Source organism: Falco rusticolus, chromosome 5, assembly GCF_015220075.1.
Source record: "Falco rusticolus isolate bFalRus1 chromosome 5, bFalRus1.pri, whole genome shotgun sequence".
NCBI classification, from domain to species: domain Eukaryota; kingdom Metazoa; phylum Chordata; class Aves; order Falconiformes; family Falconidae; genus Falco; species Falco rusticolus.
In genome coordinates, this window is record NC_051191.1 from 16906543 (window position 1) to 17019017 (window position 112475).

At 39.3% G+C, this 112475-nt stretch overlaps 2 protein-coding genes across 3 annotated transcripts; both read left to right on the top strand.

The window, feature by feature from the left end:
* Positions 1 to 9298: 9298 nt before the first annotated feature.
* Positions 9299 to 10826, top strand: LOC119148299 (spidroin-1-like; the record flags this gene model as incomplete). The annotated part of the gene is given in 6 exon segments (XM_037388275.1): positions 9299 to 10267; positions 10270 to 10316; positions 10318 to 10399; positions 10402 to 10470; positions 10473 to 10636; positions 10638 to 10826. Coding segments are annotated over 6 exon segments (642 nt in total), but the record flags the coding sequence as incomplete, so codon positions are not given.
* PTPN12 (protein tyrosine phosphatase non-receptor type 12) lies at positions 10614 to 88764 on the top strand. Of its 2 annotated transcripts, none has more exons than XM_037388827.1 (18): positions 10614 to 10945; positions 43947 to 44055; positions 47673 to 47749; positions 49082 to 49177; positions 50036 to 50074; positions 51855 to 51926; positions 54784 to 54843; positions 57947 to 58089; positions 59536 to 59602; positions 60223 to 60300; positions 60400 to 60498; positions 70393 to 70478; positions 79100 to 80058; positions 83448 to 83525; positions 84829 to 84917; positions 85653 to 85683; positions 86742 to 86858; positions 87462 to 88764. In XM_037388827.1, exons 1-18 carry the CDS (start codon positions 10847 to 10849, stop codon positions 87521 to 87523), a joined length of 2361 nt encoding a protein of 786 aa, XP_037244724.1. In that variant the 5' UTR covers positions 10614 to 10846; the 3' UTR covers positions 87524 to 88764. The 2 variants fall into 2 exon arrangements, with proteins under 2 accessions (XP_037244724.1, XP_037244725.1); XM_037388828.1 differs by lacking the exon at positions 10614 to 10945 and adding an exon at positions 34224 to 34247.
* The last annotated feature ends 23711 nt before the right edge of the window (positions 88765 to 112475 follow it).

Here is a 112475-nt window from a genome sequence, read left to right on the forward strand (position 1 = left end):
AGATGGCAGTGAGTATGAATTTTGCATTTTGATTGAGATAGTTAATATTGATGTGAAAACAACAAAAAAACCCCCGTGTTCGCAGAAAATTGCCTACTGACTATGCATCTGGCAATGTAGCAGGTACATCATTTATTTCACATACAGAGAACATGTTGTACTTAGGAAACATAACAAAGTATAATGGTTTCTGACTCTAATCAAAGCAGAGTTTCTTTGTGATGAATGGAAATCGAGGTGTTCCCTGCTTACAGAGTATAAATTGGTACAACAACCAGTAAGCAAAAAACCAGCAAGTGAGCGGTTTTACAGTTAAATAATTAACCAGAAAACATATATACAACCAATACTGCAACCAAGTTATGTTAATGCTGAAGTCTTAGCACTTTCAAGAGAGCATGCTCAAAAATGATAGCCAAATACATGTGCAAAATAGCTTTATGACTGATTTATTTGAGCAATTACTGCATTTCTGTACATAAGAGCTCAATAAAAGGAGGAAAATAGATCATTTCAAAAGACCTGCACGCTACTTTTCTTCAATGAGTGATGCTGAAATGTAACAGCTGCATTGTTCTGTGCAGATTTCCTTTTATTGCCACTGAATCATTCTTTTCTTCCTCTTTCTATTTTAGTTCATAAATTTATAGATTTTACCATCCATTTTAGTTTGCTATGCAACTAAGAAGCACAAAGTCTGTACTATGAAAATGGGACAGTTTTAACTACTGAACATGCAATGCTAACATTTTTGATTCTTTGGATTCTTTTGTTCCATCAAATTTAATTCAACAAGTGTCAATATAGGTGCCAGCAGACAGAAATCAGCTTTTTAAAAAGAATATTCCGTCATAATAGTCCAGTTTGAGAAGCCAAAACTGTATGCCAGCATTTTTTAAAATGATCACATATGTTAGTATCTAGCTTCAATATTGATACTTATTTCTTCATAAAACAAAAACAAAGAAAAGGAGATAAATCTAACCTTTATAAACAGTCAGGAAATGCTTATCAATAACCAGTTACAGTAAGGAGAAGGAGATCAGATCAGGAATTGCAAGGTAAGTATGAAGCTGTATGAAGAAGGAGTGGGCTGTCCTTACAAGATGATCTTCTGGGTTGCTACTTGCAAGTTGAATGTCTCAGAATTCAGTCATGGGCAGAGTATCATTCAGTGGTTTTGTTCATCACCTTCACTAATGGTCAAAAATAATAATATACTAATGAAAATTTTGGCAGCAGAAGGATGTAGTATATCAAGAAGGGAGAAAGGCAATCCCTGAGGACATGAGGACTAAGAACAGGGTGGAAGTCAGAGTGAACTGCTTTAGACTGGAGGGCAATTCCTCTACAGGCCTTTGTCATGGTCTGTGTTTACACCTTGTAATCATCTTGTCATCTTCTAGATGGTGTAAAAATCCTTCCCCCTCAGAGCTTGCACATGAATGAGAACATGCACCATCTCTAATATATCGTGATTCCTCTTTCTCATGGCAGCTGCCTAAATTCTGCCCCTGCCGTCCAGGATGCCCTTCATGAGGTTCTAGGCCAGAACTGTGTCTCCTGAACCCGGACATTCAGCTCATGGCCAAATCTGTCTGGACTTTTCTCCTTCCAGAGCCTCTAGGTTTCTAAGGAAGTTTCACACTCGGGGAGAGAATACCAGGAACCTTATTTACTTACTTACTTTCTCAGCATTTTCAGTGGGCCTGAGGTGCCAAGACTGAATGGTATGGACTGTTTCCTGCAGAAAGTGCCCTCCTTGAATGCTGGACCAGCTGACTTGGTTTCTAGGTCCTGTGTCAACACAAAATCTGTGGCAATGCCACTGCCTTGATTAGCTGTTAATGGAGAGTGTTATGAATGCTTATGGTTTATTGATATGTGTTGTGTTTCTAGTGTAATATGTGGTTTATGGTGGCAGTAATGACAGCTACCCATTAAGGTACCTTTGGCCATTCCTCGCTGCTGTTCTCAGGCAGCAAGCATAGATCCTGTAAGTGACATGCTGGTCTGCTCTTGCTTACCACTAAGCAGCAAAACTCTTAATGAAAAGCTTTCTCCTGTGTTTGCTTTTCCCTCTGAACTGCATCTGTTCGTTGTATCTTTTACTTTTTATCTATGGGAAGCCGTCCCAGACGTTAGGGAAGTTTTTAAATAATTTGGAACTTGAAACATATCTAATATTCCTTATCGAAGAAAAATTGATTCAGCTTAAAGAATTACTTAGATTCTCCAGCCTCAAAGAAGACCTGTTAGAAATTATTAGAAGTTTATGGTGTAAAAGGAGAGCAAAAGTGTAGCTTCTGTAATATAGTAAGACAAAGATGATTGGAATGAAGAAATATTTTGCACAGGAAAAAATAACCTTGAAAAAATGAGTTTGGAAATAAGAAAAACCTCCAAGCATTATCACAGTGGGGTTTTGGAACAGTATTCTTATGTGAGCAGTGGAGACAATATGGTTTATTTTGAGATGAAGCTTGACAGTGTTATTAATCGAATTATATCCAAGTTTACATGTGATGGCAGGAGCTTGGACTTGGTGACTTTTGCTGCTCTTTTCCAGTTCTTACCCTGTGTTCATCTGTTCCTAAAGTCAGGGGACAGTTGTGCCTAATTTCAGTCCTAGAGATTTAAGCTATATATGAGGCTTTTTTACTCTGTCACTAGCAGTTTGTCATGCTCCAAACCTGTTGTATGGCATCTGGCATACCTGATGGAGGTGGTGAAGTAACAAAGGCTAAGTGAATTGCCACATTTTTTCTACATTTTCATTAAGAACCTGATATGTGTCATGTCACAGTGTTTAGAACAGTACTGCAAATAGATTTCTGCAGAAGGGGAACTTCACTAATGGTTTGTGTATAAATATGTTTTGCTTGGTGGTATATATACTATATTTTGTTTGGAGGTATATATTGTTTTGTGTATATTTCTCATGTACCTAAATAATTGTGAAGAATTCTTCCTTTTCTGAAAGACTTCCTTTCTTAGATAGACCTGATCAGCAATCAGAGAATTCATAAGGAAGCAAGGTCTGCAGGGGATCTCGCAGGTGAAATCCATATGATGGTCTTGAAGGCAATAGTATTAGATAAGTCTTTTACAGAAAAAACAGCTTCTCTGTTCTTCCTCAGTCTGTAAAGGCTTCCTGAGAACTCCTTATTCTTCTCAGAATAAGATGCCTAATCATTTCTAGATTTCACAGCCTGTATTTATTTATTCTTATGATAATGTCTTTTAGCTTAACTAGAACATCTTTCCCTTTGAGCTTTTCAATCCCTTGTTATATTTATAAAGCAGTCATGTCCCTTTTCAATGTTCATCTCCAAGTCCTTATTATTCTCTGGAAAGAGAGACTTTCCATTCTCCTTTTCAGGCTAGTAGCCCCTCTGGAAGTGACCACAATGTCATTACTGACATACTGATAAAGCAACTTTAAAACTAATTTTATTTTAATTTTTCTGTCAGGTCTTGAAAAATTCAAGTTGAAAAATGAGTTTACAGAGAGAATTAGCTTTCCTACCTCTATTCAACCTGTTTATTTTTAGCTGAGTATTACTGAATATGGAAGCAGTCCAGTTTACATCCTGGTTTGATTTCCTGTTTACATGAGCCAGTCTGGTGTCACCATCATATTTCTGGACCAGTGTGGAAGCCTGTGTGCAGCCTTCCTTCCACCTCCAAGGAGAGCTGCCCTACACAATAGAACTATTGTTGTGCTCTCTGATAACAAAATAGGAATTTTGTTGAACACCGTGCATGTTGGGCTTATGTCACTTTATTAGATATGCACAGCTATAACAGCAAACCTGTCACTGAAATGTGGGAGAAAACTCACATTGGAGAGTGAAGTCAGAATTGTACCCATATTTGTTTGAAGTTAACATAAAACCAGACCAGGTTACATACAGGGTGGTTCCCCATGGTACAATTTTCACGGGCTTGAGCAGGAGGGGTGCCTTTAGTTTTCTTCTTCCCCCCTCCCCCCCCCCCCATCTGTTTTTGTTTCCCAAGCTATAAAGCTCACTATTTTCCTTAAGAGACGATAAAAAATATTATTTTTTTAAAATCTAAAATAGTCAAGAAACTGAACTGGCCATTATGACTACTAATGGTCCTTACAGCAGGCATTTCACAGGAGCAACTCTTAGGAAACCGTTTCACCGGCATATCTAATGCATCAGGAGCAGCAGTCTCAGTCCTTGTTATTATTATTTTAATAGGATTTTCAGAATAAAATGGAATAGTATGTACATCCAGAGAATGCTAATGCCAGGTAAAAAACCAACATTTAATCATTCTGGCTCACATTTTGCCTGATTGTTTTTAGTTTTATTTTCAGTAAAGATATGTTTTAGAGAAGTGGAAATATTTTAATTTGTATTGATTAATAGCCTGGGTTTGTTTAAGGATAATACAAATATTGCTATACTAATGGATAAGAACTGGTAACGAACAGATTCTTTTGTTCTTGAGGCTGATACACAAAACTAAACAATAAATGATGTGAAGCTCATTCAGTTTTTACGTTTCAGATTCATTGATGCAAGATTTTAGTACTAATAATTTTTGTTTGGTTTTGTTTGATACTGCAAACTTGATTGTTGTTCAATTACCTGTTTTCAAAATAATTTTTTGAATTACTACCTCCCAACAGAAAATCCAGATTCCTTCCCTGTGTCTTTTAAACATGCCGGGTTTTTTAATGATGCTTTTTCTGATACTTGCAGGCAAAGATTTGAAAGCACAAATAACTAGCATGCCCTGTGCACAGACTTACCTTCTGCTGCTGGTATTTCCATTTCAGATGTGGCGCAGCCGTGCCTGGGGAATACCCTCAGTGAAAGCTTTGTCACAAGGAGGCAAATGAGGTTCCTCCAGAGCAGCCCACTGTAGTGCTGCAGCTGGCTGCTGGCCGGCAGCACACCAGGCCTGTGTCACATTGTCAAATGTACAGCGTAGTTGCAAGGTAGAAATATTCCTGCTTCAGGAATCATACATCCAATTTTAATAAGGTCAAAAAATACAGATGGAAAATGGCTCCTGATTTTCCTGATCTTATGTCCAGTAGTGCGATGTAGGTATCCTACTGAAATCAATATTCCTACATTGTGACATGTATAAATAAAGCATCAGGCCTTTCAGTGATTTACAATTAAACCATCAAAAAATAGCTATTGAAAGGACACACAGCAATTAATCTGGGGCCTGTATGCCGTTGATTTTAATACCGTTAAAATCTTGCAGAAAATATTCATTGTATTCGGATGCCCCCCCCTTTTTTCTACATTCACAAAAATAATTAAAAAATACCTCAATCAAGAGAGAATATATTTATTTAAATGAAAAATGTAAAAAGTTAAATAGAAAAATTTTAAGTGTGGACATTATTTCGCTGCTGTTTTCTTTTTAGAACTGGTTGTGGTAAAGGATTATGTTGATGACCATAACGTACACACTTATTTTTGTTTCAATTGCATGTTAGCAGTACCTAAAAACCACTTTAAATCTGAATGCTGCTACAGTAAGTACAGCAGCAAGAACAAAGTTTCTTCTATGTAAGGAAACTGTGTGCATATGGTGTGTGTGTGTGTGTATGTTACAGCTAGAGAGGAATCTAAATTATGCACTGATTATGAAACTCAATAATTACGATCTAAAATATTTATTAACTGTATAAGAAATGTCACAATTAAAGTGTTTTAGCAATATTGTGCAAAGAATCCCAGAAGATGGTAAGTAAATAAATAAAAACGAAGCAAGGCAGGTAAAATTACATTGTAGGAGTAGTATTTTCGGTGGTAAATATAGAAAAGGAGTCTGTCATTGCCTAACAGAGTAATAGAGGAAAATGTCAAGAAATCCAGCAATCACGTGGCACTTAATTAATATGAATGGAACTTATTATACTGACATTGATCAGGTCTTTATGACTCATTTAAAATGAGATTAGCTTCAGGTTTAAATCAGAAATTCAATCTGTTTGTTGTATACAAAGGATAGTATGTATCTTCTCCAGATTTATTGTCTGTCATGTGGACAAAATACTCATGTGTTCAACATTAGTACTTTGAATATCCATGAGGACTGCTGGTTTTGTTAGCTTGTTACTTATGATCTAAGTGGCCAAATTGTAACTGAAGATCAGCCAGAAAACATGATACACTGTTTTTATCCTCTTTGGAAACAAAAGTGACTAAATGCCAAAATGTTTTGAGTGTCAGAGTATTCAAAAAGTACTTGATGCTGATACTCCTGAATGTTTCATTTAGCTATTTTCAGCCAGCATGAAACATTTTTACATTTGTGGAAACGTTGCATTTCAGTTTGTCAGATCAAAGACAAATGTTTCATTTGGACTTAGTTTTTATGTGTATCCTTGAGCTGTTCAACAGCTTCCTGGCTTTTATGCTCCACACTCCAGCTCTGTCATGTCCTGGGTCCCTGTCCCAAGTTGTACTGTCTTCAATGGTAAAGACATTTCTGCATCTGTAAGTATAACAATACATTGTTCTTGTCAGAAAGCAGAAAAACATTGGCAAAACTGTTTCCTGTGGAAAATTTAATTTATACAGAAACAGCATTTTCCATTGAAACAGCACATTTTTAGAAATCTTCCAACCAAATGCACTTAAAATATATTCCAGGAGTGTTATTTTAAAATCCATGAATGCTAATATCTATTTTTGATCCTAAATGATCCTGATTACAAAACTTTTTCAGACTCTCAGTATAGATAAAATTGAGGTTTCATGTACAGGATATATTGATTGTAACTTAGTTATAATTACAGTAATATGTTAGCAATTACCACCGTAACAAATATGTCACTCCAAGTAGGTAGTCAAAATCTAAGAGTCTGTAGATTACTGCAGAGGGGAGGAGAAACTGGTGGCAGTGAGCTATCATTGTAATCACACCAAATTACAAGGAACGTACAAAGTCTTGTGTTGCTGGACACATGAGGAATCAAACCATAGGAGATGATGCCCTTACTCAGAGCTACAGGGTTCTTTCAGCCTTCCCTCCCACCCCAGTTCTTTGATTTCTCCTGAAACACAGTTTTGGGTAGATATGCACTAGGTTTTGAACATGGCTGCAAGCCATACAGACACTACAGTCAAACAGCTTTGAGGTGAGCCTGTGCTCCGTCTCAGTCTTCAGGGACCCCTCTGAAGCTTGGTAAACTCGGCTGTGTGGTACTCCTGCCCATGGACTGGGCATAACCACGGCGTGCATGCCAGGAAACACATTTACCAGTTAACACATGCTTACCTTGCGGGAACGTGAGAGGCCACCTTTGCACAGAAAAAACTGGCTGTCTTCCTTTCCTGCAGCAGCTGGAGTAGTGCGTGGCAAGGCAAAACGAGATTAATAGCAGAGAACCTGCCAGTGATCTATCTACTTGCTTTTCTCCAAGGACCATGCTTGTGTGCATTGTTAAGACACAACCACAACTTTCTTTTACAGATTTGGGTTCCAACTTCCTGTTCTGTCTATAGGGTGAGTAATTGGCCCTGCGTCTCTCTTGCTTTTTCCACCTCGCCCCTACAGCTACACAAATACACACTCATGCACACATGCTAGATTGGTCAGATGTCTGGGTTTAACCCAGACAGTTTGAGTTTCAGATCAAAAGTCTTGGTTAAAGCACTGCTTTTGCTGCTGAAAGTTTAGGTTTCTGCGTTCACAGCCAAAATGAGACAGCCTCATGCAACATCTGCAGGGCTGCGGGAGATAAAACTGGTGCTATTGGGTTTGTGCTCAGGACTGGCAGCTCTCACAGGTACACATGCATATGCAAACAATGCTAGGCAAAGTTCTCCACCCAGCTATTTCTATTTTTTTTGTTTCATATATGCCTTTGTTTTGGTTAGCAACTCATGCCTAGTCTGGGGGGCTCTTTTTTTCTTCTGAGATTATACATTCTTATCAGTTAATCCAAATGAAAACTCAGTTGCACTTGCTAGTCTACAGAAGTTTATTATAACGTAGTGATAGATTACAAATCAGGCCAGACTGATAACTGGATCCTTTCAATGTGAGGCAATAATGACATCAGATTCAAATACAATAAATCATGATCTTTCTTTCTCCCCTAATCAAGTCCTCTGTAACTCATATTGTGTGAATAAATGAGCGGAGTGAAGAAAACCATACTACATTCAAGACTTCATCAATGGGTTGCTTAGTCCCAAGTATCACTTTTCTAAAGCTACATGCCATCTGGCACTGGGAGCAGGTTTGCCAGGATAACTGCTGAGCAAACTAAGCAACCTTCCTGAAGCAGATGGCATTCAAGCAAGGTAGCATGAAAAAGGTTACATGATGATCCAAGTCACAGTTATCCTTGGTGATCTCTGTGCCCTATCTGTCTATCTACCTTGTTTCTGAATTTCCGTTTAATGCTGCTTTTTGGTAGGGGAGAAGGAGAAGGTTTGGAGGAGGAAAAGGAGAAGGAAAAGAGGAATTAAAGCAGCCATCTTTGTGGCTCTTCAGGGCTGATTGATTAGCTTACTTATGGAGGCTGGTGCAAAGGACACGGAGAGGAGACTGAGGTCTGACAGTTGATGTGTTTGTGTGGGATGCTTAGGCTTCAGTAACTCTCAGCACAGAAGAACTGATGCCCTTTCCCCATTCTTTGATGTGTCCTTATGTCTGCTGTTATGTTAGGCTCTATGAACATCAACTGCTAAAAAATAATGCTTTTATAAAAGGCTGAAGTCTGCAGCATATCATGTGAGAATGCTAACCCTCTCAATTTTCCAACCCGCTCCTCTACCAGAGATGACTGCTTCTATAGCAGATGCAGAAGAAAATGTGTGTCCATGCATCAGCAGCTACAGTTCAGCATCCTACACTGTAGCTCAAAACTTGTTTCCATTTAGGAAGATGATGAGTTGATGGACACGGAATTGGGCTGAGGATGGTAACATGCCATTTTGCTCATTCTGGTGTAGAGGTGGTGATCTTTGGCAGTCATCTAAAACAGTAATATCTTGCACCACCACAGGAAGACCAAGCTTTTATGTAGGTTTGTTTCAGTAGCAAAGCCAGCTTAATTGAATCATCTGAGAAGAAAGAAACACAGATTTTCTGTGGGTTTACACTGCAGCTGAATCAATTCCCTGAGCTGGTTCGATGTATTGTCCAACAAGCAGTTGTGCCGATGTGACTACAAGCGCAGCACAGTGCAGTGGGTGGAAACGAGTAGTAGAAACATGCAGTTTGGTAGGAGTGCCTTCAGTGGGTTATGCTTCTCATCACAGACCTTCATCATTAATCTGTGTGACAAAGTTTTATTGGATCAACTGCATCAATAAAGGCTATGTAGTTCTTCACCAATAAAATTACACTTGAAAAGACTTGACTTAGTATATTTGTTATGCTATAGGGCTATACACGCACACACCTCTGAAATTATTTTGCTTTGCTGAAGCACAGGTTATAAACATAACCAAGGCACCGCACAGGAAGATGTTTTAATGTTTAACTATTTCACGTAAAAGGCAGGAATAGGCTTTTTACCATGCTGGCTCGTCATGTTTTGACATTGCCAAAACATCCAACATGGGGTAAGAAAGACATTTTAAAGCGTTTCCCAGCGGGAAGGCCCGAGGTGCCCGCAGCCCCCGCGGCTGGGGCGCAGAGGGGAGCGGGGCGCAGAGGGGAGCGGGGCGCCGCCGCCTGTCAGACGCGCCCAGCCCGCCCCGCCCCGGGCTCCCCGCGGCCCCCGGCCCTGTGCGGGCACCCACCGCCGGCGCTTCCGCGTCCCATCTTCGCGTGCCGACATCTTTATTAAGTGTGTGTGTGTATATATGTATATACATACACACATACCCGTGGGGAGCAGTGCCCACACACGAGTCCGCGCCCGGCCTGTCACCTGCCCGGCCCGCCATCTTCCTGCCGCCCGGCTTTTACCACAGCGGCGCCCGCGGCCCGGCCCCGCGGGGAGCCCTTGGCCCCGCCTCGGTCACCGCCACCCGCAGGGACCCGCGGGCACTTTCCACGGCTTCGGCCTTCCCACCCGAGGAGGAAGTCCTTTTCCTCCGGGCGCTTCAGGAGGACGCTTCGTGAGGAGGCGACAATCCCCAGCCCCCTAGCCCTCCCCCGCTGCGGGCCGCCGAGGGCGGGGGACGCAGCCGTGGCGCGACTACAGGTCCCGACATGCCGCAGCGCCGGTCGCTGCCTCCCGGCCCCAGAGCTGTAGGCACCCACCGCCGCCCCATTGTACTCTAGCCAGAGGAAACCGCACTTCGCTGCGCTCAGCCTCCCCTCCCCCCCCACCTTCCAAGTGGTCCCTTCCAGAGCTCCATTCGGCGCCCTGCGGAAGGTCCCATCCGTGGGAAACGGGAGGGGCTGGCGGCGCGGGGCGCGGCGAAGAGCGCAACGATTTCTCCCTCGAGGCTGGGCTAGCCGCTGATTGGCGTGCGCCGTCACCAGTAGGACGAGGAGGCCGTCAGGAGAGCCAATGGACGAGCGGCAAGGGCGGGCCGATTCCCGAGGAGGGGCGGGCGTAGGAAACGCCGGAGGAGCGGGAGCCGCGCCTGCGCGGGGGGAGGAGGTGGGGACTTCGTCGTGTCCCTGTGTCGGCGGCGGCGTCCAGGGAGGGTCGGGCAGAGGGAGGGGAGGATGGAGCGGGCGGTCGAGCGGCCGTAAGCGGGGTGGGGAGCCGTGCCGCGCCAGCAGGCCGCGGGGCAGGCCCGGGGGCTGGGAGAGGCGAGGCAGGGCAGGCAGCCGGGTGTCGGGCTTGTGCGGCGGGGGGGGCTGGTAGACGGAGAGCGGGCGGGCGGCCGGGGCTGGGGCTCCCGCTCCGCAGGGCGGCCGGCGGGGCAGGATGAGCCAGGAGGAGATCCTGAGGAAATTCATTAAGCGAGTCCAGGCCATGAAGGACACGGACCACAATGGGGAGGACAACTTCGCCAGCGACTTCATGGTGAGGGGCGGCGGCGGTGCCGGAGGGGCGGGCAGGGCTCCCGCCTCCCCTCGGGGCGTGGGGGGGAGTCCCGCCGAGGTGCCGGGCTGCCCCTGCAGCCCCTTCCCCATCCGCCTGTGAGCATCGCTTCCCTGGGAGTGACCTGCTATTGTGTAGCCCGGGAGCTCGGCCGGCTCCCCCGTGCCCCCCACCACTTTCCGAGCTCGGCGCGGCGAGGGGGGGGGGGGGGGGAGGTGGCCGCCTTAATTTGCCCCTCTTCCTGCCCCCACCCCCCGGGAGGGTTTGTCACCGCAGCCCTCTGCCCCGGCCCTCCTCTGCTGCTGAGGAGATGGCAGGGGATCGGCTGTTGCAAAATTAAACGAAAGCCCCTCCTCCCCCCCCCCCCCCGCCCCCCCCTTCCTTCCCTGAGCAGATAAAGGGGACAGAGGCGGCTCGGGGAGGGCTCTTAGCGCTTCCTCTCCCCTGCAGCCCCTTTTCTGGCGGGGTTGCCATGTATAATGTCATCTGGGGATAATCGGGCACTCCTTCCCTCCTTTCCCCCTTCATCTGCCCCTGTAGCTGCCTGCTTGAGCTCTCTCTTCTTTCTGAGATGTGTTAAACGTATTGAATAGTCCTTGGAGGAATATTCATCTTCCCTTCCCTAACATCTCCCTTCGCTCCCCATCCCCCATCGCAGCCCTGCCTGTATCCCTCGTCCTTTCTTCCTTCCAGATCAGTTCACCGTCAGCCTTTGGTTAACGTGTGTGCTCTGGGGAAGAATTTATTGGAGAATTAGCTCTTTTCCTGGTTTGTTTTAGCTGTTTAATCGAGCTGCTCAAATGTTTGAGGAGATTTATCTTTTGAATAGACGGTCTGAGCTGTGAACAATAATTTTGATTGGGCAGATGTCACTGGCACTTTTCAGTATTGTTTAAATACTTCACATCAAAATACGGTTTGACCTACAGAAGAGCTGAAGATGAGCGGGTTAGCAACCTCTGTATACGCGTATCTCTGTAGCTTTATTATCTGGTGCTATTTGGGATTAAACCTACATTGTTAGCCTTTTCAGCTGTCGGTCTCTGCTAGTGGTCTGGGAACAAAAAAAACCCACCCCAAAACCTCAATGTAAGTGTCGCACGGGAGATAGTCTGAAATGTGGGGAGGAGGCCACGGATGTTGTGCAAGGCGGAGGGTTTGGGAGTGCTGGCAGGTCCAGGGGTGGAAGAGGAAGTGGAGTGGACTTTGGGAAGTAACGAGTTCATCCAGGGTGGGGTGGGAGCCCGTGGGAAATCGGCCACGCTCTTTGGGCAGGATTTTGCAAATACTGAAAGTATGCTGCTGAAACATCTGAGCGTGTGGGAAAGGAAGAGAGAAATATGTGAGATGAAATATGTAATATGTAAATGGCGTTGGAGCAATAGGACACATCTAAATCTGTTTTGCTGAACAGAGCATCTTTACACAAGAATTTAAAGGTTAAATACTTTGACAGGACAGTTGGACAGTTTAGTTAAGTGATAGTTTTAGTAATATAATTGTTACTAAACACAAATTGATGTCTTGTACTGATGGGTCTGTCTTGTTCACGTAACTACGTGTACCTTACAGTAAGGGTGGCCTAGACTCCGTGGAAAACGGAGGATTTTTTTAATAGCCTTTATGTTAAATACTTTGTACTAGATCTCCTAACCCACTTCTGCCATTTTGTATCTGATAAATAGCTTAATGTTGTAGCCTTCTTATAGTTGAATCGTATACAGTAGTTTTGTCATCCTTTCTTCTAAGTAGTGGCACCTCTGTACGGAAAAATAGCTTTTGTTTCAATTTCTCTATCGACAGCTCGTTGTTTCTATAGCTGTCCACTGTATAGTCAGTACGCTTTCTCATTGCTTTTATAGAGCAGCAAGGAAAGAATGCTGCTAGAAAATGGGAAAATAAGATTGTAGGAACTGATTGTCAAGGCATTTTGGGTGAAAGGTGTATTACCTGAAATGATGCTAAATGCTGTGGAAAATACTGTGTTCAAAATTTCTTTTGTCCTTTTAACGCTTTGTATTCCAAACATTCATACTTGATTTTTGTATAATAAATTATAGGAAAACCAGGAAACTAGGATGCTGATCTTTGGCATTAATAGTCACATAAGTCTCAATATTCATCTCTATTTAGTAAAGCAGATGCAGATTAGTGTGGCGACCAGAATTGTAATTGCTGATTTCTTGGGTTTGGATTTTTTTCCCACTGTGAACATGCTAGGGTATTGTGTTGATTTTTTGTGTATGTGTTTTGGAGTGGTGGATTGTGTTTGATTTTGATTTTTTTCTTTAAACAGAGCCATGCTTAGGTGCTGTTTAAAATGATTGAAAAGGGAGACGACAGGTGAAGGGGGTAAAAGCTTCAGTATTCTGTTTTCTTCAAGACTTAGAGATTTTTCGGCAGGGGAAGGGAGGAAGTTGTATTTTCTCATTTCAGTGCAGGATGTACTGTTCCTGTGAAGCAGTGGCAAATTTGTGGAATAGGAATTGCTGTTACTCTTTGCTTCACTTCCAAGTCAAAATGGAATCTAAAATAGGTATGAAATAGTGGGTAAATGCAATTGAAAACAATTCTTTATTTTCACATCTTTATTACCTTTGAATGTGTTGAGTAATAGGCTTACAGAATTATATTTAGGCCTGAGTGAATGAACTAAAAGTACTTGACAGATGGGGGCCAGGGAGTGCTGGAAAAGAGGGTAGAGAAGCTAGAGTTATGTGCAGGTAGACTGAGTAGTCTGACTGTTACTGAAAGTCCATAGCGTAGATGACTAAGACTGCTATTTAATACTGCTATTGACATACCTGAAAACATATTCTACTTGGAAGGTGGAAAACTGATTATTCCCCCTCAGCTCTCATCTTATGAGATAGATTGTACTGGAGGGCGAGCAGGACTTAGTAGGAAATCACTTCAGCACTATAGGTGTACATAGTTAGGTTTAAATGAAGGAGATTGTTTGAAAAGAGTATAGGCTTTGTGTTTTGCTGGTAAGCATGTATCTGCGGATATAGAGGCAAGTGGGCTTTTTCGTAAAATAATGTCGGTTAGGATTTTACTCGTATGGTTACAATACATCCAAGAGTATACTTTTTCCTTGATTTCTGCTGACATTGCTGTTTAGGCAAAAGGAAGTAAGTATAGATTGCTTCCTCTTGGTGTTTCATGTTGTATGAATACAACCAGCACGGTCTAGATTCTGATTTTCTCTAATGAACATGTGTCTTAAATCAGACAAGGGTAGGAAGTCAAAGCTCCGTATGGAGGCAAAGAAAACAATTTTTCTAGATTTTAGAAAGACCTCATTAAATATTTTTGCTGGTTTTTAGTTTAATGTTTCCACAACTAACACATTTTTGGGTTTTTATGTGATTTTTTTTGTCTCAACAAAAGCATTCTGATGCTCCCATTTCTATTGTTTGTCTGGTGTAGACTACCACTGTTAAAGAGCATGAATGGTGTAAAGCTTTACCTTAAAAAATCAGATGTTATGTTTCAAATGTTTTGTGGTCTATGACATCTTGCTTAATCTTTTGGTTTATATCTCTGGCTAATCAGTTGTTACGGAAGACAGAGAATGGTTGGAAGTGTTTGTGGTGTTTGCAGTGGGTACTGTGTAGGGGACCCCCAGCTGTTGTCTGGAGGTAGTGGTGTCAAAATGATCCTGTCGTAGATCATCAGTCCAAATAATACTGATTTTTAGTAACTCCTTCCAAAGTTGTTAGGTAGCTATGTCTGGTGTCAGATCTTTTTACACCTTTCTTTCAAGAGGACACTGGTAACTAACTCAAACAACTGAATATTGAGTATCTGTGTTCTGTTCAGTCCATCTAAGCTGGAACCCTTAATCTGGGAATAGTAAAGAACTTGATGTGCTGTTTTCTAAAGTATGAAAGAGGGTTTGAACAGGTCATTGATTTGAAAGGGGTAAAAAGGTAGTTTCTGTGCTTTTAATCTCTTAATGTTTTTAATTTTAAGTACTTCGTTTTGTGAAAGTCCTGTTTGAAAAAACGGGAGGTGTGGAACGTGCTTGACTTCTAAGGGTAAAAGCTAAGTTGATCATAAGCAGTGCTAGGCCAGATGTTACAAAACTTGCCTTCCCTAGTTTTTTTGTCTCATTTCTCAGGAAAGCGCGTCTTTTCTAAAATGTCCAAGACTACTAAAAGTGAATTGGCAATCTAGACTATTCTAAATCACTGATCAAGACTACTAGGATATGTAGCGAACATCCCAGTACTAATGGCAATCATGACACTGATTTTGTTCCAATTCCTTTACATTCTGGAATAGCATTAAAGATATTGCTATATTCAACCATAGCCCTTGGGAAACAACCTTCTTAAAAGCTCATCTGTATATTAATGTGCGTTTGTGTAAATCTTTCTGATTCAGATACCACTAATGCACCTTTTGAGTATCTGTGAAGATATTTTTCAAATTTATAAGGCAAGCATATAAACTGGAAACTTAGTGAAGAAAGATAGAGTATTATATCTCTCTGCATTACTTTAAGCTTAAGAAAAGATAGCACTGTGTAGACATTTTTGGAAATGATGTTTTCTAGTATTTATTTACATAATGAATTGTTTCATGCTTGTAGCACATAGTTTGAAACATGAACTCTCAACTTAGGCTTTATTGTATATGTTATACGATATGCTGTCTTTTCAAGAGAAAAAAAATATTAAACTAGGAAAAACACTTTGGTAGAATCAGCTAGATGATAAACTGTTTCTTGAAACTTCAAAACTAAGATTTAATTGGTGTAAGTATAGGTCTGCATGAAACTCCTGGGGGCTTTTGAATGAACATCAACAGTTCCGAGCACTTCTCTTCCCTTAAGGGTGATAGAAAAAGTAACTGGAGAAAATGACTCGTATATATGTTGTACATCTGGTCTGTTATAAGAAGCTCTGCTTTTAGAGATGTGTTAATAGGCCACAGGCAATTGTCACTTTAGATGTGCTTTAAGCCTTTTTATAATTTCAGGGTAAAAAATGGGTCCTGTTACTACTCATCTTCTGTATTATGCTTTAATTTTAGTGTTGGTGTGTTTTTTAAGTTTTATTTCCATTAACCATATTTCAGCTAGATGCTGTTAATTTGATTGGGGGACACACACATCAACAGATTACTTCATTGTGTGCAGTGACAGTCATCCAGGCCGTTCATAAAGCTTTATTTACATAGGCTACATCTGGCTGGAGCAGTATGACTGAATAGTAACTTCAATAACCCTTAACTTCAGAGGCTTCTGAAATTTTGTGAAATACCATTGTTTAAGTGTTATCCAAAAACACAACTTGCTGTGAACAACCATTCAGTTTAAAATATTCAGCTTTTTTGTCCCCTTCTTAGGAAATGAGAGCTGTTCCTGTTGTTTCCAAGATGCCATTCAGAATTTTCATAGAGGCAGTTGACTAGAACCACAAAGCTGCTGTAGTGACCCTGGGGTATAAGAACTTGGAAACTCTGCCTAAAATTGTGGTAGTTTTTTCAGCTAAATGAAACTAAAACAAATCAGGCAATTCTCTGGGTTGTGTCAAATAGGTTGCCTGGTAGTAAGTTCTGTTTGCTCAGTCTCTAAAGATAGCAGCATGTAAGTCTGCTGTTCTTATGGAATAGAGGTGTTGTATACTGATTTTGTTGAATATTATAGAATTTTTCAGAAGGAACAAACTGTAATCTTGACCTTGCACTTCATGGCATACTATATACGCTCCAAATAATTTAAATAGCATGTCAAATACATACTTTGCTTATAGTCAGATCTCAATCCTACAGTGCCTTTTGCTGTATATAGTTATATACGTATATAGGTATTTAGGTATCTCTATATATAGATATCTCATGTGACCATAGTTCGTCAACCCTAGACCCTAATCTGTAGTTCTGTAGATCTGTGTACATGCAGACATATAGGTATATACCTGGATGTATGCTTATATACTGCTCCGCATATTTGTGTGACTGATTGCTATAGCACAACTTTCTTCTTTTGGAGTGTACGTCATTTACTTTAAAACTTCAATAGGTTGAGGGTATTTTTCCTTGATGATGTTATCACTAAATAGAAGCTTAATAGAAGGATAGCGAAATAGAAGTTATAGCTAAATAGAAGCCAGGGAAAGGTTAACCTGAAATTTACTTGTCTGATGTGTATGCATTTGTTAATAGTAAGTGTAATAAAAGACCAAGGCTTTTAACTTCATCTTAAAGCTATTGATTTGTAGTAAATGGACATTCTGGTTGATATTTTTCACCGTTACTATTTAAGATTTGTGGATTTTATATTGTGTACTGCTACAGTTGCACTGTAATATGCTTAGTAGCTAAGACATTTTGGCATAGGGAAAATAATAATGCACTTGTTAGCACTGGCAAAAGGTGGAACTATAGTAGTGCCCTGAGTACACATTTGTAGAACTGAAATCAGAAGCTGGATGATGTTGTTTTTCTTGGGTTTATAAAATGGCCTTTAGTTAGGGAGAGGCATTGGTGTAAAAGGTCAGATACAGAATTGAGTAAGGCGTAACTTCACTGGGTAGTGCACAAGGTCTTTGTGCTCTTAGGAAGCGCGGTGTTTGCATCCTGATATTTTCTTCTGGCTGTTCTACTCCACAATTGCTATGGTTATGCCAGGGCAGGTTTGGATAACTCAGCTGTGTATATTTGCCCTAAATGAAGCATGGATATGCATTTCTATTTCTGTTAACTAGCATGTGAACGTTGCAAAGAGATTAAGCTCGTTGTTTTCCTGCTTCATCTGGCAAAAAACTTGCCAATGTAAACTTAACTCATTAATTATTTGTTCAAATTTGGACAGTTAGGACATGTTCACAGAAGGAGAGTGCTCTGGTACAGCTGTGGACTTCTTGATCCAGAACTGGGAGCCTCAGAGAGCAGCTTATTGTTGAAGAGTACTGTCTTGAGTCCCTCTACATCTTTGAGAAACAAAATTGTGTTCAGACTGTATGCTATTGAGACAGTACAAGTACAAGTAGCTGGTAGCTTTACTATGGAAGCTGAGAGTGCAACAGGAAGGTAAGGGAAGAGCTGTAAGAGGAGAAGAGCGTGGTGAAGTCTGTCAGACTTCAGGACCATTGTTCTGCGTTGAGAACCAGAAGTATCTTTGGATACTGATGTCAGGATGTTTCAGCCACTGCGAGGTTTGTGTAGGAAAAATTACTGCTTGTCTCTCTGAGGGCCTTGTTCTAGCTACCCTTTTGCTATCAGCTTTGGAATGAAGAAGTTCTTACACAGCTAAAAAGATAGAGAAATAAGTTTCCCAAAAGGTACCAGCTAAATAGAGGTATAAATGGATGACCTAGTTTGGTTGACCTAATTTTTCCTCTTATCTATCTTCCTACAAACCGATACTTCTAATTTCTTTAAAAGGTAATTTCATTGGTGGTAATCAATTTTTGGGAAGACTTAAAGGCAATAGTGTTCTAATGGAAGTGTCTTATGAAAGAAAAGCCTAGAAGAATTGAATTATCAGCTGTAAAAAGTAGCAAGCTGGTGTAGCCAGTTACTTTAGTGGGGGAAAATATCTAGCTGTTGTGAGAGGACTATGATGTTGCCTCATGGGCTAGACATGTTGTTAGGAGCAAGTGCAAATAAAGATACATTTCATTCATTCAGATTTCTAGAAGGAAACATCAGTGATTTTGAAGGAAATCCTACCATGATGCTTCTGACCATTAATTTTTTAAATTTATTTTGTTGGAGCTCCCTTAGTTCAGTAAAAAGAATGGAATTGCTTAGTGTTAGGAATGCGCCAAGGGCAACTACATTAGTAGACTGAAAGTTGTAAGTGCTGTACGAATCAGTTGGCTTGTTCAATTTTTAATTTGCTATCATTTAGAGAAATCCTGTTGCAGTTATTAAGTGTTCATAAGCATATCCATATAATTTAGTTTCCATTCTCTTTGGAGGAAGTGCCGTACTCTCTGTTTTTTATATGTTGGAGAACAGGGCTTGATTGTTAAATGTTATGGAAATGTATTAGTTTTAATTGTACAGTCTTAGCTATGAGTTTTGGTGTCTGAAGTCATGGATTGGAAAGCATTAGTTTCTAAGGAGGAGTTATTTGAAACCATATTGCTTTAAAGAACATACACACTACTTTAATCTTTTATTTAGTTATAATACTGAACTTGTCGATTCAAACTTTTTTACATTAACTTCCTCCTTATGTAGCCTTGTAAGTTGTAGCTGGTTTTGTTTGTTTTTGTAAGGTCAGAATACAGTGGTGTCCTCTTAAACGATTTTGTTGTCTTGCTGCATTTGTCTGTCTTGTTGTTCTTACTGCCTCATGTGGATGACATCTGCTTTTTGTTTTTCATCTGAAAACACACAGATGTTTTTTATTGTTTGTGATCACAGGAAGAACAGCTCCTGTGGATCAGTGAGATTGAGAGCAGTTCTTTGGTTCTGAACAGGTAGATGGCGTTTTTTCAGCTGTGTAGTTGGGCTACAGTGGGAGCAAGGGGCCAGGACTTTTTCTTCTGGACAGCTAATACAGGGCAAGCAATGGGAAGCTGAGAAGAATGTGGCACATCAGTGGCATTGTCTCATCTTGTGCTTTTATTTGGGTTGGGCAGTTAGCACCTCTGCTGTCATTGCTATCTTTCATATCTGCTATGGGGTCAATATCATGGATGAGAAATTTATTTTTTGTGTTGAGCTGGATGTCTACAGCTGTTTAGACAAGGTTTTAGTTCATGCAGGTTTTGGCTGGACTTTAGACACCAATAGGCATGAGTCCTAGCTACTCACCACATTTGAGAGTTTCAGGATGCTGTTGGTCCAGAATTTTTGTATTGTTTTCAGTTTTTTTGAATTTATCTTAATTTTTTTTCAAAATAGATGTTGTCTCTCATTTATGTTAGTATGGTATTATTTTTATTCCTCTGATAGCTGTGTCCTCCAAGAACTATCTTTGGACAGCTGGGTTCCTAATTCAGAGGATGCTGCGTGGGTTGCCTGTCTTTAAGTGTTAGGGGACTTGCCAGTGTGGATTATGCATCAAGTTGAAATGACTGATAGCTATGGGAACTGCAAAGCTTTTGAGAAGCTTGAGTCGTGTTCCACTCTGTCCTAAATGTTTCACTTCTTATTTGACTGTATTTGACTCTTTAATGCATAACCCTGTGGTGGAACAGTATTGTTTTTTCCTCAAAGCACTCAGTGTTCTGGTAGCATATGTGGTGTTTGGGTATAGCATTCTACTTAGAATTTCTTACTGAATTAGCTGTCCAGTATTTCTGCGGTCTTATGCACAAAACTGAGAAATGGATTAACATAAACAACAAACAAACCCAAGTGCCTTGTGAGTGAAATTGATCATGGGGATGCCTCAATGGTATATGTATTACATCCTGCATTTTTGCAGTCCGTAGCTTTTTTTTTTTTTTTTTTTAAACTGCCTTTCCACATGTAGAAAATAAGTCTCGATTCTTCTATTTTCTACTTGAATCTTTGCCTTCCTGCCTAGGAAGTAGGATTACAACTGGAAGCTATGCTTTCATTATTAGTTACTCCCTCATGTGTATTCTTATAATTTTAGCAAATAGGTAATTGTTAATTGAAATGAATAGTGTTGTCCAGTAGGAGTACTCAAGGGAATCATTTAGTTCAAAATAAAGCTGGAAAATGAAACGCTTTTCTGGAGGGCAGGGCATATGTAGGTTAGTTTAACTACTTCAAAAACCTGAGAATTCCTGCAGAAATGAATTAATTATAAATTGCCTATAGGGCAGTACCCCTATTGCATAAACTGTTAAAGGAAGGAAATAATCTCTTAGATATTGTGAGTCTCCCCAGACAGCTCTTAGTATTTGACAATTTCTTCTAAGACTTCCATTTTTAGTAGAATAGGTGGTTACACAAAGCCACGCTGATTTTTATTGTCATCAAATTAAAATGTAAAACTAATTTTAACTCATTTCCTGTGAGGTTGCATAAACATAACCGTGTGTAAATATTAATGAACATATAGGGAACTTACTATAAGTAAGTCTTAATGCAGAAAAATGGCTATGATTTTAGACAAGTGAAACAATTTTGGAAAGTACTTCAGGCGCTCACTGGAGTTTATTTTAGTAAAGAAATGTGTTGTTTTATAGATACTTTTATTTTTCTTTTCTTTCTACTGCATGATGGGTAGGCCCAGAAGGGAGAAATGTGGTTTACATTGTGTCTTTTAACAGCTTTTTGCTGTAAATCTGGAACACAGGGTCTTTGCACTTAAAGCTTTGGACAAGAGTCTGTTTTTCAAAATGAAGGTTCTGAAGTAAGTTGTCATTAAGGTGGATGTTAAGCCATATAGTCACTCACAAATCGGTCACAGCCTTTGATATTTTCCTTATAAACAGAAGAACCTTTCCCAAAGGCTATTTCACAAAACTGCTGTGGGAATTGCCCTGATATTCTGTAGTGACATTGCTCCAGTTGCTTCTTAAACTGGTGCCTTATATTTTCTTAATGTTTTGATTAAGGTGATGAAATTTGAGCTTTCATTTCTATTCTTTGGTTTCTGTTACAGTGAAAATCCAACCTGCAAATTATTTGGAATGTCAACTTGCTGTTTTTGTTGTTCTGAAAAGAACAGGTAGAAACTTGAATACTTGAAACTGGCAGAGAGAAGCCTAGTTGTATTTCTTAGAAATTACAGAAATCTATAGCTTGTTAATAAATGATTTCAATTGATAAAAATGTATGTATCCTGAAGTTGGCAATCTGTTGCCATAAATCCATGTATGAGCTGTGATTTCCTAAAGGCAAATAATATTTGCTTCTAAAATTCAAGCTAATTCCGTAACTATTTCTAATACGGAATACCCTGAATGAGAGTTTACATTTGTTAACATATATGTTGCTAAACAGTGTGGCATTTTTGGTGCAAAGCTATATCGATGTATCTTTCTGGCACAGGATTTTAAAAAGCATTACCATTGTTTAAATTGGTGATTGTGTGAAAATGAAGCCAGCATCCTGTTTGTATGGTCTTATAGCATACATAATAGGCTTTGCTTCCTGTATTCATAGAAAAAATATTCCATGTCTGGTTAAGTAAGGCAATATGATCATCCAATGAAGAAAGTATGTGGATATAAAAACCTCAGTGATGATATTTTTAGCTCTTAAGATAACTTCCAGACATATTAAGTGTACATCAGGCCAGGATGTGTTTAGAAGTGAGAAAATTAGCAATGAAGTAGAAAGGAAACTCAGTGCAGGGATATAATTAAGTAGTGAATTGATTTATTTCTAGGGAGACAGTATGTTTGAACTAAAAATGACCATGATTTTAGTGAGGTAAAGGATTTTGTAGGACATGTTGTCTTGCATTTTAGTGCTATGTCCTTTAGATTTTATGGGGCCATTGTGTCACTGCTTTAAAACCTCCAGAACCTGATCCTGAAGCCACAAGTTTCCTGAATCATGTATTGACGGTATAGATTTTCAAGTAGTGTTCCTTGCAAACTAGTCCAAGACAAGTGATAAAAACACAGCAGACAGTATTTACTTGTAAGATTTGTATGTTTTGTGTTGTTTTTTTTTTTCTTTCCCTCTTATCAGATTCTTACTAGTGTGGTATTGGAATTCAGTGTTTATTGGTAACAACTGAGAAGGTGAAATGTTCTGTTTGTAGGAATGTAGTTTACCAACTTCATATGCTTGAACTGAAGATTTGTTTGGATTAGACATCACAACCTTCTCTCCTTCCTGTGGTAGGTCAGTTTAATGGGTATGTGATTGTCAGATTGTGTGGAAAGTTAAGTACATAAAACCTTTCAAATGATAAACTGGACTTAAGAAAATCTCCAGAAGAAAGTTGGAGAACTCTGCTTATGCAAGGTGTGTTGTGAATTTTAAGGGTATCTCAATTGCCATGGAGGAAGGGTTTTTTCAGGAGAAAAAATAGAAAACATGACAGCTCGTGTGGGCTCCCTGTTGCATTCATACTGCTGTCTCTTGATTTGTATTTAGCTTGTTGGATCTAGCTTCTGGACATTGTATAAACAAGATATGCTTTAGGAATTCGGCATTTATGTCAGCTAGTTGTTGAATCATCCCTGCAAAGCGTGTAGTTTTCCACTGGGCATAATACTTCTGTCAGAACTTATGCAAATTGCAATGTGTATTTTTGATTCAACACGTCAATTCTGATCCATCTTGAATATTTTATTTTCATTTTGCTTCTCTTTTTCTGTTTTTCTGATTTTCTTTCTTCACTTCCCTCCTGTGCTTGTGCTATCCTATCCCTGTACTACTAGAATTATTTCTTTATTTTTTAAATCATTGGCTATTACTGTTTTTGGAAGACAGAGGCCATTGCATGATAAGCGGATGAGTGGAAAACCATGTGAATAAGTTAAATATCTTTGTTCAACTTCCTTTGCCTTGCTTTTAGACTGGAAGCTCTTTGGAACAAGCATTAGCTTTATACAGGTTGTTATGGATTTAATACACTGAAGGCAAATGATTACCTATAGTGTAGTTTGGCACCCTTTTGAGCTGGGCAAGCATTGATTGATTGATCAGTTGTTGGGTTAGAAGAAGAGAGAAGGTATATGGGTTTATTTTTTGTGGGGTTTTTGTTTGCTTTGTTTTAATTTCATGGTCAAAGCAGAACTGGCTGGTCTATTTGAGCCTGCTTTTAAATTCAGAACAGAATAGATTAGCCATACATATTACTGGCTTTATTATCATCTTAAAGAAAAAGTTAAGGTTTCAAATGTTACCTAGCTCTGACAATCAGCAATTTTTAATAAGTAAAAATCTTAGAAGCATGTTAGGTCTGGACGATGGGACAAGAAGCCTGGGAGGCAGGACAATAAGGCTTAACCAAACTGCTTAAACACAACTGGAAGAATTGAAAGGGTTTCTGCAAAGCTGTTTTGAATGTAACAGGCGGTTTTTCCTTCGTGTCTGAAAGCTGGTCTTTTTTGATTCTCTTTGGAAATGGTCTTTGTAAGAATCGTCATGCAGACTGTTGCTTATGAGTTTTCATGATATGGTTTGCTCATTTCCCCAGGATTAGTATTCCAGAGTTTGTAGTGGACCGGTGGACCAAGTAGTATTGCTTATGGATCCCTCTCCTCAAAAGAGGAACTGTGGTATTGAACTGTTGTCTAAACTTGGTTATTACAGAAATTCCTGGATACCAAAGCCTAATTTGAGTGTCAAGAAGTTAATGTTGACCCCCGAGAGCTAGAAGGGATGCAGTCAATATTCAGAGAGAATAGCAGTGCAGCTTGCATTGGGGTCGTGATGCAGTCTTTTAGTAAGTAGTGTACTTGAGTGTTCTCACGTAATGTACTGTTTGCCATAACACATCTATAAGAAATGCTTGCATCCTGATACGATACTTCACTGCTCCTCTGAATTAATTCACTTTAGCTGTAGAGCATATATTTCTGTATTTTGCATTTTAAAGCCAGGATTTAGCAATCCTGTATGTCTCATCCTATTACTTGTCATGCAGTTACTGTCTCTTTAGAACAAATGTGTATTCGTGTCTGGGCTTATTAGCATTAATAGCTGTTCTGGTTACCCAGTGGAATACTGATGCACAATGCTAGCAACTGGGAATGAGAAGAAGGTAGCCTTTAAGGGAAGGCACAATGTAAGGATTAAAGAGGGCATTGCTTTAGAAAAGCTCCTGTTCCTTAAAGTCAAACTGCAGCAGACATTGGGGTTGAGGTTAAACTTAATTGACGCGTTTGAAAATAAATTGAGATCTCTTAAAGCAATTGATTTTGTTTTGTCACTTCCATCAAGGGAGAATAAGATTGAGAAATGTGGTTTGTATCCTACTTACAGTGTGCTTAAATAGTGCTCCTTTTAGGAAGTGTTGGGAGTTCTGATACTTGGAAGGTGTCATTGTTTCTCCCTAATTCAATCTGCACTCAATATCTAGCCTATTTCCCAGTTAGAAATACTGCAATACGCAGTCTTCCACATCTGTAGGAATTTAGAAGTTTTCTAAATAACTAAATAATTCTAAATGTTTTCTGACTAAAGGCATATCTGTTTCCACACTGAAAACCAAGTCACGTAATTTTCATGGCTGTAAGCAGCAGTACAACCTGTTCCTTTTAAGTTGTTCAGTGCTATGTAGTCTCACTTTCCCAGTTCTGGTTTTTTTCTTGTATAAAAAAAGAAGCTCACACTTTGCTTGCTTTTAGTGTTTCCTATCTTACTTTGTAAAATTTGAGATTACATTCTTTCTTATCTAGCCTTTCCCAAGAGTGGCTTTGATAGATCTGAGGAAGTAACTTTGGTAATGCGACTTTCCTCATTTCCTGTATTTCATCTACTGATTTTGTCATTCTGAAAAGCCATGAGTAGTCGTTTCACAAACTCACATTACCATTATCTAAAAGTGTAATTAAGTATCAGTTCTCCAATTTTAGATCTCTAACTTCAATATGCAGTAAAGTGCTGTAAAGTGTACTTTTCCTTGAGGGAGGTAAAAAACCCATCTGATGGAGAAGGAAGCAATGAAGAGTAAAAGTTAGGAGGAAGCTATTCAAAAACAGGAGTTCTTGTGGCGATTACAACGTGTTTCGGTGAGCTAAACCAGAAAGGTATTCATAGCTTATTTGCGTGCAGGTTAGCAGCCTGCTGTGCTCTCTGTGAGTAGATGTCTGTTGAGCAATATATTGAGTTGAAAGAGCCAGTAAAAAAAGTGGAAGAAGTTCTGCTTGTGTCAGGAACTGTCACCGGTATTTTACAGTCAAATAAGGCCTGACTCTGGTTTCTGCAGGCAGTGGGCTTTGTGATGCTAATCCACCTGCTGCCTCTCTTATGTGCCCACAATCGTAGTGTCTCACCCAGTCACCCTGTTAATTCTGTGGCTTGGCTGAAATGGTTTCCAGTTTTCCAGAATTAGAATGTGAATTTGGCCACAACTGTAGTATTTTCTTAGATTATTTTTTTAAATATATCTGTAAACAGAGAAAAGAGGAATACTTCATCTAGTGTTGAGCAACTTTCCTGTTCCTAGATGGGCAGTGTCAGTAGCAAGTTACTATACAGACAGAATTTGCTCTGATGTGAGGAAGGAATGGCAATAGAGTATTAGTGGCTTAGAAACTAATGTTAAAGGAAACACAACTGGAATAAAAGGCTAAGAGGTAGAAAACTGTTAAGATTTGGTGCAGTGGTGAAGTGATGGGTATCTGACATCTCAGTATATAATTAGCTGTTGTCATTGATGTTAACTATTGCTACAGTGTATTAAATACAGTCCAGCTAATCTGTGTCTGTAGGGGTGGGTATGAAACCATCCTGGTGACAGTTCATTGTACTGGAAATTTAACAGTCTTGCATTGAAGGAAGCATGACTCCTATCAAACTTAAAAAAAATCTCAAAGCTGTAGAAGTAGGAAACCCCTCTATATCTTATAATCATGTAGATCGTTAAAAACTCCTTCCTGTATTCCATTTTTTGCTTCCATAATGCATGATGGGAAGAAGCAGATGAATAGGAAGGAGTTTATGCACTTATGGTTATAACTAGAGGGAGACTTTTTTTAAGATCTGAAGTATGCCATAGAGTTGTATCCAAAGTGGTTACTTGCCTTTCCCTAAAAGATGGAAAGGCCTAGAATCTGCTACTTTTGCTGATTTCAAAAAATAAGAAACTTGTGAATTCTAGTAATCTTGCCAATCCATTAGCATTTGTAACTTAGAGGGGTTTGATGGTGTCTAAATGTTTACGTACATAATTAATAATTATTAAATCAGAATTAATAAACCACTGAAGACTTATTGCTTTGTAAAGGCTACTTGTATGCTGAGGTGATGGGTTTGTTTCTTGAACACAGTAAATCAGTTGAATATTAATATTTTTAATTGTGGTGATCAAGACTGTCTTATGCTGCCTGGAAAGGATCTCAAAATGTTATAAACATTTTTAGTTCCATTTTTGAACAGTGTTAAAATCAGAATCTGCCATACCTGATACAATATATTCATAACTGGGGAGAAAAAGGAGTACATGAATCTATAGATCAGTTATGTCGGTGCTGAGTACACCTGTATTTGACCAGCCAATAGTGTCAGCATTGGTGGATGAAGATACAGTGTAAATGAGACTGACAGGAAATGTTGTTGCATTTGGAATGTGGCTAGCATGCTCTCCTTACTGCCTTTGTTTAAAGGACCACTTGTGTTTCCAAATTATCAAAAGTTGTCTTGGAAAGAGATGGACCAGCAAGCAAGGCGTTCCTGTAGTGCATATATGCATGTGGGAAGAAAAACCTGGACTTATGTCCATATTGAGGGCAGTTTTCTTGAGATTTCTTTGGTTTTGTAGCATGAGAGTGAAAGTGTAAAAATGTCTGAGATTTGCTCAGGCAAATAGGAGCTGGGTAGAAGACAGACAGTCCCTTAAAAGTAACTTGGTTATAAAGCAATGAACAGTTGAAGTGATCATAATTATATTTGTGGTGTTTGGGACAAAGCAGTAACATGAATGAGATCATATTTTGCTGCCTGGAAAGGATAAAAAGTAATCTGCCATACATGGTGCAAGAGGCATATTCTTAACTGGGGAGAAAGATAAGCAGCTAAATTTTAGGATTATATGATTCTTCATGGTTTCTTCAGAATACAAAAAAAAATCTGTAATGTGTGTTCTGACTGGTGAATACTGAGAGAAAGAATATGAGAAATGAAACAGCCATCCTCCCAGTTTCTCTCAATGGGAGATGCTGAGTAGGAGCTCCCAGACTATATACATGGTCACAGCAGCTGACGATCACAGGACGGCAGGACCTATCACTGCTATATTGACAGTCAGGATAGCAGCAGTTACTGCTACCTGGCATGTGTAAACAGGCCCTGTGCTGCTTAAAAATGTTTTATTTTTTTAGTTCTGTATAATTTCCTTTCACTCAACTTCATAATTTTATTTATTTATTTATTTTATTTTAAGTTCCTATTTCTAAAGGAAAAAGTTGTGGTGAATTTTTTTTTTAGCCTTTTCCTGTCTGGCAAAGATACCAGATATGAGTATGCAGTAACTAGAAATGGTTCTTCTGGAGCTGTGTCTTAAGGCAAGTCCTGCGTTTGCTCAAATCTGCTTTAAGGTGTTTTTCTTGCTGGGGAATCAAGTGAGAGAGTTCTCTGGCAAGTTGGTCTGATATCTTCACAAGGAAAGAAATCTCTACTTTTTACCCTGCTGAAATTCTTAATTTCTTATTTTTCCAGCTTCATAGCCTTCCAATTCTCCTCCACAAGAACCACCAGGTTTCTTGTGTGTGCTAGATCTCTCCCAGCATGCTCTGGCCCGTCAGTCCTTCATAATTTCTAGAGGTGGCATTAGTTTCCGAGGTCCTGCTCCCAAGTTTAAGATTCCTTTTATATCCTTAAGACTCAAATGTAGACCTTGAACCCTTGAAATCGTCAGGCAGTTGGACTAGATGATCGGTTTAGGTCCTTTCCAACTGAAATGTTCTATTCTAAGCATATAGTTTATCTCAGTATCTAGATTTTTTGCAGGTGAATAGAAACATTAGTTTCTTCCTGCAACAGGCGCTTAATGTGCCTGAACTTTGGCTTCTGCTCTGTCCTTTAGGGTGTGGTGTTTTCATGCCTATCACAGAGGATTTCACACTGTGCTATAATAATTTATTTTATTGCTTCTGAATCTAAGTCTCTTTAAGCTTGATTTGTATTTGGGGGGGGGGCATTCTTGTGTCTAGTTTTGTTGTTTCTTTTTTTGTTCAAGTGTTATTTTGTGTTTTGGGGTACTCTGGGAAATATACAAAAATAGCTATATCTTGCAGCCTTTTTATCACCCATTTACAGTGTGCCTTAATATCTATGGACCAATGGGCTGTACGTTTGATCAGTAATGTTGCATGAAACAGCTGTTGGTCTTTAGCCTGTTACTATAGTGGCTAACATTTGTGTCTAGAACTGTATTTGTTCTGTGTCTGGTGTTCACAAATGCTGCTGTTGCTAGCTGCTTCTATTGTGGCCCAGGTGATGCCCAGGGATGCTTTTTAAGAATTTCCTTCTTTATAGTTGACCTGATAACCAAGGACTATCAGCGGCCTTCTTGTTCGTTAGGATCCAAGGTTTTCCTCTGCCCAAGAGGACACTGACATCTAGTGGATGGGTCCCACAGACACAGGTCAAGCAAACTGCTGCTTTAAGGCCATCTTTTTTCTGGACTTTGATCTCAATTTTGCTTTAGTTTAGATCCTGAGGGTTGTTTGGAAGAAGGGGAGGGGAGGGGGGAAGCCTAGAGAAAAAACCCCAAACCCTAGCCAGTTTTGTGTAACTTCTGGGATTTAAGGTGTAAGGCTTGTGCAGTCAAACATTTTTTTTTGGTGGTGGTGGGGTTGGTTTTTTGTTGGTTGGTTGTTTTTTTTTCTGCTCAGTCAAGTTGCCTGTGTGTGAGCCTCAGGTGTTTGTAATAAAATGATTCAAGATATTACATTCCCCTGTTGTCTTCCCAGCCTGTGAAGAAAAGTTGTCTGCATAGCACAGCAAGAAAAGACAAATGTTCTAGTTTCTTACCCAGGACAGACAGTGCCCCCAAATACCTTCAGTTCTGGGCCTATCTTCTCAGTGAAAATTGAAGCCTTATAACATGTGGTAGTGTAGCTTTGCAGCTTGTCTCAGGAATCTGTTACTTTAACTGGGAACTGTTACTTTAACTTTAGCAGGAAAAGTTTTAATAAAAACACAGTTTTTCCAGGAATGTTTCCAAGCAGAGAGCAGTGCTTAAGTACTGAAACTTTCTGAAAATGTTCATCGAAACGTTAATATCACTTTAAAAATAAAAATAGACATTTTGGTTGAAATAGTAAAATCCAAATTTCTTTATCAAAGAAACACTGCATAAAGCTTGACAGTTTAACTATTAAACATCAAATCTTCTATCGGAGACAGTCAATGTGAACTGAGTAATTGATTGTGTCTGTGAGCAGTTAACACCATTGCTGCAGATTATTGTTTGATCTGTGAGGGTTTAAGCCATTCTGCACTGGTGTTTGTTAAACAATGAGGCCCTGATGTTGGATTTGTTGACTGTCTAGTAACTTTCTAAATGAGATGAAAACAAGAGACAGTTTCAAGGCACTTAAATTATGACTTAAAATCAAAAGAAGCCTTTCAGGCCCCATTTAATGGTGGGAAAAGTCAGAGAAAGTGTAGACTGACAGTGCTTAGAATCAGTGTGTTAGACTTAAATGTTTGGTAATGAAAGGCCTTTAAAAAGGAAAATCTTGCTTCCTTGTCTGGAGAAGACATTGAATTTTTTACTGAAAGATGCAGAGATTATTCTACTGTTTGCTAGCATTCTTTGGTGATGGTGAAAGTTTCTCAAGTAAAAACAGACTATCACAAGCAAAAACAGTAACAGAAAAATGAATGCATGTGTTATAAGAAATACCAGAAAATAAAATATAAAGGCTACTAACACATTTTCTGTGCTAAAGGGCACTTAAGCAACGCAAGCAATGGATAAAATAGAATACAAATGTTTCTGTCCTAAGGGGAGAATTTTAGTAATCTCACGTTGAATTAGTTTTATTAATATTAGACCATGAAGAAAAAATAAGAACATACAGTCCATCAAAAAAGAAAAATCACAGCCTCAACTGACTTGTTATTTTAATTAAGAAAGAAGAAAAATAACTATCTCCTGTTGACTGTTAAGAATTTATATTGGCTCCTCTCTAGAAACTTCCCAGTATCCTGGGCTTACTGCTAAATACAGCTTCTTTATCAGTAAATACGCTGTGTCTGTATTTCCTTGGTGACTATTGTAAATGCTTATGAGATGCCACTTAGTTAATTTGTGACAATATACATGTGAATTTCCTTCATTGTCAGCTTCTAGTATACAACTGTATTTGGCATTTTTTGTTCAGTCTTATTTCTTTTACCCTGAAAGTCTGTCTGCTTGGTTTGTTACAGTCTCATCTTCCCCTCTTTTGATTGTTTTCTGGCTTTGTCATCAAATGTCAGTGTGCTCAGCTTTTCATAAGAAGTCACGAAGGAAAATGCCTAATTAGCTTGGGAGGTTTTTTGAGAAACTCCACTTGTGAAATCTCTCCAGTCATCTGACTCTTCCCCCCCCCCCCCCCCCCCCAATATTTTTTCCTTGTAAAAACAGACTAAAGAAACTTTTGTCTTGCCTGAATTTATGTAAAAATTCACATACTCTTCTTGCGAATTGGCATTATATCAAATACTTATTTGAAGCTCCGATTAGAAGAGCTTCCTTTCCCAAGAAAGGAAGTGGAGTCTTATTACTTTGTCACTTATGCCACATAGATGAGAATTACAGATAACAACTTTGAGGTATTCCTGTGCGTTTCTGAAATATCTGGAAGTAAATCTATTATCTGGAAGTAAATCTGTTATCCAGAACCCTGGGACGTTGAATAAAGTTGTTTATATTTCAGATAGAAAAAACTTAATGAGGGTTTGCTATTGTTTACCAAACAAACTATAGACTTCTGCATTCTGGATCATAAATATTCACATCTTTAAAGTGATGACAGTTGAGGGTTATTTTAAATTTTCCATCAGCTTGATTGGCAAGGCACTCACCTGAACCAGATTCATTTTACCAGTTGACTTTAGTACTTTTTTATTTGTTGAAATTTGTTACTGTAGAAGGACTTGCAAATTACATTTCTAACAAACATAGGCTGCAGGGTACAAACATCAATGACAGGCTACTTTAGAAATCTTTTATGTGATTGAGTGTATACTTCATATGAGGTAAGCATTTTCCTGCTCTTCAAAATAGAAGAATTTCAGAAGTAATTACATTATAAATGTAATAAAGACATCCTAGAATCTGTTTAGAAATGAATTTAAGGTTTTACTTCCAGATTTGGTTTATGAAGTGCAATAAAATGTAAAATGTATATAAAGGCTTTATTTTAGAAGTATCAAAGATTTTTAAAGAGGACCCAGACAATGTGTTTGTATGGACCCTTTAGTTTGCAAGCTTTTGAGTCTTCAGGACAAAAAATTTCCTCTGAAATGTTCATGATTTAAAAAGGTTAAACTTCAAACAACTTGATTAAAAGAGTATCTTATTTTTAAATTATTTTTTTTTTAGTAGCTTCACTGTGATATTCTTGTTTGGGTATTCTAATGAAATGATATAGGGCTGCAGAAGAAGCAACTATTTCTTTTGCTGGTCACTTGGATTTGCATGGCCTGAGAATACTTGTGAGTAAGGTTACTTTGGAACTTTGTGTTAATGGTATGTCAGACAATGTATTGGAAATAGTTATGTTTGAGGAAAAATCACAGCCTTTTCATTATTTCTTTTAAGTGGCTTGTTGAATAAAATATGAGGAAAGTAAGAAACATTTTCGGTATGTTAGTACTATAAGGTCATAGAAAATGCATATATGCCTATGTTATTTTTGTAGAAGAGAATTGCATGTGATATACATGTGTGGAGGAGGTTTAAAGACTTTTTTTAAATTCAGCAGAAACAAACTGAATGGCAGAGTTTTTGTTTTCAGGCATTTAGCAGTGTTACTTTCAACTTTTGAATATTTAGCCATTAAAACAAAAACTTCCAAGAGAAAGAAATAATCTAAAATCATGCTTGTTGAGTAACTGATTATTTAGGTCTGTTATTTCTGTACTAGACATTGCTGCTTTGGTCTTGTTTGAGTCATCGTTTTATAGCTCTTTCTGCTGGAATTAGGAGAATTTTGTTGGCCATTGCATCCCCTATTTTATCCCTTTTTGAAACCAGAATTGGCATGATCTGGTTGGAAGGTGTGTGCTTTTGAACTGCTGGGGACATACTTGATAGGCAAAAATTGAGAGATACTACAAATATAAACAATTAAAACACAAAATTCTTTTGCCTATCCATAAACGTTGTGCTGGTTATTAGCTAGGGTTATTACAGTTGAAATCTTAATACAAGTTTGTGTCTTTAAAGAAGCTACTTCTTTCTGGCTCTTAAAATGCTATTGAACTCCATCATAAATGGCCTCTTTATTACTAGCACATTCCTTAGCTTCCAGACACAGCCTCAACGAAAGGGTGAAAATAGTTGTAAGCATGCTTTCTCCAGTTAGTAGAAATTTATTTTCTGTTTGATACCTCCTCTTTCCCTTTACATTGCTTTACATACACCCTGTGTATATGTTACCACATGGAAGTACTGATTCAGTGCTTGTCAAAACTTTTCTTTATTTGTATTTGTGTCTGGTAAGGTTTTACACTTGCGGGTTTTTTGGAGAGGGAATAGTTGTTGAAACCTTGTGAATGTTCTACGTGCCTGTTACAAACACATGTAACTATTAGCAGTACCTACCCTAATCTTGCCTGCTGAATAATTCTGGGAGTTCTAAACTACTGCAAGTCTGCAGGTCTCTACAGATACTGGATTTCTATCCAAGGTTCAAGCCTGCATTGGGGGGGGTGGGGGGTGGGGAAGCAAGACTTCTGGGGAAAGGTAAAACTGGTGTATTTTTATTGGAATTACCTGCATGTCCAACATCAGCATATTTAACACTGAACTCATGGCATCACATAGCAATTCAACTGTATGCTACAGGTTGTCACATAACTGAAAGGAGAAGCACCTTTGAGTTCTAGAGATGTTTCAGTAGGGTAATTTGGACTCAAACCCAGATCTCAGTTGCAATGTTTCTTGACTGTACAAACAGCTATGCTTTTTACCTAGAGCATTTGTTAGGCTCCAGAGTTTCAGCTTAAAGTTATTCTTGGTGACAGTCTTACAGGGCAGGATGGCAGTTTCAGACAAATTGGCAAGACATAGTTGTTAAAAAGCCCTAATGCCTTTTTGGGAGGTAGAACATAATCTCTATAGCAGAAGGTTTTTTGGGGGGTTGCAGGTTTATTAAAAGGCTTTAAGAGTATTCTCCTGTGCCTTTATTTATAGCAGCTTTGTTAATGGGAGCCATCAGGTAGGAAATTCTAGTTTACTTCTGTTGGAGTGAAAGCTCAGTGTTTCCTGCATCAGTTGTGGTGGTTGTTTTTTTTACTTGGTGTGAATTGGGCCACAAACAAGCACTGACCTCAAGGAAATGTGTTCCAAGGCGTGGGAGAAGAGGAAGAGTTCTGCAACTTATGAAGGAAGAGGGAGAAGAACTTTGGTTGGTTGTTTTGATTGTTTTTGTTTTTTCTTTAGTGCTGAGCAGAAACAAAAACAAAATATAGTCTCCATGGAACTTTATGCTTTATTCCACATACTATGAAGTCACAAGCAAGTAAAGACTGTGGGGAGAAGAAAGTTTTGATGGTAATACATTATGAAATTTCTCTGCAAGAATTTATGTGGTTAAATTAAATGTTCTTCAAAGACAGAGGCTTAGCTGATACCTATTTAGATATTTATGTTGCTTGCTCGTATGAATTGTACCTAGTCTGTATTGGCTATACAGGTCTTCCTTTGAATGCTTGTCACAGGGTGCTTTTGACTGTTTAAGGATGTTGTGTCTCTTAAAGCATGAGCACTGAAACCGAAGAGAGAGTCATGTCCAACAGTGACTGGCCCAGCCAGTCTTGTGTGGCCCTGAAAAAAAGCGTAGCTTATGTTCTTTTTAACTGCCAGATTGAGCTGGAATAAAACCTCTTGCCTTTGGGTTGTTCTTTGTGGAAAAAGTCTCAACTTGCCTTTAAATAATCTTTGTGCTTCCATGGGCTTGTCCCGGTGATGCTGATACTCTGGTATCTGTTCTTACTATGTCATAGCTGTTGGATGTTACCTTCACTTAGAAACTTACATCTGATCTGAGGGAGGTAGGGCAGGTATCTGCTTTCATCTCTATTTCAAGTGAAGGGCACACTCTGTAGAAGTCTTCACTCAATTCAGATGTTACACTGATGCTGTCAGCATTGCATCCAGGATGTCAAAATTTGTTTGCCTTCAGAACTAGTCTGTCTAGATAGTGGACTGTAGTATGGTCACCTCTCCTGGATGACCCAAAGGGTGGCTCTTGAGAGAAAGTTTACCTGGACCTGTAACCAGTTTTTCATTTTAAAACATGCAAACAAAACCCACTTCTAGCCTCAGAGTGGAAAGTTCATCGCACCTGTCTCATACTTGCTCTGAGACTTGCTCCTGGCAAGGCTTTCCAGCAGAGCTCTGCTGGTGTTGCAGGTTTGCTTGTGCTTGCTTTTGCAGACCAAGTTGAGAGAAGAGGTGGCCACTAAAACTGTTCTCTGCATCTTTGTGTTTAAGGCTAAATCTCTGCTTAAAATCAGTGATTCCGCTTCTGGTTATGGCCTTACTGAGCAGCTACAATCACTGGGACCATAACAAGACTGGGCAGTCTTCCTCTTTATTTTGGATGCCTTATAGCAAGATGCTCTGGATTCAAGGTGTTTGTGCACACTCCCAACTGACCTGTTACTGTGTTGTTGCGGAATTCCCCCAGAGATTCCGAAGGCTTTCATGGTCTAGGGTGAGATAAGCAGTTTTGTTTTGCTTATACTGTAAAAGCCTGCATTGATTACATGTATAGATGACATCTCGGAGAACAGCTACAATACGTAACCTTTCCTATTGTCCCCTATGTGTGCCTAACCCTACTCTGTAGGAAGCTGCTGAAGGTAGAAGGGTTATACGTCTTTGTACCTTTGTTATGTGATAGTACAGTAGTTTCCTGCTACAAAGGAAATACACATGTAATGAAAACTGGATTGAGTTTGACAGTCATTTTTGCAAGTCATTAATAGCCATCATATGATAAACCCTGAAGTTTCTAACTGATCTGAATGCAGATTCAACCTAAATGAGGCATAAATATGCATCCATCAGTTTCTTGAACAAATCAGCAAAGCTGGTGAAATGCTGGCGATAAACTGTATTAGTAGTTCTTGTACAATCTTATCTACAGTGTTGTGACAAAAAGGTCTGGAGGTGGGGAAAGATGTATTTTGCTTCCTTATTTCAAGATATTTTGTATTCAGTAGATTGGCACGCATTGCTATTCTGCAAGTTCTAAAAGCTTAAAAATTTTTAGGTGTCAGTAATTCCCTTCACACGTAAGAACAATCATCATTCATTTGCCCTAAAATGAATGATGTTAGTTGTCTTGAAAAATTGCAGAAAATTGTATGAGCTCAAGCCTTTAGTTACCATCTTGACTTGAAAGTTCAACTACTTGTGAAAAATGAATCGGTGAGGTGACTGGCATAGAAGACTTAAATATGAAGATGGCCTATTTTATATGCTACTGTTAACAGACTTGCTGCATTTAGTAGCTGTTTTCTTAAGTAACAAGCTGCTGGATTTCTTGCAGAGATGTTGATTGATTCCATTAAAAAGTTTCATCAACTGGAGTGTTGTAAAACCATTCTCTTAAACTATTTGCCATAGCTTTTTTTAGGAGCATCTTCCCTTTTACTCGCATAGCAAGGTAAGATGAGTAAGAGCTGTATATGTTCAAGGAAAGACTTAAAGGGAAAATCAATATTCAATGCAGTTTTTTAATGTACTTGTGCCGTCAGCATACACAAATCCACCAAAATCTAGGACTGAAGGAATAAGAGGAGAACAGTGAATCTGGTAACTTGGAAATTGTGCTTTTAAGCAGGTTCCCTGGTTATGAGTTTCCTTGTTTGTTTCTTTAAGTACTTTGCTTCCTTATGCTGTTTGTGTTTGTTGTTGGGTTTGAAGATCATCTTGTTGCAAAAATTCTGAGGCTTATTTCTGTTTTGAATTATCAAGAACTGTTACAGAATTGCTTTAACACTGTTAAGAAGCCTGTTATTTTATATTATTTATATTTATATCATGTCATTCTATTTATATATAATTTATATAATATATATAATTTATGCAATATAAAAATATTATATTTATATTATGTTATTAAAAGCATACATTACTATACATAAGTAGTGTATGCTAATTTTAAATGCCTCCTCTGGTTTTGCATCAAGACATGCTTCCCAGCCTTCAGCCCAAAGCAGTCTTCTAATCGCACGATTTCAGATAATAGAAACTTTTGTGTTCTTCACTCACAACCTATAATGATCACTGCTGTCTTGTCCTGCATGTTTTCATTTGATGCAATGCTTTCATAGTGGTCTCTGCAATAAATTGACTGTGCTAAGGAAACAGTATGGTTCAGAAACAGAAAATTGTAATCACAGTTCTTGCATGTGTTATGAATATGCTGCAGTGTTTTCTTAAAGTATCTTAGAATGTACATTAGTAACTTATTAACTAAAGCCTGCTTATGCTTTAGTAATTTCTATGTTTTGCTTTGTCTACTCATTTAATTATTCCTCGATAGACCACATACTTTAGTTGTCTTCTTGTAAAGCTAGCCCGTTACTAGCAGTAGCTATGTTGCTTAACTATTATGCTGAACATAAATTAACTGCAGCTGTAATTGATAGTACTGCTGCTGGGTTTAGCATGCAGGTAGCATAAAAATAGTTTCAGAAATGAGGGAGAGAGAAGACTTGAAGCAATCAGCCCACATTTTGATAGTATGCCTGTGTAAAGTTATTTTTAGGTAGCAATGTGGGAGACATGCCTGGTTCAAACATCTTTGGGAAAAATACAGGTTTGGAAAGATGGAAAATACTGGTCTTACTCTGGCAGCACTTAATTCTTGAGAATATGCTGGGTTTTGTTTTTTTTTTTAACTTGTTCCCAGTTTTAATGTGATGCCAAAGAAAGAAGAATGTACTCCTTAACTGGCTCCTTTCAGTACTGTCATTTGGCCTTCTCTGCATGAGGGTGTACCAGCATTGTCTTCATTGATGGATGCTTCCTTATTGAATATAAATATCCAATTAATAAAATAACATGAATTCCCTTCTTCCCTGGGAAAATACCAAACAGATTTAAGATCTTATAGAGTACACTATACCACCTAATACTGAAATGATGCTTTTCTCAGTTCCCTGGGTAATGTTGGAGGGATTTTTCTTTTCATGTGGTTCACACAAGCTTCCTTGAATGCAGTGGGGTTTTTCTTTTAGACCTGTCATTCTCCTGCTATGAAACATGGAAGACAGAGCTCCCAAGGGACTGGAGTTTTCAGGCTCATCTGTTAATCATTTCAGCAGCAACTTCCCTTGGAACACCTAGAGCCTGAGAGTTAGTAGGTGTTGCTAAAGAGAATACCAGGGTAGTGAAGACTCCTCCTTTTATTCTGTTCTTTCTATCAAATCAGTTTGCAATCTTCTTTCAGAGAAACAAGTTAAATGCAGACTGCTAGCTTGTTCCTTGCATCCAAAGCCATCTGTGAGTGTTGAGATACGGTGAAGCTTTTCTTTTACAGAGCAGGATCGTTCTCCTTTCGTTGTTCGTGCATGGGTAGTGTTTGGGAAGGCTTTTTCCTGCATCATGAGGACTAGGAATTCTTAAAAAAAAATGTTGTTTGAAAGCTGACAGGTAAAACTTAGGAAAGATTGACGTGTCACAAGTGTATGCTGTTTTTCAAATACTCCTAGGGCAGTGGTGAGAAGGATACCTTCAAAAAGTTTTATTTATAGTTTCATATGTATGTACTAAGTATTAATAGGATAACTGATTTTAATTGTTAGCTTAGACTCTTTGGACATCATCTTGCATTTAGGTCTTCATGTTTTCATGCAATGTTTATTTACAATAACAGATGCAAAGCATTTAATATATGAATGTAAACTGCATATATAGTTGGGAGGCTTAAATGCAAGTGTGATACCTGAAATTATATTAAACTCTACATTATTTGTGCTAACTTAACAGGGGAATGAGGTAACCAGCGATATCCCGTGTGGGGCAGTTCAGTGTTGATTCAGTCCAACTGGACCTGACTTTCTCAGAAATTTTGAGCTAAGCATCATTGTGTCCCACTCTCCCTACACAGCTTTTGTTCTGGTAGAGTGACTAAAGGAAACCCAGCTCACTGTGTTCACTTGGTACTTGCTATTGCAACCTGGAGCTGCGGAGGCACCCCTGACTCAGAATCTTAGTCCATCTTCCAGCTAAGCTTATTGTCTTGGTGTTTCCCAGAGCCCTCACTGATAAGAAAGTGTTATAGGGAAATTCCAGTTGGATTTGCAAGGACTTAAGCTATAATACTTCTGGATTCAAAGCAGTTTTAGAAAGTCAGAGTGCCATTTGTGCAGTGATATAGCTGAGTCTGCACTTGAGCTGTCTTTTGACGAAGGCATCTCTGGCATCTCAGTGTTCATAGTATTGGTACAGAATCTGAAACCTGTGTAATCTGACCATAGATAGCCAGAAGATAGTTATTTTGACATCTTTGTGGTAGTTTGCTCCTTACAGATAGATTTTTCTCACTGTATAAAAGTACTGGAAAATTTATTCTGCTCTAGTAATGCTTATCTAAATGTTTGGGACGAGAGCACAGCTGAATATAATTCATGCATTTTTCTTCCCCTGCTGCTAGTGAGAAGAATGCAGTGTCAAGCTTATGATAGAAATAGCTGTCTTATTTCATTAAATAAGTGCGTTAATACAACGCTTTTAAAGTGTTTCCTAGTATCTTTTATGTTTTTTTTTAAAGGTAATTTTTATGGAAGCTTTTCTTTTCTCTGAGTATTTCTTAATGCACTTTAACAAATTTTGCAAAACAAAATATGTTCTTGTGTGATTGGTGTTATCTCCATAGCTGGCCATGTAGAGTTTCCTAAGCCTGGTGCTGTTGCCTGTTGGCATGTAACAAGTGAAATGTGGAGTATTATAGCAGCTGATGTTTGACACAGATATGTACTGCTCCTCGGGTATCATCAGAAAGGAGATTCAAGCAAGTATCAGTGTTTTACTAACTGATGTTTTGATCATCGGACCTGTCAGCTAAGGCTTAGGAGACCATTCGAGGACTTTAAGTGAAGCCCTGGTGAAATATTTATTGTACTTTCCTTGAAAAGAAGTCCAGAAAGGAGTCACTAGTACTTTCGTATTTTAAATAATGTTCAGGCTTTTAAAGTGGGCTCTTCAAATCTCAATAGCCAGTGTATATATTTTATTTAATCCACAAACAACATTTTGATGGCATTAAGCAATGTGTCTTTCCAGGCTTTCCAAATAGATTGACTGCAAAAGTCAGAGATCTGTGTTTCTTGAACTGATCGGACTAATTTCTCCTCAATATGGTAGGATCCACAAGTTGCATTTCAAAAGTTGGTTTGTCTTTTTGTAAAAACACTGAAGTAGATTTGTAGTACAGGCTGCAAAACCACTGTGGAAGTTGGAAGTATGTTTCTGAAACTCAAATTGTTTCAGAGGCTCATCTCCCCACCATCACATGTAATGTAGTAAGTGTTTGTCACCATTCCGCAAACCACTTCTGTCACGCAGTGAATAAGCAAAATTAAGCTCAAACTTTTCTAATGAGAATGGAACTTAAGGCCTTGTGAATGTAGTTCTTGAAGTATAATGAATCATGAATATACACTCACTTTTTGACTATTTTGTTCTTAAAAGAATATATAAAAGAAGCTTTTTGTGATACTAGAATAGCAGTTCCAGTGAATATGCAAGTGTCACGGAAGCATCCACTGTTATCTGCAGAGACACCAGGCTGGATCTCAGATGTCCCTGCTGTTGGTGTCTCAGTATCTTCTGGGAAGTGATTTGGCAGTTTACTGACTTAACCCAAATGAGTGCTGCTTTGTACTGCAGACAGTTGTTTATTATGAATTAGCATGAAACTGGAGTGTGATGGATCTTACTGGCTATTTTGTCATCAGTTTACCATACTCTGAACAAAATTCTTTCTTTTTCTGCCCTGTCATTACCCCCATTCGGCTATTGAGTACATTCTCCTCCTTCTGGTCACTCTAGGCTGTAACCTTGGAAGCACTGAATCTCTTGCATCCTACAGCAGGCTGTGTGTGCACATTGCAGAAGCTTTCTGCAGAAAGTTTCTGTTGCGAGTAGGGCCAAATCTTTTGCTGAGTCTGACACTTTTCCATTCCTGTGGTGGTTTGTTCAAAGCTCAGCTTTTAGAATTCTTTCCTTACTCTTTAGTCAATTCTTTCTCTTCCAAAACATGAAGTAGATCCTGTGCTATGTAGCAGAGAATATGATTTGTGATAGTACTTTTTCTGGTTGCACTCAGGACTGTACGTATCATCTATTATCCATGTCACAGAACAGTTGACAAACGTGCATTAAAAGCGTGGATCCTGAAGTATTTTGGGAACAGGTGTTGTTAAAATCAACCTGTATTTGGCTTCCAATTTTTTGCCTTAGAGCTGGGCTATGCTAATCCTACTTCTCAGTCTGTTTAGCAGATTGTCAGCTCTTTGAGTCATGCTGGGGAGAAGATCATGCTGAATTCCCATAGCATCGCCTTCTAGAAAATGAAAGTTGGTACTAGTCACTCCAGCCTTTTTGGCTTATGATAGGTCCAGTTGTACCTGTGAAAGGTTTTTTGGTTTTGTCTTTTATTCAGCTAGTGTTTTATCATTCAAATGAATTTCTTGCATGCCTTAAAAATGGGCTAAAGCAAAAAGGATCCTCTTACTAGGGTGCGTTGTTGATACCTGACCTTTTTCCTGTATCGCTTCCTCAAGTGTATCCTTTCTAGAGGTCGTTTTTTCTCTGAACTTCTTTCTGTTACTTTTTCTAAGCAGGATCATGGCATTTGTCCCATAAAAATTAGTAAGATGAAAAATAAACCAAACCCAAAACTCACAACCAGGTTGAGATGTAGAACAACATACAACATCATAGTGGCTCTGCTTGGAAAGGATTGTTTTTCTTAACCCCCACCCCCTGCAAACTGGAGGCTTATTGCTCAGTCTTACACATAATATAGCTATATCAGCTAAGAACTGCATTTATTTTTCTATTTCAAGACTCCAGTTGTTGCGTCCGGTCTTTGTCCTGTGTAACATAGCCCTTACCTGTGTCAAAATAAAAAATACTGCCTGTACTATCTGCCATGTGTAGTGGTATTCTTCATGTCTGTACCATGTTACAAACCAGGTTTTTCTGCCTGCTGTGTATACAGATTATGTTGTGAATTTGTTTTTAGTGATGCAAAGATTAGTGTAGTCTGGATGGAAGCTTCCTTTAACTATTTACGTGTCTTTTCAAGGATTGAAGCATCCTATTCTTTACTGTAGCTGTGGTTTCAGATAATGTATTTAGCACTTTGATCACTGTGTGGTCACAGACTTACTGTCCCACCTCCAAATATTAAGTATTTTTTCTTCATTGACTAACATTTGCAGTTATTTCAAGAGCAAGGTGTTTTAAGAATATGCCCCCCCCATCCCCTTGCCCCCAGTGTGATAGTTCTGTTAATATTTTTAGTGCTCAGTGATTTTAATAAGTTATAAAGAGATCTGAGACAAGGGAAAGAAGTCTGAAAATTGGTACTTGATTTGCCTTTTTTTATTTTACCTTGCCATTGTTTCTGCTCTGTAAGTGGCACTTTTATAGATTATTAGATGCATATTATTCAACTAAATTAACATAAACTTTTATCCTTAGCCACATTTGCATATGAAATTTGCTGTTTTTTCACTATATTCAGATGAATTTTAATAAAGTGTTTTTTCTGTTTGTAACAGAAATGCTAAATCTTTTCGTGTGTTTTTTCTTTTCCTTTTTTTGCTGGAAGAATTATTGGAGGACTGACTTGAGGTGCAAATTCGTTTTTCCTTCTTTTATAAAAAAAATGAACTGTGCAGTGAGTCTCCCAAGTGTTTTAGTAGTTTTAGAAGAATTCCAGAAGAGAACTGGCTTTCCAAGCAGATCATCTTATTTATGATGCCCTTCTGCCTGTGTGTGTTGCATAGTCGGTGATAAACGAGACTTACGTTTTTAACTAGCAACAACCTCCCCCATTATCCCCCTTCTTGAAAAGAAAGCAAGCAATGAACAGTTTGGGTCTTCAGGGATGATAATCAATCATTAAAGATGGAAGGAGGGAAACATGAACAACCTCTATCCTTCTACCTGTGCAGAATACCACTCAGTGGAGATACTAAACTACTTCGGAGCTCCGTTTTCTTTTTCCTCTTGGTCATCTTATATACTACCACCATGTCAGTGTCAACAGAACGGTTGGTTTTGCAACCACCTAGGTTTAGCTGGAAGCCAGAGTTAACTTTCTGATTCCTTCAGGTTCCTTTTTAAATCTCGATGTCTACACAGTGTAAAATAACAAGCACTGCTGGCTCCCCTAGTATTTTTTTTTTTTTTCTCCAAAGAGAATTTGTACTATTTTCTTTCTCCTCAGTGTTAAAGTTGTAAAAGCCTAATGTGGGTGGGATGAAAAAAAACATGTATTGCTCATGCTATTTCCTAGGTTGCTGGAAGGCATGGGCTGGCTTTTATTTTTAGGTGTTTTGACCATTTTAAATTTCTAGGATTTGAAATAGATGGACAGGGGGAAGTGACCTATTGTGAATATGGCAGACCTCCTGTCACTCGTGTTAATTGCAAATACCTTGTACCTGAGAGTCAGGGACCTTCTTTCTCTGGGAGAGCTGGAAACTCAGCAGGATTTGGCTGTTAGGAGTAGATGCCTGTTAAATGAGATTATGCTTTCTGTTCAGTTGTCAGTGTTTAGAAGCCATGTGCTTCAGAGCAAAGTTCAGTTGCTAACAGCTGTTCCTGAGCCAGTCTGCTCTGTGCCCTTCTTCCAGATATTCTGAGCAATAACAGATTTTTCTCTTTGTTACAGGTATCGTTAATGCAGTTACTACTCCCTAGCAGGCAGTGTGTTTCCTAAATAAAATATCTCTGTATTCCAAACTGGTGCTGTAGTGGCTTTTCTAAAGATCCATGTCTCATGATATGTAGGACTGGCATTAATTTGGTTGTAAACAGATGAGGAGCTAAAAATACTGGATAATTAGATTGTTAAACTTCTTCATGGGTATTGTAGAAGGAGAGAAGGGGTGGGGGTGTGGGTGTTGAGTGATCTTATACTTCCTCAATGAAGCTAATGCCTTGTGATGTTTGTGTTATCTCGAGACTTGAGAATATAACATTTTTGTTATATTTCAGAGGTTAAGAAGATTGTCAACAAAATACAGAACAGAGAAGATCTACCCAACAGCCACTGGAGAAAAAGAAGAAAATGTTAAGAAGAATAGATATAAGGATATATTGCCATGTAAGTCTGATTTACATGTTAATGGAAGACAAAGGAAAGTGCTTGTTATTCTTAATGTATTTTGAAATTCACTATTTAGTTATTACTGAAAGGTGAAATTAGAGACAATGTGCTGAAAGATTAGTTTTTTTATTTTTAACTCAGAAAGCAAAGTACATGGGAAGTATTTTCAGGAGAGCTATCACTTCAAGGTAAAATGTGTGCTAGGTCCCAAGCTGTTTCAAGGTTACACTTTGATCTTAGCTTGGAATGGTCTAGAACGTGCTTAACAGTATTTTTTTCCTTAGGAGCATGTTATTTGTGGTAGAAAACAAACAATGTCAGCATAAGTGCGAGATGAAATTTTAAGGACCTTTAAGGCACCTGGTTTTGTGGTTGGCAGTAAAACAGATCTTTTTTGCTTGTTTGTATGCTGCAAACGGTGTCAGAGAACTCTCAGTGCTGGATTGTCTTTGGTTTGTATTTTGCTAGAGCACAGATGAAATTCCACTTATGTACAAACACAGAAAACAAGGGTCAGAGCAGAATTTAAATTCTGAAACCACCAATGTGTGGATCTAATAGATCAGTGATCTGTAATGACAAGATTAACTTTTACAAGTTCACTTTGTTTAGCTCATGAGGCTGCGTATTTAGGAATATTCTTCCTGTGCTGCTTGATATCAACAGCCAACAGTGAGATTAAAGGATAGTCTTCTGGCAAATGCCACTTTTCATATCCCACAAGGTTTGCAACAGATATATTTTACTCTGCTTAGCTTTCCCAGAAGTGCTAGGAGGTTTATAACCAATTTGAAGTTGAAAATTGTTTAGGCATCATTAACTTTCATTTTCAAAATATGTTCTAGCAGTAAATTCCAGTGAATTATCCTGTGTTTCAGATTGTTGTATACCTGTGTGGTGTTTTTTTCTAGTGCTGTTTATTTTTACTGTTTATTAGTGCTTGGAGCAACACTTCTAGCAGTAACCTTTGCCCTAAAGCCACAGACCCTAGATTCTTTAACAAGCTGGGCGTAGTGCTTGCTGCTGCACTGAGAAGGAAAGGCATGTGCTCATATTTTGCTGGAGGATATATGTGTAACATACATCACATGTTGAAGAGTAGTAATGGTACTTAACTGCAGCAAAATAGTTAAATATCATTGGGGGTTTTGTGTGTGGTTGGTGGGGGGGTTTGGTTGGTTTTGTTTGTTTTTAGTTGAGAGGAAACATGTTTAATGGATGGAGTAAAAACACATGGGGAAGTTGTTATTGTCTTCGTAATAATAATAGTTGTTATATTTGTTCTTTACTGCCGGCATTTTGGTAGATAATCAACAATGTAGTAAAATCTTGGTAGCACCTAGGCTCAATCTATGAGACACTTAGTAGCTACCACAATAATGAATGGCTGCAACTATCATGCTAGATATGCTTTTCTTTCATCTACATAAAAATAAAAACTGAGTCATTAAAATGTGAAAGCATACACAGATCACAGTGGGGAAAATCAGCGAACCTCAAAGCTGGCATTTGGGAAAACTGAAAGTATATTTCCAGTTGAAGTGAAAACATCTTCAAACATCCGAAGGTTGCAGCAATAAAGTGATGGGAGACCAGCTTGACAGAAATGACAGCCAGGAGATGTTTTGGAGGAAGAACGGGGGTGATACTTTGCCTGTCTTTCATAAATCCAGAAAAGAGCTTACAATGTAACTTAATCAGAGATTAGTGGTGTATTTATCAGAAATTTTTACTGCTACCAGAGAGATCAGTACCTCAATACTGGCTTCAGAATAGAAGATGTGTGCATGTTCACGTTACGGTTTACTAAGCCATCCTAAATGCTAATTAAATGAAATTCAGTGTTCACCGGTTACCGGAAGACACCAATTGGTAATTGTGAACTGAGGCTTTAAGCTATATATAAATATCCAAGCGCTTTATCTTCTGAAGCTGGAATCTGCAATGGTATTTTTCTTTGAAAACTCTGTTCCACGCCTAAAACTCTGCAAGAGCTGAGCTGTGGCAGATAAGAGGCAGGATGGAAATGTTGACATTTGGAAACTGCACTAGAATTTTGCATCTACTGTTCTGGGAAGATAGGAGCCCTCATTAGCCTACCACTTTAATTAGTCTGTTCCACCATTTAAAAGTATTTTTTAGTATTAAGTCTGTACTAATATCGCCTGCTTATAAAGTGTTCTCTCACATTATCTGTATGAGTTAATACAGCGTTATATGTTCTAAGGATTTCTCTAGGCCGTTATGTGAGAGTGCATTGTCTTTAGGTCTGTGATCCAGTTGTCTTGTAACCTACACTTGTGCTACTTTAGGAAGCATTACATGGTAACAAAAACATTTTTTACTTGTTATCAGGACTCTGGCAGAAACTTGCTTCCAAGATGGTGAAATTATTTTGGAAGCTTTTTGGAAGAGCTTTCTGTATAGAAGCAGTTCTTAGCATGTACTACTTGTGGGAATGTTTCCCTGTTTTATTACCAACGATGATTTGAAAAAAAACCCAAACACAACAACCATATTTCCTACTTTTAAATAGACCTGTTATTTATGGGTTTTCTTGATTTTAGCTGTAATAAAAGTTTTAGCAGCTGTTCAGTGGTTGAGGAATTGACCCTGAGAGTAGAAGGTAACAAATTGCTTGAGCAGATGCTGTTTCTGCAGATACTTCTGTTTCCCAGTTCAAAGATAATTATTTTTGATCTGGGTCTCTAACTAAAACAGCCTCTGTTGTAGAGACAGTCTGAATGATTTTTATGTGATAGATAGGAAGTGTTGGTATCAACAAGAGGTGGAAGGACTGACAGACCTGCCAGCTACCTACCCTCTTTCTTAGTGAGAATCATCAAGTTGTTTCTGTATTAAAGATACACTTCATTTTTTTCAATGTCCAAAAGAATTCCAAGATGTTTAGTTTATTCCGTCAACAAGTAATAAAGGCTATTTTTAAGTCTGCTGAGGATTTTTGTCTAAAAAGATCTGCTGCTTTTTATAAACCTTTCACTGAGACAGTCAGTAATGCTTGAGGCAGAAACTTGAAATGTAAAAACCCCCTAAATAAAGGAATCTGCTGCTTCTAGTTTAAAAGTACCTAGCCCAGTGTTTGGGGGATAGAAGTCAGTCTATACCTGAGCAATAAACTCCAGTGCACATTTCATGGTGTAATAGTTGATGAAGTCCTCCTTGGCAGAGACTTTTAAGACCTGCCAGCTGCTTTAACTATGCACTAGTATTTATTCTTTATGCTTTCTATAAATGTGCCTTTAATTCTGACCATCATGATTTATGTTAATATTGTGCAACTAAAAATTTGATGACTTCTGATCAATTGAATTTTGACTCTTTGTAATTAATCACTCTTGGAATTTGAGTAACTGGTACTTTGTAAACTTGAGCATCAGAGGCATGTAGCAGCAGGAGCTATTCTGCTTATACCTACCTGAGTTGGTTTACTCGTAAATTAAATTGACTAGCTTGTGTGACTTATCTTTGGGGAACGTTCTTTAATGTTTAATTTCTTCTATGCATACAATATGTGTTATATATTATATTTACTGTTACAGATTGGTTTACATGTGTTGTAATTCTTTTTTTAAAAAAAATAATTATTCTTACAGTTGATCATAGCCGGGTTAAACTGACCTTAAAAACTCCCCCCCAAGATTCAGACTACATCAATGCAAACTTTATTAAGGTATGGATTACTGTCTTAACAGTTCTTAGATTATTTTTAAGGTTTTATTTTGTATCAGTGCAGTTTTAATATAGCGTAAGATAAAAGAGAATTTAAAGCTGTGAGGGAAGATTTTTATTATGATCAGTAAATTTGCAAACGTGATGCCATTTATAGAGTAAATATTACAACTTTAAAAATTGCTTTAAGTGTCAGTATCATATAAAATACTTCATTTTAAAGTACCAGGCTGTCATGGTATGAGTGGTTTAGGTCAGGTTGCTTAAAGAATCTCCACTGAAGGGCTTGAGGGAAATGGATTTTATGTGAATTTGTGGAAATGTGACTGCACAAGATTTGACGACACAATTCACTCTACTATTTATTACATGGAGCAAATGCACAGAGGTAAATCAAACAGAAATAAAGTCAGAATAGAATTGGAAATAGGTTATAGAGATCAAAGCCGTAAGAGGGTAAAGGAGATCTTCCCACTGAGTCATGAGGTTCAAAGTAGACCCCCTTGCTTTCTCATTTTATGACACAGACAAGCAAATTGGAACTTTATGCCATAGGAGAATTCAGATACCGATTATTTTAACAGTTGGTAGTGTTAAAAATACCGTATTTTGAGAGGCTGTTTTTAGGGATAATAAATGAGGCCTTTGACACAAATTGTCTATGTTAATATGCACTTCTTGCTGTTCATGGCAGAAGTGTGGCAATGGAATTATATTCAACATTCTTAAAGAGAAACCACAATTTGGCTAAAAGCCTGTTACACTTTTGTTTCAAAGTGTGAATATCTTTGGCTTTCCTTGTAGCCTTATTCTGGTGCTGTTTCTGCACAGTAATGTTTATTCAGAAACAGGTGTTCTTATAAACCTTATTCTCAAATGTTTAGCTTGAAAAGCTGAATGTAAATGTCTTCCAGCTTTATATAAAATAAATTTTAAAACTTGTTTTACTTGAAATGTGATATTACTGGAAGAAGGGAACTTAAATTTGTTGAAGGGGATGCTTTTTAGCAGAAAGATTTTGAAATTTTTGTTGTTAAATGTTTGAGTAACAAAATGTGGACTTAAAGGGCATCTTCAGAATCTGAACATGCAGAAATTTAATGTTTTCTGTTACAGTCTCTGGCAGCACAGTAGCTGTTGTAATCTTGGGCCCCCTTGAAATCACCAGCAAAATTCTCGCTAATGTCAATGGCACTAATTTCATATTCACTCTTACTCTTACTGTTGAATCAAAAATAATTCTAATTTTGCATGATTATAACCTAAAGCCTTTCTTATTTGGTGCAGATAAGTTTTCTTTATAAACATTAATGGTTCCTTTGTGCAATCCTAGGGAGTACATGGGCCAAAAGCATATGTTGCTACGCAGGGACCATTAGCAAATACAGTAATAGACTTCTGGAGGATGATATGGGAATACAATGTTGCTGTAAGTACCTACTTAAAAACCAGAATTCGGTATTGCCCTATTTCATGGCACAATGATTGTACCATTACCGAAATTGTTGACAGTGATTTAGTCCATTGACTTCTCAAATCTTGACTCTGACTTAATGTGGACTAACAAAATGAGATACAGAAGCAGCATGTGGAAAAAAAAAAGTGCCTACCTTTCTACTTAAGCTAATTTTGGTTTACTTACTGTTTTATATATTCTACATCTGTTTAAACAGCTATTGTCAGGAGTCAACTTTGAAGTACTGTTAAAATCACATATGTTCAACAAATTATTTCTGAAAATATTTTTTTGCTTTATTAGACACTTAAGTCATGGTTACTTATTGTAACAAATAGCTTACCTGTTGGTGCATTTTTATTGTGCTGTTCATGTTAATGTATCTGAAATAGCTTCCCCCAAGAAGTTTGATTCTTGTTTTTTAGATAAGTTTTTGCACCTTTTTTATGTAGTCTATGTCATTTTAGGTAAATATAGTTATTTCTTCCAGTTAGAAAATGGTTCTATATTTTTGTTATTAAGTTCAGACTCCATAGTCAGGCTGAATAAATAAATAACGTGTTTGTACAGGATTACAGTGAGTTCAAATTAAGTAACCTTGAAACGTTGTATTAGTGTTGTAGATCATTTTGTCCAGGATAAAGCTTGGATACCATTTTAGAATTTAAAGGAGTATGCATCTGCCAGTAAGAAAATAGTATTAACTAGTCTCTTCAGTAGTAACCAATTAAGGAGTAACAGTAGCTGCCCAGGCAGAAACAAGCAGTAAAGCGTTGGTGAAGTTACTCCATCTAAAACTTGCTAATTTCAAGCATTTTTTTTTCTTTTCAGATAATTGTAATGGCCTGTCGAGAATTTGAAATGGGAAGGGTATGTATGCAAAACTGAATGAGCATTGGCTGTGCAGGCAGTATGCCAATGCCTGTGAGGCTTCATGTGCCAAATCCATAACTGTAAAAATAATCTGCAAGGTTGAATGAGAATGGCTATCCTTATATTAGTATGCACAGAAAATAGTGAGTGTGACAGCTTTTCTTTGCTCCATTTATAGTGTTACGTTATTATTTAGATGTCCTCATAGTGGAATAAATATATGTGTCTGTGTGCAGAAGTGTACCAATGGTTTCTTTCTGATCATGTTAGTATGGAAAAAAATCTTGCTCTTTGTGGGATATAGGCCAACTATCAAAACCCAGAGTCCTTCAGAATTTCCTGTTAACTCATACAGGTGCAAAACCAGCCTGTCTTTTAAATATCCACAGTATAGGGGCCAGCCCTGTTTAATGTCTTCATCAATGATCTGGACGAGGGGATGGAGTGCACCCTCGGTCGGTTTGCAGGTGACACCGAGCTGGGGGCAGTGCTGACCTGCGGGAGGGCAGGGGGCTCTGCAGAGGGGGCTGGGCAGGCCGGGCCGATGGGCCGAGGCCACTTGTAGGAGGTTCAACAGGGCTCAGTGCCGGGTCCTGCCCCTGGGTCACACCAGCCCCGCGCAGCGCGACGGGCTGGGGCAGGGGGCTGGGAACTGCCTGGGGGGAAGGGCCTGGGGGGGCTGGGTGACAGCCCTGGGCAGGAGCCAGCCGTGTGCCCGGGGGGGCAGAAGGCCAGCAGCGTCCTGGCTGGCATCTGAAACAGTGTGGCCAGCAGGGCCAGGGCAGTGACCGTCCCCCCGCACTGGGCACTGGTGAGGCCGCACCTCGAACACGGGGTTCAGCTTTGGGCCCCTCACTTCAGGAGGGACGTTGAGGGGCTGGAGCGTGTCCCGAGAGGGGCAACGCAGCTGGTGAAGGGTCTGGGGCACAAGTCTGGTGAGGAGCAGCTGGGGGACCTGGGGCTGTTCAGCCTGGAGAGGAGGGGGCTCAGGGGGGACCTTACTGCTCTCTGCAGCTCCCTGACAGGAGGCTGTAGGCAGGTGGGGGTCGGTCTCTTCTCCCAGGTAACAAGAGACAGGACAAGAGGAAATGGCCTCAAGTTGCGCCAGAGCAGGTTGAGGTTAGATATTAGGAAAAATTTCTTCCCTGAAAGGGTGGTCAAGCATTGGCACAGGCTGCCCAGGGAGATGGTGGTATCACCATCGCTGGAGGTGTTTAAAAAATGTGTACATGTGGTGCTTAGGGAGATGGTTTAGTTGTGGACTTGGCAGTGCTGGGTGAATGGTTGGACTTGATGATCTTAAGCGCCTTTTCCAACCTAAGTGGTTCTAAGATTCTAAATGTCTCTGCTAAATTCTGACCTGAGGGGGAAAAAAAAAAAAAAATGGCCCAGAATTGTGAACTCCAAGCTTTCTCAAAAGCTAAATTAGCTCTCTTTGCCTCCCTCTGTATGATGTGTGCTTGTGCATATGTAGGCAGTCTTATTTTCATACCTATAAGTTCATGTCCTAATTTACAAAGTGTCTTTTGGCTATATTAATTGGTAATCTAGGGGTTTGGCTTTGGTGGATTTATTTTTTTTTTGGTGTCCAAAAGAAAAGACATTTTACTATCTTAAAAGAAGTCCAGCAAGGCACCAGTAGGCAGATGGTAAGGCAAAACACCAAATAAGAGAGAGAATAAGGCATTTGAGGTTATCGTTGTGTCTACTCTGCTTCTGTTAATCATCATTTTTCAGTACTACGCATGAATTAAATTAGTGTTCTTTGCTTTAACAGAAAAAATGTGAACGTTACTGGCCTCTGTATGGAGAAGCAGCTGTAACGTTTGGACCATTTCGTGTTTCTTGTGTAAGTATAAAGCTTTAGAAATTAATTTTGGAGTATTTAATGCTTTTATAACTTAAAATAACTGTTCAACTAATAGTTTGTATTACAAAACAAATGCTTGTTTAATTGTTTGGTACCAAATTTTACACAAAGACTCTCAAAGGAATGTAGTGGAAAACAATGTGTGTGTTTAAGCTGTGTGGTTGTGTTGGTTTTTTTTTTAAATCCTTCATGATTTTGTAATTTTTTTTAAGTAGGAAACTTGTGTGTCTTGGTCTTGTATCTTTTTATGTATCATTTCTTCAGCTTTACATGATGTGATTTTGAATGTACCATACTTAAGAAATCAAATAATATTTGTATGTGTTGTTTCTGTCCATTATGACTTGCGTGTTCCAGATGTGCACGAGTAATGACAGTAACACTGGAACAGGCGATTTTCTTTAAGTTGCATGAAGAAAGAAAATGGAAACTAAACTAAATTTCTTCACTTGTTTCTGTTGGTAACAGATACAGGTTTATTTGAAAATACTTCCTTTGTTTCTATTGTTGCCTTTAAAATCAAACCAAAAATGAATAGCAGATCACCATGAGGTCTGAATCTTTTCCTGGAGAGGTCGCTGGGGGATAACTGTCAAGTAAGCTATGATTCCAGAAAGATGGAGGAAACCTTGAAAGTTTGTCGCACGTTGTGTTTGTGTTATCAGGAGTTCTGATTGCTGAGCTTAAGTACTAGGGCCTCTTCCAGTTCTGATATTTGCTCATAAATCATAACAGAAGGGTATCAGGCAGATTAATAGGCAGGAAGGGGGACCATGGATGTCTGCTACACCAGGCACAGTAGGGAATTGAAAGTAATTCTTTTGGCAGCTGTCATCTTGGCATCGCATGAGATGGGTGTGGGTTTCTGCAATCACCTTTCCTTGGTAGTGAAAAGTCATAGTGCAATCACCATTTCACAAAAGAGGACCGCTTACATACCAGAAATTCACTTCATGAATTGGGAAGTTTTCAGGGTATGAGTGAGGATATATGGTATGTGGGAGCATAGCCACCAAAATCAATATGGTTAGCATTCCTTACATGTGGGATAGCATCCAGTTTCCTCTGTACACACCTGTTTATGTATCTTTATTCCCTCTGGCCTATCACATTGTGTTCAATGACTGCCTAATTACTTAGGGGAAGAGAATAGAAAAAAAGCCATATATAGGGTGATCCTTCTTGTATTTGCTGTCAGCTTCCAGCAGCAGACTAACAGGACTTCCTTAATTGGATGTTGCCTCTGGATTATCAGTATTTTTATAATGCAGTGGATGATGAATTTGTCAATTTTATTTTTGAGTTATGATTTTCGTCACTTACTCTTTCTGACATTCACATCATTGTGTTGTTGGAGGAAAACACTTCTTCATGTCTTTATGTTTAATCTTGCCACCTGGTAGTTTAATCAGGTTCTATTATGTTCTATTAGTTACTATTCGGATATGAACAAAACCTGGCATTGAAGTGTTGATTATAACTGTCATCAGTATAAATTATCTTACTGTAACTTTTTACACTGCAGTTCATGATTGGCCTTTGCCTGCTCACTTACTCTAATACAGTGGAATTGTTCCATTCCAGATTGATCTCAAAACTATTTTGTTTAGTTTTTTTCCTTCTCCTTAATTCAGATGTACGTGGGTTTGGATGTGAATTGCTGCTGTCTTCTAGCCGAAATGTTTTAAGGTGCTCAGAAAGAGCTAGCATGCCAGTTTATCAAGCTATTCCTAATACTACTTTGAAATAGCCTACGAAGAATTAAGTACGCTTCAAGTTCATCTTGTCAAGAAAGCATATACTTAGAAATTTTGGTCTGTAAAGATTCCAAGTACCCTTTGCCTACCTTAATTTGATTTAAAAATTGACTTGTGAGTTTGTTTTTTTGTGGGTTTTACTTTTGGGTTTTTACCCTGTACCTAGTAAGTGGTGGTTGCATACCTGGTAAGTATTAGAGAAAAGGAATTGTGTGTATGTTGTATTTGACATCTGAGAATGTCTTATCTTTGGATACAATGATGTATATGGGCTCCATTAGCTGCTAGTTAGGCATTATCTCCTTTAAACCTGTAAAGTGTTGCAATTGCTTTCTTGATTGGTAAATGGTAAAATCCCAGTAGCCGATGGGAACATGTTAAAGCATATGTGCAGTCTCCTAAATTCACTGTGGAAGCTGTAACGCTAAGCTTTTGAATGCATCTTCAAATTGTGATATTACTGATATTTTAGGTACAGTAATATTGTTTGGTGTCTACAGCATAAACTTTCCTTGATGTTCCAAAGGCATATTTGAACATCCCAGGAGCCTAGAGACTATGCTTTTTGACCACAACGAAGATAATTACAATGATCCATTCAGATGCATCCTTAAGTGAAAATAATAAGGGGGGTGTGTGTGTGTGTGGAATGAAAGATGTCATAGGATAAAGTGATTAGAGGCTGAAGTTTATACAGCAGGACTGTTATAGAAGGATGGCTGTGGGAGGCAATCTGTACATTAAATATAAATTTATGGAGAAAAAAAAAGAAAAGGGAGTACTTTGAAATACTCTTACAAGGTTTACTGTTGGTTTCAAGACCAGGCTAGACACTTACTGGTTGAAAACTCCCATTTTTATTTTAAGTAAAAGTGACATCTTCCACAGTATCTTTTGTAGCAAGCTAAGTTGCTGCTGTTTTAAAATCAGTGTTTTGATTGCTCATCTTTTGGGGAAATTGTAGTACAAAACCAGTACATTAAGACACCTGAGTTTAAAGTTTGGGTTTTTAGTTATAATCTGTGTGGTGTATATTAATCTTTTTTTTCCCCAATTTATTACTGTTTTCTCATGTTTAGGAAGCTGAGCAAGCAAGAACAGATTACTTCATTAGAACATTATTACTTGAATTTCAAAATGTAAGTATATGATCATGTCTGGTGCCAACAAGCGGTTGCTCAAAGGTTTCTGAAATGATACAATGAAGGAAGCTCCTGAAAATATCTTCACTTTTTTAGTTCTGTATGTAAAGCATCAAGTTTAGAAGTGATGTTAAAAGCTTAGCGTCTAAGAAAAGAGTAGTGAAACTGTTTCCTTGTCTTTTATATATGTTCTTGTTTAGCCAAAGTTGTGTGATGGTCTTCAATATCATGTGTTAAGAACTACAAAGCTACTGTCACCCTAGGAGAATTTCGCTGTTTACCTCAACTAAAAATACCATGACAAACTGAATCAGACTTTTTGTTTGTTTGTTTTTTAAAAAAAATCAAACAAACTTGCCATCTGTTTCCTCTAACTCCACCTGGTTAGCTTCTTTTTGGATGAAGTCTGTGTGCTTGTTAGAATTTGCCCTATACTTATTGTCATTGTTTTACAATGTTAAAAAGACACTTCTTATGTCCATTTCTATATTTGTATTGCCAAATAAATAAAGTAATAATGACGACAACTTAGTGGTATTTCCCCTCCACCCCCAAAGTTTCTCATTCTAGCTTGTAAAAAGTCACTCTTCTTGTAATTGAAATACATGTAAAAATATGGAATGTTCTCGATTAAACTGAGTTGCACTGTCTTTTTGCTGGGGGAACTTTTGGATGGGGGAATTGTATGTAGCATATTCAAGGGTCAAGATAGAAATGTACTATTAAGAGTGAGCTCAAGGCTTTGGAATTCTTGAAGATTTGATATCCTAGTGTTCAATATGTAGAATTGGCTTACCAGACAAGTATTTGGTAAACCTGTTTATTTCCACTGTTTGTTAAGTTGGCAACTGTAAGTGGTTACAATTAGTCTCTTTATGGAAGAAATTGAGTTTATTCATCTTAGTGAAAACTTGTGATGCAAACTACTGTAAAACATGAGACCTACTTCATAAACTGAGTATGTTATGTTAATTGTGGAAATTGTCATATTTTCAGTGAAATGAAAAGCACTTGCATTTTCATGTAACTGTTAAGAATGGATGATTTAAGCTTTTCTTGCAAACTTATACATAAGCGTCAGGTTTGAGGTGACTTGATTTGTCTGCAAAGCGACTGTCAGTAAGTGTAGAGCTGTCCTAGAAAAACATGAAGGTTAACTGATGAGATGTCAAAAACCCCAAAGCAGAATTTAATTTAATTTTATTTTAATTTAATTTAATATTACTTTTAATACCTGAATAGCATGAGAACCGGTTACTTCAGAAACTAGTTAATTTGTTTTGCTTGCATATACTATACATGCAAATCATGTTTGACCACTTCCCTGAGTTCTGTTCCGGTTAATTTTAATAGTTTGTATACGATACCTGTGTACTACATAAAACTTAAGTAGTAACAAAAAGCTGCAATTTGTGCCATGGTTTTGATCTTAGCAAAGAGCCCAAAGTTTCTGTTCCTTTAAGGAGTATTGTAATTGAAAGAATTAACAAGATAGGTTGATATTGAACTTATGTGGCTGATAAAACTATCTTTCTTCAGACTTAACCTTTGCTTCAGGATTTCTGTGGGCATACAGAAAACCCACATTTTGGTAATGAGTTACAGATTTCATCTTACTTTGAGGAATTCTAAGTGTAGAACTGGGGAGGAAAAATAGGTATTTGTGGTATAGAGTAATATCCTTTTAAGTTCCTTATCTGGTTTTCCAGAATAACAAAAAGTTTTGTCACTTCTTTAAACTTTTTGATGGAGAATCATACAAAATACTACACAAAAGAATTTTAAAATTCATTTAAATATACAAAGTTACTTTAGTTTCTATGAGGAAAACCAGTTTGAAACTTGAAGATTATTTTAAGCTAAAACATCAGGTTCTTTCTTAAAAAGTGGCAGTAAAAAAGGACTATGAAGACTCCTTTTCATTTTTAGTTTCCATATAAAAAGCCTAAATTTGAATAATTCTTTTTCCTGGCAGTTCTGCTAATGTGAAAAATCACTGGGTTTGTCTCTTTTAATCTAATTAAGTTAGTTCTTGGTGGGCCTTATTTAGGCAGCGGTAAGTTTTCTTCCTCCTTACTGATGAGGTTTTACATAATCAGTTGGATTTTTAAAATGCCTTTTCTTAGGCTGGATTTTCTCTTGCTTTTACTAGCTACAGTGTTTCCACAAGTCTGGCAAAAGTAAAGCATCAAAAATAGTTTGTTCAATTGGAAGATGATATACATTTCAATGCTCAAGGGGCCCACTATGTTGCTTCTCAAATAACGACGTAGAAGGTAGCATAGGTCTTGAAACTTGCAACCTGTAACGTTGATCAAAAAAGTCATATGCTTCTCTAGGACATTACTTTGAGGGCATACGAGAATCCAGAGGTGTGACAACAGTGTGGAAAGGTGCAGTAGAACTAGTTGTATTGCAGATGATTTAGGTAATAGTGAGAAAGAGGATTTGGCCTTTCAGGGATTTAGGTAGCTGAGTGATTAGGCTGTTCCAAAGCTTGCTTCTTAGTTGTCTTTTAGTACTTCTGTAATATGAGCTAAATAGAACAAAAGTGTACCTGCTGTTGTTGCAAGTGTGATCGGTGTTTAGATACCGCCTGAATTATTTCTCTCACTTTCTTAATTTCCTTCTGCATGTGAATGTACACACTTCATTTTGTAATGTGACAAAACAGTAACTATTCCCTGCCCCCCATTTTTTTTTAATGTAAGTTACTGGAGTATGATTGGAGAAAGAACCTTTCATGGTGGACTTTCCCTTTCTTTCTCTCTTTCGAAGTTTTAGACTGTAAGGACAGAGAATCTTCTAACACAGTTCAATGTTGTAGGACTTTTAACCAATATATTATAGAGAGGGGCTTGTGTGAACTGCCCCATAGTTCTTTCTTCTGTGCATTAGCAGCACTCAAAATACCACAGCATTTGCCTTGAGTTTTTCTAAGTGGTATAAGCTGTAAGTTTGGGGTTTTTTAATACAGTAAATGGCTTTGCTTGTCCACACTTTATCATGGAAAAAGTGAAAGTTCATTGAACTAATTATCTCATGCAGACTCCTCAAATATGTGTTATCATTAATGCATTTCCCCCTCCTTTTCCCTTAGGAGACTCGTAGTGTATATCAATTTCATTATGTTAACTGGCCTGACCATGATGTCCCTTCATCTTTTGATTCTATTCTGGATATGATCAGTTTGATGAGAGAATACCAGGAACATGAAGATGTACCAATCTGCATACACTGCAGGTATCAAATATATTTAATTTTTAAGTTTATATACATTTAAATTTTTTTTGAAGTCTAGGCTTTTGGTATGAGATGAAGTAGTTTGAGTCTAAATCAGTAGTTAGTTTCCTAAAAAGGAATATTTCTTCATGTCAAAACTTGGCTCAAAATCAGTCTTCACTGTCTTAAAACGCATGACAGTGAAATTTTGCTTCTACTTCAGTTCAAGACAGAATATCAATCAGAAGAGATTTAGTCTTTGAAGGGGAAACAATTTTGTGGTTCTTAAGACATTTAAGTCCTCATTAGGGCAAAACAGACTTTGAAGATCACTGCAAATCAGGTCTGGGAGTCAAGGTTCCATTTTCAGTTGGAAAGACTACATGGCAGGTACATCACAACCTAAGCACTCTTCTACCTGTCTTCTAGTATAACAAAAAATATTTCTAATGAGCAGGCTGTAGATTCTGGTTGGTAAGTCTTTGCTTCTGAGCAGCAGTTTCATCTTGGATCTGAAATATGGCTAACAGAAGGACTGTTGAAGCTAAACTGCCATAAAAGTGTTTTGGTGAATTGACAATTTCTGACAGTAAGTCTGGAAAGTTCTTGCCTATGATATTTGATGCTTTTTTTAAGCAACAAAAGTTAATGCATTATATATCAGAATAACTGAATTCAGATTCATAAGCCAGGTAATGTTAGGTTGTTGGGGCTTATTAACTGTTTAGAACTTGGTTATTCTCTTAAAGTGTATAGAAATATATTGTCTTTAGCTGCCTTCTTTTTCAGCTTGTCATTTTAAAGTAATCGAGGTCCAAAAGCATAAGAAACTTACTTAGCACTGAAATCCATTTCACTTTGTCCTATTTCTCTTGAATGTCAATGTTGTAAAGAACCAACATTCACGACTGCAGTGTAAATATAATGTAACAAGTATACATGTGTTAAAACTCTTTGTGTAAAATAGAGAAATTCATACTGCTAGGTAGGATAAAAGTGATAGTTCGCTATCATTTTTATAACTTTCAGATTTAAGTTTTTTTAATAACAAGAAGAAAATACAGAGATGATACTAAATCAGAAAAATGTGGGAAATCTTTAAAGGTATTCTGTTCTGTCATTTAACATATCTATCATTAAATTTTGACATCCTTACTGTTGTAGCAGTGGTCACTAGGAATAGTGCGACAAAAGTGGGAATAAAAATGTCAGCATTGAAGCATCTTTCATGATTACAGTTCCAACTGGCTATGAAAAACTTGCATTAAAAATGTCAATGCTCCATTTTGCATTTTTCACTGTTAATTTTTTCATTTTTAAGACATTATAGTGTCAGATTGAGTTTAAAATGATAATTGAGAAATTTTGATATTTGTTTTCACGTGGACTCTGGAAACATAAAGCGTATAGTGTATATTTAACCAATTAAAATAATTTCTAACATACCGTAACTGTTTATGTTCATAGTGCAGGGTGTGGAAGAACAGGAGCTATTTGTGCCATAGATTATACATGGAATTTGCTTAAAGCTGGGGTAAGGAATCTTAAAAGAGCGGATTTTTTTGTCATTCTGTCATTTTATAACAGTGATTGAGCTCTTGAATGTTCTAGAAGAGTAAAATGTTTAAGACCAGAACTTTTTTGACAGGTTGACGTTTGGTTTCATTGCATTCATGCTTCAGTATGTACTTCATTTCCTTTGACAGCAAGCTTATACCTAAAAAGTCACTGTAAAATTACAGATTTATAAAATATATTTCAATATAAAGTGGTTTTTTAAATTCAACTTTATCAACATCTCTGCTTGATCTTGCAGCTCTTGAGGCCTGATACTTGAAATATACAGGGATAACTTAGTTTTGGGATTTTTCAGTTGTGAAGCATCATTAATGTTGCAGTGTCATATTAAAGCTTTCATTACATGTCTAATTTTCAAAATACTTGAAATGCTCTCATCTGTTCTAAATCAAATGTTTAAAACCAGTTCTGGAGAGTAATTGCTTTTTTAAAAAAAATCTTCATAGCTGCAATGTAGAGAGAACAGATTTGCTTTACCTACAGAAGCTAAACGTACTTTTGGATGTCTAACGGCTTTTGTATTGCTGTTCTGACAAACGGTTTTGTCAATGTAGTTGACTTTCTTCTATGTTTCAGAAAATTCCCGAAGAATTCAATGTATTTAATTTAATACAGGAAATGAGGACACAGAGGCATTCTGCAGTACAGACAAAGGTATAGCTTGTTTTGAAATAAATCTCTACAAAGAATGATGGTATATTATCATATGATAAAGATCTTGCGCACTAATTTTTATCTGGTAATCTACTATAGGAGCAGTATGAACTTGTCCATCGAGCCATAGCACAACTGTTTGAAAAGCAACTGCAAAAATACGAAAGTTGTGCAGATTGGAAGATTGCAGATGGAGTGGTAGGTGTCTCTCCTCTATGAGTTGAAGCTGTTGGCTTCTGATAAAGATTTTCCTTTACAGTCTATTTTTTTAAATTTATTGTGAGGCACGTACAAAACTTGTTTGGACTACATGTGGGTTTTTTTGCCGAGTAGGGACACCTAGCCTGTGCTGAACTTACACTGAGGACTTGGTTTTAGAAGTAGAGTCAGATAATTAAAGGAATATTTACCATGTATAACAAATGCAATTGCAATGGGGGAAGCAATTCTAGTATGGACGAAATGCAGGACTTAAATATTTCAAGTTGTGAAATGTGCCCTTGGTGAGGTGGCAGTAGTTGACAGCTGGTCTGTTGCTTTGATTGGCAGTACTTACCCCAATTTTGATACATTGGCAGCAAAAGAAATTTTGTTGAAGCCTGAGCTGCTGCAAATTACTTGTTAACCAGTGTGATAAAAAGAAAGCTAAGTAAAACTCCAGCCTGCATATACATATATATACACATAGAATTTATCTATATACACATATGTGTATTTATTTTTATCTGATCTCTGTTTAGGTTAAACTGTCTTGAGAGGGAAAAACTTAATGGAATTTTTCTTTTCTTCCTTCTCCCCAGTGTGATGTTGGGCCCAATTTTAAACCAGCCAATAAGCATTAATGTGACACTGGGCTATTACACGCTGTTACGGGCTGCCTTGGTCTTGGCCCAACCCAGCTTTGATGTAGTTGAGCAGGACTAAAAGTGCCTTTGATAGGAAGCTTCATACTGTACCCTTTTAATAAAGGAAATGAAGAAAACCTTGGAAAAATAATATTCTTCATTGGTAATCATAGTGTTTGAGGATTTTTCTGTCTTTTTAAGGTTTAAATTTTTTTTCCCCCTTTTTTATGTTTAGATATTTTTTTCTTGGCTATGAATGGGCACCAAGTTAAAAATGGCTTTTTGGATCCATATATTCTTTCTCTCACCCACAGTCCAGAACTGTGTACCATGCTTTATCCTTGCACTGTATTTTGTTTTTGCAGTAACTTTATCTGTCCCTTCAGTATCCTATTGGTGTAGGTCCTGTTGCTCTCTAGAGGTATGAGAGTTGTATTTTCAGGACCATTTGAAATATCTGGAAGCAGTTTTAAATCTGCCTTTATTAATAAGTAGCCTTTTAATTTTAGGGCTATAGCTATTCTATACTGTGCTTTCTAGGAAGCCTAAAATGTTTTTCATTCTTAGAAAAAAGGCATATACCCTTCTGTTAACTCCTAAGAATTTATATCAGTTCCTGCAATAAGGTCTTTAGTTATGACAAGAAACCTGATGGACTAAGTGCAATATGTATAGGGCAGGCTCTTTTAATGTTACTGGTTTGATATTCAGCCTAGCTGATCTGTGAATTTTCATTTACTTCTGAATGATCTCATTGTGCTGGAAACGGGGCAAAATGAATTTGTCACTCTGACTAGATAGAGCCTTTTTTGCATTAGGAAATTATTCTTCTTCATATTGTAGCTTGAACACTTCTGCAGGAGGGTTGAGGTAAAAAGCCTTATAGGCGAAGAGTTTCTCTATCTAAAAATTCGGTACTTAAATTTGCTACTATTCATTTGTTAGGAAATTTGCCTTCAGGGGATTAACTGGTGTAGCTTAGCTTCTGTTTTAGTTTTACAAGGTAGTCTACCTCACATATCCAATTAAATATCTCCTTGTAGCTTTAACCTGATTCTCAAAACTTTGAGGCTTACTTGAGACAGTGTTTTTGCTATTCTGAAAAAGCTGGCTTTTTTCCTCCAAGGGTGTTACGTAGCTTCTGTTGTATATAATATCTGTTTTTTCCCAGAAATGTTGGGTGTTTTTAACTAAGATATATTCCAGAATGTTTGGCTTTGAAAAGGAAACAAACTGATGCAGAAAGTTTTCACACAACTTTATTACATATAATGTAATATCCTAAGGCTCCTTCCCAGATCTTACTCTGTCTGCAGGTGCTACAGCAACTGTGGAATGGTGTACATGTGAAGAGTTTTAATTATGTGAAGAGTTTTAATTATGTTTAGTGGAAACAATTCCAAATGAAAGAATGTGCCTTCTTTGGATATATTACTGTTATATGGGAGATAGTACTTAACTGAAGAGGAAAGTTTCTTTCATTTATTGTATTTTGATGGTACTCTGAAGAGTTGGAGTACTCTGTAAGGTTGGTTTCATGGTTCTGTTGTCCAATTGCTTTTCCCGTTTCAAGCAGCTTTTGAAATAAATTGTTATCTAAGCCTTGTAAGCAGTGTTTGCCAGTAACATCGCAGTAAAAAGTTAATCTGATTGGCAACGAGTAGCAGTATTCATAGGGAAGTAGCTTGGACGCAGTCCTGAACGTGTGTTCCTGTGAACTTGCCAGCTTTGCCCTGCTGGAAACAATACTGTAAAAAGTCAACAAAAACAACACATGCAGTGTTTGAAAATAGGTTTATCATAGGGTTAGAATTTCTATTAGCATTTGATAGAAGGATTCAAAACCATGTAGAAAATGCACATGTGATGTAACGTAGTAATTGTATGCTCTTGCCATATAATTAGTTATACGTATTGTGAATGTAGAGAACTACAAATGTGCTTAAAATAATGCTAATTATGTAAATGAAATTATATGAAGAAAAGCTTTCTTCAGATACCAGGCAGAGTACTTTCAGCAGTCCCCACAGTAGCCGAATTTCAGGGCAAAGATGAAACTGTTGCTCAGAAGCAGGTTTTTTCTGATAAGAAAAGACTCGGATGCTGAGTTTGATAATTGGAACTATTTTTCTCCCCCACACCCCCATAGTAGGACGCTTTTAAATTTGATAGACTCAGCCCCCTTCTCACTGAAACTCTTGATCATATCATCAAGTATTCGAAGTCATTAACTCTGCTTCTCACAATCAGTGGTTTTGTTAGTACTGTTGTGAAAATATTACACTTGGTGTTTGGAAGTTTTGAAACATGTGAGCTGATTAGTCTTGATCATCTGATAAGATACTGGTCAGGCTTGTATGAGTAGAATATTTTGTGAGTTATTTGAGGCATCTTTGTGATCTGAAGTGAAAAACCATAGTTGTCTTGGAAATCTGAATCAGATGGAATTCGATAAAGTTGGATGTTCTGTACGTAGAAAAAGGAAAATTGAGCGAAAGACAAAACAACAAAAAGTTTACTATCTTTTTAAAAATATTTCCTGTTGAATTTTGTCTCTTGACAGTAAAAAGCATGTTACAGTACTGCAAGTCCTTTATCTACCCTTATCCACTAACAGAAGCTTGTATTACTAAATACTTTCTCCAATATACGACGTTCCTAGTACTCTCAAGTATCTCTTGCATTTCTTCCTGTAGAAGTGACAGAATTCTGTTGCTGCGGTTGATAACACTTTTAGAAGCTGTGGAGGAATCAACTGCTATAAGAAGAATTGATGGTATTCAAAATGTTAGTGGTTCGGAAACTAAGTGAAAAGACTGCTGTTCAGGTTCTCTTTGCTGTTTTGCAGCTTGGAAAGAGATTTTTGGCCATTGCAGCATTCTAAAAAATCATATCTTCAGAGATATTTATCTTGCTGCCTAAGCTTGGAAAGTTTTATTTAATTTGAGTGTATCGTTTCTGTCTGAAGTATTTCTCATCCACTGATGCTCTGTGGTTCCCATGCTGCTTTATGATAAGGGCAAAAGGAATGCCTCAATTCCTTTTAAGGGAAACCAAGATATTACTTCTGCAAGAGCATTTGCAGTAAATTTGCTAGTACTTTACCAGTACAGAAGGCTTCTGAATGACATTAAATGTTTCCACTGTGAGTTCCAAAGTAAAATTATGCATTGTAATTCCTGGGCAGAAGACTTTGAATTGTAGGCAATGCCTGTGGAATCTCAGTATAAAACTGTGATCCTCTAATTGTTCCAAGTTAGTGACAGCTCTGTTTGGTGATTAAGCCGTTGGAGGAAGTAGGTGGGGAGAAGAGCCATCTTTGGGAGGTGACAGCACAATTTAGGTCACCTTAGGAAGTTTAATTCAGACGCTGCATCTGCCATGAGAATTCCTTGTTCCTCTGCATTACCACAGGAGCATGAGTTACCCTGTATTGCTGTAGACTAGATGTAATCTACACTAAATATTTAACTTTATGGTCTTTTCATTTGTTAATGTAGTCCTTTATAGATATACACACATTTCATATATATATATATATAAAAAATATGTGTGTGTAATTCAACAGAATACCTAGAAATTCTGAACTATGAGTATTTTCACTTAATCTTGGTAGCTGCTCCCTCAAATCAAAGAGGACATTGGAACTCTCAAACTGTTCAGGAGTTAATGCATATAGAGGTAAAGGTTGGGGAAAGCTCTTTTTCTTTTTTTTTTTTTTTTTAACCCACTTATTATTAATGTTTTTGTTTCCTTATAGTGAGAAGCCTGCCACAGTAAGATAGGTATCATCTGTAAGAAAGCAGGGCGCTGCACCGAACACTTATTGACAGAATTGCACATTTGTCTGTATGATGACCCCTGTGAACTAAATATGTTGTCCTGGTTTTTATAAGCTGATGCTTTTTAAAATTGCATTTTGCGAGAGAATGCAACATCTGTCTAGAGAAGCAAGAGTGCTGACTGATGCCAGTAAGCTGTGATTAGGAAGGGTGGAAGGCTTTTTCTTAATATTGCCATCTGCTCTTCTCAAGGCATGCGTCCATCCCAGTGAAATACCCTATATTCACTTCTACAGTTGAGATTCCTCTGTTTTGCTCCATGCTAGTTGTTCTGCATGTTTGCTAGTTGACTTAATCTGATACATGACAGAAGGGGAAATCTGTGAGTTGGTATCACTCAAGGGTGCTCAAAATACTGGTTGTTCACTGTATTTTGTGACACAGAACTGAGAACAAGCAAGACTTGCTCTGAGCATTCAGCAGGCAGTATTCCTTCAGTTAAAAGCAAGAAGAGATCCAGTAGTAACTGAGCACAATTACTTAAAAATGCTGCAACGCCATAGAGCTGATAATAAGTGCTGTTTTGTCTTGCATGGGTTAGTGCATTTGGTTACTGCCTTAAACTTCTATCATCTTCAACTTTTGAAGTAAAAATCCTTTACTTACTGGGGAATGAGTTGCCTAAAGGTGAACAAAGCCTACACAGAAACGTAAGTCTGTTGAGCTAATTAAGCAAAGTAGTGAAATTACCTCTTTTTTGGTGATGGCAGTTCCTGTACCATTCTTGCTCCTGATTTAATTTAACTAGAGCAGAACTGATCTTGATTTTAACCTAATGCAGAAGTGAAAGCTTTTGAACACATCTGCCTGAATTAGTGTATGAGGTTGGGATAACCACTGACTTCTAGGGTTGAATTAAAAAGTACCATTTTGTGTGTGTGTGTGTCTTGTTGTTTGGTTTATGAGGGGGTTTTATTATTTTTTAAAGAATTGTCTCTGTGGTTGTAAACGTGCCTCAGACGTTTGAGTTTATACCTATTTTGCAAGGTATATGCGTATGTTTTATTACTAGTATCAAAAAATGGCAGTGCGTCTTCAGCTACTTCTGCCTGTGTCAACTAGCAACAGCTTCTTACTGTATAGAGTTCAGAAAAGCTCTGACAGATGGTAGCTTCCTAAATGGGCTCTTTCTTCTGCCTGTGAGAAAAACATATCTCAAGAAACATTCTATTCACAAACACTTCACTTTACAAACACAGAAGGATAGGGGTGCAGCTGCTGGTTTGTTTTCCAGACAAGTTAGTCTACACCACAGCCAACAGGCACACCCTTTCCCTTGCCAGTGCCTTTTAGAAAACTGAGTGCCTGAATAAGAAATCTGTTCCTCAAAACTTCTGTGCAGGCAGGACTGAACTGGAATAGTGTTCTGATCTGCTGTAGGATGGAGAAGTTGAGGAGGAACTCCTCCTGTGGAGTTTATGTCTTTCTAATATCTCTCTGCCTTAGGAAACTTGGATGTGCTGTGGTGCTATAACAAGGCAAATAGCCCACTCTGTTCTTAGGATGAAGTTAGTTACTATCTCTAGTTACTATTCTTAAGATTAAGGAGGGCCCTATTAGTACAGCGTCAATGCATTTAGTGCTGTCCACAGTAATGACTACATATGGGAGAGATTCAGAGATCATTTTGCACAACTCGGGGAAGTGGGGAGAGGTATGACATGACTATTGAGCAGGAAACTGACTTGCTGCTGTTAGATTCCGTGAGCCTTTGACATCTCTGACACCAGCCTTCAGAGTAGTGTTCTGTCTGAATGTGGGCAATAAAATTCATTTTCATGTGTGTTAAGGGCAAAACAGTCTGTCTGATCACCCGATACCTGATGTTAAAAAGGCTTAGAAATAGCTTTCCTGCGTATTTGAGTAGAGGGGTCGAATGTCCACGTTTCCTGGTAATGTTTCGTTCCATCAGTGGCTAGAAAAAAACCCCTCTGAAGTTGTATTTTTTTCCAGTTGGCATGTCTGCAGTAGTTTACAGCTACATTTTAAAAATTTTCTGAGCTCTTAATGTTTTTCAGTAAGTCAAGGAAAACTGACAAAGGACTTATCTAGGAACAAAGGTACCCTTTTAAGATTGAGGGTCCTGCACTCAGTTGATGGATCAAGCATAGCATTCATAGTTGGTTTCTTTTTATTTTAGTACCTTATCAGCCAATTTTTTTCATTCTTTCTCTGACTTTTGGACACTATGTCTTGATGACAGCACTTTTTGCTGTGAGTAATTGTTAAGGTAGTGCTGATGCAATACGTTTCTGAAGGTAATTGGCTTGCAACCAGTGTTGTTCATTAAGAAGCTAGAATGATGCAACGCCCAGTACTTTAAACGTATTCAAACATAGTTCACAGTACGCTTCACTTTGAGAGGCAACCAGTGGATAATAATCATGTTGTACCTTACTGAACTAGGATCAGTTGACCTGATATGGCTATTAGTATTTTTATGCATTAGTCCAGGAAAACCAAAAATATTTTTTCATGGAAGTAACAGAGACTTAAAGAAACAATGTATTGTGACATAAATTAAAAAAAAAAAAAAAGAGCTATTTGCAAGTTGAGCAAGAGTGCTGTAATGTTGCAAACCTAAAGGCTCAGATTTGGAAACAAAAAGGGCAGAATTTGGTTTGCAGCAGAGGCTTTGTGTGTGGTCTGGATGTCTAAGTTCCAAATGTGCTCAGTGGAACCAGTTCTGTTACCTTTATCCCCAGCTTACTGGCTGGCTGCTCACTGGTGGATGAAAAGCCGGACATGAGCTGGCAGTGTGCGCTCACAGCCCAGAAAGCCAGTCATATCCTGGGCTGCATCACAAGAAGCGCGGCCAGCAGGTCGAGGGAGGTGACTGTGCCCCTCTGCTCTGCTCTGGTGAGAGCCCCCCTGCAGTGCTGCGTCCAGCTCTGGGGCCCCGGGCACAGGAAAGACACGGACCTGTTGGAGCGGGTCCAGAGGAGGCCTCAAAAACGATCAGAGGGATGGAACAGGTCTCCTATGAGGACAGGTGGAGAGAGTTGGGGTTGTTCAGCCTGGAGAAGAGAAGGCTCCGGGGAGACCTTGTAGCAGCCTTCAGTACCTAAAGGGGGCTTACAAGAAAGATGGGGGCAAACTTTTCAGTGGGGCCTGTTGTGATGGGACAAGGGGTAATGGTTTTAAACTAAAAGAGGGTAGATTCAGACTAGATATAAGGAAGACATTTTTTACAATGAGGATGGTGAAACACTGGAACAAGTTGCCCGTATACCATGCTAGATGTCCCGTCCCTGGAAACATTCAAGGTCAGGTTGGACGGGGCTCTGAGCAACCTGATCTAGCTGAGGATGGCCCTGCTTACTGCAGGGGGTTGACTAGATGACCTTTAAGGTCCTTTCCAACCCAAATAATTCCATGAAAACCAACCAACCTTGTTGGACTGCTGTGGGAGCTTCAGTTGTGGTCATGTAAATGTAAGTGGCTTTTATCTGCAAATTGAATCTCACTCAAAAAAAAAAAAAAAAAAAAAAGAAAAAAAAAAAGATAGTTACAGCCAGTGGTCAGTGGGACAATGAACTTGCTGTGCAGTTTGCCTGGAAAGGGCCAACACAAAGCATTGATACAGAACAATAGGGTATTTCTGCTGGAGTACTTCTGGAATATTTTTTTGGATAACTAGTTAATGGAGGAGGTTAGTGAAAAACAAAGACTAAAAGATTTATTTTATTTTCTTCACAGGAAAAGCTTTACATAGTACACTGAGGAATACAGTTTGATAATAGACTCTTCCCACTAGCAGAGAGGGATATGACAACTGTTTTAAGGCTAGTAATGGAAATTAAAAACATGTAACTAATTAATCTAAATTTAAGTGAGGGTAGTTAGCAATTGAGAACTTAGTTATGGTTAATCTTCTAAAGCTGAAATTGCTTACCAAATTCAAATGCAACTATCATATTTAAAGCAGAAATTAACAGGGAATTCCCTTTGTAAGACCAGAGGTCAGTCTCTGTCATCCAGTCTGAACAGGTAGGCTGGCAGATAGTAGACCCTGGTGCATGAACCTGGTATTGTGCTTTGAAATACTTTACACAGATTTTAAATGTTTATGGTTCTTCTTTAAAATTGCTTTCCAAAAGAAAACTCCTGCAAGAAAAACCTTTAGGTAAAATGCATATTAAACTCAAGATAACACTAAGGTAGGTCCTTGTCGGTTTTGTTGAATCTTTGGCTGTGGCATGTGTATGGTAGTGGTTGACAGCTTTAGACTCTTGCGTGTTCTGGTTTTATTTTTATATATTTATACATATTTGTACCGAGTCTGGCTAGGTTGGAGTTAATGTCCTTCATAGGTGCTGTGTTTTAGATTTGTGACGAAAGCAGTGCTGATGACACACTAATATTCCAGCTATTCCTGAATGATATTTGCACAGTGTCAATGTTGCCTGTCAATGTCTGTGATCCCAGTGAACAGTCAGGGGTGTGTGCAAGAGGTTGGGAGGGGACGCAACCAGGCAGATGAACCAAACTAACTAAAGAGGTAGTCCATAACACCATATAAACATCATGCTCAGCAAGAAAGAGGAAAAGAGGGTGAGGTTAGCCATTTTTTGCTCAGGAACTGGCTGGGCATAGGTCTCCCAGTGGGAGGTGGTGATTTCTTTTGCATCACTTCAGTTTGTTTTCTTTCTTTCTTTCTTCTCCCACTTCTCCTTTGGTTACTGAACAATTCCATTTTGACCCACAGGTTGTCTTGTCATTCCTCTTCCCTGCCCAGGGCTGAGGGTGGGGAAGAGTGAGTGGCTTTGTGGTACTTGGTTGCCTACCAGGGTTAACCCACAACAATATTTTATGTGTATATATGTATAAATGTGTATGCATATATATATTTACAAATATGTAAAATATGTTGTATTTGTAGTCCTAAAATTAAATAAAAATCTAGGTGCTTTGCTGAGTAAGTTAAACTTCATTGTATGCAAATGGAGGATTATTTGTAAGTGTTCTAGAAAAATGCGTTAAATCTTATCTGCTTGTTGCTTTAAAATAGCTGAAATTCTCAATCTTTTACTGTATTTTCACTTGTACAATCACTCCATTGAAGACGAATGTACAATAATTTGACTGGAAAAATAAATGCTTTAAGTATGAATAATTGGGAGGGCATAAGGGAGCTTGGTCACTACTAACCTGAAACATCAGCTTTTGAGAATTTTCTCTAGTGCATTGTGCAATTACGTGCTAAACAAAACGTTTAATCAGAAAAATTTGAAGTTGGATACAGAAGATACAAAATAATATTATGAATTTAGAGTAGAATTTTGAAATCATTCTCTAGATGATAGCCAAAAATATGTAATAGTCAAAATTGTTTTCAAGTATCATTACGGACCTTTGTGTTTCAGCTTTACAGCCATGAATGAAAACTTTTTTCTTTTAATCAGGATGAAAATAATACAGAGAATGCTGTCAGTTCTTCAGATGCTGAGAAACAGGATTCTCCTCCACCAAAGCCTCCACGGACCCGCAGGTAGTTAACTGTGATAATATGCTATTGTAAGCTGACAGATTGACATGCTTCACAACAAAACTGTTCCCACTATAAAGACTTTTAAGATGCAATTTTTTTCCCATTTATAGCTAGAAATATACATAATACAAATAGAAGTCTTGTCGTTGACTCTATAATAAAAGCTTTAATATCTTTGCAGAGTCTGAATATACCAACATTGCAATGACTACATGTGAGTAGACAAGCATACCCCTGTAGCAGTCAGATATGTGCAGGACAGGTTATCTTTAAATGTGTAGATCTCTTCATTTTAAAGCGTAGCTAGTATCAAGTTAACTTTAATGTCTCTACTAAGTAAGGATGAGAAGCCACTAAAGGCTTTTGCTGTATAAGATAGGAAGCTTACTCAGAGAGGGATAATTAATCCTTGTAATGCTTGCATTGGCCTTGGGGAAGAAGTGCTACAAAGTATAACTTCTAATTGTACTTTCTAGGCTTCTTTTATGTCTGTCTGTTCTTGGAAGTTACAAGTATCTTAAGGCTATTTATATAAGTCAATATTGGAATTTTGTTTATTAACTCACCATGAAGCATCTAGCTATACTTGATTTGCAGAGGTTCTGGAATTGTTTTGCCTTCTAACCTTCTGTGACTTTGTAATGTTTTAATGTGATTCATATTTGCTGTACAATATGTGAACATAGACATGTAGCTTAACATCTATCTGTATTTGAAGTCAACATAAAAAAATTCAAATATCAGTCCTTGGTTATTATGAAGGTAGACATAAAGAACAACTCATGAATGCATACATACATCAGCACCTGATTCTAGAAAATGCTTGGCTTTGCAGTTTATGATCTCTTCCTGTGAAAGTCACCTTGAACTTAACATCTGTGTTAATTTCTTTGGAGAACTTGGTGGGAGGTAGAAAGTGTTCTTTGTTAGACATGTTTAACTGTTTTCGGGTTAAGGCAGGAAGAGGGCATAAGTAAGTTTTTATTTGACTTTATTGCTGTCTATAAGACTGTAAAGAACCAAAGTTTTTAAATTACGATTTGGGACTGTACATGATTTTACATGACTACACAATTCAAGATTTTACTTCAAATCTAGAAGCAATGATTGGTACTTCAGAATTCAGAGGGAGCATCTTAATACCTTTAAGGAATAGTCCTTGAAATATTTATGTATTTCGTAGTTCATTCTGAAGTATTTGGGAAAAGGGGTTGTTTGTTTTTAATCAGGCATGATTACAGAAAATTTTTTTACTTTCAAGCTCAAATGCAATTGAGAAAAAAAAAAAGAAATGGAGACATAAATGCCCAAAAAAAGACGAGGTAACAATTTTTTGTAAGCTGTGAAATGAAGAGCTATGTGCTACTGTCTGAAGGAGAAAAGGTGAAATACTGTAGGAGTTTAACTTTTCTTCAGATTATGCTCAGACTTCAATGTAATGACTTAGAATTACACATGACCCTTGAAATGTATTTTAATTTCATTTCCAGCCCTGCAGAACTCTCTTTTTGCATCTTCTGCAAAGCTAAGATAAAAACCATTGATTGGTGTTCCTTTTAGCAGTGTGATTTACATGTCACAATTAAAGAACCAAAAAGCCTCATGTAACTAACTTTTACAGGAGAAATTCACCAGTTGGTTATTTTTATTCATTCCTTATACTTGTATATAAATTACCTGTAGTATGGTTTGTGACAGCTTCACTGAACTGCAGCTTTTATTTCACGTGGATGGGAGTGATTTAAGTAGAAAAATGTGATTGTCTAGCCTCAGCCCGCTTACATTGAGTTTAATTTTCCTATTTTAATTATGAGGGAGGATGTAGAGTTTAATATCTATCTTTGGTTGGTCATAGCATGTGCATTCCGTGACCTTGGCATCACACTCTCTTATTTGAAAATAAAACCCTGCAGTATGCTGCATAAAATAACCGTGGATTACCTAAGGGTTTTTTTTCCTTTTGGAAACTGGCCAAGTTTTATTTAAATCTGAACCCATGTTATGGTGCCCAGTTTTAGTAATAAAGCTCTTTTCTATTAAGGCTACAATGGCTTAGATTTTAAAATGTTCTAAAAATTTATAATGTATTGCAGGAAAAGGAAGAATAGTGTTGCCATAGCTTCATTTTGGTTTTGTTTTTTTCATGCGTACATTTTTAGTGTAAAGTTGTGTGAGGGCGCTTTTTTTTCAAATTATAGTTGATTTTTATTATGACAAATAACTTCAAAAAGTTATTATTACCTAATGCATGGTTTGCCTGACAGCTGAGAAGCTCTAACGCTGAGGTCTTTGGCACTAAGGCACTGTATCAGTTGCTCAGGTTGTATGGCAATAAAAGTGTATGAAAAAGCTGCCTTATCACCTATCCTGTAGTTCTGCATGAGGAAGTGAAGTTACAAGATAATCAGTAGTAGTTGTATAAGAAGAGATACTTTGAGGCTGAATTATGAGAAGGCTTTCTATTTTTTTATCGCACGGTGTCGTTTTACCAATGTACTTGAAAAATGCTTGCTGTTGCAACATAGAAAAACAATGCAGAGTTAATTTAAAGGTCTAATACAGGAAAGATCACTTCTCAAATGGTCTGGCATTCTTTGGTTCACTGCCTCTTCTGTGTCAATATCCTCTTTCATCAGCTTCCTATTAGTTTCCCGTTAACTTAAATCAAGCTGGTTTTACTATACTGTCCCCTGTTTGTAATAATATTAGTAGTTCATCTTCAAATGATTTTCTGCCTCTGGGGGGAGAAGTGTCTATAGATCACAGCTGTTGAAGGAAGTGCCCAGGGAAAGCATTATGCAGCAGCCCAAAATGCCCAAGATTTTCTGGCAGGAGTTTTAGAAAAAGCTACTGCCAAACAAAGACCTCTTAAATGTATACATATCCTAATATTTCTGCTTTGTAAAAGGAAACAGAAATATTTCTTGCAATGCAGAACATGTGAAATAATAATACTATTATGTCAGTAAAATGGAAAAATTCTTACATATTCAGAGAAAACCAGGAAATCCTGGGTGGCATCTATTTCCTTTAAAAAAGAAATTACATCAGAATTCTCAATATGAATAAGACAAAGAATTAATTTGATACAGAATTTCTCATTTGATCACTGTAAGCTCTCATTGAAGAGCAAAGGAAAGAAAATGAACTTCAAATATAATGGGGAGCATTTTAATAGCACTGTTTGGCTGTGTATGAGGAATATGATGAAACAACTTTTGGGTTGCGGACTTGTGCAGCATTTCCTGTATCAGCAGTTCTGTGCATACCTCTAAGGGGGCTCTTTGTATACGTGTGGGGTTCTGTTTAGTAGTGAATCAAATGAGAGAGTCATATCATCAAACAGTAATCAGTGAAGAGCTTCATGAATTTTGACTGATATTATGGGCATATAGCCTTGTCATATCTAGTTTAATGCTAATTTGCTTCTTTAGCTAATTGTAACGCTTAGTGGTATGTCTGTACCAGATAAGAAATTAGTTTTGCTGATTGCATGTGTAACTCTGGGTCAGGAAAATGAGGTCAATAAGGGAAAAAAACTCATTTTCAGTAGGAGGATTTAGTGGAGATTACTGATGAGTATCGCTGCTGGTAAAGGGGGCATGTAAATATTTGTGGAAGTGAAATTCCCCTTTCTGTGCATGCGCCCCCCCACCCCCATGCCCCCCCCCAAATAGAGGAGAGAAATCCACAATGAGGGAAATTATCCTGTCCTTGTTAGTGTATACTACATTGGAGTGAGACTTGCTTCCCTCCCTGCCCCGGCTTATCTTTACTAATTCAAGCAAACAACTTATTCTCAAGCTTGTTCATTTTTCAAGAATGTCTAGAGGCAAAAGAGTTTCCACGTTACTTTCAATTAAATTGTTTTGATGTGCTTTGTATTCCTCCTATCTTAATAAAATAACAATATACAAGCACAGGGAGGCGAGGAAGAGAAGGAATCTGAGGCCCAGCCTTTTGTGACAGGAATCAGAGAATGAAAGAGGGCACCTGGGAGAACTGCAAGGGGATCTGGGGTTTTCTAGATACAAAGTTACGATAACTTTTAGAAGATAATTTAGAAGCCAGAGAGCTTGCAGTACTTCAGTGGGTAGGGATTTTAATAAACTAAAAATCCAAATGTTTCTCTTCAGTTTGGAATCCCTTGTAGAAGGATTTTAATTCTTCTACCCATGCTGCTATAGCTTTGGTGCTAATAACATCACAAGGATGAAACTCGTGCAGCGGTCTGTCCCAGGACAAGTAGGCTTTCAGTTCTGTAAAAGATTAGAGTGTGAGGCAGTGTTGGGTGTTGTGTCCTGTCCTGTCCCATCCCCCCCCCCCCCCCCCCCCTTTTTTTTTTATGTAAGTCACGACAGTCTCAAGCATTTGCTCTGGCTAAGTAATTTTTAGGCCTTGTTTGCAGGTAGGGGAGCTAATAGTATTACTTCAATTTTGTTTGTGATATGACATGAAAATACGTAATGAGAGCCTGTCTGATGCCTTTCACTTGTGAATAGACAGGCAGGAATTCTTGTGCAACTGCGTGGTCTTCAGCCCTCCTCCCTGTAACTCTTAAAAGCAAGCTCGCTGGTTTTATTCCAGCGTAGTAGAAACAGCATGTTTGGTACTTAATGCTTTTTTTTGTGTTTCACTTAAATAATGCCCTTGGGGAAGAGGTAGCAATTAAATTTTTTAGCTATAGAGGGTTTTTTTTATTTTTCATCTACACTCTTCAGTAACATTCTGAAATATGATCAAGTTTTCTGAATCATTCTGGCTTTTTCTCCTGCTGTCTGGCAAGGATAGGCTGACATATCTGAGCAGTATGAGAAGAAACCTCACCATGGATTGCTGGATAACACAATACTGAAGGGGATATATATATATATCTTTGTACTTTGCATTTTTCTTATAAGCCTTTCTATTTGTTTTTAATTTAATGTTTTCTTATTCATGTTGGTTGAGAAGATGGAAGATTCTTTGGCCCTAGAACTATGTTACTAGCCCACGTTCTCTTGAGTAAAAAGACTTTTTCCAGACTTAACAGGAGCAACAAAAGGAAGATGGAAACTTGTCTTGGAAAGCCAAGTGCCTTAAGTCCAGGATACCAATGCTAGCCTTTGGCACTCTTCAAAGTGAGGTGATTGTTTTATCAAATTTCGGAATATCTGTTTTAAATATTTGTTTTATCATAGAATAGTTTGTGTTGGAAGGGACTTTTAAAAGTCATCTAGTCCGCCCCCTGCAGTGAGCAGGGCCATCCTCAGCTAGATCAGGTTGCTCAGAGCCCCGTCCAACCTGACCTTGAATGTTTCCAGGGACGGGACATCTAGCATGGTATACAGGCAACTTGTTCCAGTGTTTCACCATCCTCATTGTAAAAAATGTCTTCCTTATATCTAGTCTGAATCTACCCTCTTTTAGTTTAAAACCATTACCCCTTGTCCCATCACAACAGGCCCTGCTAAGAAGTTTGCCCCCATCTTTCTTGTAAGCCCCCTTTAGGTACTGAAGGCTGCTATAAGGCCTCCCCGGAGCCTTCTCTTCTCCAGGCTGAACAACCCCAACTCTCTCAGCCTGTCCTCATAGGAGACCTTTTCCATCCCTCTGATCGTTTTTGAGGCCTCCTCTGGACCCGCTCCAACAGGTCCGTGTCTTTCCTGTGCCCGGGGCCCCAGAGCTGGACGCAGCACTGCAGGGGGGCTCTCACCAGAGCAGAGCAGAGGGGCACAGTCACCTCCCTCGACCTGCTGGCCACGCTTCTTGTGATGCAGCCCAGGATATGACTGGCTTTCTGGGCTGTGAGCGCACACTGCCAGCTCATGTCCGGCTTTTCATCCACCGGTGCCCCCAAGTCCTTCTCCCTGGGGCTGCTCTCAATCCCTTCATCCCCCAGCCTGTGTTGACACCAGGGGTTGCCCTGGCCCTGGTGCAGGACCTTGCACGTGGCCTTGTTGAACCCCATGAGGTTCACGCGGGCCTACTTCGTGAGCTTGTCCAGGTCCCTCTGGGATGGCATCATGTCCCTCAGGAGTGTCAGCTGCACCACTCAGCTCGGTGTCATCTGCAAACTGGCTGAGGGTGCACTCGATCCCACTGACTGTCATTGATGAGGGTATTAAACGGCACCGGTCCCAGTACGGACCCCTGAGGGACACCACTTGTCCTCGATTGCCGTCTGGACACTGAGCTGTTGTCCACTACTTGCTGGATGTGACCATCCAACCAATTCCTCATCCACTGAACAGTCCACCCATTCAATCTGTATCTTTCCAGTTTAAAGAGAGGAATGCTGTGGGGGACTGTGTCAAAGACCTTGCAGAAGTCCAGATAGGTGACATCCATAGCTTTTCCTTTGTCCCCTGATGTAGTTACTTCATAGTCAGAGAAGATGTGATATTAATGGCAAGCCTTTTGTTTGGTCTTGTCTGTCCATGGCTCTGAACAGCCTTATTAAGTTTTGGCAGTAGTGACGGCCAAGTCAGTCTAGGTAGTTGTCTGATTAAAAAAAGTTTGAAAGACATGCCTCTGACTTCTGACCAACTTAAGTGTGTGACTGACTGTGACAATCCAGCTGAAATTTCTTGGAGCTCCCTTGCAGCTGCTGAAATTTATTAGGCCTGTGTTAGACTCTTGGTTTCAGACTGGGTTTCCTCTGTGCAAGACTTGTAGGAACGAGAGAGATAATGGTAGAGCTGAATGCTTTCTAACTGTTCTAAGCTGAATGGCAACCTGCACGTGGATGCCAGACTTCACCTACAAGCTCTGAGAGTGTGGTTTCATTATGTAGCCGATGGCTCATTGTGAGAATTCTTTCCTCCACAGAATCTGTCAAGTCTCTAGAATGTAAATACATTCTTATTTTTGGTCTGAATTAGTAATGTATGACTAACTACTACCTGCTATCATGGAAGTTTCATTTAAATAGCGTGAAAGCACAGGGCTTGAAGAATATAATCTGCACATTGTCCTGCTGGTCCTTACAACATGAGACTTATTACTGGCATGCCTTCTTCCAGACCTGCTAGATATGCAGTGTTCTCCCAGGCTTTACACAAATGCAGCAGGAGATAACATCACAGTGGTCTGTCATGTAGCAGGTAGGAAGAGTTTTTGCCTTTTTGGAAGCCTCTGCTTTCTGGCTTTTGGTGTGTAGCCTTGAACTCATTTGTAAATAAAAGTCTGTTCCACAAGAGTACTGTGAACACTCTTCTGAGTAGACTCGGTTCTTCAGGTTGTTGGGTCATGAAAAGAAGGTAGAGTCCAAGGTCTACCGGTGACTTCATTTTCAAGGGAATAGTGTCTTGCTGTAACCTTACCTCCAATGGAAGGTTCCAGTTCTCCTGATGCAAAGCTGGATTTGGGTGGTTTATGGTGCCTCTGACATAGATTATCCCAAAAACCTAAAGGTATATGTGGATTTGGCTAACTCCTGCTTGTTCAAGCTTATTCTAGTGCTGGGACCACCTGAACATGTCAGTAAAGGCTCTGTTACCCTGGGAACTGTCTGTTCCCCTAGCATGGTGGGGGTCGATCATCTGTCTTCTAAATATCACTATCTTGGACAGTATGTGCTGGCCTGTATAGAGGGTTTATTACTTCCCCATGAAGGATATCTCTGCCAACAGCAGGAAGTGATCTGAGCTTTGTACATAAAATGGGCTGGTTTCTCAGCTCAGGCATGTGGTGAAATCACACTCTTTAGCAAACTGTTATCCTTTGTGCTTTGGTTTATTTGCCTAGAGTGAAAGTATGATTTCTTTAAAATATTTCATTGTATTTCTGTTCTTGTCACACATTTGTTTTGCGCTTCAGTTATTCTGTTACTAGTCTTACAGTATGGGATGAAATATTTTTAAAAGCTTTGAATGAGAATGCCTAATTCCTGTTTGTAGACAAGACTTTAGTCAGTTGTGCAAAATGTAATCTGAAAGTAAATTGACCGTATGCTTAAAGACCACCTCCTTTTAAGTAGCTTAAGATGAATTGTAATACTAAGGGCTGCAGTCTCGCTAATATGCACTTTAATTCGGATCATATATTCTACTGTGAATGGTTTTTATACAGTGTGTACCTCGTGTCAGCTAAATTTGGTCTGCATGCCAGAAACTACCAAATACACAAATGTAAAAATAAGATCCTCCTGGGCATGTGCAGAAAAATCAAAATAAAGGACGATACTTGTAGGCTGTAAGGATATATTTTTAAAAGAAATTTCTCTTGGCATTATTGAAAATGGAATTCCGTATGACAAGTTCCTCTGAGCCACTTCTTAAAAAAGAAGAAATAAAAAAAGTACTGAAACCCTGCCACAAGAGGGCCTTTCTTACAGAGCCTTTGGAAAAAATGCTTCTGGGAAAGGATGTGAGCAATCTTTGAACTATCAATGATGTCTAGTTGTGGCATGGATGTATGTCTTTGTGGTATTCTGAAAGATGTTTTGAGTGTGGTGACTTAGTTCTTGCCTACCCAACTAGTCATGTTTTATAACCATTGTCTGTACGCAGTGGAAGCGCTGCTTGGAGTTCAGTATTGATATGGAAGCATTACTGCTATAGAGATGGATGGATAGGCACTTAAAATATTGTCAAAATACAAAAACTTACACAACTTTGTTTTGGGATTTTTTTGTGCAGTTGCCTTGTAGAAGGAGACGCTAAAGAAGAAATCTTGCAGCCTCCAGAGCCTCAGCCAGTACCACCAATTTTAACACCATCTCCCCCATCAGCTTATCCAACAGTCACTACTGTGTGGCAGGACAATGACAGATACCATCCAAAGCCAGTTTTGCACATGGTTTCATCAGAGCATTCGACAGACCTCAATGAGAATTATAATAAGTCAACAGAACATTCAGGGAAGAGCGAACCCAGTGAACGTGCAGAGAAAAGGCTGGAGCGCAACTTAAGTTTTGAGATCAAGAAGGTACCTCTTCAGGAGGGACCACGAAGCTTTGACGGGAACTCCCTGTTGAACAGGGGCCATGCAATTAAAATTAAGCCTATGTCATCCTGTGTAATTGATAAGAGCTTTAAGCCACAGGAACAGGTTTCAGGGGATTCATTTGTAGATGCTTCTCAAAACTCATGTATGGAATGCAGCATGCCACAGTCTAACACAGCCTTAATACCTTCGCCGGAAAGTCTGCAGAGTCAGCAGGTTTCTGATGCTCCACCAAGACCAGATCGTCTGCCTCTGACAGAAAAGGGACATGCCACGTGGTCACTGCATGGGCCTGAAAATGCACTGCGTACATCAGTGTCTGAAGACACCTCTTCAGACATCTTATGTCATGGTGTTAAAACTCTGGTATCAAACACCACAGTTGAACATCCTTCCAGTGATAATGTTGATCGTACTACTATTTCTGTTCGAGCACCCCTCTGTTTTACTAATCCTCTTCATTCAGATGATTCTGACACAGATGAGATGAACTTTGATGGAGCCATGAGCAAAAGCGCATCTAATGTTTCAACCGCAAGTGCCACAGTTTCTGCTGCCACTAACACTGAAAACATTTCTGCCAGAAAAGTGTTGCCAATGTCTATTGCTAGGCAAGACTTAACAGCTGTAACATGTTCTGAAGATGGTGAAGGTAGGTTTCATTGTGGTTTAGAAGTGCTACTCTTTAACGTGGTTGCATCTGTTGGACAACATGAATGTCTTTACAGTGCAATGTTCTAAATGTAAATTTGAACAGTACAGTACAGCAACTTCAGAAAGGGCACAAGCCTTGTCCTCCCAGATTTTGATTTGCATGCGAACTGTGTCTGTTACAAGGTCTGTTACTACAGACCTTGATAAGCTACTTCAGAAGCTTTATTTTGAGGTATGAATGCATTCTTAATTGCAGGTTTCTGTTTACTGGTTCTCCACATTTTCATGGAAGTGTCTATAATAATGGCAGTTTTGGCGATTTAAAGTATTTTAAACGGGCTTGACTAAACATGTATCAAATTCATGCTTACTGGTTGATGTGCTGGTCCTAAAAATGTAGACATAACCTCTTTCACTGTACCAGTCTGCAGTTGCTCGTGATTCAGCTCCTGCATTTTAATGGCATTGTAAATATTTAGCCCTACTTTCCTTTTTTTTTTTCTTTTCTTTTCTGTACATGGCCGGGGAGACAAAGTAGTGTTGCTGTTCATCTAAAAATCTGAGTTCTGCTTCAGTAATGCTTTGAAAATTATTCAGTTGCTTTTAGTCTGTTGCTGCTGTTGGGAATTTTTTGAGCCAGGAAAGTTTGCAAGACTGCTTCTGCAAGAAGTTACGTCATTTATTAAAAGCAAAAGAGTCCTAAAATGCACAGATTCAGATTTTAGTCAGGCTGGCACATTTAGATTAGATGGAGGATGTAGCTGGGAAGGACAAATTAGGCCTTGGTAACTGCGCAAAGCCCAGCAAAGCGCACAGTAAGGCTGTGGAGCTGAAAGGAGAACGTGAGCTTCTTTATTTAGAACAGACTCATGTGGGAGCTCCTTACAGCGACGGCCTCGCTTCAGGAAGCTGTGCAGACTACGTGACTTTTGGAGGTGAAATGGGCTCAGTGTATGATGCAAGATGCACAACCAGCTGAATTGAAAATACTTGCTTTGTGCACAGTTTTCATCACAAGTCATATTCAGAAACATGAACTACTTTGCAGCTTTCAAAACAGTCTGTTTCTATAGATTTTGCGATAGCATGTAGAAGCACAAAACAATACTTGCACATATGTATACGTTTTTAACCCTGTGATGCTTTAAAAATGCTCTGCATAGCCGGCAAAGCCCTGTATGTCATAGTTACTTCAACGTTTACGCAAAGCAGTCCTCCTTAGATTTGTTTTTGGTAGATTTGTGTGCTGTAGTATTTTTTCCAGCACTGCATTTAGCCAGGCTTTTTTTGTCTTTCCCAGGGTAACTATTGTTTATCGCTGTTTGAAAATCATTACTTTTCTACACATCTCTTTATGTACATGCTGTAAGAACATGCCAATAAAATAAGAGATATGTCATAAATATGATAAAGAATGGGAGAAATGTCACTCAAGGATTTGTTTCATGTAACTGCATATCAGAAACATCCTGAAATAACAGTACAGCCTTTGTGCTGCTGGATGTTGCCGATGTCCCAGGAATGGCTTAAGATTTTTATATTAATGTCTTTATAATTCATCTCTTGTTATCAAAGGTGTATCCATTCACTTTTGTACAACAGTGAACACTTCTCATTTTATATTCAGGTTGCAGGTCTAGTAATCTCTCTCGGACTCAAGAACATAGGGTTAGATCGCTTTGCAGTGATTCTAAACCATGTTTTACAGTGGGCTTTTTATTGTCACACTTACTCAGAACTGCTCTGTCTAAAGCTGGGATTGTGGATACAATCATCAACGAAGCTTGTCTGTGAACATATTAACACCCTAGTTGCTTAACCATAACTGGTGGTGTGCATGATCTTCCTGTGTAATTTAATCCTCTTTTTAATTCAAAAGAAGTGAAAAGTAGTACCCTGAGGTTAAAAAAAACCAAAACAGCAACAACCCCAAAGCAACAGTGACAAAAGAAAAAACCCCAAAACAAACCCCAAAACCTCATTTTTAGTTAGTGCATACTCCATAGTGACTTTATTTGCCGATTATATAGGGACTAAATCAATAAACGAAGGTTTTCTTATGCTGTAACTTGAGATGGAGCAGGTCTCAGAGAAGTTACTTTGAACACAGTGGCTTGTGAAACACGATGGAGTTCTTGTCTGCTGCTGGCAGGGCAGGCTTCATGGCTTCAGCAGTTGAAATGTGTCTTCATCTTTTTATGAATCCTGTATAGGATGCAGTTGTAAGATGAGAATTTTTTAAATTTTTTTTTAATGGCAGCAGCTGCTTTGAATGGTTTTAAACCTTTAATATCTAGTCCAGATTCCTTAGCAGGCTGGAGTGGGGCTTTTGCTGCCAGAACAGCTTGTGTTGGTACACTCTGGAGAGGTGAGAGGGAACAGGCTGGGGACAGGATGTGTTACTGGTCCCACTGGTGGCCATCTCCTCTGGCTCGCGCTTCCCTTGTGGTTACTAAACCTTGCACTGGACTGCTTAACCAGTTTATATCGGTGGTGTGGGAGTCAGCCTGGGTGGGCCCTGAGTTGGAATTGGGAAGCAAAACTGAGACTCGGGGCTTGAGAAGAGCGGGTAATGTGGAGCCTGCCTAGAGCTCGCTGTCGCACAGTGCAGACCTGAAAAGGAGTGTTGCGTCATGTGCTTGCACTGTGCAATTTAGCTGTGCTGTATTGACTTTAGAAGTAAGTATCCTTTGAGCCACTTAAGCAGTAATTGTTATTTTTTCTTATCAGCAGTAAGTTACTGTCTTCAGCACAGCTGAAGAGCTCATATATATTTCCAACATGCTTCTTACCATGGTTTGGGAGCTTCATCCGTGGTTCTGTTTGGTAGGCACCAATTGTGTATGGTTACTAGTATCTACAGAAGAGTTCGAAGAGCCAGTGTGTTGTGATGAGCTTAACTCACTTGCGGTGGCTGTACATAGAGGTGTAATGAACTGCAATTAAATTACGGTAACTACTACGGTTACAGTTATTGGCAGGTTACTTGTTCAAGAAACAAATGGTATCTCTCCAGTGCAGACTGGAGATAAGATTCTACTTATCTTCTGTTTCAGAAAGAACGAAGAGAAAGTATTCATTGGAGTTGCTGAGGTTTTTTTCCTCTAAATTATTTAGACTGAAAATGTATTTTACTTTCCTTTCTCTCATAACACACAAACTGATCCTATACCCTTAACATGAAGATAATGGTGTTAGCGTGAAGTTGCTCCCAAGGCATTAGTATGGTAAACAAAAGTGTTTTGTAGGATTTGGAGCAAATTTTTCTCTTGCTTTAAATTTAATATCAAGTTTAGAATGATTTAATGCATAAAAAAATCAACTTTTTAAAATATAGGAGGAAAATCTGTGTTCTTTTAACTTATCTAAATGTCATATTTGATTTAGATGCTGATACTAGCGAAGATTCCTCTCCCCCGCTCCCAGAAAGAACACCAGAATCATTTGTATTAGCAAGTGAACAGAGTGAGTTCTTAATGTTTTGTGATAACTGGGGATAAAATGTGATGAAAGACATTTCAGTATTGTATTTGAATGCCCCTGCTTTTTGGTTAGCGTTGGAACAGATCGTAAAATGGAATGAAATCTAGCATGCGTGATCGTGTATTTTGAGGTTTAACTTTCACAAGCCCTTGAAAAAAGTTAAATTATTTCTCATTTTTTGACTAAGCATGATGTTACATGATATTTAATAAGTATATTGGAGACTTCAATGTTGATTTCAGCGGAGCTGGTTTTCAATCTGAAGGGTATGGAAAGGAGATACAGTGAGGAAATGCAGTAGTTAGGGGATTCCCAGGCTATTTTAGTTTCCTACTGCTCCAGGGCAGAGAATGAGAAAACACATGAGCAGTGCTTATCTGATTCTTCTTTCTTGGGCAAAGGAAAGATGATGACATTTCATACCGCCCTGTAGTGAACAAGCCCAGTTTAAGTTTAACATAGTTTACTCTTTGCCTTGTCAAAAGGGTTACTGAAAGAGAAAACTGACACAAATGAAGCGCTTATGTCTTCGTATTTCATTCATTAAGATAGTAATGGCAGAATACAAAAAAGATTAATTGAACTAGTAAATTAGGTTGAGGTTTGGTATCTTCCAAATAACTTAGTGTGATATAGTTATTTAGTGAGGCTGTTATTTAGTGTCACTTTGGCAAAAACATTTTTTAAGTTTCACAAAGTAGTCAATATAGATATTTTCATCATAATAACATGCAAGTTTTGTAAATACGTCCCTTGAGCATCATAAGCGTGTAGGTAGCTCAGTCAGTGATCCTTTCTTTGGATATTATGGATTTGCTTGTTTTCTGTGAGAACACAAGAAATAAAGCTTTTTTTCTTAAAAATTTTAAAAATCTGTTTGGGACTGGAATCACTAAGAACACTTTAATTTTGATTGTGTTCTTGCCGTGAAGTCATTAAGGACAGGTATGGTTGTCATGACTTGTGTGTTTTCTTTACTTCGTAGACATGAAAAAGGCATAGTACTATTGCATAGCTGGTGTGACAATTTCAAAAACAACATTGAAAAAGAAGCTAATTCTCCTCTTGGCTAGAAACCCCCAAACGAAGGAAACAAACATCCACAATGCAAACACTGCAGTCTTGTGTTTTGAATTAAGTTGTGAAGCTTTCCCTGACCTTGAATGCTCTTCATGTAAAGAGAGATTCATGTTTTACAAGCATTTAATTTTTAAAAAGTTACTTTATAGCACGTTTCTAATGCCTCATCATGGAGAGAACTCAAGTTTAACTTAATTTTTCCTAGGCACACCCTTGCTGAAGCCAGTTATGATTGCACAGTCTGAGTGGAGCATATTGCGTGATCAGCATCTGCCAGAACAAACAGTCTCTACAGTAAGTATGGGAGTAAGTCTGTACTAATCAGTTCTAGTTTGGTTGAGAGCTACAACAAAGAGCAAAATACATACTTGTGAAAAGTACCAGCTGTTGATCACCTACAACTAGCTTTCTTCTGCCTGAGCTGCTGAACTGATGATGTTAAGAGCACGTTCACTTTCCAAGAAAAATACCTGGTTTTCAAAGTTCAGCAGTATTTTTTAAAGTCATCATTAATATACCTTAAATCATAGCTTTAAGAGCGTAAATATGCTGCATTTATGGAGCTTGCTGTCTGCCCTCAATCGTAGACTATTATTCAGGCTGGAGGAGAATTGCAGGCTCTAGTTTAAACCGCTGCATGAAGCCTGGACTCGGACCAGGCTGCTTGGGGCTTTATCCTGTTGGGCCTCAAAAACCTCCAGAGATGGAGACTTCATATCCTTTGTGGGCAACCTGTTTCACTGCTTGATGAAGTTTTCCTTACATCCATATTTATCTAAAACAAACCATTTCCTGCCCATCAGATTTCACTTCTCACATCAGTCGACTAGTTGGTCAATGCCATCCAGTGTAAACAGCTGCCAAAACTTTAAAAGCATATGAATCCTCTTTATATTCATGCCTTTTTTTTCATGCACTCTCAATTTTCAGGGACTGTAAATTTATTATGAGAATTAACTAAATTTCTGGTGTTCTTTTAGTATTTTGGAAGCATTTTAAAGGATTATTTTAAATATTTCTCATTAACAGGGTTTGAAAACAACTTCACCTGTACTACCTGGTAAGTGATAGAAAAGATTTCTTTTTAATTATTTTTTTCTACAAAATACTGAATAACAATTCACCTGAACTTGGCTTTTGCTCTGAAGATTTTTAGGTATATTGTCAAAAAACTGGCACTTTTGAAAAAGCCTTCTGTTTTTCAAGTTTATAGAGTTTTCTGAGGAAGCCAGTTAAAATCTCATTTAAAAATAAGTGTTAAACTTTGGGTATGCTAAAATAATGAAGATCAAAATAGTGAATTTAAATACATATTATAATAGCAATATTTTGTCATGTTAATTACAACCTTCCCATGTTACTGCAGTAGAAATTGTAGAAGTTGAATTAGTTTATTTAATTTCATAAAGACAGCAGCATACATGAAATAAATTCAGCAGTGGGGTGTGTGTATGTATATGTATGTACGTTGCAGATTTACCAAATTGTTTAACTTTTCATCTTCTGAAAAGGCTTTAGTAAGAAGTGTAGTCTATCAGCTGACATATAACTTTGCAGCAACCTGCTTCAGCTACAAGCTTATGTCTGCCATGTATTTTCTGCATATGCTTGAATGGGCTTTTACAGTGCGTTTGGAGCTGCCTGTTAAATACCTAGGTGATTTTTAAAAAATAAATTAGTTTTCAGAAATACTGAAGACTTGCTAATAGGGTGATCATACAGTAATGCAACACATAGTTGCCAATCACGTCTTAAGCACCTTTAGTTTAGGAAGAGTATGGAGAGATGCATTTATATTGATGTTTTAAATAGTACTGTGAGCTGTTGCTATAAATTGGTGCTACATGTGATTTTAAATATCCATCCAAGCTTTTAAAAAATAAAATCCATATTTGATGAACAGCAGTGTGTCACTGTCGTTGAACATCTGCTTCATAAACAATTTTCAAGTATCTTTTAAAAGAAATGATAAATTGGCTTTTAAATCTTTATTTCTGTAAATAATACTTCATGTAAGTTGTGTTCTGGACTGAACTGTAATTAAAAATAGTGTTCACACAGTGCTGATTAAATGAATGTTACAGTAAGGGGGTGTGTGTGTGCATGTGTGTTTTCCAGATCGTCCTGAAAGAAGCAACAAAACACCAACTGACATCTTACCTCAGATTTCTTTTTCTGGTTCCACTGATACAAGAGGTCAAATTTCAGAATTTCCTGCGGAAGTAACAGATATTGGTAATTATAATTCAGTCAAAACCTAATCACTATATATATATAGATGATTTAAACAGAAGATTCATCGATAGTATTAGTATGGATAGCTGCTACTCCTCCCTCCTTCCAACTCACTGAGGTGCAGAACCCAGCCAAATTAGCCTGCCTTGTCTCTTCAGCATCACTGAAAGAGGTTTGAGTGATTTAGTCATTCACTTTGGGTTTTAGACTGTATGAAATACAGAATTAATCAAATGGGATATAATTTCTGTAGAGCACTGAAAACTTTCAGAAATAATACCTGAGAAAATTGCTTTGGTATGCAGAGAAGGAAAAAAAAGATGATAACAAAGGCTGTACTCCTGTATTTACTGAAAAGTACTTTACAAGTGAGGTTTAAATAGGGAACTGTAATTATATACAGATTCTTCATGTTTGTATTTCCTATGACCATAGTGCCTTTACAACTCCTCATACCACTAAGTCATTTTCTAGCCCTGAGAATACACGTCTTCCCTAAGAACTGGCACATGTCTTGCAGTGTTCCTTCTGACTGCTGCCAGCATTTGTGAGACTGCGTTCTCCAAGTGGACAGAAGTATTAAGTACTTTTTTTTTTCCTTAGGTTTTGGTAACCGCTGTGGAAAGCCCAGAGGACCAAGAGAGCCACCTTCAGAATGGACATGATCCAAGAAGCAATGGACATACTATCAATGAATTATACTGGAAAACTCAAGTGCCACTGAGAACTAGAAAAATAGTATTCCACTTTTCTGGGGGGCGACTAACACAGAGCAGTGTAGATCTGACTACCAAATGGTACACTCTTAGAGTACATCCCACGCAAAACCTTAAACATTGTTCACAACAGTGGATTCCAGTATTACAACTTTTTGCTGGGGCCATCTACCTGCCTTATTACACTTAGGAGAAAGTATTACATATGATTTATTTTGTAACTTCAAGTATTATTGCCTTAATGTCTTTTAACCCTGTTACACGCTGCTTGTAGACATATGTTAATATAGTAATACTTTTGACAGATTGTGTTTATGGACTACTTTTTGCTAACGTTTGATTACCATGTATGCATTATTTTGTATATGTACAGGGCAAGTAAGTATATAATTTGATAAAGTTGCAATCATAAAATATTAACAGAAGATGTAAGAAATCTCTGCATGATCTAAATTTTTGTGTACCTTATTTGTAAATTATTTGCCCTGAAGTTTTAGAAAATAGTTTCTGGGGTTTTTTACAAAAATTGCTGGACACACACAGCCAGAGTTGCAGGTTAGCAGAGATAAAGATTGTAATACATTTTGTAAATTGTAAGCAAAAGGTTATTTTTATATTATATGCTGTTTAATTGTCAGACCTAATTTGTTCTGGTTTTCATCTAGTCATGGAGATTCAGTAAGTGCCTTGGAACAGTATTGAATTCTCTTAGCCTGTGTATGTTACTTCAGTGTTTTGAGTTCATCTGGAATTAGATTATCAAAAATATTTGTACGTTTCTAGTATATCTGACCTGCCAGTAAAAAAGAAACCGTTCTACATAATCAACACTCCTTAGTTTTCATTTTAATGTTTCGTCAGTTGCAATCTTTAGAAAATTCATCTCTATCAACTTTCTGTATAATAGGATTTTACAGTTTTAATATGGCGTGATTCTAATTTGGGAAAACCAGAATACTGGTAAAAGGACTGTTTAAGCACCGCTGTCTTCTCTTACAAATGGTAAATACCATTTTTGTTGTTCAGCGACTGTGTATGTAAGAAAGCAACTTATATGAAGGTTCACATAGAGCCCTTGCAGCTACACTGTATCTTGGCAATATATTATGTCAAGAGTTAATCCTTATAAGGATTCCTTACTTAAACTTTTCTGTAATACAGTCTTTAAATTAAAGAACGTCAAAAGCTCACTATGGGTGTTTTTACTCGTAGGAAAAAAACCAAGTTTTCGGAAGCAAAGTAAAATAGCAAAAATTTGGCTTAGCTTATAGACCTCATACCTGAACAAAACAGTGACCCTCAGGACCTTATTTTTAGTAACTAATTTAAAAGTTCTGGCTAGCAGTAATGCCAGAGAAGCAAAGAAGAATGTTTAGAGGAAAAAAACCCCCTTTATTCTAGGTAGTGAAACTATCTATCCATCTGAACTCTAGCCATGGAAGCATTACATCAAATTTACTACTCCTTTAGGGCTGTCTGCTAAAAAAGAACAAATGCCCTGCCAGCACCCCAATTATAACTTCCAAAAGGTACGTAACTTGCAATTACTGTCTCTGACTGTGGATTAATCGCCATGCATTCAGTACACACGACAGGCTGCCTAGCTGGGCAGCTCTTTCAAAGAGCTGTACGCACTATAAATACTTAACTTCCCATGGATATACTTTTGCAATTATTCATTAAAAATAATTCAATTATATATGACATTTGGGATAACCTGTATCAACTAGAGTCCTGCTTTGTAAACAATTCGGACAGCTGGAATGCCTTGCAGATGGCAGAATAAAGCTGGCCTGAACTTTGTTCCCCTGCCCCTGTGCTGAAGACGATTAGCTTAAACTTTCACTCCTAGAGACCTCCTGCTGATCTGGAATGCACGATGGGCCGTCATCACCACTGGACGGTCCAAATCACTGTAACTTTTTGAATCAACTGTTTAAATAAGAAAATTTCCAAACACGATTTGGATGTACTTTTTAAGGATCGTTTCCGTATTTCTCCACCAAGGAAATACGGAGCTGTGCAGATTGTGATTTTCCACTTTTCACGTCTGAATTTCACTTAGAGGAAAGGTTGACAAAAACTCTGTGCACTATATACAGAGTATATATCTGGTAATGTTTAATTAAAGTATGGCCAGGTTCATTTTTTTTTCCCCTTAGATTTGCATGAATTTGGATCATATTCCAGACTAAGTTAATCACAGAAAGTTCTCAGCCTTTCTTTGCTTTAGCAATATCAAACTGCGCTTTTCCTGTATGGATGTCTATATCTTTTGACAGACTTGTCTTACAGCTCACTGTTGCCTGCTTACATTCACCTGAGGTTTAGATTTTCACCTGTTTTACTTCAGGTAAACCGACAGTTTTAAATGCAAGGTGAAACCTGCCCAATGTCATTACTTTCTGTATCCATTCTGGGGGGGGGGGGGGGTACAGGGCAGTGCGGGGTTGGGTGCTGTATGCGGGATAGTTTCACATCATAACTTTGAAATGTTATCCAGTCTTAACAGCTTCTTCAACAAACAAGACCTTTCTTTGCGGTGGTTTATTTTAAATTCAGTTTAAAGGGGTTTAGAATATTACATTAGTTTGAAAATTAGCACTGAATGCAGATCTAGACCAAGTAATTTTATACACATATTGAAATCAATCATGAAATAATCTTTCCTTTCCTTGAACTCCAGTGTTCCACGTTATTTTTTTCAAAAGCAGTCTTCAACTTCAGTCTCTGAAATGCAGCTTTCACCAGGCATACAACTGACTTGATCGCAATAGCAAAGAACCAGTAATGCTGCTCAACCTTGCTGTTCTTATTAATAAGCACTTCATTGGCTTGTTTATTCTTCCAGTGTTTTTCTAATATTCCATTTATTAAATTTCCTAAATGTGTTAATATTGAAAAAATGTATGCAGTAGATTATTGCATCAAGAGTGAGTTCTCCGTGTTTTAGAAACGTAAATACTCAAGTCTCAGAAGAAAGCTGATCTCTCAGGGCGTCATTGCTCACCTCTATTATACGGCACATTTTAGGGTTTGCATTGGTCTGGTAGGTAGCCTTCTGCCTTTTAGTAATTAGAGCATTGCTTCAGTATTTTTATTTCTTATTTATCTGTTGGGAAACCGTGCTGCATTTACATGTGATTTTCCTTAAGGAAGTTTCTAACTTGGGAATTGTGCAGAACAATGAAAATTTCGAAGAATTGCCTCTGGGTGTTTGTATACTGAAATCTTGGGTTGGTTTTCTTTTGGAGACAGATTTCTAAAAGAATGAATGCAGAGCAAGCGCGACACAGTGACTGGGCAGTGTGATAACCCTGTGCTGCTGGAGCAGTTGCTTTTAGTTGTAGATCGTACTGTATTTAAAGAGGCTCCTGGCAATTGAACACTTTGCATTTGAGGATTAAACTGTGTGTTTCAGGTTGTAATTTCCACTGTGCCACATAGCACTTGGTATGAAGTGGTGACTTAGGTTTTAATATATAAGTTCAAATTACATGTTTCTAATGGAGTAATGTTACCGCTGCTGATTTATTTCAAGGTCACTTAGCACAATGATGTATCTCATCTATTTTGTTGTGCTTTTCGCATACTGGATAATACTGCACTGTTGGTGACAAGTGGTGGCTCTTGTATTGTTTGGGGGATGTGGAAGGGCAGTTGTACAGCAGTTAAAGCCACAACAAAGGAAGAGCTGGGCAATGACTGTATCTTGGAGCATCTGCTCTTTGTTGTACCTGAGGATTAGGAAGATGGTTGTAAGGGGGATGGTTGTGAGGCGGAGCTGAGATGAGGGAAGCTCCACGTAGCCTGGACTCTTCTGAGACTCTTTGGCCCAGTGCCAGGCAGACCACCCAGAATCCAGCTGTAACCACTCATAACTTACTCATATAACCACTCATAACTCCTGATTAATGTTATCTGCTTGATGTAAGACAGTTAAGATGTTCTGAGGACCATCAGCCAAAACAGTTACTGTTGTCGAAGCAAGAAAATAACCTGCTAAGAGGTGAAGATCCTGAGTGGTATGCGGGGAAAAAACAATATAAAATTACTTTTTCGTTATTATTATCATTATTTGCAGTCTGAAAATATTCTCTCCACTGCTAGATCACAGGGAAAATGAGAGTTTAGCGTTAGACTTCCCGGCTGGAAAGAGGGGGTGGATTGTCAGTGTTAAGCAGGTGATAAGCCTTGGACCACACAGAGCGCACTGCAAACACGACTGTGTTTCCCCCAGTTTGATTTGGCAGTTTGGCTAGGTTAAGAAAAGCTTGCAAACACTGGTAGGGATATTCTAAGGTGTAAGGACTCAGACATAAAGGCCTTTTTGTTATTTTTGTCTGTGCTGATTTGTTCTTGCAGCAGGGGAATAAAAGAGTAAGGAACTTTGAAAATGTAATTTGAGTTTAGTAACTGACTTGCTGGCTTTCAGAGCACTGGAGTGAAAGGGCTTACTTGTTGCAAAGGCAGCAGGAGCAGTAGTAAGGGTGGAGGAAGGAAGAAGAGTATCTCTGAGATCTAATCAGAGTAGTTGGATGATGCTTCTGAGTGGCCAGGACCGCTGTGTATGAGGTATGTTCAGGAGGGAACAGAAGAGGTACTGAAGATCAGTTTTAACCTTAAAAAAAAAAAAAAAATTAGTTTGAGTAAGGCACAGTAAGTAGTTACGAATACAAACTAGCTTTAGAATAAGAATATAGCAAGTTACTTGAAACTGATGAGCTCAAGAACATTTCCACAATGTTTGAACACAGAATATTTCCATGGTAGATATTACACAGAGGCAAACGAGTGTCTTTTCGGCAACAATAAATGCTCAGCTGTAGCTGGTTTTTGTTGTAGTCCAACTGAATTTGTCTGACTAGCTGAGTAACTAGGTGTTTGTGTTGACAGGCTCTTCTTTCTCTCCTGTAACAGGGATATTTGCAGGTCAAGGGGCTGAACTCGTAACAATCGTACCTCTGAAGCGTACGGTGCCTGATGGACTCCTAACCTGAGGCACTGACCCTGTTAGCAGGAGCTTATGAAGCGAAGTAGCCCTGTCATCTTGTCCGGGAGGCTGGCACTGCGGGCAGGCAGAGATTCAGCTGCTGCCGTTGCTGCCTGTCAGCGCATGCGACTCCACCTGGAGCTGCCCCTGTCCTGGTGCTGCTCCCAGTTGTCTTCCTCCCACCTTCTCTCTTGACTCAGCATTTCCAGTTACCGTGAAAGCAACTTCTTTCTAATAGTTGTCTTGATTTTATTTGTTTGGTATTTTGCTGTGCAAAATTTTACTTTGACGAAGTCTTGCACCTGCATTTGTTCGCTTGCTTCCTTTTAGCCACCTTGTCTTTATGGCCGGGCCAGTAACTCTTATTTAGGCAGATGTCATACCTGATACGGTGGGTGAGAATGAACCAAATTCAAAAGTGCAAATGCTTTCTTCTACTCAGACCTTACTTTGCAGATTTTGCTTTAAACAAACAATCCCACATGGGATGCATCTTTCCACTGGCCTCACAGGCTACGTTGACAGGTTATAATTAGTATGGGAGCGTGACTCAAACGTCTGGAGGTCTGACATTTAGGTCGTGGAGAGAATCAAGTGTAGCTTGTGCGTAATATAGCATCAAGTCAACAGAGAAATACTACGATACAAGTTAAATGGAAAATTGATACGCTGTATCTTAATTTAGTGTTTATTTTATTCTTTTTTTCCCCAACCATTATTTCTCAATCATACAGCCCTAAACTGGTGAGAGCAGAGAGCCTACTCCTAAACAAAGTTTACATTCAGAGTTTAAGTACCTGAAATGATCTTTGTTTTTCTTATCTTAATGCTTTTTCAAGATATCAAGTTACCTAAAAATGTATTTCTTTAGCCTTGCAGCAGCTTGTGGGCCAAGAAATTACATATGAACCCTAGGTAGGAAGGCAGCTGATGGAAAGCTGCTTATTTCCCCAAAGCAACGGGTTTTGGTTTGAACACATGTCTCTTTTGGCTGGGATGTAAATGTGAGCTGATTTAACTTCAGTTAGGTGATAGTCTGCTCTCCCGTATGGCATCAAGTATGTCTGGCAAAACACTTTTTCTTATTTAGCTGTAGTAAAGAGCATTTACTCTGCCCTTGGGAGTAAATCAGTAATGCAGTAGTAGGCAGGAAGGTCAAGTGCGCGCAGGGGAGTAGGGTGGATAAGTGTTGGATGTTTAAAAACCAGCACTCTTGCAGAAGTGGAAATGACTGTATTTAAGTAAATTTTCTTTAGTGATGACAAGATAATTACTTGGGGTATGGGTAAGAAATACACCTTCAGGCCAAACTTGGCACTTCTGAACCATGAGCATGACTCCCTCCTGGGGAGGTCACCTTGCCTTGGCCAGCAAAGGGCTTCTGGGCCCATCACTTCATGGAAAACAGCTTTTTGACTGCTGCGTTGGTAGCCATGCTTGCTTTAAATGTGCCTAAATCCCTGTACAAGTCAGTTATTAATATCTGCAGGCTAAGGTAGCTTTTGTGCTAATCACTCCTTGGTATGTTTTCTCTCTAAAAATATTTGTCCTTCAGTTGCATACCTATTTTTTATACTTGCCCTTCTCACGTAGGACCTAGAAAGCATACAAGGTGATCGCAGGCAGTGTTGATTACACCTTGGGTTATGGGACTGCACTAAAGCCTCTCAGGCTTCTAGCCAGGACCCATTGTGCTAGAGGCTGTACAAAGCAAAAAGGATGTGGGCGTCTGTCCCGTCGCCCCCCCTGCCAGCCCCAGTCGTGGGCAGGAGTGCAAAGGAACCTGTAGTAGCACTGTGGTAGGGAAGAGAAATGACACGTGCAATCTAAACAAGATGGTGTATTTCGGTGAAGGGAGATCCTCAGAGGAGGAATACCAACGGTGAAATGGCTTTGGGAGGATTGAAGGAAACTTGCAGACTTGAGGCAGCATGGAAGAAATGAGGAGGTTGGCCTGAAAATCTGGAGAGGGCCATGGCATGGCAGGTGAGTCACGCAAAAGTTGGCCTCTTAGAACAGCATGAAGGGTAGAAGTAAGGGTGTGGAGGTCACTGAAGCTGAGAACGAGTAGTTCTGTTAAGCATGATGGAAAACAACAGAACAAGAGGTAAGATGAGGATAAATGATGCAATTTGCAAAAGTTTGGAGGGCCGCTGTTTTCTCGTGGGTATAAGCAAGAAACTTTTATTTGTGAAGGTGAAATGAGATGCGAGATGGACAGGAACTCTAGGAAAATAAGGTCTTATATGTTCAGTGGGAAAGACCTGCGAGATCTGTCTAGCCGAAATCAGAGCACTGGGAGAGAAGTCCAGGTGGAAGGAAACAGACATCAGGGATGGTGGGAATGGTGGCAGCAAGCACAATGGTGGGAAGAGTGGGTAGAAGAAGGAAAACAGAGGAGAAAAGGTCTGACTAAGCCAAATGGAGCTTCAGCTGATGGCTAGGTGTCTATAAAAAGAGAAAAGAAATTGTGTGACACCTTTGTGCAGGAGGAGACAAGTACGGGTTGGAAGCACACCCATGTGATGATAGGGTTTGTTAGGGACTGCTCTGAGTGCCCATGCTGCTGGAAGCCTTGGGGGAGGACTCTTCTGAAGTGCACTGAAAGGGTTAAAAAGATGGGAAAGAACTCAAAAAAAATCATGGGCCACAAGAAGAATTTTCAGGACAGCGTTAGAAGAAAAGGATACTGCGTTTGATGTGTCTGAAATCAAAAAGCCTTTGGAAGCTGGTTTGAGAGAAAAGCTAGATTGAACATAGCCCAGAAAGAAGTTTCAGGAGATGAATGCGGGAAGTGAGCATGGAGGTGAAAATGAAAACAAATACTAAATGTTTGGGGAGGCAAAAAGCTCAGGCATTACATTCGCCTACAGGCACACACCCACGCAGCCACTAAAGAGTGCGCTGTGAGGGAAAATGGTGTTAAGGGGAAAAGCAGAAAACAATGACAAGATGGAGATGAAGGATAGGATGGAACTGAGGGCAAGCAGAAAAAATTGAGGAGAAAAAACAAAAATGTGCATGCACGTGATGTAAAAACTACCTGAAAGGGGTAGGTCAGTGGGAGAAAATGGTGCAGTTTGTTACAAGGTTCCCTTCAGCTAAGGGAGGACAGAAGTTGAGAATTTGAGGAGCTAGAATTTGAGGAATTAGAGGTATTCCAGCTTCGACAGGGGGGCGCCTCCCCTGTCATTATTGTTTGTGTAAAGCTCGCTTCTGCGTTTTCCCTGTTATCCCTTAAAGCTGCGCACGTGAAGGTTTAAGACACTTACTGAAACAGTTTACTTCCCTTTCTTTAAGTATGACCAGAGGTATACACCTGCAGTGGAAGTCTCTCAAGCCTCGATAACGAAAAACCCTCTAGCTCAAAGCTGCTTCGCCCTGCCCCAGCTGAGCTATGAAACGCAACTGGTTTTGGCCTCTGAGCTTTATCTGGGGTGTTACCATTAAGACATGTCTGTGGGAGCTCTGGCTCGCTCTTTCTCAAAGGTTTGTCATAAACAACGTGCAAACAATGTGCAGTTCTCCTTGTGGCAGCTGTTGGCTCTGGACACACACAGAGCTGGGGAACGTTAACCTGGGTGGCTTGGACTGAAATGAAGGGTAATGTAAATCAGAGTGGGTAAATGTGATGTGGCATTGATGTATACAGGCTCAAAGACAGGAAGATTTACTGTCCGAGGGCTCTTTGTGGCGCTGTAAGTGCGAACCACTTTAAAATCTAAATTGATAAAGCATAAGCTGAAACTTTCTAATAAGCTGTATAGAAGTAAGTTCCCTACACTGCAGGGTTCTCCGTAGGCACAGGCTGGAAATAATGGCATAGCTTTTCTCCAGTTTGTGTTCAACATCATCAGCGTTCCGCTAATTCAGTTTGAAAGTCTTAAAAGCTGCGCTTGACAATGACTGTGAGATCAGTATGTCTGTCTGTACCACGACATCATTAGTGCTTCTGATACAACTGCAGCCGTGTAAACTGTAAACTGTGTAAACCGTACACTCACTTACACAAGCCCTCGAACAGACTGCTTCTGCCACGTCCTCAGTGCCAAACTGCAGGAGGAGCCTCGCTCAGCTGCAGGTTCTAGACGATGCGCTTTCGATTCGGAGGCTTTTCTTGCTCTCTGAGTACCTCTTCACCTCCAAGCCTGAAGAGCAGCGCTGACGAGGCCATGCTCAAACTCTCCTTTTGGGGGTTTTGCTGCTGCTGCCACGGGTGTGAGTTGGTAGTGAAAGCTTAAATACAGTTGGGTGAAACGAATGCAGCCGTTGCACAGTGCTCGGGGTGCAGGCTGGCTGCTGGTAGCCAGCAGGTCGGTACAGTTCTAGGCACTGTGCGGTCCCAGCAGCCTGCCTTCTCAACTGGGATTTGCCCACAGCACTGAGACCTCCTGACTGTAAAGCTCTTGCCTGCGGCCTAACCCAGCACATTGCAGCCAGAGAGAGAAAACAGAGCGAGAGAGGGCTGGACTGGAGAAGGACTAGAAATGAAAATCACCTTGAAAAGGGGAGTTGAGGACTTTGGGCAATACCAGCTTCTTGTAACTGAGCAAATACACTTGCATGTACAACTGCACACAACTACCGCTTTGAGTTTTCTCGGTGCTTGAGGGAGAAGTAACATCAGCATTATAAACCGGCTGCGGTTACTGCAGGCAGTCCTGCACCCAAGAAGAGCCCTTCACGTGATCTTGAAATGCCTTTCAAGTCTGAGGTGCTGGAACAGCTTCCACGGGAGGTTATGCTGTGGGGGCTAAAAAGGAGGGCTAAATGCGAAGAGCGCGTTAAACTAAGGAGATGCCGTAGCTGAGGCAAGGCAGTGCAATGCACCGACTGGCCTCTGGGAACCCTCAGCATATTTTAAGCCTGTTAAGACAGTTGGAAAGTCTGCGAAGTGGTTAGCAACAGTCTTAGTAACACCCAGAAACAGCCCGGCGTGCTCTGGTGTGACTTCTGGTCATTTCAATGCACGCACTGCATCAAAACACGGGTTTCTTGGGGGTCGGGCCATCAACTAGAGCTAGGAAGTACCATGGTATTGCAGCGCAGAAAACAGTATCCCCAAGCACCCTCCAGATCTGCACCAAATGCTGAACTTCATCACCTCTAAGACTGTACGTGGCAAAGGCTTAGTATTCGCCGTCTTAATACAGTGAGTAACTAAAATCTTGTCTGCCTGTGTGCTCAAATCTCACAGTCTGAACTGCTGAGGTAAAATGGTCTTTCCTTGAGGAGACGTAGCTGAAAACACCTTCTGTTTTGATCTATTAAGTTGTTGTTGCTGTAACGGTTGATTTCTTTAAACGCTCAACTCTTGCATCTGAAAATCCAGCATGTCTGTCTGAATTGCTTACTGTGGTGAAGCCAAGGCAAGAAATTAGTTTTGCATTTTGGCTTAAATCCTGCAAACAGTTACGTGGGTAACTTATGCGTGTAAACAGCCGTAGTGAGCTCAATGAGGCCATTCATCTGCAGGGTTAAGCATGCGTGTAAATGTTTGCAGTTGTGGGGCTCTCGGAAGGAGAGTGGTGAGCTCTCGGCTGAGCTCCACGGGTTGCAGCTAGTGAGGTGGAAGTTGTCTTTCACCTCTACAATTCCCACTTTCATCCACAGAGTTACAGTCCTGAGCGTAAAAGATCACAGGCGTGTCAGAAAATTGATTTTTGGGGCAGGTAAGGCCGGAATCCCATGGAGAGCCTGACTGTCAAGTCAAATGAAGAGCTGGCCTGTATCCTGATGTTCAAACGTGGAATATCAAAGGCTGTGCTGAGCTCTTCTGCTTGCTGGCTCTGCTTGCTTCTCACCAGAAGATGTCTGGTGTGTGGTTCCATTGCAACATGTACTCCACCTGCAGCATCTCTGGCCTAATGTTTAAAGGACAAAAAACCCCACCCAGGTTCATGAATCTGAGTATTTTCAAATCTTTTGCTACATTTGTTCAAATTTTTATTTGCCCTCTTGCTGTTTTCTCGTTAAGCGGTTTATTCGTTGTTCAAGTGAGCCTGGAGAAGTTGGCAGGAGGAAGACACAAATCCCATGAGGAAAGTTGCGAGTTTTCTGGCGTCCGTTGATTTAGCTGCTCTGTTCTTGCTGCATCTCCAAAACAGTCCCATCATTCATGGTATATAGTTTATGCTGAATATTTAACTTTGTAGTATCACTTACACATTTGACCAGCACTGCCCAGTGCACTTCTCTTTTTAGCATTTCACTCTTACGTGCACTGAACACAATTATTTTGCTGTAAGTGAAGGAAGGTTGGGTCTGGTACAGTCTAATTCCACATTTTACTCCAGTTTCTGAACACAGCCAAACCCACCAGCAAAAGGCTGGCAATTCTGTTAAAAATAGTAATGTAGTTTCTGATCTGCATTTCATTAGACAAAATTAAAATAGCCATCAAAGCTAAAATATCCATTGTGCAACCTGATCTAGGAGAATTTGCTTTAGCAGTGGGGTTGGACTAGGTGGTCTCCAGAGGTCCCTTCCAACCCCAACCATTCTGTGATCACCCTGTACTCCAGTAAGGAATCTAAGATTACGTTTCCTACGGATGTGAACAGTCGGTACCATCAGGCTTTTTTGAAAAAGCATTTGTATGTTGGTTTGTATAAAAGTTAATTAAAAAATTACTCATAACACAGGTCACGAGATCTGTGGGGAGTGATCTGTGAGCCCTCCAAAACTCGAGCAAGTTGCCTGGATAGAGAACCTGACCCACAACACGTTCATAAAATATCGTGGCCTCTGCTTTGGTATGTGTTAAGTGAGTGTGGCAGAGCTGGGGCGAACGAGGAGCACACAGCTCAGGAGGAGAGAGGTGGAAAGACGTGAACTGTAGCAGGTACAAGGAGGAAACTCTCCTTGCCTGTGGGTAATAAAAGGCTGAAGGGAACTTGTTGAGCAGGTTCGCAGATTTGTAAGATCCTCAGAAGGGCAGAAGAGGTGTGGCTGGGTAATAGGAATGCAGTACAAGGAAGACGCTTCTTTAAACAAATTGGTGGTGTGTGAGTTTCTAGAAAAAGCATAGTTGTGTACCAGCCTTTTTGGGTTTGCCTGATACAGCCTTGGGGAAGATTACTCCCCAGGGTGGGAGAAAAAATGGGGGTGGGACCTAATAAGGGTAAACAGATCTTTGAAATGGCCTGTGGTGGGTGGGAGAGGTGGAGAAACGAAGAATGACAAACTGAGAAAGCGATTTGTTGTCATGTGTAGATTTTGAGACCTCAAAGTGACACCTGAACAGCAGCACTGTATACCTTGCCATTTAATGAATATGTATTTATCTAAATGTCTGTTGATACGTAATCCACTGATAAGAAGGAAGCAATGCAAGTATTTATTTTGATAATGTAAATCAACTTTTAGTGTACTTTACAGCTAGCGAGGCACCTAACAGTTCCAAAAAGTGTTGCTGAGCAGCTCTTTCCTCTTCAGTGTCCTCAGACAGCAGATCAATACCAGTTTGGTGATGCTGGAAAGAAGCTCAAGTGGATATTTTCATTTTTTTTTAAATCCACCCTCTTTGGAAATAAGTTTTGAAATTTCAACCCTACAAAAATATCTCTGTGGATAAATTGGTTCTTTACAGTTTGGATACAGTGTGGCAGTCAAAGTTGTCCTGCATTTATGTCTCCATCGTGTCTGCCCTTCATCTTTTCTGTTTAGAAAAACTGAACTCCTGCTCCGGCAGCTATTCCACAGCAGGGAGGGGACTCTGGGACTCCTTGGTTCATAAGACAAGGGGTTTCTACTCTATCATTAAAAAAATGAAAGAAGTCAGGCCTCTTCTGGACCTCAGGCACCTGCCAGCCTTCTCTAGGCAGCGAAGTCGGAATGGCTACATAAGCCAAAATGGTCTTTCTCACAGATCTTGCGGACTGGTCCACACGATCCAGCTCAGTCCTGCCCGTGGGAGGGGGCTGGCTCCTAGAGAGACAGCTCTTCCCTCGGGCCTGTCTGCAGCCTCAGGACCACATGGGAAGTGTTTTGGAAGGGACCGGCTTTTGTCACTAAATTGAATGCTTTGTGTTTTGGCAACTCGGGGCTCCTCTTCTCACCGCTTCTGGAGCATGTGATGTGCTCCAGGGATATCCTCGTAGCTCATAACATGTATAGGGACTTTTACAGACCACGTTATACGCCTATCTAAATTTATATTTGAAATAATGAAACAAACCCCCGCTTTGCTAGGGTCCGAAATATGCATAACGGTGAGATCCAGAGAGGACACCAGGGTCTGTGGCTTCTTGTGAACTGGCTGCACACTTCAGTTAAATGGCTTAGAAGGCTGGCTGGAGTCAATTTTTATCTCAATAGTACAGTGTAGATGTATCAAGCAAGCACTTTTCAATGTCTCTTCTTCCAGTGACTAAGATCCATGTTATGAGTGAGGTATTTTTCCATCCCTTCCCCTCTCTCCCTCCCCTCCTCCTCCTCCTCCCTCCCCATTGTCTCCAAGCGTCAGAAGCGACCTGCGCAAGGGAGCTCACTCGAAGCAGCCTCTGGGCCAGCCCGTGGTGAGATGACAAATCCTCTCTACATGTTTACTGGAATTTGGAGCTATCCATCACATATGCTTAGCATTCCTGCATCTAAGCCAGGGCAAGCCCATACAAGTAACAACATATGGTACAACTGCAATTTTACATAAACGGGCTGGGAGGAGCCAGGACATCTCCCATGTTTGAGACAGTGATCCGAGGGTGATAGTGATGTGTTAGGTTTACATTAACACTATTCATTCCATTCTGAATGGATCCCAAAACTCCTAACTGCCATCCAATACATATATTTAAACATTTTGGGGTGACTTGTTTAAAGAAAATGGTTCTAATGAGAATTAAGTCCAGTATCTTCCACTTAAACCTCGCCTGCAGTCTCTGTGAGATGCTTTCCTAAACCCATGGTCTAGAAACTTCAGGTACAATTATCTTCCAGTCACGTTGATACATCTGAGATAATCTAAGGATGTTATGGCAAATGTATTTTTACTTGCGGCAGTTTGTCTTGAATTAACTGTTTACCAGAACCACCGAGGCCGCTGATCTGAAGAGCTGCTGCCTCTAATGCAGAATAAAATTTGCAAATAGACAGAAAGCTCTTTATTGTGGATTTTTCTATGTAGATGTTTTTTATATCTGTCAGAAGCTGAGGTGAGCAGTGAAAGATTAGCTGGTACTTATAAGTAGCCATTTATTTTTATATATATACACACACATGCGTGCGCTTATGAATATAAACTGCTACTTTACAACTAAGTGCCACTGTCTAAGACACAAGACCTCAATTTCCTAGCACTAAATGTATTCCAAAAAACTGTCTCTAAAACAGCTTCTATTGTAAGCATCTAGGGATAGGGGAATAAAACAATCAGGAAACCCATTGGGATTTCAGTTTTTAAAAGAAACTACACCAACTTGCGTGGAAATACCTCACCTCTTCCGTTGCCAAAAGTGGCAGAAATGGAGGAAAGTAGCGTTTAAACCAGTTGTTTCAGGGAGTTGCCTTTATTCCCTTCTAGACACATGAGAATGTCTGGCCAGCTGTGTGTACTAGTCCCCTACTTCTGTAGCCCTTCTGAAGGCAGAATGACCCGGTGACCGCACACAGGTCCTCTGTGTCCCTGTGGTTGAGAAGAAAGTCCATGCTCTGTGATTCAGTCCTCCTCTTCTGCCATTGATTTGAACTCTGGCAACAATAAGGGGTATGCGTAACTCACAGGAGCTGCTTGTTAAGGAATAAGTGTTCTTCTAGAGTTTAGTTTGGGAGAATCTATGACTTTCCTTTCATAGAATCATGGAATGGTTTGGGTTGGAAGGGACCTTAAAGCTCACCTAGTTCAAACCCCCCCCGCCATGGGTAGGGACACCCCCCACTGGACCAGGCTGCTCCAAGCCACATCCAACCTGTCCTTGAACACTTCCAGAGTTGGGGCATCCACAGTTTCTCTGGGCAACCTGTGCCAGTGCCTCACCACCCTCACAGTAAGAATTTCTTCTTTATATCTAAACCAAAATCTACCCTCTTTCAGTTTTAAACGATTACCCCTTGTCCTGTCACTGCACTCCCTGATGAAGAGCCCCTCCCCAGATTTCCTGTTGGCCCCTTTAGGTACTGAAGGCTGCTATAAGGTCTCCCCGGAGCCTTCTCTTCTCCAGGTTGAACAACCCCAACTCTCTCCGCCTGTCCTCATGTGTGAGGTGCTCCAGCCCTTTGTTCATCCTCGTGGCCCTCCTCTGGACCTGCTCAAGCAGGTCCATGTCTGTTTTATGCTGGGGGCCCCAGACCATAATTTTTTTCTTTCCTTTGTATTGTCATTAGAGTTGACTCATTTGAAATCATTATTTTTAAGTTTTTCCCTTCTGCAAGGCACCATTCTGTGGTATTGGTTGTTGCTTTGGAGGTATAGGTTGTTGTAAAGGTTTCATAAGCAGCAATTCTGCCACTAATACACTTTTATTTTTTTTTCCTGAAAGGATATTAAAGAACAGAGGTTTGGTTGTGATGCCTCTTTAGACACGATTCTTGTGTTATTAGTTACTGTCTTTTCTCTTGGGAAGATACCCTCATGAACTCCAGCCCTAGAGTCTTCTGAGCTGGAGAACATCTGGCTCCAAATCAGCACCTTCCCTTGGTCCAGCTCAGGCTCTTATTGCATTTCTGTTTGTACTGGGAACGGGGGACGAAGGTTGGAGACTCCCTGAAACTGAAAAGCGATGGAAATGCTGGGCTTGTTGGTGTCATATACCTACCTCTGCGTGGACACCACGTTCCAGCTCTAGAGGACAGTGCAGGGAGTTTGCCGCTGGTGTCTGTCCCTTGCTGCACCAGCCCTGTTAACGTCACTGGGTTTTATTCCTTCTGATCCCACAGATTTGAAACAGTCTTGTTTGGTTCTCCAACAAACATTATGCACAGTTCTAAATATGACCTCAACAGTACTGACAACTGCCATCTGTTTTCTGAACCTGTATTTAGTTTTAGCTTTTGTTGTTTCCAAAGCCGTAGCATCATGGATTAGGGATTACAGACACTCACCAAAGGATTCCTCCCCTGGATTGCATGGGTTGAAAGAATGTTGGATTTAACTTGGACAAAGACAGAGCTCTCAGGATGTTAATACTCTGATAACTTGCTCTGTGGACTTCAGATTACACTCGTGAAGCTTGCCTCATTGCAGTCATCTCCCTCAGTGCTACGTGTCCTAGACGGCAGCTGCCCTTTCCTGTTTGTTCACCTGGTTCACTCAGAGTTGTCTACATAATCTGAAAATTAATCATCCGTTGTCACCGCCTGAAATAGTACTTTCTTCACTTTCTAACTTTTCTAAAATCTGCAGTGGAAAGCAAGGGATATTCTAGAATTTAGCCCAGGAACGCCCAGAAATCACTGTATAAATTTGACATTTTAAGTGAGTGTGTTGGTGGTTTTTTTTGCGTTTACACTATGTAACACGCTACTTTTGTCATTTCCAAAGATCTACATGAGCAAGTTTGTGCTACAGTCTCCGTAAGACAAAATATTCAACCTGTCTATATAGCATAGTTTAGCACACATCTGATGCTTAACCTACTGGGTAGTGCTTCTGCATATAGGAAAAAAAATACTACAATGGCTGAAAAGAAAAAAAAAAAAAAAGACACAAAGTGCCTTCATTTATTTAGATAAAATTGCCCATAGCTTTATTCCCAAGAGAAGCAACAACAGCAAAAGAAAAGCCTGAGATAAAGCATTAACATTCTGCAGTGGAAAAGCCTGATCAATTCAGCCCTAGAAAAGGGTTTGAAGGTTTTATGAGAGAGGGGAAGCTAAACAGAGTTCGTGACATGGATGATAGAGAAGGCAGCTGTATGCCAGAATTCTGGGCTTCTCTGTAAAATCTTTGCAAGCAAATAAGAGAAAGTTTCTTATGGTCTAGACATCTTGAATATAAAACTTCAGTTTCCTTTTACTTGCTGACAGCTGCTGGATTGTGCTTTATTTGCTTCGGGGTATACTGAACATATGAAAAGAAAAGATGTTCCTAAGCTTCATGGTACAGGCTCTCAGATGTAACTTGCTTTTCCTTAACACCATCAGAGGCAAAACAAGATGAAGGTGCAGTTTGCCTTAATCACACTATCATTTAAACAGGTTTATTGGGTGTTGTACATAACCAGACAGCAGTTGGATCAACTCTTACCTTTCTGTTTGTGCCACAGCGCACGAAAGTGCTTGAGGTTACGTGTAACCCCATGACCTCAGCTGCTGCAAAGACTCTGCTTCTGAATTTCATATGAGGTATAATCAAAGTACTTCCTCAGAATGGACAATGCATTTTGGAAAAATTCACATTACTGTACCTCTCATCTTCCAAAGAAATCATTATCCTTTTGCTCATCAGGCTCTACCTATGTATATGTTAGAGTTTCACAGATGGCTGAGGTTGGCAGGGACCTCTGGAGGTCAGCTGGTCCAACCCCCTGCTCAACCAGGGCCACCTAGACCAGGCTGCCCAGGACCATGTCCACACGGCTTTTGAGTGTCTCCAAAGATGGAGACTCCACAGATTCCTTGGGTAATCTGTGCCAGTGCTTGGTCACTCTCACAGTGTGAGGGTGTTCAGAGGGAACCTCCTGTGTTTCAGCATCTGCCCGTTGCCTCTGGTCTTGTCACTGGGCACCACTGGAAAAAGCCTGGCTCCACCTCCTTTGCACCCTCCCTTTAGGTATTTTTATATATTTATGCATACATATATAAATATATATATGTTGATCAGATCCCCCCAAGCCTTCTCCTCTCCAGGCTAGACAGTTCCAGCTCTCTCAGCCTCCCCTCACAGGAGAGATGCTCAGATGCTCCAGACCCTTCATCATCTCTGCGGCCCTTTGTTGGACTCTCTCCAGTTTATCAAGTTTGTCAAGCGTGACTTCCTCTTGGTGAATCCGTGCTGACTGCTCCTGATGACACAAACAGGTAGGGTTTGGTCAAGGTTGTTCTGTGGTGTCTGTGTTACAGCTGAACAAAGGACTTGGTTTACATACAAAAAAGGCAGTGTCTGCTATGAATTTTTTACACCTTCATTGCAGCTACAGTGGCCCTTGAAAACACAGGCCCAGTAAAACGATATTCCTTCACCTCCAAGTCACAGCCTGAACCCAGCTGGTTATCTCTGATAGGAGTATCTGCTTGCCTGCAACTTCAATCATTTTTCTTCTTGGTTCTCTAGTACATTCTAACACATACATACTTATAAATCAGCTCAGTTAAAGCATGAATTTTCCTCAGAGTAGCTATTCTCCTTATTGCTTTCCTCGCCAAATTTTAAATTCAGCTGAGCTGTAACAGAGGAGCAGTCAGAAATAGTAAGAAGGGGCAGGAAAATTAATATCCTATAGTATCCAATCAACTAATTTTATGAACCTGTAACTTTGTCACCCCAGTGTTTGTGAAGGGACTGCACTTTAGGAACAAAGAGCTGTTGAGGGTATATGACAAGAGAGACTGGTTAGGTGAGGATGTGTGTCCTATACTGTCTATTAATTTTATCCTTTACACGTGAAGACTTGAAAATCTACATCCACAGTTTAAAGAAGCCTAAGGAAGGGGTGGGTGCTTGTGCAGGCACGTGCAGCTGCTCGGTAACAGGGACTGTAACTGACTGTAGGCTGATTGGGAAGAGGCTGACTAAAATGTGATGTTCAACTTTTTAAAAAAGATCTTGTGAATACATCTTGATTTTAAAAAATATCTTGGTATTTTCACTGTGTCAGTAAAACAACAACTAATTCGATTGAAGGACGTGGTGCTATGAGGACATCTGGTAAAACTAGGATTACTGAATTATTCAGCATTGCTGCAAGAAAGGTTTTGTTAAAACTTAAACCAAGAAAGTCCTTAGTCAGAACCAAACGACACCCACAACCAGTTGTGAAGCCCCCAGATTCTCTTGTTATGAGACTCCTGCAGAATTTCCAAGCTGATATGAAAGAAAGGATGGGCTGATAGAGTTCAGGTTATTTGTTCCTGGAAGCGTGGCCACTGCAACCCCTTGCCATAGCTAATAGATACTGATTCCTGTGCCTGCTTAAGCAAAGGAGATGACTTGCAGGTCCTTCTCTCCATGACATTGGGGGTGGTCCGCGGCTGGAGCCCCAGCCAGAGGAAAAGATGGTGATTTCCAGGTGCAGCCCCGCAGAGCACTGCCTACAGAGAGGGCCCTTCTCCTGCCGCCTCCCGTGCTCGTCCAGGGCCAGTCCCAGCCTTGCTCTAGCAGCTGTGGTATATACACCGCAAGAAGCTGTAGGCTCTGGATTGTGTTTTTAAAGATGCAGATGGGGTATGGTCAATAAACCTTAGTGTGGTCAGACCCTGGAGGAAGTTCCGTGTAGGTAGCTATAATGGTAGTGGATTCTAAGGGAAAGGGGGGGGGGGTGGGGGTGGGGAGACTACTTGTGTAATTCTTTGTACAGATCTGTGCAGACTTGAACAGAAACTGGGTATCTCAAATGGTAGTGACGAGGGTGTTAACCTGTAAAAACTCCAGAGGCATGAATATTTACTGAAATAAGAAAATGAGCAAGACTTTTATCCACTCCTCCCCCTGCCATGAAATAAAGCTTTGCTTGACTTGCATCCTCTGGCTTCCATTCACAAATTTTAGTCATTAATTATGTTACTTTTGAACTGAAAAATCCTAAGTACCTTTCAAATAGTCTAAATGTTTTGCATGCTATGAAGACAACAGCAAAGCAAATTACATTTTTGACTGCAAGAAGACATAATTTGAAAATGTGTATATCAATACCTTCCAGGTTTGCTCCATTGCTGTGGTTATTATTACACTTAAAAAAAGAAATCTAGGAGGTAAGGCATTTCACATGTTAAACACAAGTGAAAAAAAAAGTTTATAAAGACTGAAGAGCTGTTACAACAGTAATATGTAGCTGTTTGAAAAAAAACATGAAATAAGAAACAATTTTTGTAGGTCTTCTCTGAAGTCTAAACTCCCTTTTGTGGTTTTTATGGATTCTACAAGGTGTTGGCAGATGAACAGAGTAATAAAAAACATTACTGTCCCCAGCTGTCTCCTCTGCCCCTCTTCCAAATGTCTAACACGCTACCCCTGAGCAGTTAGAAAAGAGACATCAGCTGCTGCTGTGAAAAAAAAAAGGCATTTTAGCATAAACCTGGATTTGTCACCTGTTTAATCAAAGATGCTGGGCTGCACATTCACATTGCTTGGGTGTGGGGAGGGTGCCCTTTGCAAAGAGCAACGGAGGATGGAAATCCTTACCACCTGCAGGAAGGCTTGTCAGGCTGTCACCAGCTCCCAATTACAAACCAAGTTAGTCCCAACTGTCTCATTTAGTTCAATTGTTATATTTGGATATGCCACTGGTTGTTCTGAAAACTATGGAAAATGAGGCTTTTCTAAAATCACATTTTCATATGATGAAACTACTTTTGTAAGTGCATACCGTGCACATAAGGAGGCTACTTTTCACCTCCATTTCCAAAGGTGAATAAACGTACTTTTAATGAATTGTAAGAAAAAATGAATAGCGTTAAACATCACATTTAGCTGATTCTGAAGACAAAAACCAGCATAAAGATGTCTAAGTGTCATCAAATGTTTCCAATTTACTCTTGGCACAATTATTTTCATGCTTGAATTGGGAACTGAACAGATGCCAAACCAAGGAAGTAAGCGCATGGAAAGCAAACTGTTGAAACTATAAAGAGATTAAATAGCATTTCTGAAAATTGTATTTCTATTTGGAGACCTGAGTAAGGTTTTGGAGCATCACTTTGGTAGGCAGCTAAGAGCATAAAGCCAAAACAATGTAACTCAATCCATGTATAGCGCTTATATGCAGCTTTCTATTTTATAGGGGATGTCTGAAATTTTACAAAGTTAGAAGAGCATATACACTAACTAGTTTAGCTTCCTTAGCTACCAAAACAAAATAGGTATTTAAACAAATCTTTTGATTAATAACCAGTTATATCAGCATTTAATAATTATTCTAATTAAAATGATAACACGTTTGTAATAAGCAGGCCAAAACTCTAGTAAGCTTATCCTTAATGCATGTTGGATACCAGACCGATATGTGCCTGGCATTTTTACTGTTAGGTTTTGTCTCTTTTGGGTTTTCATGGTCTAGAAAATCTTCACAGATTTCTCTAAGTGCACATAAAATTTTAGAGAAAAGCACATTGATATAATTTCCATAACCAGTTTAAAGTCTTCTACTAAAACTACTAAATTGATATAATTTCTATAACCAGTTTAAAGTCTCCTACTAAAATATAAGCTTCTCTGGTCTCTGTGTTTATGGATTCTGTACCATGCTGCAGTACCCCACCAAGGACCGATCCCCTCAAAGGCTCTCTGACTTCATAAATCTCTGTGCAGTCACTGCAGGGGACTGGAGTTGTTACATGGGATGCTACTGACTGTGTTTCTCTATCATAGTTTGGGTTTGGGGGCAATCTTTGGGATAGTGTTTGTTGAGATTGCATCATTTTATTGTAAGCATATGTTTTCTGCTGTTTCCAATTAATATCAGAACAAATTTGTTATTCTACCTGTATTTTATACAAGGTATATGACTTGTATTTACCCCCTTTTTTCCAAAGACAGTTTTTATTCTGAAGCATTTTTGGTGTTTCTCATTTAGTCTGTATCTCACTCACAAGTGTCTGTGGTGTTTGCACCAGCATTCAGAGATTTAATTAAAGTAAAAAGAAGCGGAAAGGAAGACGCACTAAAATTTGGTTTAAATATTTTGGAGTGCATGCTCACCATAGGTACAGCACAGCACTTTTAACGCACCCATGTGATCTGTGACAAAAAAGTGACAGGGACAACACCTACTCCTCCAGCATGCCCGCCAGGCTGGCCACCGTGTGGCAGCAGGATTGTGGGATTTGAAACACAGAGATGGTTTATGAATTTCAAGCACCCTATCATTTTCCTTGGTAACAAATGGGTATGAGATAGCAGCAGAAGACCTCCAAACATTAATCACACTGCTTTCCAACAAGCAACAATTACACCTAACAGGTACTCTGTCACCTTGCTCCAGTTGAATTTTCTAAAGAATTCACTAATAAAAACTTGGTTTACTGCTTACAAGCACAATACGCTACAAAAAGCAAAGGAAACAACAGCTTGACTGAAGTTTAGTAGCTTATTATCATCTGTCTGTTAAAAGTTTGCTGCACATTTATTACTTTACATGTCAGTTCTTATATCTAGTTTTGGGCAATGACTCCCCCTCCCACCGATTTTATCTTCGTATCTATTTTCACATTAATATGTTGCATTATGATTCACTGCATATATTTTAGACATACAGCATGTCCAATAAGAAGTACAGAAATACAAAGTTCTGTCGTAATTATTAACCATATTAGTGTAAGTGCACATTTGAAGATATTCAGCTATTTATATAGCTATCTAGCCTAATCAGCCTAATAAACCTTGCTAAGCCTGCCACACGAAGAAAAGGGATGTTGTACTCCTAGGCAACTCTGGCATTTCAGAGGCTGTGGTCAGGTTTCTTGGACTGAAAGCACGCTCTAGCATTTACTCTAGTTAAAGATCAAAGCCCTTGGGAATCACTGCTGTTCTGTTTTTCAAAGCCCCCAACAGTGAGAGTATGAAAATATAGTTGTGGCCTATCTGAAGTATAAGTTCACTGAATGAACTTAATATACTATTGATTTGGTATCAATACCAGCATTGAAGTAAAATGAACTGGGCCGTAATGCCTGCGATGTTGAGACAGTGCCATGAGGTGCCTAAAATTTCTCATTCTAGAGGTGTTAAAATACATAGGTTTTTCTCACCTACTGACACAAGTAACAAATTTCTGAGGGAGCTGAAGATACTTCTGTACTCATAGGCCTATTCTGGTTACACCAGCTGACATACATATACGGGTAGATTTGCACCTGGATTTCAGTCTGGGATCGGATGTTAGCTGACTAGTGCTCAAATAATGTGCTGTGAAATGTTCTTCCTGTGGTTTGACGCAGATGCCATTTTCCTCATCATGCCCGGAATACAGTTTGAGGACACACTCTCACAGCAGCGAAACCTGAATCATCTGAGGAAGAACCCTTCAAGCAGAGTTGGCTGGTGTCACAGATGGAGTCACACACTTCACTCACAAGAGAGAAGAAACAACATACTTCATTGGTATAAAACAGTGATTTAACAAAGTTCAATGGCAAATGTGACAGTGGTTTAACAAGATTTGATGGCAAGGTACACTTGCTTATATACTGCACAGATAAGGTCAGACAAACTGTCAGGGAGACCCTTCTGTTCAGGTTCTGAAAGGACCCCCTTACTTTCTAGACTACTTCCTGGAGAGGAGCCTAAGTGCAGCTGGATCCAATCCTAGTCCCAGACTTGGTCAATGGTTTACGTCTAAAAGATTCTATGTGCACAATCAATCACTTAGGTGATTTCAAAGCTTAGAATGCTATTAATCACTTATCGAGGATCTGTTGCGGCATGGAATCTCTTAACCTTGAGGAGTAACCTTGAGAGGCACCCCTAGTCAAGGGGAGATCCAGGCACACAGCCCGCTGCCATGCAGGAGAGCTCAGTACGCCCTGGGCTGTCCCCTATTTATACTTCTTGTTGTATCTGCACACCAGCAAGACCTCTGTGTCACTGTTCCAGACAGCCCTTGGCTACCATGTTGCCATCTGTCCCCCAAAGTCCAGAGCAAGCTGGACGCAGCCATCACAATCCCCTGCTGGGGGTTATGGCTTAGAGTGGTGGTGGGGGAGAGCACACCACCACAGCTGGGTAAAGAAAATTTATTCTTCACTGCTGTTGAGATGAACACTGAATCAAATACAGCCCGCTTTACAACTTGCAAAAGATGAAACAAAGGAGGAGATAGCCAGAGTGCTAGGAGCAAGCTTATTAAATAGAGGTCAATCTGTTTGCAGCTCAAATGAAAATAGCTTGTGAAGCAAAAAAATCAAAACGTTGTTTGATGATGCATCATACAAAAAAATTCACAGAGCAATTTGATTTGGCAGAAGTCTGCCAGATAAAAGTTTAATGTGATAGCTACTCCGCTCTTCCCACTGCAACAATGGAGACTTGCAGGTATGACTGAGTGGAGCAGGGGAGCTGCAACGCAAGCACTCTAGGAAACATGGGTGCTTGCCTTCTGTATTTCTGTGACTCCTTCCCACTCTCAGTAGGTCTCGGGAGAATTTCCGTCTGCACCTGAACAGTGGCTATGGCAGCTGTAAATGCCAAAAGGCATGGCTGGGGTGCTGGGGGGGAAGGCAGGCATTTGTGGCAATAAACTCCACGTTACAGGCCACGCTGCCTTTTGCTTTGCAGGAAGCAGCACGCAGTCCCTTTATCTGAAGCACAGTGGCCGGGTGCCAGTGATGTTGCTGATGCAACTGACATCCCACTATGCTGGTGGGGCACCATGTCCCACGGCAGCAAAACTTTGCAGCATTTGCCATCCATCAGGCCCACAAGAGCTTCCAGGCCTTAAGCTGGCTGACTCAGGTAATTTGGGAGAGGGCGGAAAACTCGGGTTCAACCAGAAACGCTGCCACGACCTCAGCCTTGTACACAAGGCGTGGAACTGAAGCAGTGTTCTCGGCTCCAGGACAGGCGGCTTATCCCCACTGCTGCGGCAGCCTCTGCTTAGGAGACCGGCTGCATCACCTCACGGGCTACTGCCAATGCAAGCTCCTGGGAAAGACCCTCTTCCAAACCTTCCGTATTTCCAAACAAAAGCCCTTCTCAGCCAACAGCCCGCGGGGCCACAGGGATCCCCGCAGCCATCCCCGCAGCGAGCAGCGCCAGGCGCCAGCGGGGAAGCCCCAAACCTGAAGAATTAACGAAAACCAGCTCCCGGCTCGCCAGCG

Bases quoted from the DNA above. Each gene is read 5' to 3' on its own strand.
- PTPN12 (XM_037388827.1), top strand. From the start codon at position 10,847: ATGAGCCAGGAGGAGATCCTGAGGAAATTCATTAAGCGAGTCCAGGCC. The intron at 49,178-50,035 runs GTAAGTACCTAC...TTTTCTTTTCAG, and splicing joins TATGGGAATACAATGTTGCT to ATAATTGTAATGGCCTGTCG. The intron at 59,603-60,222 runs GTAAGGAATCTT...TCTATGTTTCAG, and splicing joins GGAATTTGCTTAAAGCTGGG to AAAATTCCCGAAGAATTCAA.